At 34.5% G+C, this 107449-nt stretch overlaps 13 protein-coding genes, 2 long non-coding RNA genes and 1 other non-coding gene across 26 annotated transcripts; 8 read left to right on the top strand and 8 right to left on the bottom strand.

The window, feature by feature from the left end:
• Positions 1-2023: 2023 nt before the first annotated feature.
• On the top strand, positions 2024-4654 carry LOC111008212 (serine/threonine-protein kinase EDR1-like). Its single transcript, XM_022280846.2, has 4 exons — positions 2024-2281; positions 2591-2959; positions 3449-3748; positions 4002-4654. Exons 2-4 carry the CDS (start codon positions 2774-2776, stop codon positions 4533-4535), a joined length of 1020 nt encoding a protein of 339 aa, XP_022136538.2. The 5' UTR covers positions 2024-2281; positions 2591-2773; the 3' UTR covers positions 4536-4654.
• Positions 4655-9640: 4986 nt separating this feature from the next.
• On the top strand, positions 9641-13295 carry MSL10 (mechanosensitive channel of small conductance-like 10). 3 transcript variants are annotated; one of them, XM_022282494.2, is made up of 7 exons: positions 9641-9952; positions 10056-10097; positions 10184-11576; positions 11656-11776; positions 12181-12474; positions 12542-12744; positions 12837-13295. In XM_022282494.2, the coding sequence occupies exons 3-7, from the start codon at positions 10216-10218 to the stop codon at positions 13081-13083; spliced, it is 2226 nt and encodes a 741-aa protein (XP_022138186.1). In that variant the 5' UTR covers positions 9641-9952; positions 10056-10097; positions 10184-10215; the 3' UTR covers positions 13084-13295. The 3 variants fall into 3 exon arrangements, with proteins under 3 accessions (XP_022138186.1, XP_022138178.1, XP_022138170.1); XM_022282486.2 differs by lacking the exon at positions 10056-10097; XM_022282478.2 differs by lacking the exon at positions 9641-9952 and having other exon boundaries at positions 9959-10097.
• A 436-nt stretch (positions 13296-13731) lies between these two features.
• Positions 13732-17891, bottom strand: PEX10 (peroxin 10). The gene is made up of 11 exons (XM_022281829.2): positions 17617-17891; positions 17287-17318; positions 16810-16899; positions 16568-16662; positions 16238-16448; positions 15856-15925; positions 15648-15726; positions 15162-15295; positions 14722-14813; positions 14157-14248; positions 13732-14001 (listed from the first exon to the last, which is right to left on the bottom strand). The coding sequence occupies exons 1-11, from the start codon at positions 17792-17794 to the stop codon at positions 13899-13901; spliced, it is 1176 nt and encodes a 391-aa protein (XP_022137521.1). The 5' UTR covers positions 17795-17891; the 3' UTR covers positions 13732-13898.
• A 996-nt stretch (positions 17892-18887) lies between these two features.
• TRNAD-GUC (transfer RNA aspartic acid (anticodon GUC)) lies at positions 18888-18959 on the bottom strand. The gene has a single exon. It is a non-coding gene; the product is annotated as a tRNA-Asp (tRNA).
• A 613-nt stretch (positions 18960-19572) lies between these two features.
• Positions 19573-20703, bottom strand: LOC148208017 (uncharacterized). The gene is made up of 2 exons (XR_015789095.1): positions 20563-20703; positions 19573-20465 (listed from the first exon to the last, which is right to left on the bottom strand). It is a non-coding gene; the product is annotated as an uncharacterized LOC148208017 (long non-coding RNA).
• On the top strand, positions 19873-21133 carry NDHU (Chaperone DnaJ-domain superfamily protein). The gene is made up of 5 exons (XM_022295556.2): positions 19873-20152; positions 20243-20304; positions 20382-20471; positions 20554-20694; positions 20773-21133. The coding sequence occupies exons 1-5, from the start codon at positions 19873-19875 to the stop codon at positions 20866-20868; spliced, it is 669 nt and encodes a 222-aa protein (XP_022151248.1). The 3' UTR covers positions 20869-21133.
• Positions 21134-32189: 11056 nt separating this feature from the next.
• On the top strand, positions 32190-36321 carry CKX7 (cytokinin oxidase 7). Of its 2 annotated transcripts, XM_088120204.1 has the most exons (5): positions 32190-33048; positions 33178-33453; positions 34340-34602; positions 35336-35406; positions 35571-35916. In XM_088120204.1, the coding sequence occupies exons 1-5, from the start codon at positions 32353-32355 to the stop codon at positions 35681-35683; spliced, it is 1419 nt and encodes a 472-aa protein (XP_087976330.1). In that variant the 5' UTR covers positions 32190-32352; the 3' UTR covers positions 35684-35916. The 2 variants fall into 2 exon arrangements, with proteins under 2 accessions (XP_087976330.1, XP_022141224.2); XM_022285532.2 differs by lacking the exon at positions 35336-35406 and having other exon boundaries at positions 32192-33048; positions 35571-36321.
• Positions 36322-42545: 6224 nt separating this feature from the next.
• SLOMO (F-box family protein) lies at positions 42546-50806 on the top strand. 3 transcript variants are annotated; one of them, XM_088119527.1, is made up of 18 exons: positions 42546-42664; positions 42992-43491; positions 45348-45600; positions 45693-45825; positions 46428-46527; positions 46607-46804; positions 46884-47154; positions 47253-47351; positions 47442-47530; positions 47652-47751; positions 47831-48001; positions 48132-48284; positions 48385-48545; positions 48638-48836; positions 49199-49662; positions 49746-49809; positions 50213-50299; positions 50401-50806. In XM_088119527.1, exons 2-18 carry the CDS (start codon positions 43028-43030, stop codon positions 50479-50481), a joined length of 3087 nt encoding a protein of 1028 aa, XP_087975653.1. In that variant the 5' UTR covers positions 42546-42664; positions 42992-43027; the 3' UTR covers positions 50482-50806. The 3 variants fall into 3 exon arrangements, with proteins under 3 accessions (XP_087975653.1, XP_022132121.1, XP_022132112.1); XM_022276429.2 differs by having other exon boundaries at positions 42555-42664; positions 42954-43491; XM_022276420.2 differs by having other exon boundaries at positions 42570-43491.
• Positions 50807-52116: 1310 nt separating this feature from the next.
• On the top strand, positions 52117-53813 carry LOC111012355 (uncharacterized). Its single transcript, XM_022286485.2, has 2 exons — positions 52117-52492; positions 52887-53813. The coding sequence occupies exons 1-2, from the start codon at positions 52423-52425 to the stop codon at positions 53498-53500; spliced, it is 684 nt and encodes a 227-aa protein (XP_022142177.1). The 5' UTR covers positions 52117-52422; the 3' UTR covers positions 53501-53813.
• Positions 53814-53927: 114 nt separating this feature from the next.
• Positions 53928-56609, bottom strand: LOC111017675 (uncharacterized). Of its 4 annotated transcripts, none has more exons than XM_088119529.1 (5): positions 56480-56609; positions 56186-56389; positions 55939-56029; positions 55474-55589; positions 53928-55360 (listed from the first exon to the last, which is right to left on the bottom strand). In XM_088119529.1, the coding sequence occupies exon 5, from the start codon at positions 54320-54322 to the stop codon at positions 53987-53989; it is 336 nt and encodes a 111-aa protein (XP_087975655.1). In that variant the 5' UTR covers positions 54323-55360; positions 55474-55589; positions 55939-56029; positions 56186-56389; positions 56480-56609; the 3' UTR covers positions 53928-53986. The 4 variants fall into 4 exon arrangements, with proteins under 4 accessions (XP_087975655.1, XP_087975656.1, XP_087975657.1 ...); XM_088119530.1 differs by having other exon boundaries at positions 56524-56596; XM_088119531.1 differs by having other exon boundaries at positions 55474-55585; positions 56186-56590.
• Positions 56610-58820: 2211 nt separating this feature from the next.
• Positions 58821-67805, top strand: LOC111010314 (copper-transporting ATPase PAA2, chloroplastic). Its single transcript, XM_022283672.2, has 17 exons — positions 58821-59593; positions 59890-59967; positions 60297-60394; positions 60536-60589; positions 60753-60839; positions 61599-61763; positions 61979-62089; positions 62218-62286; positions 62670-62779; positions 63049-63154; positions 64270-64336; positions 64934-65013; positions 65180-65631; positions 65948-66122; positions 66541-66672; positions 67197-67347; positions 67518-67805. Exons 1-17 carry the CDS (start codon positions 58927-58929, stop codon positions 67607-67609), a joined length of 2694 nt encoding a protein of 897 aa, XP_022139364.1. The 5' UTR covers positions 58821-58926; the 3' UTR covers positions 67610-67805.
• An 8592-nt stretch (positions 67806-76397) lies between these two features.
• Positions 76398-76898, bottom strand: LOC148208018 (uncharacterized). Its single transcript, XR_015788827.1, has 2 exons — positions 76713-76898; positions 76398-76593 (listed from the first exon to the last, which is right to left on the bottom strand). It is a non-coding gene; the product is annotated as an uncharacterized LOC148208018 (long non-coding RNA).
• Positions 76899-77117: 219 nt separating this feature from the next.
• LOC111011843 (Leucine-rich receptor-like protein kinase family protein) lies at positions 77118-84003 on the top strand. Of its 2 annotated transcripts, XM_022285762.2 has the most exons (28): positions 77118-77346; positions 77416-77599; positions 77926-78064; positions 78161-78232; positions 78395-78466; positions 78538-78609; positions 78690-78761; positions 78859-78930; positions 79021-79092; positions 79191-79262; positions 79349-79417; positions 79511-79582; positions 79719-79790; positions 79925-79996; positions 80223-80294; positions 80361-80432; positions 80513-80584; positions 80664-80735; positions 80812-80883; positions 80972-81043; positions 81139-81210; positions 81606-81674; positions 81757-81828; positions 81936-82015; positions 82129-82257; positions 82365-82712; positions 82824-83200; positions 83413-84003. In XM_022285762.2, exons 2-28 carry the CDS (start codon positions 77500-77502, stop codon positions 83776-83778), a joined length of 2973 nt encoding a protein of 990 aa, XP_022141454.1. In that variant the 5' UTR covers positions 77118-77346; positions 77416-77499; the 3' UTR covers positions 83779-84003. The 2 variants fall into 2 exon arrangements, with proteins under 2 accessions (XP_022141454.1, XP_087975804.1); XM_088119678.1 differs by lacking the exon at positions 77416-77599 and having other exon boundaries at positions 77120-77346.
• Positions 84004-84673: 670 nt separating this feature from the next.
• On the bottom strand, positions 84674-87079 carry LOC111011853 (hybrid signal transduction histidine kinase M-like protein). Its single transcript, XM_022285775.2, has 2 exons — positions 86662-87079; positions 84674-85918 (listed from the first exon to the last, which is right to left on the bottom strand). The coding sequence occupies exons 1-2, from the start codon at positions 86997-86999 to the stop codon at positions 85438-85440; spliced, it is 819 nt and encodes a 272-aa protein (XP_022141467.1). The 5' UTR covers positions 87000-87079; the 3' UTR covers positions 84674-85437.
• A 2134-nt stretch (positions 87080-89213) lies between these two features.
• On the bottom strand, positions 89214-93594 carry FAP2 (Chalcone-flavanone isomerase family protein). 2 transcript variants are annotated; one of them, XM_088119680.1, is made up of 11 exons: positions 93260-93594; positions 92014-92637; positions 91676-91898; positions 91443-91518; positions 91252-91354; positions 90889-90957; positions 90623-90659; positions 90462-90536; positions 90295-90346; positions 89992-90036; positions 89214-89876 (listed from the first exon to the last, which is right to left on the bottom strand). In XM_088119680.1, the coding sequence occupies exons 2-11, from the start codon at positions 92529-92531 to the stop codon at positions 89779-89781; spliced, it is 1296 nt and encodes a 431-aa protein (XP_087975806.1). In that variant the 5' UTR covers positions 92532-92637; positions 93260-93594; the 3' UTR covers positions 89214-89778. The 2 variants fall into 2 exon arrangements, with proteins under 2 accessions (XP_087975806.1, XP_087975805.1); XM_088119679.1 differs by having other exon boundaries at positions 91676-91907; positions 93260-93592.
• A 339-nt stretch (positions 93595-93933) lies between these two features.
• On the bottom strand, positions 93934-99749 carry LOC111009792 (G protein alpha subunit 1). The gene is made up of 14 exons (XM_022283006.2): positions 99386-99749; positions 99010-99187; positions 98780-98852; positions 98215-98252; positions 98034-98123; positions 97707-97784; positions 96752-96859; positions 96537-96638; positions 96184-96239; positions 95704-95838; positions 94909-95002; positions 94750-94809; positions 94589-94668; positions 93934-94397 (listed from the first exon to the last, which is right to left on the bottom strand). The coding sequence occupies exons 2-14, from the start codon at positions 99094-99096 to the stop codon at positions 94220-94222; spliced, it is 1179 nt and encodes a 392-aa protein (XP_022138698.1). The 5' UTR covers positions 99097-99187; positions 99386-99749; the 3' UTR covers positions 93934-94219.
• Between the last annotated feature and the right edge of the window lie 7700 nt (positions 99750-107449).

The raw sequence follows: 107449 nt of genomic DNA on the forward strand, positions 1-107449 counted from the left end.
TCTTGTTTTTTATAAAAGAGTTATTAATGTATCGTATAGTTAAGTCATATCTAGGTTGACATTGCTTTCAAATTTTGTTTAGTACAATAAATGTGGGTGGCGATTTAAACTTTGATTTTGAAGAAATGGGTAAGATACATTGTTGGGTTCAAACTTTTAATAATGACCTTCCAATTTTGTTAAATATATAATTTCATTTGGTAATCTAAAATACGACATGTAATAATAAATAATATTACATCCCTTTTTAAATATAACTTTAAAATATAATTTTGGAGCAAGAATAGGGCGTAAAATTTACTGAAATCTATAGCACTAAAATAAAAAGGTGTTTACAGGGAAAATAGGAGATATAATAGATCAAAGTCTAGGAACCCAAAATTTAACCTTATTTTTAATCAAATTAAAATTTGTAATTATAATAAATACATGCATTAATATTTTCAGGAAAATATCTCTTAACCCAGTAGACATAAAATAAAAAAAAAAAATATATTGGTTTTTTCATATTTTCTAAAAATAGAAGAAAAAAATGCCTCCCTCTTATGTGCCAAAAATATAAAAGTGATAAGTATTGGATGCTTACCACCTAAATATTGTTAGAATAAAACTATGAAGTTGGTCATTTTCAATTCATTGCCCATTTGTAAGCAATGGAAAGAATCTTTTTTATAGCCATCCATCCAATTTTATCAAAATTTTTTTCACATTCCTACAAATATTCACTTAATATCAACCAAAAAATACTTTTAAAATGTAGAATAATTTTTTTTTTTGGGACCATCTAACCAAAAACAGAGTAGAAAAGAAAAAGAAAATAAAAAAAAAGGTCTATTCCATGTAGGAGGCGGTGGATTCCAAGCTTCTTCAAGTCATATACCTACCAAATTTTACTAATTTCACAAACGTGTAGGATATTATAAAAATTCAAATTTCAATGATTGGCTTCAATTTTTTTTAATTAAAATCACAACAAACCACCACCCCTATTAATTCATACTTATATAAATCATGGGTTAAGTTAACTGAATTAAAAAAATTATATTATAATTGACCTGACTGTGGTTCAACCCGTTGAAATTGTTTCAAAATTCGTTTTCATGTATTTATATTAAAATTATTTTATTACAAAGTTTAAAAATTATTTTAGAGACAAAAGCAAAAACAAATTTATCATATGAAAGTTAGAAAATTGATTTGAGGGAGTTTCAATGATTGCTAAGAAGTTTTGTTTGGGACAAAAACTGTTGGTGGTTTTAATAGGGCATGAGCATGAACTAATAATCTTTTCAACAAATCTTCAATCAAAATCATCAGATTCCTTCAGATCATGATTGATTTGCCAACCCCTTTTCAATATTTTATCAACCAAACCTTGCCCCTCCTTTTAAATTTTTATATTTAAATTTACATTTTTTTGACTTCTATACTCTAACCAATTAAGTTGTTAGTTTTTTTTCTTTTATATAACGGGATGGGGGTTTGAACTCATGACCTCTTGGTCAGAGATAAATATCTTAACCACTTGAGCTATGTTTGGTTTGTCAAAAAAATTATTCGTAGTTATTACTTGAAAATGAGTCACATAAATCTTATAAAGTATTATTTTTAGAACTAAAAAATAATATTAGTTCGGTTTATTTTTCTTCTGTATAACTAAAATAATTTCTTAAAATCCATAGATTTTTTTTTTAAACTAAGGTCTAAGGTTATTGTATTGTCTTGAGTTGTTAAAACAAAAGATCACAACGTAGAAATTCACTTTAAATATTTATTTAGATGATTAATTAAATTGAATCTTGTTAATCTGAGAACGAAATTTGATAAACTTTAGTTAAAAGATAAAATACCATAATGAAAAAATAATAATAATTTAATATACATACACATGTTTTTCTTATAATCCCTTTTTGTTTTTAGTACATTTTCTTATAATTCCTTGCCATCTATTCTCTATGCCAATTTGGTAAAAAAAAAAAAAAAAAAACTGTCAAACAATGAAAATTATAATATATTCATTATATTCAAATCTAAAAAGAAAAGCAAAAAAGCGAAAAAGGCAAAAGGAGGGATTTTCAAAGAGTTTTAAGAGAGGGTTTGAAAAAAAAAGACTAAAGAGAAGAGTGGTCCAGTCCCAAATTTGGCTTTTGCCTTGCGAGTTAGAAACAAGAATCTAAGATTGGCGATCCCGAGGCCAGTTTTCAATTTGATTCGATCATCTTCATCACCAACTTTTCCTTTTTCTTCCACAAAGTGAGTGGTAGATGCGAACGATGACATGGTAAGCAATCTTCGGTGACTTAAAGCTCCAATTTGTTTCATGTCTTTTTGTTTCTAAAGACCCATTTCCTTGATCTTCTCCAAAGTAATTTCCGTCTCTTTATGAGAAAATGAATGTTAAGTGTTTGATAAAATGCCCCATGTCTAGTGTCAAGTTTTTAAGAAACGAACGTCACATGTTTGATGAAATGCCACATCCAAGAATTAAATATGTTTTTAACAACGAATGGTAAGTGTTTGATTAAATTCCCCATCCAATCGTTAACTTCATGGGCATCATTGGCATCAACGCCTCTGCTTCCTTGTGCAGGCCTGTGTTGGAAAGGGACTTGGTTTCATCTTTCTTCTTTAACCGTGCTATGAAATTGACGGCATTATCATCAGGAAATCCGCCCAATGTGACATGTATAATCACTAGAAGGCAAAAATTACAGCACTATGTAAGGCAGTTGAGAGAGTTCTATAGGTTCCTCTCGGTTCTTTGAACCCCACAATGAACAATGAGAACAACCGGGGGAGAAGACAGAACCCATGGGTGTCTAAGGACTCGTCAGAGGTGAATTTACAAGTTAGAAGAGCCTCTCAGTCTCGCAGATATTCTCCAAGCTTGTGTAACTGTGTAGGGATGGGATCCGTTGCTTCTAGACGACAACACTCCACCACGATGTTGGAATTGAAGGTGCCTACCTTCTTCAGCAGCTGATATTAGCTTATACTTCTATTTGCTAGCTCCATGTTTGCAAGAAATTCACCAGTTTGATAGTCATGTTCTCTTAATCAATAACAAAGGCTCAAGATAATTGAAAACAATTGAAGAACATAGATGTCTTTGAAAGTGCTTCCAGCAAGCAGTAGCAAATCATTTTTATGTTGTTCCGTACTCTAAAAAGTTAAAAGTGCTTTTGAAGTACTTCTTAGCCAAAAACATTCTACCAGTATTAGCACTCTCTTTAGGGTGTTTTTGGTTTTTCTTCGTAGTACTTTAGTTTACTTTTGGACATGAAAATTTTGTGGGAAAAATGCCTTGTTTTTTTGGTCCTAAAACCACTTATAGCCATAAAGATTGACCCAGATCCCATTTTGGGTTGTAGGCAGCCCAATACCCAGATAAAGGGCTGGGAATGAGATGAGCCCAATGACCTTTCTTTTGTTGTGTGTGGCTTTGAAGGTGGCAGAATTGGAGAGGGAGCTGCTGAAGCAGAAAGAAATCCAGCTTATTTTTAGGAAGAGGATGGATAGAGCACAAGATTCTCTCAAGTGCTTTCTTCAGAAAGCACAGGACCGTGGATTCTTGCACCTCATAATTGGAGACAGAGATAACGTCGATGTCGATGGCGATGGCAGCCCAAATTGCATTCAAAGTGCCGGTTCCAGCCCCACAATGCCCTCCTCAAGCCGTCCGCTAGCAGACCTACAGCCACTCATCGAGCAGGCAAAGCTCCATGGTTGGTACATCGAGCCACACGAGGTCTCTCTCTAACTTATCATAGCCTTTTTAGTTCGTATAAGAATAGTTTATCGACCTTTGATAAAATTCGCGTAAAGTAGTCTTTTGAACTTAGAATTATGTCTATGTCGATAACGTTGGGCCAAATTAACTAATATTATACTAATGGGCAGAACGATCATATAGAATTACACTCAAGACTAGTAGCACATTATTGAAGTTCACACACTAAACCTGTAATTTAACTCAAAATTTATTACTTGAAATGGCACAGATTGAATTGAGGGAGAAGATAGGGCAAGGAACCACAGCAAAAATATACAAAGCAACATGGCGCGGTCTCGACGTTGCAGTGAAATGCATAAACCAAGACTTCTTCTGCTCAAACGAGTGCGGAGTATCCTACTTTGCACAGGAGCTAGAGACGCTGTGTCGACAGCGCCACCGGTTCGTGCTGCAACTGATGGGCGCATGCCTGCAGCCGCCGGGTTGCGGGTGGGTGGTGACGGAGTTTTTAAGGATGACGTTGCAGGAGTGGCTGCACGGGCCGGGAAAGAGGCAGAAGGAGAGGGCAATTCCGCTGCCTCCATATGAAGAGAGGTTGTTGAAGGCACTTGAAATATCTCAAGGGATGCAGTATCTTCATGAACAGAAGCCCAGAGTGATTCATCGTGATCTGAAGCCCAGCAACATTTTCTTGGACGATGCCTTTCATGTGAGAGTTGCTGATTTTGGCCATGCCCGTTTCTTGCATGACACACAATTGGCTCTCACCGGAGAAACAGGCAAGATTTGTTTTACAACTTAAATTATCTTTGTTAGTCAAGGCTCAACATCCTGCCATCTTTCTAAAACGCTAACACCTTTTCAAGAGATTTGAAAATGAAAGTGAACGAAAATTTCAATTATACCATTTTCGTAGATGAATATTGAATATTAGTCTTGGTTGATGATAAGCTTGACGTGATGTTTAATGAATTGGGACAGTTAAGCCACTTTAAAGGGGGAAAACTCGTAATTTCTCTCAACTTGCAAAATGTAAACTTTACTCTTCTAGGTCGGATCATTCTTCGTAATTTTAACTACTCTGATGTAAGTTTATTGTAAACCAATTTTGGTATTCACTCGAAAAATGTATAATTCAAAAGGGGATTAAATTGAAAAAATATTCAAACAATAGAGATTAAAACATACATTTAACTTGGTCTACGCGGCATTGGAGGATTATATAATATATATTATATGTATTTTTGTATGTAATCGAGCAGGAACATACGTTTATATGGCACCAGAGGTGATTCGATGTGAGCCTTACTCCGAAAAGAGCGATGTATATAGCTTCGGAATCATATTAAATGAACTTATAACAGGAAAATATCCTTATATTGAGATAGATTATTCTCCCCTCAAGGTACCCATCCTATATATATTTATCCACATTTTTTGTGCTTTTTAGCAGCCGCATACTTCGCACCAATGTAATATACAACCTTTTTTATTGTTATATTTTTAATTTTAACTTTGTCAAGAGAAAATATTTTTTTAAAAAAATAAAAGCATCTAAATTAAGGTATACTTTAAAACAATTAATATGAATAGTTAATTTTAAAATATATATAATAAAACATATGAATTTTATGAAATACTCGTCTTCTATTCTATATATATATATATATATATTTGTAATTCTTTTTTGTTAAAGAATAGATATTGTTATTAGACATGACTTGAAAAAATAAAAATAAAAAAACTCGAATTTTTTAGTAAATACTCTATATATTTTTTTTTGTTAAAATACTATTTTGGTGCTTGTAATTCATTTTAATCCATGTACTTTCAAAATTGGTTTATTTTAATCTCCATATTTCAAAAATGTTCGTTTTGATCCTATAATTGTAGAAAGTTTTGATCATATACATGTAGAAAGTGGCTATTTTGATTTCTTAATTTTATTTTTTTATCATAATTTCAACACAACATTACACTCAATGCATTTTTTGAGATAAAACCATGATTTTATATTAAAAGGTTTCTATTAATAGGTAGAATTTATGTTAAATTTTGCAAATACGGACTAAAATGATCATTTTTAAAGAAAGTACAGAGATTAAAATGAATCAAAGTTGAAAATATATACTTGAAATTACATGATCAAAATGGTATTTTTAATCTAATTTTTTTAACAGGGACACTTGTAAACGTGCTTAATTTTTTTTTAAAAAATGGTCTTGAAACAAAGTCAAGTCAATCTTTATTTTTTTTAATTCTAAATAATAATTACATATCATATTCATGTGCTTTCGCTAATTTTATAAATAAAAAAATTATGTACCAAACTCATTGATGAAAGAGGAATATTAATATAATTTACTAATTTGTAAATCACATAAATATTTGAAATCATTTTAAAATGTTATATTTCCCATATATAATTGGCATGTTGTACAGATTGCCATGGAAGTTGGAGAAGGCAACCTGAGACCGGAGCTTCCGGTGGACGAGGATGGGGAGCTCGAGGAGCTTATAGAACTTATAACCGGTTGCTGGAATGGAAATGCTACCGTTAGACCATCTTTTGCAGCCATAACCGGTTGCTTGAGAAGAATTCAAAACTAAATCATTTTGTGTATATATCAAATATATATGTTGTCACTCTCTTTTTTTTTAATAATTGTATAATATATTGTTTGATAATGCCTTTGTTTTTAATTTTTATGTTCTTCAAAATTATGTTCACTATAATTTTCCTTTTGTAATATACTTTCAAAAATATGTTTTAAAGAGTGAAAATTTAAATGATCCCATCATTTTTCTATCGTTTCAAATTGAGGTTATTAATGTCTTAATGATTAAATTAACATGTCCATCTTAAGTTCTAACTTAAAATACTGGTCTTAATAAAACTGTTTTACAATACAATAAATCAAGAGCGTGTAAATTTAAACTTTCGATTTCAAGAAAAATTGTATATCTTCGCTGCTCAGGTGACTAAATTATCCTACTAGAATGCAAAGCAAAATCCGGTAGGCACTAAAAATATTTTTTTTTTCCCTTAAAAAAACCAACGTAAATTTTATCCATTGCCTTGAATAATATTACACATTATTTAAAGAAGAAGAGTCTGATGGAGAGAGAAAAAACCGTTCGTTTTCATCATCCATTCCATTTTCAGAATCCCAGAGGGAACAAAATCTTTTAACTTAACGACATAAAGAAAACGTATGCGTTTTTTTTTTCCCCAAAAATTATGATTAAAAAAAGTAATAATTATAAAGAATAGCTCATAATAATAGTAGAAGGGGAAAAAACGACACGTGGCAGGCCCAGATAAGAAGGTTCTAGAACATATATAATATTCAAAAATTTACTCAAAGACTTGACTTGTCTCCACTCTTACAAATGAGTATTTTACTTCCTCAGTGGAAAATATATATTTTTTTAATCAATGACATTTGATTAATTGTTGTTTTAAATCTTGAATTTTAAAAATGGACAGGCTTATCCTTGAATCTTTGTAAATCTACATTTTTAATCCCTGTTAGGAAAATAATACTGGAGTTTTCTTTAATTGTATTTAAAACTGGTGTGGTTTTAATTTATTAAATTTATGGGATTAAATATTACAAAATCAATAAACACCGAACAAAATGTACCCAAATAGAAATTAAATATTTTGGTTTATAAAATTTCAACTTATTTCAAAATTTTATTTCAGTCCATCAAATTTTATGTTTAATCCATTTTCCATAGAATCCAATTTATACATAATAATAATAAATTATTATTATTTTTTAGTGTTTTTTAATTTATAGAGATTTCGAACTCATGATCTGTTAGTCAGATATAGAAACCAGTTTATTTTAAATATTAATCTGAGCATATATTAAAGTCATGCAAATTGGATGAGATAGGTAGTTAATAGACAATTATTATGTGACATAATAAAAAAAGTACAAAAATAGTTACTTTCTGAAAATTGAATAATTAAACCAATTTTTTAAAAATTTTACGATGAATGTTTTAAAAATTCATACAACAAAATAGAATAAATTTGAGAATTTATATATGAAAGTGAAATTTAAATCTAAATATCTTTTTTAAAATATAAAGGGCACAAAAGGAAAAACGTCATTTATTATCTTTGGGAGTTGGGATTCTATTTTTGTACCTTTGTTTTGTCTTCTTGTAATGGACCAATGGGATGGGATGTCTTAAATACTGTCCCTCTTTGTCCTCTTGGAGGAACAATACTACAACTTGGTCTAATTTCAATTTCATTTCATGTATCGTGTGTTTTAATATATATATATATATATATATATTACACCTTTTGAAAATAATTAATCTGTGTGAGATCGATGAGGAAAAATCAGGTGAATAAAACCATGTATACCTAACCAGACAAGTGTCAAAAGTTAAAAGAAATGGAGGATTTGGCTGTGTTCTTTGACCAAACACGATATTTTTCGCTCTTAACGAAGTACCATTAAATAAGTTATTCCTCCCCAAACAATGTTACATTAGTAACATATAGAATTATTTTAATGGATTTAAGATTCAAATATAATAATATTCGACTAAAATATTGTAAATTTGAATCTTTATATTCATATATTGCATTAAAAAAGACTCCCAAATATTAGAAAATAAAATAATAAAAGATCCTTTGGTCGTGGCCTTCATTTTGATGTAACTGATTAATGAGAGGAACACAGAATGTGGTCAGCAAAATATTGGTTCAACTATTTTTGGCTATTACCGTGACCATAAATTGCATTCCTAAAAATGTCATTTGTTAGTATTCTACTTTAGTTGTTGGGCTCAAAATCAATGTCTTTGGACTTTGGAATAAGAGGAACATAACAACTTTGGTTACTTTCTTGTTCTTCTTCATCACTTTTATACTATTACAACCATTTAAATATTTTGATTACTTGAACCATAAGTAAGTTGAGTGCCGCAGTGGTGAACAATTTAACTGGTTTCTCTAAAAAGTTCGAGGTTCAATCTCTCATCATCGCATTTATCGTACTAAGAAAAAATGGTTGAATAGAATCCTTATAACTTTAAGAATATCTATTTTATATTTTGCCATGAATTTGCTATCATGTATTGACGTATATCTATACATCGATTATATGCGATGAACTTCCCTTTTTTTTAGTCCAACAGATGTGTGGGTTGGAATTGAACTTTGGACTTTGAGAAAGGTATTTTGCTATGTTCTAGTTAGCAATTATATGCTAATTTGAATTTAGTCCAATTGGTTAAAGCACAATGACAATTGTATACGACAATAAATTTTCTTAAAGAATTGTAAAAGCTTCTTTTTAAACAGTAATGGACTTTGGTTGCTTTCCACAGTGTTTTTGGACTAATATGTTTCATGTTATGTCGATTTGAACTCTCTTGATCTGTTCAATTGCGACCTTATAATGCAATCGCATTTTCGGGTCCAATTGTCGCTTTTGTTTCTGTATTCCTGATTTATCCACTAGGTCAGTTTGGTTGGTGCTTTGCTCCTAATTTTGGTGTAGCAGCTATATTTCGATTCATCCTCTTTTTTCAAGGATTTTATAATTGGACGTTGAACCCAATTCGTATGATGGGAGTTACCGGTGTATTGGACGTTGTTCTGTTATGTGCTACTCACGTAGAAAATACCTTATGAATTGTCAAATATTTAACGGTTAGAGGTGAGAAGATAAAAGTTGTTACTCGTATTTCAAATATTTTTCTCAGTGGGCGGGTGTGCGAGTGCAGTTTCCATTGATTTCCAGATTATAATGAGAAGAGGACAGGGACACCATGACAGGGCTCACCATTTTGGTATTGCGCAGTCTCTTTCTCTTTCTCTCATCTGTTCTGTACATACAGATATATATATATATATATATATATTATATAACACATGAATCGCTACGACTCCCCAGGCAAATCAGTCGTCTTCCCACGGATTTTTTTAATCGCTTAAACAAAATTTAAGCCCTTTTAGTAAGTGGTAAGCGGTGCACGTCGCTCTTCGATTCCCATTTTTATGAACGAAACTCTGAAATGAAACCATGACCCAACAAGCAATCTGGTGTGGGGATGGAAGTTTTTGGCCCAAATCGTCCTTCTGAGTGACCTACAGTTGGCTGAGCGAAACGCGAACCTCATTTCTGCAGCTTTTGACTTGAACGGCTCCTCCACTTCCCCTTCAATCGCACTGGGGTCGCTTTCTTGGTGCGTTTTCTCTCTGTTTCCCACTGCCCTGATTCCGCCATAATTTTTTTCTCTCTTTTCCCCCTCTGTTTTTGTTGAAACGAAGTGGGTTTCTGTTCTTAAGATTTGCAGTTTATTGCATTCGAGAAACTGTGTGTGTCTTTTGGTAAGTTTTCCTTCTAACATTGTGGGTTTCTGTGGGTCTTTCTTGAGTTCTGATTCTTGGTGACCCTTTTTTCTTGTTGTTAATAGCTTCATCTGTTAGGAGGTAGGACTGGATTGTGATGGATGTGAACGGCAATAAACCTTTGAAAGCTGTTCGAAGAAGCTCGTCTCAGAAGGAAAGTGAAAATGGAGGCCAAGTGGTTGTAGAAATTAGCGGCGTAGTTCCTTCCAAAGAAACCAGAGACGAAAATGGCTGCTCTGTTCCGAGCCAGAACAGAGTAGTCGATTCTCAGAACAAAGGGCCGACGGATTCCAGCATTGGCTCTGCTAATAAACCCCCAAAAATCCCCAATTCCAGTGGAACCCTCATGCCCAGAAAATCTCTCAAAAGATCAATCCAATCCAAACCCAAATCCCGATTTGGGGAACAGCAGCCGTATTACATCGATTCGGATATGTTTGAAGAGGATCGGTTGTCGTTGAGAGAACAAATCGGTGCCACTTCCTCCAGAAGGGCCTCGCCTGGTCACAAATCGGCTCTCACCACGCCGAGGGCGCAAGCTGAGGAAGAAGACGAAGATGCAATCTGGAAGACAGAGCAGCTGAGCAAAGAGAAGCACAAGAAACTGAAAATGAAGACGTTGGTGAAGTGGGTTGGGGTTTTTTGCATCATTGGTTGCTTGGTGGCTAGCTTGACTGTCAACCGTTTGAGGAATTGCTTCCTCTGGGGTTTGGAGATTTGGAAATGGTGTTTGCTTGCAACTGTGATTTTGTGTGGAATGATTTTTACTAAATGGGTGATGAATGTGATTGTGTTTTTGATTGAGAGGAACTTTTTGCTCAAGAAGAAAGTTCTTTATTTTGTTCACGGATTGAAGAAGATTGTCCAAGTGACACTTTGGTTGACGTTGGTTCTTGCTACCTGGGCGTCGTTGTTCGATCGGAGTAACCATAGGGTTTTGAGATCAAAGACCGCCGGGAAGATTTTGGATGCTGGGACTTGGACTCTGGTATCCCTTCTAATAGGGGCGTTTTTGTGGTTGGTGAAAACATTGTTGCTGAAAATACTGGCGTCCAAGTTCCATATGAACCGATTTTTCGACCGAATCCAGGAATCGATATTCCATCATCATGTTCTACAGACCCTCTCGAGGCCTCCATTAATGGGGGTGGCTGAATGTGCTGCCAGTGCCAAGTCCAGCAGTGGTCGACTGAGTTTGAAGGGTAAGAAGTCAGACCATAAAAAGGTGATTGACATGGGAAAGATTCACCAGCTGAAACGGGAGAAGGTTTCTGCTTGGACCATGAAGGTGTTGGTTGATGCAGTTACTAGTTCGGAGTTGTCGATCTCACAATTACTCGACGAAAGCTACCAAAATGGTGGAGCTGAAGTGGCGGATAGTGATATCACCGATGAGATGGAAGTTGCCCGAGCTGCGGCCTACAGGATCTTCAACAATGTTGCTCTTCCTGGAAACAAGTGAGAAACTTTTCCCTTTTGCTCTGTGGTCTTTTGTTGAGATTCACTTCAACATTTTACCCTTTCTCTTCTGTTTTAGGTTCATAGAGGAAGAAGATCTTCTGAAATTTATGATCAAAGAAGAAGTGGATCTTGTGTTACCACTCTTTGAGGTAGCTGATACAAGGCAGATTGATAGGAAAGCTCTAACAAATTGGGTGGTGAGATCTTGTGTTTATTATTTATCTTTTAGTAATATCAAGTCATCAAGCCACTCGGACACGTTAGAAGTCATGAACGAAGCTCACTTAGGCCCCGATAGAATCGAACTAGAGATTCCCTTAACATTAAGCATCATTTCTACTTTTGCTGTGGGATACACAAGTCAGGAATCATTCTCATTCGATGATTCCTAATAAGCTAACGAAGTCCTAAACCGAAAACATGTAGAGTGCTTGTAGTTGTTGATTGAGAATACTTGATTGGAAATGCTTTCTGTGAGCTCTGAAGCCTTGTGGTTGTGGTCAAACATCTAGTTCCCCTTTTTTCCCAAATCATCTGTCGATAACCGAAGTGTCTCGACGATGTTCTGTGGCATGTAGTAACTTGTTTTTTATTTGTGCAGGTGAAGGTTTATCAAGGGAGGAAAACGCTAGCACATGCCTTGAAAGACACTAAAACTGCTGTGAAGCAACTGAATAATTTAGTAACAGCACTTCTTATAATAGTAACAGCGGTTGTTTGGCTTCTGTTGATGGAAATTGCTACCACCAAAGTACTTGTCTTCCTTCTGTCTCAACTTGCAGTGGCAGCCTTCATGTTCGGAAACACGTGCAAGACTACGTTTGAAGCTCTAATCTTCGTGTTCGTCATGCATCCATTTGATGTTGGGGACCGTTGTGTTGTCGATGGCGTCCCGGTAAGCTTCTCAACTTGCACAAAATGAAATCAGTTCTTGTTACTCTGACTTGTGGGGCAATTTGCAGTTGTTGGTTGAAGAAATGAACATCTTGACAACAGTCTTCTTGAAACTCAGCAACGAGAAGGTGTACTATCCAAACTCAGTTCTGTCAACTAAGCCCATCACCAATTACTACAGAAGTCCAGACATGAGTGATACTGTAGAGTTCTCAATCAGTTTCACGACGCCGTTGGAGAGGATCGGGGCCATGAAGGAGAGAATAAAGAGGTGGGTAGAAGTAGAATGAATAGAGAAAGATTTGAACGAAAATCGTTACTCTGCAATGCGATCTTTACCAATGTTTCTGCAATGGATTTCAGGTATTTGGAGAAGAATTCACAACATTGGCATCCAAATCACGATGTGGTGGTGAAGGAGATCGAAGATGTGAATAAGATAAAGATCGCTCTTTACGTGAACCACACCTTGAATTTTCAAGAGTGGGCGGAGAAGAATCGACGCAGAACCGAGCTGGTGATGGAGTTGAAGAAAATTTTTGAAGAACTGAATATCAACTACAATCTCCTGCCTCAAACAGTTCATCTCTTCCCGGTCGAAGCGCACTGAAGTAGAGCACAGAAGGATCTTAAGCTTCAGGCCCTGGTTTTGGCAAAGCTTCTTTTAGCTGTTTTGTTAACTTAATTAAAGACACTAACGACATTTAACAAGAGAATCGTTGTTGGTATCATTAGAATCACTGAATTTAGCCGTTGGAGTAATTAGTATGTTAATTATGAACTGAAAAATTTTTAAGTTATATATTTCGATTTTAGTTTCAATTTAAGCTTAATATTTTTGTAAATTCATCTTTGATGCATTTTTTCCGAGTACTGTTTGTCATTTAATTAAAGCTTATTTATCAAAGAATAAAATGTTGTTTTTCAAACTTGAGGCATTAAAAAAATATGTACGTGCATGTGTGTATATATTTTAAAAGTCTGTTATTAATATTTTTGTCAAAATTATTACACTTTTGATGGAGAAAAAAGATAAATTATTTTATTTTTCATTTTCTGGGATTGCGGAAGACAAATTATTGTACATCAATTATTGTAGACAATATGGCAACAGATGCTACCGGCCACAACCGGTATCAAAGACACCGAATTCCTTCGTTTTCCGGTAATCAATCTCCTGCCTTGTATATACAATGGTATCTTAAAATATATATATATAAACAGAAATGTGTGTATCATACCATGAGTGGAGTAGAAATTTGAAATTTGAACCTCCGATCTTGTACGAGGTTGTTTTATGCTTTAACTAGTTGAGAGCTATGTTCGGGTAGACAAAAAAAAATATTACCCGAGAAAATACGGGTATAAATAAGATTTTTTAAAAGGAAGAAGAGGTAAAGAATAAAGTTATTAATGAAGGGAGGCTTAGAAATCTGAATGATATAGACACACTAAGCTTGAATGATTAATGGGAGTTCTGCACAGAGGGCATTCTGGTTTTTCATTGCACCACTCCATGATGCAGTTCCTGCTCATATTAAAACCCACAAAAAGAAGGAAAAAATAAGGTCAAACCTGAATGAACGAGAGAGAGAGAGAGAGAGAGAGAGAGAGAGAGAGAGAGAGAGAGAGAGAGAGAGAGAGAGAGAGAGAGAGAGTTTCTGAGGATGATAGAGAATGTACCAGCAGAATACATGGCCACATGGTGTGGCTGTTGGGTGCTGGCGATTACTCAGACACAGCGTGCATTTGCTTATTCCGCTGCTTGCATTTGGCTGCAGAAAAAAGTAGAGCATATCTTTTCAATATATTCTCAACATTCTATGTGAGGTTAACACCACAATCAACACCCACTACGGACTATTTATATGAAATGAATGTTATGTTATTTTCTTTTGTTAGTACAACGAGTAGGGGCGGAAGATTCGAACTCAAAACCTCTTGGTCACATGTCAATTACTGCTAAGTTAAGTTCATGCCAGCCGATAGTTATGTTAAATCATATTCAATCAAGAAATTTAAACGGATAGGTTAAACTTCCATTGACATTCATTATCCTTTACAACTTCTTGCACCATGATAAGCTTCGTACTGTATGTTTTAAGTAAAAACACCTCACCTCATGGGTTAAGTTAATGTTATTATGCATTTATTTCACATAAACAGGCTCGCTCTGACCAACTTGTTTCTTTTTCTTCTCTTTTAAACTTATGCCTCATCCATGTCAGTAGAGCAATTGGAATGGTACCTCAGAGTGTGAAGGATCAGAGACCCAATTTCCAGAGTCACCATCAACTGATATCAAACTACCTTCCTCATTTAAAATAGGCAGACCACGACCTACCACAAAGGGAATACAGACAGAATTAAATATCCATGTCCATGAAAATATTAATGACTTCAATTTACCAAAATATGTATTTTGAAGAAAAACTGCACTACTTTCCTGACATAACCACAAGTATGAGCTCTAATTTCGATGTACTAAACCAGGAAAATAGGTTTTCTGAAGTTTCTAAGTTCAGACACAGATCAAGGACGTAACGCCCACTTTTAATAACGCAAATCAAAGCTGCTGTATTTCTTTAAGGCTTATTTTAAATGGAAAGTTCTTCAAGGAAAAAGGGGGTTAACTAGACGTGCGAATATTTCAACAATAAATTGCATAACTGTTAGGAGTCTTAGTACCTGATGACGAAGGATTTGCTCCAAAGGATGTCTGGTTAATTGAATTTGAAACAGATGATAAACTACTACGTCTTAAGCCTTCGGCAGCAATGATACAAAGTTGAATAAGTAGAAATACTCCAAGTATTTGGTATCTGTGTCATAGTGAGTACGAAGAGAATGAACGTTTTTGACATATCCATAATTTAAATGTACAGATGCTAAACCAAATGACATGCTTTGAAAGAAGTTAAAGACATGACAAGCGATATTTTAGCATATCCAGAATTTTTCTGCAGATATTTTAGCATTTATATAAGAAAATAAGTCACCTAAGATCTAGATGCAAAATAAAAATATTTCAGATATTAGTATGAACCTCTTCTTTTTGGACAGGAAACTAGCTTCAGTGAACAAACGAACATATTAAGATGAACTTGGACAACTCAAAAGAAAACTCAAACTCGAAACAAAAATTTCATAACATAAGTCAGTTTGTATCAACACCTGGGTCTTTGATTAGATGGTTTTCCAATGAACACATAGCGAATGCCTGCAGCTCGTTTGGATATATGATAATACAGTCCTGAAAATTAAACTTCCAACATTAGCCAATAATTTTTTTTTTTATAAGAACACTAGCCAACAATATTCCATCTAAACTGTTCGCATGAACATCAATAATAGTATCTGCATCTCTACAACTAGGAATCACCTTCAAAATAGAAAAACATGAGGTTTGTGCGGAGGGCTAATTGCAAAAATTCACGAACTAGAGGCAAAACCTGTGAAACATTAAGAAAAAAAGGTATGATTTTTATAATAACAAAAAAAGTTACAGAAAATAAAGCATGTCAAGGAAGTGAATCCAATCTAAGTGAACTTTTAATACTTTGATTTAATTCCAAAAACAAAAATTCCATAGAACAAGACATTAGTATCCAAATAAATATTTTAGTATATAACTCAAAACTGACAAACACCAAACCATCGCATCCTAGATTCAAATTTAGTACAACCTCAAAATATCAAAATTATTGTATCCTAGTTTCAAAGTTACAGATTCCATGAGTGGCATATGATGGAAGTAAGTGTACCGAAGGCCAGCATCGAACTGTCTGCAGCCATAATCGATTAATTTTTGCCCTCAATCTCATTAGGTAAGAAGCAGAATACCCTGGGGTTGAAGAAGGTTGAACTTCCATGGTTACAGAAGATTGAGAAGATGTGTTTTCCGATGCATTTTCTCCATAGAACTCATCAGACTGAGAATCGGCAAGCATGATGCCACGAGAAGCTAGTCTAGAGCTGAAAAGTAAACAATTAGAACAGTAAGTTCATCAAGTGGACTGGACCTTGCTGCATCAGAGATCACTACAGTCAAACATAGTTACAACTGAAAACCAGTAACATTTTTGATAGAGAACCTAATTCTTTCAGCAATGTACGGGACTGCTGTCTGGTATACGATGAAAAGAGCACGTCTTGCTGGATTTGGAGGAAGTCCATAAGGTCCAGAAACCTAAAAAATAACTTTAAACATTTAAAACAACAAAAAAAAAACTAAAAAACACACTCAGCAGTAGCAAGATACTAAGGTGAACATACACAAAAATCAACAAAAGTGAACCTGTCAGCTAGAAATAACATGAATCAAATGTTTATTTACCTGATTTATATCACAATATTCTTCTCCAAGTGTTTGCTGTCCTGACCCGGTCGTTAACACATAATATAGCATCTGTCCAAGAAGCTTTGTCTGCACAGAAACAAAAAAGGAATTCAATATCCTTCTAAAATTGAAGATAAATTTTGTCAAGAATCCCTGTGTTCTTCTGCAGTAAAATGAATTAAGGAGGGAAAAAAAACAAGTTTTAAGGACCTAAATAATGCTTTAACAAGAGAAGATGGATATCCTGTACAACTAACACCAGTTACTTTTCCATTGTTTCAGCATCATTTTACACCAAATATATCTTAGAATTCTAATTGTGTATGTGTAGCTCCTAGTCCTACCAAGTTTCAAAGCAGAAGAAATTGCAAAAAAAAAAAAACAAAAAAAAAAAAATAGCAGCCGTACCCTTCAAAGCTAACTGGCCAAAATACAATATTTTACAAATTGAACGTAATCAAATCACGAACTAACCTCACTCTGATATGCCACGGCAAGCCGAGCGCCTATAACGAAGAGAAAAATAAGAGTTAGACAAATTAAAACCAGACTAGACTCATCTTTAACTCGTACCATAGCAATATACATCAACGAATATACAATTAGAAGGTCCAATAAACTAGAGACAACCACATATCTGTAAACACCCAATTAAAGAATTGGCTTAACAATAAACAATAAATTGAAGCCATAAGTTCCACTTTCGAAGACCAAGAGCCGCGAAAACATAACAAACTAGAATGGAAATGAAGCAAATAAGTAAAAGGGATTAGGTTGGTGAGGGGTAGAGTGTGCGTAACAGACCAAAGAGGTGGCGAAAAGCGTCGCGACAAGCGTCGTAAACGAAAGAGGCGTACTGATCGTCCTTCTCCGCAGCTCGCATGATCTCCGGCTGAGCCGCCAGCGGAAAACTTCGTGGTCCGGCGGGGTGGGTGGGACCTGCTTCGGAGGACGATACGGAAGCCTCCATTTCTAAACCCATAGCCAATAACTACGAATCAATCGAATTCCTCCTTCCGAGTCCCCAGAGAGACACACTGAACAGCATCGGAATAGTGAAAGCCGGAGGCAGGAATTATCATAAGAAAACGGAAGCCTGGTCCTTGACGACGTCGTTTTGGGTTGACATCAGAAAAAATATGAAATTAAGATGTAAATGCGCCGTTGCCGGGGATCGAAGCCGGGCACCCGCGTGGCAGGCGGGAATACTTACCACTATGCTACAACGACTCCCTGTTGAAGCAATGAATATTTTATTATATTTAAAATTTGTTATTCCATATAAAAATTATTTTAAAGGGAAAGTTGAGGTGTTATTAAATTATCGTCTTATTTGCGTATTTTGAACTCGTGATATAGCATTAAACAAAATCTATTTCTTTTAAATAATTTTTTTTCCTAATTTCTGGCACTTTATTTAGGATTTGAGTCTCCTCAAAATAAAAAGTAGATGTAAACTATGTTTATGTTAGTTTTTTTAGTTCAATAGTTGTGGACGTGGGAAGTCGAGTTATCTACCTCTAAGATGGTAATATATGTCTTATTTATGCTCTGATGGCCAAGTAAAAACTTATTTTTTTTCCTTTCAAATTCCACATTAAAAATTATTTATATTTAAATTGTCTTTGGTTGCCAATAAAAATAACTCAAGACATTTATATCTCATTTACTTACTCGCAATCGTAATCAATCAATCGTAATGAAAACTTTTATTTTATTTGATGGTGTTTACCAAATTGTAGGAATGAAATCAAATTATTTGATCCACCTCAAATTTTATAATCTCATTTCCTAAAATGGTGTAATAGCATTACACTTCTACAACCTCATCACGAGGGTCTCACTCGTTATTTTAAAGTTGGAAGCCAAAAGGTAGGGTTTCTTATTTTTTAAAGGTTGGTAAATAGGGTTTATCTTTTTTTTTTTCATATGTCTCCGAATACATAATATAACCTAATATTTTTAGGTAAATTGAAAAGAAAAAAAGAACGAAGTCTAATTATCATGAGAAAACGCAGCTTGACGACGTCGTTTTCATTTGACATGAGAAAAACTATGAATCATAAAAACAAATTCGCCGTTGCCGGGGATCGAACCCGGGTCACCCGCGTGACAGGCGGGAATACTTACCACTATACTACAACGACATGTTGCTTAGAATCAGATCTTTGCTTTATTTAAATATATAAATATTTATCAATTTTGTAAATTATCGATTTTATATTTAATGTATTTAAATTCCCAATATTTATCAATTTTGTTTTTTTACTTTTCAATTATCGATTTTATATTTAATTTATTTAAACTTTTAGGTTTTTTTAAAGAAAATATTTAAAATTTTAGTTAAGTGAGGTATCGGTAAATTATCATTTTATACCCATATTTGGACTCTTGATATAGCATTACTTGTTTATAAAATCTAACCTAATTGTGAACCAAATATTTTTCTTTTAAATAGGTTTTTTTTAGTTCAACTGCTATTTTTTATTTTTAAATTTTAAACTTTGTTAACTCATTTGTATGTTATGTATTCAACTAGTTGAATTGACCTAAGTAGCAAAATCAAATATCATGATAGCAGGTTTCAAATTGACGTTAACCACGTCAAAACGAACATAGTTTAACAAGAATTGACATATATCTCTAATAAAAAAGTTACAAGTTTGATCCTTCATTTTCCTAAAAAAAATTGACGTTAGCCACCAACCTGAACATGGAACAATTAAGATACTTACTCATAAAAAAAGAAAAAAAGGAAAATTGGAAGTTCAAATCTGCGGTCATTGTTTATTTATTTATTTTACGTTCATATGTCTCTAAGTAAACAATATATCGTAATCTAGGTAAATTAAAAGAAAAAACACACGAAAAATTCAATGCCCCCATCATCATAACTCCGTAACAAAGCAAATATTTGGCGATAGCATTCGTTTGGTTGAAAAACATCCTCTTATCTGTTCTACAAAGCACCGAAGTTGAAGAAACTGAAGGAAAGGCCATCAAATCAATACACAATAATCGAAGCCGTCGCCAGAAAGGCCACCACCACCACCACCCACCATGGCGGCAGCAGTATCCTCCACCACCGCCACCGCCGTCCACATTTCCCGGAGCAACTTCCTCTCTCCGACCCCAAAAACCGCCGCCATTTCCTTCAACCCCATTACTTCCCTCCCCAAGCCGCTCAAATTCTGCATCAGAAATTCCAACGACTCATCGGCGGAGACCGCCGCAACAGAGACGGCGACTGAGCCGGAGCAAGAAAGCTCCATCGAAGCCCCCGATGGAGCGCCGTCTCTGATTTCGGCTCTCAACGTCGAGCGAGCCCTCCGTGGCATTCGTAACGTTATCAAACTCTAGTCCCCTCCCATTTACCAGATTTATGATCAAGTTCGTATAAATTTCAATGAAATTTGTTCTGGTATTGCAGCAATTACAGACGTCAATCACTACGGAAGACTCGGACTCCGCAGAGGATGTCCATACGATCAGGTAATTTAATTCAATCAACTTCTCAAAAAGAAACCCTAATTCTTCGATTGATCTCGATCGGCCCCAATTCCTTCCAGGTTCCGATTGCGTACAACATCAAGGTTGAAGAACTGAAGAGCCAGGGATTGGAGGACGAAGAACTCAACCAAAAACTCGAACTCCTAAAAGTCAGTAGGAAACCAAATCAAAACAAAACCCTAAATCCTTTTTTGAGATGGGATTGCAAGTAATTCTGAAGAATGATTACAGGAATCGTACACGATACTGTCATCGGTGGAAGAGAGGAGAATGTACGATTGGAGCTTAGCCAGAATCGGAGAACCAGACAAATATTCCTGGCCGTTCGAGGCCGATATAACTCAGATTCAAACTCAGATGCCGCCGCCGAAGGTACTCTCCATTTGCGTCAAGAAAAGCCGTAGTGATGTGGTGAAACTGACCTTTGATTTGTGATGGCGATGAGTGCAGGAACCGGAAGACGAGGGACCGACGAGATTGGTGGGTTACTTCATACTGGGCTGGTTCGCTCTGTCCGTCGTGTTATCCATTGCTCTGAATCTTTAGAGACGCCATGAATGGCAGTTTCTGTAAATTTAGGACAAAACTTGCTCCTCCATTGCCAAGAGATGCGAGAACAAAGAGCCAAGAGCCAAGCAGGGATTTCAAGAAGCTTGGATCTGTCGTAAGTGGGCCTTGTTAATTGTAAGTTACATTCGTCCATCTTGGGCAGTCCGGTCCCCGTTGGCCCAAGTTATAGCCCATAATATTTATCTTTATCCACAGTCTATTCGTAAAAAACAATTACATAAATAGTATTTTTTTTAGTTCCTACTAATGGTCAAGGTTATAATATCTTAACTAGTTGAGCTGTGTTCGAGATGACTACATAAATAGTTTATTGACCAACGATAATCATATTGATCACTAGTATCTCGTTAGTGCTAGTGTACCTAGAAGTGTATCCGTGCATGTATTAACCTTCATCTTTGCAAAAAGCAAAAGATAATAGAAATGAAAGCTAAATTCCCTCTAAAAATACAACCACTCTATATTGAGTCTTATTAACGTCGAAACAAGACTAAGAAGGGCAAAGAGAGGGAGCTTAGTCAAAGCCATTTGCAGTCTTCTTCCCATATTTTATAAAATGGCAATGAACAATAAAATCTTGCAACTGTAAAAAAAGGATATCGTCTACAAGTATGAGTACTTTAGCACAACTTTTCGAACGTAAAAAAAGTATTTAGAACTAATTACAAGCTCTTCAAAAACTTCCATAACTTCCACGATATTTAGTTATAAAGTCAAGATGATTTTGAAAATTTTTAAAAAACACAAAATAGTTATTAGAGGCGAATTATCAGCTGTCATGTATCGATGAAACATGTATTACCAAGTCATCAGTCATCCAAATGATGTGAGGAACCAAATGTGACTCATTATTTGGAAGAATCCCAATAGCTTGGTAACTAATGTCGTGCCGACTTGAATTTCGTACCTTGGCGAGCCTTCTCAAAGGAAGAGTCGACTTTCGAGAGCATCTGCAGGAGCAACCTCTCCAACCAAATCACATACAACACGTCATGATTCTCGAGACTGTTAGAGGTCCTTTCGGAAGTTCCGTCTCTATAAATAGAGACGCTTGCCTTACCACTAAAGTACGCAAAAAAAAAATTTCGAACAATGGATCGAATAAGTATTGACTTGAACATTGGAGCTTTTATTCCATTTTGCAATTTCCTTCGTTCGGTAGTCACCAAATCCTACCCTCAGCAGTCTTTTATCAATTTTCTGGATCAAACGACAAACAATGGAAAGCACTCCTAGAGTAAGCACTTTATCAGAACTTTTTTGAACAGCCCCAATTAAAAAAAGTTAATTCACTTGAAGACAATACTCTCAAAAGTTGTTCAGTTTCAGAAGCTGGCAGGCGATGTGGGTTGAAGAGCCATAGGCAGTAAGTTTCGAAGAAGCTAGAGAAAGAGAAAGAGAATCTTCCAACATCAGACACAACAAAGATGTGTGTTAGTTCTAATTGGGTTTAAGGTTAGCTGTCCTCCATATACCCGTCCACTTTACTGTCTCCACACAATTCTACTATTTCTCCACATTTTTCTTGTTGCAAAATGTGATTTACATTTTGAATTTATCTTTTTTTCTCTTCCTTTTCCTGATCTCTCTCAAACCATATGAGTGAGATTCATATATGCTTGAAGAAAAATGTGTGCAAAGTACACGTCTCGATGTTCTATCATTTTTCTAACATGTTAGAAACTAAATCGAGTGGTCGGTGAAGTTATTCATTACTCAAATCATGAAGTTGCACTAATTTTACCGCACAACAATGATACTGCATTGAGGTAATTTCGAGTCTCTGTATCTACAATCTCCTCTATAATATCATTTATTCTTTAATTAATACCTTGTCAGGTCTTGGTTAGTTTTTCAACTTATAAAGGACGGGAGTGTCGAAATATATATATTATATTTCTTAACTCAAATTTTTCGGTTCAATAATGATTGGACGAGGGATAATTAATGTTAAAAGTAAAATTACCTTTGTTTGGGTAAGATTTGTTAAAAAGTCGAGGGAAATGAAGGTGAATCTGTGGTGTATTGACAGGTGGGTGTTGGGCCAAATTTGTTCTAATGATTGGGCCCAGACAGTCCAAAAAAGGAGATTAAAATGGAACATCCTTTGAAAATACGATGCATCATAATCTTAGAAGATATTAAAGGCAAGAAAAGGTCTAAGATTGCTATAATAATGCCTTCTCCAAAGTAATCATTTTGGCCTAATGATCAATTCCCATTTTGAATCTTAAAAGGAACAAGGGCAGTGATATTGCTTTGAAATCTGCTGCAATTGGGTGGTTTTGTTTGTGGGAAAGAAAAATTTCGTCAAGTTTTATTCATTTCAGTTTGATTCCAAAATACTCAACTTCAACTTAATCGGCTTGCTTTCAAAATCTTAACTTCCAATTAAAAAATTAAAATAAAATGTTTCGCTAATCGTTCTTAGTGACCAAATTTTTTCAATCTTTTCAACTTTAGGAAAAAGTCAGAAAGAATGAAAAACTGAATCAATTCGAATTTTTTAATAGAAATATTTGCGATACATATTAGAATTAACATATAATAAGATGACACGTAACGAGTTTTGATACCCTTTTAATAATGAATTTTAATAATAATAGTCAAAGGCAAACTTCCCATCCATTTTACTTAGAGAAACAAATTGAGATCACAAATCAATCATGGGTCCCACGCAATCCAAGTAATCAATTGCTAATTTGATTGATAAGAAACCCATCATGTGGTAACAATCAAATGGATCAAACCAAACAAAACTAAGAAAATTTCTTCACAAAAGTGAAACAAAAAGAAAACCCTTCTAGATAGGTTTTTAAAATAGTTTATGTAAAATAAAGGTGTGAACATAAGTTGATTTTGACTTGTTTAAATTCAAGAAGCATAAATTTTGTATTGGGTAGTTGGTCATTTTCCATTCAATCTTACAAATGTGATTTTTTTTTCCTACAATCATTCAAAATTATAAGTGAATTTATTTGATAGGTAACTCAATCAATTAAGGGTAAGTTTGATAATAACTATTTTTTATTTCTTCTTCTTTTCTTTTTTATTGAGAAAAAAAAAACATATACATGTTTGAAAATTTTAGATTTAAAAAATGTTAAGTTTTATATGGAATTTAATTTTACAAATTAAATATTCCATTTTTTATGTTATGTTATTTTTTATTTTTATTATGAATTTTAAAAATAAAATGATAACATAATAATTTTATCCATGTTTTTGGAAAAAATGGAAACGTGAATTAAAAAAAAATTGATTTTGTTGTTTATAGAATTTCTACATCATTTTTGAAACATTTCTTAAAAGTAAGAGATGAGAAACATGAATAGTTATCCGATATTTATGTTTTTTAAAAATTGAAAATCAGAAGCAAGAAACAATAAACATAAATATTTTCAAACTAACGTTGAATTGACTATATTTAGACGGTGACAAATACATTATATGTGTCAATTAATAATTTACAAAGATATTCCATTTCAATGAGTTCATTTTAAGAGTGGTTCCTTTCGAGAAATACATCAATATTTTAAGATTACAATAAATATCTTATCATTAATGAACTATGTTATTAACTTATTATTGAATTTTAATTAACACAAGTGGTTGGAATATGAGAGAGCAATTTTGAAAGAATCTAAAGCAAATCTAGAATAAGAATAAGATTTATTAAGGATAAAAGGGGTATTAGGCAGAACGAATCGGACAAATTTTGTAAAAAGAAAAAATAAAGCGAAAAAGGACATGAAAAATGAGACCAAAAATTATGATTAGAATTTGATTTATTTATTTATTTTTGGGGGCAAAAGAATTCGAATTTTTGTAAGTTTAGATATAATGTGATCTTATTATTCTCTAATCTTCATAATTGAACATTTTTATTTTATGGTCACGTGGATATTAAATATTCCACTTATTTCAAAAAGGGGAAATCCAAACTCCTTTCTCATTGATTTTTTTTCTAAGAATATCTTTTGTTAAGGAGCGTTTCTGGTTGAAGTGACACGTTGGTGGGTATCCTGTCTAGCTCTGACTAGGTCTCCGTTGACATTGCAAATAGATTGATATAGAACTCGGTCAAATCAAAACTTAAGTTAGTGATAAGTTCGAGTTGATGTCGAGTCGAGCTAGATTTGAATGCAAGAGATTGTGTACCTTTTAGAAGGTGAAACTCTTTGCCTTTTATACTACGGGAGTTTTAAAAATCGAGGTTCTAACACTGCAACTTCCGTACTTATGATTTAACGAGCTTTTCACTGCAAATATTAAAAGAGTCTCTAATAGTAGAATCTCAAGTTATAGCTAGCAGAGCTCTACGTACTTTGCCACGATCCCTTCTGGGTCGTCTTTGGGGTATCCAAGCTAAGGCTTGGACAAGGGAGGACCACGTGGGGTGGAAGTTTTATCACGTAACATCTTTATTTTTATAAAGTGTTTTCTTTTATTAATTTGTAATTTGCATCTGATTATTTTTTGAAATTCGTTTTAATATTTGACCTTCCCCTAAAAAAGCTAGGATCAAAATTTTAGTAATTCATAAATCACTAAAAAAATCTGGAATTATTGAAATAAAGAGATTAAAATAATATATTTTATTTTTACATTACAATCAAAGGGAATTAATAATTGGTTTGATCACAAAAATGACCAAGTCTGTGAACCTTGGTTCAAACCAGAAGATGACCTGGAGAACGAGTTTGAAACTAGCTGATCAGCAGGGGACCTGTAAAACAAAAGACATTATGACGCCTAAGTCAAGAAGTTGCCGAGCTATTCGAGAGAGAATACAATGTTCGCATACCTGGAATAGAAGTGGGTGGTCTCTATTCATAGACGAGTTCTCTGACAGGAACTCACACTGATGGTTCTTTAAGGTGACTGTGAATCGCAGCGTGTTGTCATGGAATGTGACAGATTGTAAGGCTAAGTAGAGCAACTTTAGGTCGGTTCAACCGCAAAATGGGAACAACGCCAAAAGGAAACCTGGTTAGCTCAGCCACCAATAGCATTGACCCGACAATCAGTATTAAAGTCAAGGTAATGAATCTTGACCTTATAGACTCAAGGCCACGTGTAGTTCTCTTCAAATCATGACTTGCCACGTGTCAAGTAAAAAATATCCTCCAACAAATTGAGCTACTCTCAAATTTGCCATCTATCTTACTTTATATGTAGCTACCAAATGTATAAGACTTCTAATTGGAAATTCTCGGTTGACATTAGTTTTTAACCACTCTCGTATTCATATTACCAAGTATGAGACCCACGAAAAAACGAACGATTTTTTATTTTCTCATAACCCAAATATCCATCTAGGATTTCGTTTTTGATAGGGTTAGGGGGGGCCCACAAGCTCATCTACCCCATTCATATAAAATCAAAAAGGGGTTGTAATTACACAAACATATATACGTACGGTGTAAGCGTGAATAGACAATCTTTTCAAATAGTTCATTGAGCTCTACTTGTACCAATCTTCTACCTCTTTCCCCCACACATTTCTAACCCATAAATATAAATTTTTCCTTTTCTTTTTTATACTTTTTTATCTCTTTTAATTTCTATTTTTTCTTCTCGAATTTGACAATATCTCGGATAGAAATTCAAATCTATAATCTTTTGTTCGATGATATATTCTTGGTTGGTTATTTTATAATTTTCATTATTCTTTTCTATGCTATGCGTCATTTTCTCAATAATATAATACTCTATTTTACAATCTTCTTTCACATCTTATTATTAGGAGAAATATATATATATATATATAGTACGTCCCTTTCGGGAATGGCACGCTTTTAATTAATAATAAAGTCATGTAATGTCGTGTTAGTTCATAGAGATGGATTCATATTCAATACGTGGGCCAATCTCACTTTTTCTAAAATATATATATATATATATATATATATATTTTTACATAAACTTTTGTCATCTTATTTTGCTGTTAGAACGTAAGTCACCTCAGAAAAAAAATGCTTAGGTGGTGATCACTTATCTTGTACTGACCATTATTAAATCTTTTACAAATAAGGGAGAAATATAAAAATACTTTTTTTTAATAATGAGTTGTCAAATTTTCAGTTGTGATCAATATATAAATAAGCACTCACTTTGTCTATTTAATATATAATTCCTTTGTCAAAACGAGCATAGTTCAGCGGTAATTAATATATATCTGTAACCAATAGGTCGTGAGTTTGAATCCTCACCCTACATGTTGTACTAAAAAAATATCATTACTTTAACTTTTTATTTTATTTTATTTTAGAAATACGTGATATTCTTTTTTGTTTTTCTTTTGCATAAAAAGCAAATAAGGGATTAAAGGGAGGGCTTTGTGACAACCTATAAAGATTTTCCTTTTTGAAAAAAGGAAATTATATATATTTTTAGTATTTTCTTGGTGGTGGTTACTAATTTATTAATTAGGAATTAACTTTTTAACTGTTTGAGGAAAAGTTAACCCACAAAAATAAATTTGAAAAAGCTTTAAAATTTTGAAATGTTTTGGCAACTTTTGTAAAGGTGTCTATGTGTGCCTCGGATTCTTATGTGGGATTGGCGTTATGTTGTGAAAAGAATATTTTATAAAATTTTTGAAAAAAATTGAAAGGATGTGTTGGTAAAATTTGCACAAGTGGACATGGAAATACTAGTTTTGGCTGTTCTCTCGTCTTTTGTTTATGGCCTTTTCCACCCAAATTCTGCAGCCATGCCCTACTTTTATTCTCACTTTTGTCCTCTCACAATTTGCCCCTATATATATATATATATATACATACATACATTATTATTATAATCTAAGTTAAACAATGTACGGTGAAACTCAAAAGGTAAAAAACCTAACAAAAATTTATAATAGTCGTGAACTAATAACTATGTGATTTTGAAATGAAACTTTATGAGTATTGATAAAATTACTTTCTATGGTTGGAATAGTATTAATAGCAATTTTACTTTATTTATAGGGAGGTTTCTTTTATGTATTTGACATCTATTTGAGCAATTATTAGCTTTAACAATTATCTTTCATACTCACACGTGGATGGATCTTACAATATATGCAATTTTGAGCTTAATGTATAAGGGAAAAAAAAAAGAAATTAAGAAATAAAGAAAAGTTGGAGCTCTAGGCTACAATGTCTATATTGTATTATATGTTCGACATGCATTGCAACGACAATCAACATGCAGTTGTAATTTCTATTCCTGGTGGAAAAAAATTATTTCGGGTTCTTAAAAGTGATTTTTTTTTAACATTTGAAATTTCAAAAAATTATAATTAATAAATCACACGAAATTTATACCCATTAATCATTTGAAAATATAAGGTTGAATTTTAAAAAATATATATTTATTGATATAGTTAAAAAGAAATCCAATTATTCCTTCGTTGAGAATCAGTTAGAGTGACACTATCAAGTGACCTATGCCTGCCCCTCACGGCCGTCCCAAAGCCTGCCCTTGACTTTCTCTTTCTTTTTCTTTTATAGCAAATCAACGGCTCTCATTAACCGGTTTCATCCGTTGATCCTGATTACTTTTTTCTTCTAGGGCTTTGACTTCTCAATTATTCTCATTTCTCATCAATCTGCTCACGTTTTTGTTTTTGTTTTTTATTTTCCGTTGACTTTCTCATCCTCCCTTTGACATCGAATAATTCAAAATTAATTCTAAATAAAGCCTCTAATCACCTGAAAAACTTTGATTAAATTATTTCTTCTTCTTTTTTTTTTCAAAATAATTAACCCTTCAACTTTTAGAATTTTAATTTTGGTCCACATTCACTCTTTTATTATTTTTTTTATATTTTGACTCTTGGAATTCTAATTTTATATTAATGAGAGTCTATTTGATTAAAAAAAAATGTGTTTTTTATTTTACAAATTTTGTTGGAAAGTGAAGAACGGGAAAAGAAAAATAGCTCGGAAATAAATTTATCTTTTACAAATAAAAAAAGAATTATTTTGATTATTTATTGTTCAAACATTCCGCATCTAATCTATCAGCTTCTCTATTTAGATGAGTTTGTGTTCGATCTTCCTCGCACTATCTATCAAAATTCTGTGGTGGAAATCAAATGATTAATTTTAAATATTCCAGAAAAAAAATTATAATGGATTTTTTTTTTCAGATGAGTTGTATTGTATTCGTATGGTCAATTTTTAAGTGACCCAAATTAGTTAAAAAACAAAAAGAAAAAACAGTAAATACATGAGATTGGACAAAATGAAGTACACGGATGTTATTTCGAATTTTAAGTTTTAAATTCCATTTTTGTCATTTTTCATACTTATTTTATTATTTGTATTTTTAAACTTTTAAATATTATGCATAGTCATTTTAGTCATTGTCGCCCCTTTCCAGTTAAATCTGCCATAGAATGAGTAGATATTTACCTGCGGTATATAAAAATTAAAATAACTCACAAAAGTTAGCAATAAAAACTAAAATATCATTCATAGGGACAAATACAATATAAATATGAAAGGTTAGCAAAAATAAAATATAATTTTTACGTGGAGTGAAAATTAACAGCAAATGTAAAAGCCAAATTATATATTTACCACTTATAATTAAAATAAATAGTTTTTTAGTTTAGTAATTACTAAGTAGGGGACTGGACCTCTGTAATAGTATTTAATAATTTATCGGCTAAAAAAATGTTTAAATACTATCTCGGTTATTGTATTTTGATTTTGGTTCGCGTTGGTCCTTTACTTTCAAAACATCCATTTTAATTATCGTGCTTTCAACTTGTTTATTTAGTCTTATACTCTCAAAAGTGATTATTTTTGTTTCTTCATTTTTATTTTTATCTTATTTTTATTTCTGTCACAATTTTACCACGACATTTTATTCACTAAATTTTTTGAAATGTGGCCATAAACTTGAATCAAATAATTTCCATTGTGTATCAAAATTTGTATTGAAATTTTGTAAATATAAACCAAATTGATCACCTTTTAAAGTACAAGCACCAAAATCGACGTTTTAAAAGTAGAATGACAAAAAAAAATGAAAGTACATGAACCAAAATGAATCAAATTGAAAATTATATGAAGCAAAACAGTATTTAAACCCACTAAAGCGAGCATAGATTAACAATGATTGACATATATTTCAAATCAATAGGTTGTGAGTTTGATCTTCACCCTACATGTTGTAGTGAGAAACAGTATTTAAACCAAAAAAAATAATATATAACATTTAATTTTTAATATGGAGTGGAAATTCAAACCACTTTTTAATCGAAACTATATATCTTAATTTTCTATTTAATTTAATAATAACAATAATAATTGAAATATCAGCGATATTTCGACTCCAAAGCCGTCCCTATTGGACTTAGGAGCAGGGGGCCGCCGATTAGGATAGATAACATTTTATAAAATAAAGTTCAGATGTCAACTCTCCAAATTATATAAATTTTCAAGCAAGTGAAATTCAATTTTCAAACGACGGCGTTCCGTTCCACAGTTATTTATTTATTTATTTTAATTATTTTTTATGCTACCTGGTTTACATGTTGAAATACTATTTTCGAATTTTTTAATTGTGTTAATTTTATTTTTTATTTGAGATGTGTTGGGCGTGCATTCTTACAAATGTTTTTATGTGCAAATTGCGAAACGGCATGATATCCACTGTGACATTTTGGAAATATTTGAAATTATTGATTAAATTAAGAGATCCAAAAAAAAAAAAGGAATTAAAAATGAAAAGGAAAAAAGGGGTCCCAGAAATTTATTAATTTTATTAGGGGCGGGGGAGAAAAGAGGGGTAAATTATATAGAATAAGATTGTTTGCTAGACAAATGTATAGTTGAAATGTCGTATTTGTGTTGATGTAATAATAATAAAATATATCATTTTTAAAAATAAATTTATTAGAATAATTTTGAATATGGTTATTTAAATTAAAACTATGTGTGTATTGGAGAGGAAAATGAAGAGGCAAAAGCCAATTCAATAACCATAAAAAAACTTGTACGTGGTATCTGTTGATTGGGCAACACCAACTATGATGACATGACCAAATCTAAAGTATAAAAGAAATTAGAAGTAAAAAATTTCAACTTGATAATAATTTTCTTTTTGAACTACAACAATAATATATAAATAAATTATTGTTTGTTAAGTAGGTATTAGTTCAACTGATTTACGTATATATCATCGAGTGAGTTCAACTTTTAAGCTTTATATTATTTAATTAAAATAATAATAAAATATTATTTGACTTATAATTTTATATTTTAATTTTTAATTTCCTTAAATTAGAATAAATATGATAATAAGTATTTTCTCGAGGTTATATCGAATAAATGCTCACATATTAACCAATCAATCACATAATGTTAGGGGTCGAAAATTATCTGCCACATGTCACATACTTGTGCTTGACCTTCGTAAGTCTCAACATATGAGATCAGAACATCATTATCTTGGGAGCACTGGCAGTTTGGAGGTATTTGTGAAACGGTAATCTAATCACCCACCTCCCACTGCTTTGCTTTCCGCTTCGTGATGTCCTAAGAATATATCGTGGGCAGTTATCTAGCCATTGGCAGCTTATAAATATCAGGAGTAAACAATTCAGACCTCTACTAACTTGAATATTGTTGTGCTCATCCTCATTTTGCAAGTCATTTCATATTAAGATTTATGAGACGTTGGTACGAAATTATTTACTCAAACAAACTCAACTAATGAAATGTAAAAAAATCAAACTAAAAAAATGTCACAATCCAACCACAAAAGTAGTGCAGCCTAGCTTTTGAATTGGTGAATTTCGCGGAGGATTATTTTTATTTCCATCAAATTCAACTAATGAAATGTAAAAAAATGTCACAATCCAACCACAAAAGTAGTGCAACCTAGCTTTTGAATTGGTGAATTTCGCAGAGGATTATTTTTATTTCCATCAAATTCAAAGTTAGGTGGATAAAAAGTCTTAAAACTCAATAATAAAAATTTCAAGACGAATATTTCTAAATAAATAAACTTTTAAGAAAATTGAATGTACTACTCTTGTTATTTATTTAAATTTAGTGATGGAATTAAAATGGTAAAAGGTTAAAATCGCGAGGGTTAAAAAAAACAGTATTTATTAATTAGAAGGGGGAGGGAAAAAAATGTGGAACAATGGGAGTGGCAGACAGAGATGTCGATAGGATCAGAACGTCAACAAGATATTGAAGGTAAGATGACGTCATATAACATTTAAAATACACATTAATTTTAAAAAAATACCACACAATTCAGCTTCAGCCGCTATTTAAGCCTATATTCCAAAATCATTTTCCCAGTGACACAGTTTTTAAAAAGAGATCTCCCACTTTCAAAAAAGAAAAAAATAATAATAATCCTCTTCCTCCGCCGCGAATCGGACCCCCACCCAAAAAAAAAAAAAAAAAAAAGGAAAAGAAGGGGTTAAATTTCTGTCCGCCGGCGATGATGATTGCTTACCTGGAACCGTTTGTACAAGACACCGATTCGCGCCGCCCCCATGACGGTTCCACTCTGTGCAAGGCGCTGGGGATTCAACTTGAAGGCAGCATCAGCACGGAGTGCCGGGACACCGGCTTAGCCGGTAAAGATTTCGGCGGGCTACATTCCGTTACGCCGCTGGCTCTGGTGAGTCCGGCCGGCGCCGACGACATAGCCAAGGTGGTGAAATCGGCGCGGTCGTCTAATCTGACGGTGGCGGCGAGGGGTAACGGCCACTCGATCAACGGCCAGGCGATGGCGGATCGAGGCCTCGTCATCGACATGCGTGCGATGGAGGACCGTCTCCACGTGGTCACCATTAACGGGTCGCCCTACGCCGACGTGTCGGGAGGGGCATTATGGGAAGACGTCCTGAAACGCTGCGTTTCGGAGTACGGACTGGCCCCCAGGTCGTGGACGGATTACCTGAGTTTAACCGTCGGCGGGACGCTGTCGAACGCCGGCGTCAGCGGCCAGGCCTTCCGCTACGGCCCACAGATATCCAACGTGGCCGAATTAGAAGTCGTGACTGGAAAAGGCGACACTCTAATTTGCTCCGAATCCGAAAATTCGGAATTGTTTTTCAGCGTCCTCGGTGGTTTGGGCCAGTTCGGGATCATCACTAGAGCCCGTATTTTGCTTCAGCCAGCCCCAGATATGGTCCGTAATTCAAATTCCCAATACTTAAAATCTCTCAATTTTCTCTCATCTGCGTTTAATTTTGTTGTTCAATATCCGGTGCATGAGCGGCGACACGTTTACGTTACGTAATTATTTTTTGTTAATTAGGTGAGATGGATTAGATTGGTGTACGACGAGTTCGAAACGTTCGCGCGTGACGCGGAGACGCTGGTGCGGCGGCCGGAAGGCGAGTCGTTTGATTACGTGGAAGGGTTCGTATTCTCCAACAACGACGACCCGTTAACCGGAAGACCGACAGTGCCGTTGGACCCGGACGCCGAGTTCGACTCAGCCCACGTACCGGAAACCGCCGGCACCGTCCTGTACTGCCTCGAAGTCGCCGTCCACTACCGGAACACCGACCAAACCTCAACCGTCGACACGGTAAAAAATAAAAAAGAACACTAATTAAACAATAAACCACCGTCCTTTAAATTTAAATTTTGATTTTATGATTCTATTATGTGATGATGGAGAGAGAGATTAGAGATTAGAGATTATTGTGAGCGTTGGATGTGGGTGTGGGGTCGAGTATGTAATGTTTATAGGGAGACACACACGTATAATTGTCATAAAAAGAATGAATGGGTTATTGACGTGAGTGAAGAAGTGGGGGTGATTTTTGACCATGGAATCAGGGGTGAAAAAGGTCAAAACCACTCACTCGTACGTGTACCAAAACTAGGGGGGCTGTCTTCGTGGGGCTGCCCTTTCACCCCTTTCTTCTTCTTCTTCTTCTTCTTCTTGCTGCTCATCACTCATCATTATCCAAACCATAAACCCACGACCTTTCCTTTTTTTAGTTATTTTTTTTTAAATTAAAATAAAATTGGGGTATTGGGTATTTAATTTTAATTTTAATTTTGTGAGGCTGTTATTTTAGTTTGGGAAAAACAAAGCTTCTACTCCAAAAAATGAATACTGACAATACGATATAATGTATCTTCCATTGGATTTTCTGACACTGGGCGCCTCCCATAAATGCCCAGAGTATCTATTCCTAATTACGAGGATGGCACTGTTGGTTTTGATTTATTTCATTTTTCTACTGTGGGTTTGGGGGGTGCCTTGGTAATTATTCACGGGACTCCGGGGTAGGTTCGTAAATTCAGACTGATCATTTGAGATTTTGCTGACACAATGGTCCCCATAAGTTCCCACAAGTGGCCAAAAAGCCATCATTTTCTGGAATCTGTAAATCATGAGTGGGATGTCCTTTTGCTTTGAGTGAAATGACGGAAACGCCCCGCTTTCCTTGTGTTTTCTGCAGGCCGTTCACAGGTTCCTGGACGGGCTCGGGTATATAGAGCCGCTCAGATTCCAGGTGGACCTCAGCTACATAGAGTTTCTCTCACGTGTGAAGCGTGCGGAGGAGGAAGCAATCGCCAACGGCGTGTGGGACGCTCCTCACCCCTGGTTGAACCTCTTCGTGTCAAAATCTCACATCGCCAACTTTGATCGTGCGGTCTTCAAGACACTCCTCAAAAATGGGGTTGGTGGGCCCATGCTCGTCTACCCTCTCCTGCGCAGCAGGTAACTATTACCCTTATTTTTAATATATATTTTTAAAATTTACTGCTTTTATTAAAAGAAAAAAAAAGAGAGAAATTTGTACGACGCCTTCGTTTTGTCTGGATTGCCAAGCATGCCTGCCACGTATGAGTTGGCCAAATGTCCAGTCGGGATTCACTACTAAACGACGACGTTCTCCACGAACTGACTCTGTCGTCGACACGTGTTGCGCACATGGGCAGGGGATGGGGGGATGGGCCCTAAAACGGTCACGTTTTGGCTTAAACCTTAAGTCACCTGAGTCCTGACCCCTTCGTTCTGATATGCTGACCAAATTGCTGAACGCTTTAGATTGGGTCGTTAAGATTTGAGCGTAGGTCAAACCCCTCTACACGCACGTGGGACTTCAAAGCTCTCACACGTGTGCCCTTCTTCTCCAACAATCTCTTTAAAACCTTTCAAAATTTAACGTTGTTTGTTTTTTTTTTTTAATAATAAGATAATAACACATTTATACCATAGCAATAATAATAATGATAATGTCAAATGTGTGAATTAAAAACTTAAAAAAAATTAGAAAACTTGTACTTGTGGGACAAAGATATTGTGGGGCCCATACTTTGGGGTGTGAAAAAAGAAATTGAGGTAATTTGCTGACCTTATTATGGGGGGCGTTAAATAAAGGACTTGCCTTTATAGGTGAGTGAGTGTAGGGCAGGGGCAAATTGGTCAATGAGAATATTACTTTTTTCAGGAAAATGGGATTTTCCGGGAGATGTAACTTTCACCGGCCAACGGAAGAAACAAAAGCGATGCAACTTTCAAGTCAGTATTTTTGCTATTTGTGAAACGACAAGGTTTTTTTAATTCGCCAAGCACGATACAGCTCACGATACCATTTGAATATCTGAGAATTATAAGAGAGAAATTTTCGAAAATTATATATTTTCCTTTTCCTATTCTAAAACATTAATTATTGGGTTTTGTAGGTGGGATTCCCGGACTTCGACGGTGTTACCAGAAGGCGAAGTGTTCTACCTCGTGGCATTGCTTCGGTTCACTCCCCCGAACCCGAAAGCTGCATTGGTCGACAAATTGGTGAACGAAAACCGAGAAATTATACGTGTATGTAACGAGAATAAAATCGAGTTCAAGCTCTACTTGCCGCACTACCATTCGGAGGAGGAGTGGAAGCATCACTTTGGGAAACAATGGAGTAGGTTTGTAGAGAGGAAAGCCATATTTGATCCCATGGCCATTCTCGCTCCGGGCCAAAAGATCTTCACTACAATGTCACACAATCTTTAAGATCATTTTATTCTTTGACTAATTTTACATATTGGCTTCAAAACCAAACCCAGCCCACAATTTCCGACCCAACCTTATAATACGTTGCTATCACTTTGAAAAACAAACAAACGTTGGTGCAATGTAAAGGAGAAAAGGAAGAAAAAAAATACTTCTTTTTTGAGCAAAAAAAGAAACCGCAAAACTTGATCGTTTGGGTTTATAGGAAAGTAATGAATGATTGAAAGTGAAACCCTTTTTTTTTTCTTTTTTTGTTTTGTTTTGGCTCAAAGACAGCAAAGTGATTTGACTTGGGCAGCATGCTTTCTCTGTAAAAAAGAACAAATTGACCCAAAAGACGCACAGTGTTGTGGATTTTGTATACTATTAAAGTGATGTTGAGAGCCCATTGGCTCAAAGTAGGCGCCACCATTGCCACCATTTGTTGTTTCTTTTAGTCCTTTTCTTTTAACTTTGTTGAAGAGAAAGCTTGATGGTAAACCTCAACCACGCACTACAATCTCTCGTCGTCTAAAAGTCGGTGTTAACTTAGGTTTGTGGGTTGGATTTTGATTCGGATCGTATATCTCTTCCTAAACAATGAAGTATTATATGAAAGATTTAGAGATGGTTATAATTGTACTCCCAACCCTCCCTTATCTTTTCAAGGTAGGATCGTTAACATGTCCCTTCAAGATCATTGTTAGATCCTATTTTTTGATTGGATGCTCGTTTAAGTTTTTAGACTTTGATATCGAACCAATATTTATAGGGTTCCATCTCAAAACAAATAATGAGAAAAGTAACACAAATCTATTATAAATGTTTGTAAGATTCTTTATCGTGGCATCCTTGACACTTTATCTAAAAATTACAATATTTCAATCAAATTTATACTTCATAGGGAACCTGTATTCTTCCCGAGAGTAAAATAACATTGTAGTTCACATGTCGGGTCGAAGAAGATGGAGAATATGTAAGTGTGAGGAAGGCGACAAGGAGGGCTTGCTTTTTAGGGTTATAATTTTGTTTTAAGGGGTAATTGGTTGGAGTTTTTTTTTAAATGAAAAGCAGAGAGAGATTTAAAAAGAAAAGAAAAAAAAAAGTAAATGGGGCCAGAAGGTTGGCTTTAGGAGGCAATTATAAGATCATGATTTCTTGTAAGGTGCACCTAACCAATCAGGAGGCCCATGCAAAATAAATAAATCCTTTTTTTCCCTTTGCGAAAAAATGAAAAAGAAAAAAAAGGAAAAAAAAAAAGCTCTTTTACGATTCTCGTGTCATGCAACCACGTCTTTACCCTAATTTCCATGTGCATGTGAAAAAGGTAAAAAAGAAGAGCAATTTTGAATCCTTTCTCGAAAGTTCCAACCTTTTCGTCTTCTTCTGAAATGGGCCGAATAATTAGGTCCATAGAGCGAGATTTTTTATGTTTATTGGGCCTGAGGTCAATAAATTGACGGGGCCCAATTTGCCGACCGAGCCCAATCACGGGCCCATTTGAAGCGGGAGCTCGGAAGTGGGCTGCTAGGGCTTTTGACTCTTCGACATTCTTTCTTGGTAAATGGATCAAATATTTATGTGGAATATAGAGATATTTATGCATGGTGTTTTTTTAATTATATTTCTACACGACCTCTAAATTTTAGTATATTCGTCGGTCATGTTGAGAATAGGATTATTTTATTTTAAATAAAATTTTTGATTGTTTTTATTGAAATTTTAAAACTACTTTAGAATTATTTTAGATAATCTAATATGAGTGACACGATGTGACTGCCACTTTTATATTTACTTTTATATTTTATATTGCCAAAGATATATGAAGAAAATAATTGAAATACACCTTTTAACCATATATATTTTTTACTATATATCTAATATTTGTGAAAATGAAAAGTGTATTGCAATGGTTAGAAGCTACGTGAAATAATTTTTCATCTAACCATTTTTTTCAAATTATGTCAAATGCAATTTTATTATTTTGTTTTATAATATGGTTCTTTCCATTTATAAATAAAGAAATTTGAAGTTTTACTTTAATTATGTCAAGAAGCAAGATATTAAAAAACATTGTGTTATTTTTAATTTTTAAAATAAGTAAAGATTAATATTTAAAGAATAATAAAGAAACAAGAAGTCAGTAACTCATTCTTATTTATGGTTGTTTTGAGATTTTTTAAGAAATAAAATCCAACTACTTTTATTTATCGTTGTTTTGAGGTTTTTTTAAGAAATAAAATCCAACTACTTGTTTAGTAATTATTTTTATTCATAAAAATATAAACATGCTTGCTAATTTTTTATAATGTCATTCTCTTGAAATTTAAATTAAAAATCAAACTTTTTCAAAATCATGATGCTATTTCCATATCGTCATTGTTCATACATTATTCATTATGCAAGTAAAAAAATGATATAACAAAACTTACATTTAAGTCTTCTTAAAAAAAAAACTAAAACAATAAACGAAAATAAAGTAATTTTTTTTATTTTGAAAAAGAAAAAGGAAAAATAGGAAAACAGAGGGAAAAAATGAAGCGGTCGGCCATTTGGGCCATGGGCTGAGAGAGAGAGGGCGTGGAATTTAATTTGATTAATTTAATGTGGCGGTGGGGCCCAGTTGTCCCCTTTTTGGTGAGGCGTTGAATTGTCAAAAAAAAAAAAAAAAAGAAAAACTGTGCGTCCGTTTTATTTGCGAAGCGAAGGCAAAGTGGGTTGTTCCGTAATTATTGTGTTCCTTAATCCCTTTTTCTAATTCCTTAAGGTTCATTAATTATCACTGTCTATTTATTACCCAACACATCCTTCTCCCTCTTTCTCAATCTAATTTCTTGCCCCCTTTTAATTTCATTACCTCTTTTCTTTTTTTTCCCCAATTTAAAAAAAATATCTCAATGTTGATATTTATTTATCGGTTAAATAGTCCATTTTCTCGTGCATTTTGGTTACTACGATTTGAACTTAATTTCAATTTGATCTCTAAAGTCTATTCAACCTTCAAACGAACCAATTATTATTATTTTCGTGGACTAAATTGAAATTTTTAGAATTAGAGAGATAATTATCGTTGTTTATTTGAATTCCATGAATGTTACACCATGTTTGCTAATGAAACAAAAAAAGAAAAAGAATGAGAATTATTCTCCATTGCATTGTTGTTATTGTTGATGTTTGTCACAAGTTGGGAATGATGTAACTTATGGGTTTGGCATCAAATTAGAGAGTAATTGAAGTGATTTTAGAGAAATGATATTATTCGCCGAGCCTTGTTAAGATTTCCAAACCACGAGATAAGAAAATTGTGGGTAAATAAGTTTGTATTTTTTTCTCTCAAACGTATTCAAAATTCTTTCATCTTTTTCCTATCTGAAAAATGTGTCAACAGGAAAAAGAAAATATCTATGCAGAGGTATTTATTTGGATAATAAATATAATGTAAGAAAGAGAGAGAGAGAGAGAGAGAGAGAGAGAGAGAGAGAGAGAGAAAAAGGGAAAAATTGAAGAAAGGGAATAAAGGAAGAAAAGTGTGGGGTGTAGAATAGTATAGATGTGAGATTGTAGTGTACCCCAATGTATGAAATGTGTTTCTTAAATGGGATGCTTAGAATCAACTCACTCTCCCCATCACTCTTCTTATGGGCCCAATTTCCCCATGCTCACCTCATCCCTCTCCCTCTCTCTCTATAGACTTTCAAAATCTATAGCTTTCAACCCCAAATAGTATTATGCACTATTTTAACAATAGTTACTCCGACTTTAAGATGGAGGTATCGATTTCAAACTTATCACTTCTAAATGCGTTTAGATCAGTATGATAGAATAGTGTTCATAAGATACATGGGTTGATCCTCTCGTTGCCAATTGTTTTAAGATGAACCTCATGAAAATTGATATGGCATAAGAGCCCAACAAACTCAAACCAACATCGAGTAAAGAAGAAGGAGATCTGGCCTAGATTGGTGAGCCCAAAAAAGCCACCATCTAGAACGAACGGATTAAAGATCTCACATCGAAAATATCAAATGACTTAAGATATATAGACTACTTTTCTAGTTGCCAACTAATTTTAAAGTGGAATCCTATAAATATTGAGAGACATCGTGATTTGATTAATTTGAAGTAATTCAAGTGACAGCGGTAAAAAAAGAGGATAACAAAAAGGTTAAAAGTAAAGTGGAGTATTGATTTTGTGACAGCTGCAAAATGGGTGTTTGTTTTGGTAATTAAACATTGTGAAAGGCTCTTTAATTTGTGTTTCTAAATGATGGGTTTTTGGTCTAATTTTTCCCCATGCTAACTTGTTTTCTATCATGTCCCCATTTGACTAATGACTTCATTACTCTTTTCTAATCTTCTCATCTTCCTATCCTTTTTTTTTAAAAAATTTTTTGTCTCCTTCCACCATAAATTAATCCACTGTTTTTGACACCACACATCATAGCTTATATATTTTGACAACTTTGTATGAAAAATGAGGAAAAAAACTCATGTGAATCCTCTTAACTAACTGTATGTGTTAGGTTGACAAATGCTTTTGGTATGACAAAAATATTTTACGGTCAAAATCATCATATTTGGTAGTAACATAAAAGTACTTTTACGAAAAAAAAGTCAAAAGTACCTTAAATGTTTTGTTACGAAGTATTGGATATAAAGTGTTTTACTACGAGTGTGAGACTGTGAAACACTCGAAAAATACTGCTTTGTTATTATAATTAAGATAATTTAGTTAAAATTAGTTAGTCTTAAACTCACTTGAAATATGATGAATGTTGATATTATTATAAAAATTTAATCAATTGACTGATAATAAATGAGAATTTGTATAGAACTAACAAATTGGAGAATTCACCCGATGATAAAATAAGTTTATTAGTGGCATATGTCTATTAAATCTATTAGCATTGGGTGAAGATATTAGTTGTTTTACTCTGAAAAAAAAATGAACGAAAAAATTTAAAAATTCACCATTTTGCAAAATCACCCATTAAAATTTCCAAACAAATTTCGATAATCACTTTAAAAAGAATGACATAAAATATAATAAATTTATCTATATTTGGACTGTTTACTATGTATAAATCATAGTGTGAAAATAGGTAATTTTGTATTGGTTTATATAGGATAAGATTTATAAATTTAGATATTGGAAGTAAATTATTCCTTGGCATATTCTAATATGCTTGCAAGATATGGTTTTTTATATAATACCATTTATAATCTTGTAGTTCTATTTGTAAGATATATTTGACTGTAAAAAAAAAAAATAATAATAATAATAATAACAAATTGTCAAAACTGTTCTATAAATGTATATTAACGTGTACTTTGGTAGCTTATAAAGTTTAAAAACCATTAAAATGAACATAATTAAACGTTTAATAAACATAAAGGATACTTAATTATTTAATTGCTTGGGTAATTTTGATTGATATCAGAATGACAATATAAATGGGGGTGTTAATTGTCTGGCCAAAACTAGTGTTGATTTATTATTATTATTATTATTTTTGTAAACAAGTTTAAGTGATAAATTAACATCATAAAGTTTTAAAATAATGATACCAAACTTTTTATTTTTTGACAATCGAGAGTCAGAATTTTGCTCTCTAATACTGGAGGCACCTGATCCCGTCCTAATATATGGGAGGCATAAAAAAATTTTCGAATCGAACTAGTCCCACAAATTTTAATAAATTTTAAATGTAGTATTTATGAATAAAATATTGGTTCATATACTATTTTAATCTAGCTACTTTTGTTCGTTTACTCTCAAAACATCCATTTTTGATATATGTATTTTAAACTTCTGTTCATTTTAATGTTCAGTACTTTTTAAATATACTCGTTTTGGTCCCCATAGTTTTAGAAAGTTATCAACTTTAATTTTATTTTTATCTCATTTGTTTCCATCCCAATTTTAACATGACACTATCAATACATGTGTATTAAAGAGTTTCATTGTATATGAAATTCTACGAATAAGTCCTAAAATATTTACTTTTTAAAATATGCGGACTAAAATAAACATAAGTAAAAAATGCAATCACTAAAATAGTATGTAAACTTAAAAGCAAAGTTACGAGTTCAACCAAAACGACTATGGTATTTTCTAAATAGCATTCATCTATGATATAGTACAAACATATGTCATACATCATCTCTAAAAACGAACGATCCAATCCAACCAATATTCGATAAGAAACTGAAAAACAACCTTACTAAGATATTTTGCAAATAACCATTTCATTTTACAAATCTTCAGAGCGTGTTATAACTCGAATAAAATGACTATACAACATTTACTAATACGAACCTAGTCCAACTAATCAAAATATAAGAAGGTTCGAATCTTCGGCCGTGTGAACTAATAAAAACTATATAATATTTTTAGAAAAGGGCTGTAAAAATGGTGTTATTTAGGGGAGTGTGGTAATGCATTGACTTTGACTTAAAGGGAGAGTGGGGATATGGTAAGGAATCCTGCTGCCTCACACCAAACCTGTCCTCCATTTCCCAATCTTTTCTTCATTTTTAGTGCGAAATTATTGGCGCGTGTTCCATAACCCCACCCTCACACGCCGCCTTCGCACGTGCCAGCTTCAGCTTATACGACGTCGTTTTGCCAGACCACCCAAAACTGCGACGTGTGTTGTGTTCTTCTTACAAAGTCTCTTATAATTGTCTGTTTTGATAAAACTTTTTTTTTTCTCTCTTTCTCTATTCGTCGTTGTTAAAGTTGGGGATTTCTGGGATTATTACATCACCACTAGCAACAACAGAAGCATCCCAGGTCCGATCAGATCCATTCAAATCTCTTCTCTCTTCTCCATTTCTTATCTCTTTTTCTTAATTTTTTCCTCCATTTTTGTTTCCCCATTACTCTCTGAGTTTCTAGGTTTTCCCCTTTTCAACCCTCTCTTTGTATTTTCCGGTTTGATTCTCCGCCCAATTCGGAGTTTTTTTCTTTTCTGGGTTTGGGATTCTCTTTGATCCCTAGGGTTTCACTGCCTTTTGGGTTTGTGTCTTTGTGTTGTTTTTGGAATTGGGTGTGTTTTATTTTTTTAATTTTTGGTTTATAGCGGCACTGGTACTTGAAATGTGTGGGATCGTGACTTAGGGTTCGTGTTCGCACCTTGCCTTTGCGTCCAAGTGTATGACGATTTGGTGCTGCTTATGCTTCACCGTTGGAGAAGAAGACGAAAGGGAAGAACTGAAAGGTGAGATGAAGCCCATGCGTGAGGATGATTTTGAGAACCCGGATGACCCTGATCACATTGTGGGAAATGGCGGGGATTTTGAAGGGGGTGATCGGGTTGCGATTGCTGTGGATGGGTCTGAGCGTCATGATGGTGATCGACTGAGGTTGTTTGAGGATATGGTTAGGGCAATGCACGACGGCGGGGATGCTGGGGCTCAATGGGACGATGGGCTGCGCGGCGGTGCGGGTATCAACCCTTGGAATTTGTCTTTTGGAATTAAGCATCAGTCCGAGGGGGGAGAGAGTAGTAGCGCCTCGGCTTTGGCCTTGCCATCTGCGGCTGCTACAGTCGAGACTTCTAATGAAGAGCGCGATCGCGATGCCCACCACAAGCGCGCCAAAGTTCACTCCAAATTCAAGTGAGTCTGTAGTAAACTGCTTACGAATGTTGTGTTTTATGCTAAGTTTCATGGGTTTGGCACTTTGCTTGGTTTTCATTACTTTGCTTTTTCCTACTTTTGAGAAGGGGCGTAGAAATTTTCCTTGAATTTTTCTTTTTCCGTGGGATTTAGCACTGCATATTGTGGTGGTTTTGTGATGAAGATTGTTAGCATTTGCTGAGGTTGCCACTTACCAATACGCTAAGTTATTTGTATTTTAGCCGTCAATGCATGCGTTTCTTTGTTACTTTTCGTGCCGGTTATCTCTGAATAATGTTCTGTTTTGAACTGCAAGTTCGTGACCAAAAAGTAGTTGTTTTATGAACTGGATGTGCTTGCATTTCTTTATTTTCTAACAGTATCAATTTTGGAAAAGTAGTTGTTCTATGGACTTCTACTTCTGTAAATAAATCTATGTTGTATGACACTTCATTTTTTTTTTAATAATTGAAGTGGTCTATTTGTGAAGCAAACCTCGTCCGACTTCCATCTTCATGGTATTAGACTGTTGCCAGCCTCTTTGTCATCACATTTTAGAAATATTTCCTTGATTTCAAAATTGAAAATTTATTTCTCACTCAAAAGTGGCATGTTGCCGAATGGTTCTCTTCTCGTTATTTTATGGTGCCTTGTTGCTCTCTTTAATACGGTAACTTCTCCTGTAGAATAATAAGTTCCTTTTTAATAGTGTTTACTGATGCAAGAATATGATAATTAGATGTAAACAGAAATGCGTTACTAAAAAATCTGGGTTTTTATCTTTGTTGAAAGGCAATGGAAAGAAAGATATAGGAAAACACTCTCAACTGCCCTCAGATCTTCATGACGAAGTATCTCAAACTTTTAGGTTAAGTGTAGGTTTTATAATTTCAAACGGCTTCGTTCTATACTGTTGAACAACAAAAGCTTTTCTAGAATAGAGGATATCATACGGCATGCAAAGATGACATTCAAATTCTCTTGCAGTTGGAGTCGTTTGAGTTAGTAGTGCCTTGGATAAGTTTTCTTTTCATTAAATAGAAAATAATTTATTGACTTGGGAATTCATCCTGTGGTTTACGTTTTTGAAAAGAAAATGGGAATATTTGTTGTTTTTGAGTGTCTTATTAGTTGTCTTTTGAAGTAACCATAAATGTACTATGGTAGTGAGGGTGTTTTAATGCATAGGTACTCTAAATACATGATTTTATTTAAATGCACAAAATCAAAGGTGCTTCAAATTTCAGTCATATTTTTTCCCATATGATACCAAACAAGTTTTGTAAAAATTATTCTTGTAAATTGTTGTCAGGATATGCCAACACAAGTTCTTATGTTTTCAAGCATTGTTAACCTTGGTTACATAATGGTCAGACTCATTTGCAAACCTACTTTTAATACTATACTTACGTTTCTTATTAAAAAAAATTGTCTTCATTAAGGTTTATCATCAAGGGGTGAGCATAAAGGCAATTCAACCAGGTGGTTGTAGGTTTAGAACTCCTAGAACCTCTTTTGATTTTGTTTTACTACTAAATCTGATCTTCTGTTGGAAACTCTAACCCTTACCTGATGGTCGATGATATATTATGTGATCACTGGTTTAGAAAAGAGTAAATTCTGAGTTAATGAAACAATATCTATGTACAGTATTTATCATTCTTGTTAATTCATATTCTCTCAGACCATTTAGATCTTGCTGAATACCCCTATTTGGTTTCCTAAAATAATAAGTTAGACCAGTTGGAAAGTGCAGAATCAGAATTGCACGACTTAAGTTTGTGAGAAGTGTTATTTGTCTCTGTAATTATTGTTTATGTAGTGTCTTATTTTCTTTTCTTTTCAATTTTCTCTAGTGAGTGCGCCTTTTCAACTCCTTGGCCTTTGGGCGCTGGAAATCCTGCGAGAGATTATGATTTTTGTCACGGATCATCTTCAATTATGACTAGGAATGAGTTTTTCTACCATGCTTCTACATCAAACAGAGTTGATGATGGCGACGATTTTGATTCTAGTTTTGCTAAAGATGATGAGATAAATGAGAATGATGCCTGTAAATCAGAGGAATTTGAAGTACGGATGGATCTTACAGATGATTTACTGCATATGGTATGCATCTCCAAAGATTTATGAGTTCTCTTGCTTATCTTATAATTTCTGTATTTCTTATTCACATGAAGTTATTTCATCTCTGGTATCAGGTTTTCTCTTTCTTGGATCACATCAATCTTTGTCGAGCTGCTATAGTCTGCAGGCAGTGGCGAGCTGCTAGTGCTCATGAAGATTTCTGGAGGTGTTTGAACTTTGAAAATAGGAAAATATCCATGGAACAATGTAGGTTTGTTTGTTTACTAGTTAATTTTTTTGCCAATTTTTTTCACAACTTCCAGAGTAGTTGAGAACTTGAGATGATCTTTAAAATTTTGGTTCTCTTGGAAAGAGAGGTAATTTATTTGACGTGACTTCAAAATATGAAGGATCCAGTAGTCTGAGTCTAGAATGACCTTAGTCAAAGTCACCCAAGACATATTGTTGTTGAAGCCTAGGACTATGACATATTTGGAGCTCTTGTTCAGTACCCAGTATGATTTTTCTCCCTTAAAATATTTTTGCATTTATTTTTATAATATACATGAAAGAACTTCTGCTGTGCTATTGTTAGTTTTGTCAATCTCTTTGATCTTTGACATTAGTTCTGGACATTCTGTAGTAGTCTTCTTGCCAATGCATCATTTTCAATTTCATTTCGTGTTTCATCTATTTTTGTCCAATTAGATTTGCTCTTTTTGTCTTCCATCTAGTATCTATATTTATCCAATCGTATTTCTCTGCCTCTCTGTCAGCATTTATCGAATCATGTTTTCTATTTTGCTTGATTTCTATTATTATTCTGATTTGGAGCTATTTAATTAATTGATTATAATTTTTTACTGTAGTTGAGGATATGTGTGGAAGATATCCAAATGCCACAGAGGTAAATATATCTGGTGTTCCTGCCGTTCACTTGCTTGCTATGAAAGCAGTTTATTCTTTAAGGTAATAATCATATTTTTGTCTTTTTAATTTCCTGATCTTGAATCTCTGTGATGCTACTAATTACTTTCATATTTTCCAGAAATTTGGAGGTTTTAACTTTGGGGAAAGGACAACTGGGCGACACCTTTTTTCACGCCTTGGCAGATTGCCATTTTCTGAAGAGCCTGACGGTCAATGATTCTACGCTAGTTAATGTTACACAGGAGATACCTATAAGCCATGATAGACTGCGTCATCTTCATCTTACTAAATGTCGTGTTATACGCATATCTGTTAGGTTGCTACTGTCTATGTATTGAAATGGTAACTGTGTTTACTGGTTGAGACACTCTTGTCTAAAGCATGTTCTCTTGCAGATGTCCACAACTTGAAACATTGTCTTTGAAGCGCAGTAACATGGCACAGGCTGTTCTTAATTGCCCTCTTCTCCATGACCTGGATATAGGCTCTTGCCACAAGCTCTCAGATGCTGCAATTCGCTCAGCAGCTATTTCGTGCCCACAATTGGAATCTCTTGACATGTCTAATTGTTCCTGTGTCAGTGATGAGACATTACGCGAAATAGCCTCAGCCTGCCAGAATCTCCAACTTCTGAATGCATCATACTGCCCAAATATATCTTTGGAGGTGGCGTACCAATTAAGTTATACTTTTTAGTTAAAGTGATTATTTTTTCCTTTGGACCTCCTTTTTTCCTGATATTTTGGTTGGTTTTCCTTTTGAAGTCTGTAAGACTGTCGATGCTGACGGTGCTTAAGCTTCACAGCTGTGAGGGCATCACTTCAGCTTCAATGACTGCAATATCTCATAGTTATAAGCTGAAGGTCTGAAATTAAATATTTCAACTGTTCTATTTCCTAGTTGTATGATGTTGTATCTGAATCAGTTGAACATGGAATGGAGACTTATTGCAGGTTTTGGAGCTTGATAATTGCAGTCTTTTGACTTCTGTGTCACTGGATCTTCCATGTTTGCAGAATATTAGACTGGTCCACTGCCGCAAGTATGTGCTCTCGTCTCCTCAGCGACTTCTAGCTTCCATCACAACTTCATTTAGGATGCCTTTTTTACCGGTCTTAACTCTTTTTCTCCAAGTTAAACCTGTGGTGATTTCTTGTGTGCAGATTCTCTGATTTGAGCTTACAGAGTGTTAAGTTATCATCCATAATGGTCTCTAATTGTCCAGCACTTCACCGGATCAACATCACTTCCAATTTACTTCAAGTATGTCTTAATGGGTTTCCTTTCTTCTTTCATTTTATGGGGTATAGAATAATCCTGGACTGTATTTGTGGACTTGCAGAAATTAATGTTGAAGAAACAGGAGAGCTTGGCTAAGTTGGCTTTGCAGTGTCCCGGTCTGCAAGATGTGGACCTCACAGACTGCGAATCTCTAACAAATTCTGTTTGTGAGGTTTTTAGTGATGGTGGTGGATGTCCTATGTTGAAATCACTTGTTCTTGATAACTGCGAGGTAAGTTTCTCACTGTTAGCCTGTCACCCGTTAGTATTGTGGTATCAGCCTTCTGTGACTTCATAGTTTGCCAATTATTTGGTTTTGACTTTGCATCGATTTCTAATGTGGTCATTTTTCTTTTGTTCAGAGTTTAACTGCTGTTCGATTCTGTAGTAGTTCTTTAGGAAGTCTTTCCCTTGTTGGTTGCCGGGCGATCACTTCACTCGAACTTAAATGCCCTAATCTCGAACAAGTTTCTCTTGATGGCTGCGATCATCTAGAAAGAGCATCATTTTCCCCTGTATGTGAAAACTGCTGGCGTGTCGGCGTGACTGTTTTTTAGCATCTACAAATATTCTGAGTTTTTAGGATTGAGTTTTCTTGTTTCTCTCTTTCTGAAGGTTGGTCTGCGGTCACTAAACCTTGGAATTTGTCCAAAATTGACTGAATTAAGACTTGAGGCTCCTCGTATGGATTTACTCGAGTTGAAAGGTTGTGGTGGATTGTCTGAGGCAGCCATCAATTGTCCACGTCTAACATCATTGGATGCTTCCTTTTGTGGGTTAGTTTTCTTATCATCTGTGGACCATAGCTTCGCGTTTTATGTATACTCAATGATGCTTATATAGTCAATTCCTTCGTTTTCCCTTGCAGTCAACTGAAAGATGAGTGCTTGTCTGCAACTACTGCCTCGTGTCCACAGATTGAGTCACTAATACTGATGTCATGTCCTTCGGTTGGTTCAGAGGGACTTTACTCTTTGCGATGCCTTCTGAAGTTGGTTGTGCTTGATTTATCATATACCTTTTTGATGAGTTTGCAGCCAGTCTTCGAGTCTTGTGTACAACTAAAGGTAACCTTTATGTTAGACATATCGCTCTTTAGGCAATTAAGGGTCTGTTTGGTATCGTTTTTATTTTTGGTTTGATTCTCATTTCTTGTTTCTCGTTTCATCTTTTTTTAAGAAACGTTGGTATCTGTTTTTTATTTTTATTTTTTTATTGAAGAAAAAAAAAACTAGAACTAGAATTAGATTTTCAATTTTTGGAACGTTTCTTACTGTCAAATACTCATGTCTCTCAAAAATTGGAAATGAGAAGCATCAAAGCATGATACGAGAAACAAAAATGTTACCAAACAACCACTACGATATTACTCAAAATATTATCACGGCCTCACCTGATCTTCTCATGCTTTGTCTTATTCTTAATGAAGGTATTGAAACTACAAGCATGCAAATATTTAACCGACTCATCGCTGGAGCCCCTTTATAAGGAAGGTGCTCTTCCAGCTCTTCAGGAGTTAGACTTATCTTACGGGTCACTTTGTCAATCTGCCATTGAGGAACTTCTTGCTTGTTGCACACACCTGACTCATGTGAGCTTAAATGGCTGTGTGAACATGCATGATCTAAACTGGGGTTGTAGCACTGGACATCTTTCTTTGTCCGGCATCCCGCTTCCTCTTGGTCAGGCCACTATTGACGATATTGAGGAACCGGTTGCACAGCCGAACCGTTTATTACAGAATCTTAACTGTGTAGGTTGTCAGAGTATTAGGAAAGTTCTCATTCCTCCAGCAGCACGCTGTCTCCATTTATCATCATTGAACCTATCTCTGTCTTCAAATCTCAAAGAAGTCGACGTTTCTTGTCTCAATCTATGCTTTCTTAATTTGAGGTTATACTCCCCCCTTCAACTCTGTCAACAGTTCCAGATGATTTTTTGTCTATCTTTGTGCTAAATCCCTTTTTGTGATCTAGTAATTGTTGCTCTCTGGAAGTTTTGAGACTTGACTGCCCGAGACTGACCAGTCTCTTTCTCCAGGTATTTTTTATTATCTTCCATGTAAGTTTTGGATGTTTAAATACCAACTAGTAACTAACAAGGGTAGGGGATAAGCTGGGCGAAAAATGGGGTCAGCACAGATCACTAATTGAAATAATAGCTAACTCAGACAATTATTCAATGTGGCCTCTCCCAATCATTGGATGTATAGTTTTTAATTTCTCTCTCATGCATCTAACGGTGGTAGCTACACCGTTCCCCCGTCCATCCCTCCCAAATAATTTCTTCCAATAACGGGGTAGAACTCCTCCCCCGACCCCTGTGCGTCTGGTTTTCTTCAGGACCCCAGTTTTATTTGCATCATTTTGATTATAATTTTCGGAGTTAAGAGATGCATATGATGCCCAATGACATGAAGCTAACTAGATCTGTGTTTTCCTAGTCTTGCAACATTGAGGAAGAAGCAGTTGAAGCCGCGATATCGAAATGTAGTATGCTCGAGACACTAGACGTCCGCTTTTGTCCGAAGGTGTGAGGGCTGTCTTTGTTTCGCTCTTCTACATTGTTTAGTAGTTTTGGCTGTGTTAACGATAGCTTTGGCTGACCTTGAACTGTTTCTTCTACTGGCAGATCTCGTCGATTAGCATGGTACAACTGCGTATTGCTTGCCCGAGTTTGAAGCGGATCTTCAGCAGTCTGTCTCCAACGTGACTAACTCTTCTTTTCCCTAAAAATTTTCCTCCCACTTGTTAATTTCAAGTCTTCAGAGACGACCCGTCACTTTACGTATATGATGGTGTTGAAAATTCTGTCAACTTCCGTTTGCTTGGGGTATATAGTTAGCTTTTATGTTTGGGACACCTTTAAAAATAAGTTATCTTTGTCTATATTGCTACCAACCAGCTAAGTTAAGTTAGCCTTTCCATCTATTTAATTCAGTTTTGCAGTGTCTATGAGAGAGATTAAGAATGAATGATTGAGAATACGTTATTATTTTCAGTATCTGTTGATACAATCAATTTCTTCCTTATCTTAACCATTCATCCTATTATTATGACATTTTTAATTCTTAATCATTCATTACTGCCAGCCACTGATATCTTAAAACTTGTGGCTTAATTTGAACATTATCGCTAAAATGCAGTATATATCTTCAATCAAGAGGTTTCAACATTATCGTTAAAATGCAGCATATATCTCCAACCAAGAGGTTTTGAGTTCGATCTTCCGTCTTGTATGTTGTACTAAAAAAATATTATCTCTAAAATACGTACAGTCTCCCTTATTTTGTTTAAACCTACCAACACTTTCCTTGAACCAATTACATGATTTCGATAAAAGCTTTAGTCTCTATGGTCTCTTTCCTCGCCCGATGGCAGAGGTCAATCCCCTATCACCTTCGATGCCTCCTTGTGGTCCTTCTCTCTAGCTTTTCCTCGGCTTTTAGAGTTAGAGTTAGTTGATAGGCCACTTTCCACATCTGATGCATTGAGATTTCATCTTGGATTTCGAACCTCAAGCCCTATCATGCAAAGGATTCTTCGTCAGATTCGTTCAAGCCATTGCGAATAAACAATTGGTAGAACTCCGCAACTTGTTAGGAGTAGGGGCTTTCTTGTACGCTTCTCTCCCCCCTATCCTAACAAGCGAAGTGAACCCTTTAGAACAAGCTTTGGGTCTAATCGGAGGGTAGAAATTTATCCCGCAACCTCGATCGCATCTTGTCTTGTCTCATGTACTTCCCTTTGCCTTTCCGCTGACGCCTTACTTGGACTTGATCCCACCAAATTGAGGCATGACCCTTGCTCAGGAATTTCATCTTCGCATACCTCGTCTCGTTCTTTCCAATCAAAGAACTTTTCCACGCTACTTTTTCAATCCTAGTTTATTTTGGTTTTCTTACTTTTAACTTTGGTTCATTCTAATTTTAGTACTTTTAAAATGTTCGTTTTGGTCTCGATATATTTGAGAAGTGACTATTTCAGTTTATGTTTGTAAAACTTGGAAACAAATTCTATACCTAATGGAAACTCTTTAATATAAAATTATGATTATATTTTAAAGAATAATGGAAACTCTTTAATATAAAATTATGATTATATTTTAAGGAATACGTCAAAAGCAGTATGGTGTTGAAATTATGATTGAAAAATGAGATAAAAAGTAAAATAAAAGAGAGAGGATCTTTTTTAAGTAAAAGACTGAAAATAAACCAAATTTTAAAGTAAAAATATTAAAATGAATATTTTGAAGTATGGAAGCAAAATGGAAAACAGAAGTTCCAAAAAAGTATTTCAAGGGAGTTGAAACAAGGAAAGTTTGATCTTTTTGTGGAAAAATGTTGAATGGGGCATTGATTATTGTGCCGACAGTAAGAACTGAGAAGTTCGAAGCAGAAATGAGAGACTGAATATTTTATGAAGAGAGCAATTTGGACATTTCCCACCGACAATACCCGAGGAATCAACACACGTGAAAATGTTATTAACAAAATTTGTCTTCTCATTTACAGGCCATTTGGGTCATCAGCCGATGGTGGTTGCGCCGATTTGTTTGTTTGGGCCACTCACCCTTTGAGTGAAGGCCAAGTCTCCACCGCCTGAAACCTCACTTATTCTTCAATTTTCTCTCTCTCTCGGTACGGGAGCTGCAATGGCGACCAAGATTCTGTGGTTTCTCTTGTTTTTCGCCCTCTTCGTCTCTGTGTTTTCTGCCACAGACTGTAAGTTGGAGTTTCCCCCTTACCCACTTACTCATTTTCTTACTTCAGCTGCCATTATTGTTTGCTGAAGCTTAAAATTTCAAGTTCTTCACTGTAAAGTGCATCTGATGGTTCTAGTTTGAAGATTATCTTCTGGGTATGTTGTATTTGATCTGCATTTGACCTGGGAGCTTCTCCTTTTTCCTTTGCCACTGGGTTTTCTCATTCTGACCTATTTGATTGTTAACATCCATGAACAGTTCTAAGTTCAGATCTGTAGCTATTCTGCAACTTCTGTGTTATTTCTCTGGAAAATGTTTGCCTCCTTGCTGTTGATTGATTGATTTTTGGTTTTTGATCTGTTTTGTATCTTTTGAAATTGAACTGGAAAAACTCTGCTGTTGTTTTGGAACAGTTGCAGCAAATGTGACTGATAATCCTGCTGATAAACTAGTTGTTGTGCTTAACAAGAACAGAACTGCACACAAATTGGCTGCTCTTAAAGACAATCCTGGCCTGGCCTGCCTTGCTCTTCAGTATATCAAGGCGTACCAAGGCAAATGCGGAGAGGTCGGAGGCCCCGATGGAATGAAGCCTCCGAATTCTGCGTTTGCTGAAACATTTGCTCCCAACTGCGGAGTTGTTGTCTCATCTCTTTCGCCGATCACGGGGCGGCTGCTTGGTTGCCAGTCCAAATATGTCCATGCTCCCGAAGCGTTCTCGGATGTTTTGATGCTGAATGACAAGAGCTTGGAGATTCTATACCACAAGAATCACACGGAAGTTGGAGCTGCTGTGACTGGCACTGATGGAGGTTCTCCTTACTTTTGGTGTGTGTTGTTCAGCAATGGCAGCATCTCTAACAGCTTTGCTTTCGAGGGAGGAGTTGCGAAGCTGACACGCCCTGGATGCTACAGTGGAGCTAACGACCAATGCAGCGGAGCCGATAGCCAGTTCTCGACCACCAACCATATCTTGCTATTAGCCTTGACATCTTTGGTTGCCATGGCATATGCGTTGGGTGTATGATCATCAGCCATCAGGTCTCATCCAAACTCGTAAAAGTATCATTTTACACGATTGGCGACCACCTGTTTTCTTTATCGATAGTTGGTGGTGCATTCATTGTTTTTGTTTTGTGGTTCCCGATTCGTTTTCAAAGTGCCAATTCATGCTATTCTGTCATCATCCTAGATTGTAGAGTCTTGTGCATTATTGGATCTCATAGGAGCCATTTTTCTCAGTGAGAGTTGTTAAGAGAAGTTCCACTATCTTAGTCAGTGTCATGTTTGAATCAGATTTTTGAGCTGATCTAATGAAATATTTGATATATGATGATGAATTGAAATTCTACTACTGGTATATGAGACAGGAAGTTCCCTGCATAATCTTTGATCCAAATACGTCGTAAATCCTAGGTGCAAAACTGCCAAAAAAAAAAGGAAAAGAAAAGAAAAACCGCAAAAGAAAGTGTAGATTTTGTCCACTGATGAAACTATGAAGTATTGTTTAAAGTTACTCCCAGAACACGAGAGAAGCTCTACACTTCAAAACAAATGCAAGAAGCAGAAGAATGAAGAATATGCCACAAGAAGAGCCACCAACTCTGTGAATCCAGTAAGCATCAAACCTGGCACATCTCTGTTCCAAGTGAAGCAAACCAGCAATAACAAAGATCAAGGTTATCAGAAGAACAGGCAACCAGAACCCGAAGTTAATGGATGATTCCTCATCCTCGTCCAGCTCAACGGTCGGTCTCCGGTCGATGTAGAGCGGTGAAACCACCGCCAGAAGGCCGAGCCCCACTGCCACCAACCGGTCGTAGGACGAGAACCCGCTCCTCCTCGACATGGAAAACAAGAGTCCTTGTTCTCTGAAGTCTGTTGTTGTATGGAAATGGAAGTGATGGGAATGTTGAAGAGGGAACTTATTCGGAGGAAGAATGAGTGTTGAGTAAACTTAATTGGGATAGAATGGTTGGTGGGAACAGAGGCATTATTCGCCATTAATGAACAGAGCCTCAATTCATTATTTTTTTTGGGAGTTGGAATCTGATTCTGCCGCCGTCAACTGAAATTTTTACACACCAAAAGAAAACAGAACATGAACACTGTTGGAGAATGGACATTGGAGATTTGTTTTTTCAAATCACAGTGGAGAAATGTTTTGTTGGTTAATGGTTAAATTATAGTATAAAAATAACATGACATAACATAACATAAAAAGTTAAAAACTAAGTCCAAAATTATATTTTTAATCACTCATAAATTTTTGCTTTGATTTCCCTCCCCTAAAATTTTGGTTTTATATTTTATTCTGGCTTCTTCCTTTTCTATAGTTTTAAATTTTACTACTTAACTGTGTCACATCAAAATTTTTAATTAAAAAAATAAGATAAATTAAAAGAATCAAAACCAAAAACAAAATTTACACAGAAACCAAATTGGATGTTTTAAAAGTAGAGATGACCAAAATGAACCAAAACCAAATACAAATAGTATTTAAACCTTAAATATCCACTCTCCAATTCAAAATATTCCCATGTAATATAGGTTTCTTGTCATTCCTTGGTTGAAAGAAATCCGGTAAAAGCAAAACAAATGAGGGAAAAAATCAATAATTTAAATTAGGGCATACGATAATGCTAAGCTGAATTCTGATAGTTGACCTATTTTAGCACCAAACAGAAATTGCTGGTTGATGCGCAGGAATAAGAAAAGACATTAAAGATATAGATTAAGAGCGGATATCGACACGTCGATGTCAGACCCGAACCCATCCATCTTCAGTTTCAGCTGCAGCCTCTGGCAAAGTTGAAGAGTTTGAATGGTCTTCTTCAGCATCCACCAACATCCTCTTCCTCACATCTCTTCCACTTCTAACATCATCCTTCAAAATCACCACCAAGTTTTTATAGCTAATAAATAAGAATCGGCAATGCTAACTATCAAAGAACAGACCGTTTAGGCCCAAAATTCAGGAAAAAAAAATTGTTACTTTACCTGACTAACACGAGTATGAACAACTCGTGGTGGACGGGATTGCCTTAATCTTTCAATACTTCTAAAATCACCCTCCAAACATTCCGCATGCATGACAGTAAATTTTTTTCATCTACCTGAGTTGTTAGACAAGAAACACAAGCAACAAAATTCAATTAATAAGATCAGATTCTCGATTCTTGAGAGAGCTACATGATAGTATAACGCATTTTACTTTTCACGGGAAATCTTAAATACACGATAATACATCTCTAATCTATTTCTCTGTTTCTTTAAAATTGATAATCTTTATAATTATGTCATCAGGAAGAGGAATGTCAACTACCCACTTCACACAAACATCTATATCAACTTTTTCTTGTACAACAGCACGATACTTCGTCGTGTAGAAGTAGAACGAAAAAAAAAACCCTTAGTTACTGAGAAAACAGATTTTTTTAAATACTAACTAGGATGTGTATGTACCTCTTTAATGCTGCCATCAAGAGCCAGAACATCTAGAGATAACAAACCATCCCCGAGAATACGTTCTAAACCACCGATTTCATAAATGGCTCTGCAAGATCAAAATCACAAGTTTCTCAGATTGATACAAATATAGGAATTATTCTAATATCCCTATGCATCAACTACCATCTAAAGAACATCAAGAACAAATTCAAAGAATCGATTTTATTCGGGGAAGAAAATTCAGAGTAATGATCAAAACTACCTTTGGTATCAGTAAACCATGTGGAAATTTGGGAGGTCAGTAGTTCCAATTTACGATGCGAACGAGGATCATCCCCTTCTTCCTTCACACCCACCTGAAGAGTCGATCAACGGGAAAACACCAACCAGATACCTTCATCGAACAATCGCAAAGCGAGATTTCGATTTTCTAAATCATCCATCTCGCCGCATCCACCTTTTAACCCTAAAACCGCCCATTATCAGAGTAAGACAAAATTTTCAAAAGTCCAGAAGAGAAACATGAATTGATTATAGATAAGAAGGGGGAGAAAACTTTTTAAATGTAAGAACAGAGAGTGATGAGAACGGCTACGTAACGATGGCGTTAGCCTTGAAAACCCTAATTGCAATTTGCAATTGAACCGTTTAGAGGTTTTCGTGGAGAGGAAGCAACTAAATGATTAAACATAAATAATATTTAATAATAACAACAACAAAAGGGGCTGGGCCTAATTAATGTAGAAGTGGGCCTACAGTGTGTACCCATTACTGGGCCTTCAACAAGGGACGGATATCCACCACTATTGACAAATAAAATAAACATAAAATCTACAATACTTTTGTTTTAACTTTACTAAGAAAAGTCACTACAATTTGTCAAAAAAAAAAAAAGTCACTACATACAATCTAATAAATCTAGAGATATTTAAAAAAATATATAATACAAAATGGGTTTTTCTAATGCGTAGATTAGATATTTATTAAAACAAATAACATTCATGAAACTGTACTATTACCATGGAAAAACGAACAGCTACGTTTCAAGCAGTCAAGAGATATGCCGACCTAATAACGTCAGTTCGACTAAGTCGGGTTGAATTTGCCTTATTGTTGCCACCATCAACGTGCATAGAGGGCGGATTTAACTGATCGTAGTTAGCACCTATTACTAGTCTAGCCATGATCAAATTGAGGGAGAGAAACTTAGCCTTCCTTACCAATCGATTTAGCTTCGATCACCTATAATAAAGTTAGGTAATCCATTATCTAGGTATGGTCGAATCCCATCCGAATATACTACCCACCTTCCCAACCAATACTAACTTAGATATTGGAGTATTCTTCTCTATTTTGCAGGTCACTCTACTTGTTTAGGGATAAGTCTTACTACTCAAACATACAATTCTGTGCATGAACACATCCAATATTTACAACATTTTGTTATATTATCTCTAATCTCAATTCAAAACTTTCGACGACACAGGCATGTATTTCCTCCAAATATATCAAGTATGTATATATATATATATATATATATATATATATATATTATATTATAAATGATTCCATCAAAATGCAAAATTACTACGTTAAACATGAAATTCATAATTATTTTTCTAATTGCATAGTAGAATTCATAAACGCTTTACATGGTTTGTAAATAGTTAAATCTCTAAATAAACTGGAAATAAAAATGTTATCAAACAAACCCTATAAACCTATTATTTGATCAGAGTAGTGGTTGAATTACTTGAATAATACTATTTGGCTAAACTAACAAATATAGCCTCCATGAATTAATCAATGGTGGCCAAAAATTAATCACTGTCCAATAGGCATTCATTCAGGCAAGCCTATATATATATGAAAAAGAACCAACTCAAAATTCTATACTAGTAAAAATAAATAGCAAAAACATGAAATTATGATTGCATTAAAATTATTAGTCGAGATTATAAAAATGTGGAATTAACATTCATGGAAAGTTAAAAACATTAAGTTATTCAGTAATTCTGGACGATATTGAAGATGTTGATTCTCCTTAATAAAAAACAATATAACTATTTCGAGATATAATACGATTTAAATAGGTGTGGTCACACTCGTTTTGAATGAATATAATATTCATTATCTAAAGCTCAAGTATATCACCTTATCAAATATCATGTGAATTTTATACGATGATTAACAGATGGAACATTTGTAGTTTTTATACAATTTAAACATGATGAAAATACCAGTATTTCCCCTAAATAGACCAAGTAAAAAATATTTTACATGGATTACAAATGGTTGGGGATGAAAGTGTGGATTTAATTTACATAAAATTTACTTTACATTATTATGTAAGTGCTCCTTCTAATTAGGTAGTAATAATATAGTTAGTGTATATTAGTAATTAGATTTGTTATAAATAGGGTGAGATGTTAGGTATGAAGTGATTTAGGTTTGAATAAGAACACTACAGAAGAGAGTCTGAATACCTTGAATTACTCGAAAGTTATATTGTAATTCTTTTATCTTTATATTTGAATATTATTATATAAAATAAATATGCATTTTTTTTAACTTTACAAGTTAAACATAATAAAAAAAAAAGAAAGTTTCTGATATATTAAAATATAATAATATTATTTATTACAGTATTACCATTAAATAATTGATAATGTGTTATTTTTTAAATATATATTTTTAGATTTTTCTCACTTAATTGAAAAAAATAGGTGTTTTCCTAAAAGACAAACAAACAAACCGCACGTTTATAATTTGGGCTCGTTAGTGTAGAAACATTACTGGTCGCTACTTGCCATCTGGCAGCGAAAGGAGTAAGAAAAAACATGGATAAAGGTATGACGTGGCAGTTGCGGTTCGTACCGGAAATTTAGCCATGGGCGTCTTCGATTCAACTACCACTCGCTCGGCTCGTTGAAATTTTGGCCACCAATTCCAATTCTCTTCCCTCTCTGAAACCTCCAGTTCCGGCGCCGGTCCGATGCTCTGATGGCGGCCGATTTTGCGCGGTTCTCTCTGTCGCCTCGCCACAGCCTCTTCTTTCACTACGCCTCCAAATCCAGTGCTTCTTTGTTCGACTCCAGGCCTGGTTTCCTCCCCATACGGCATCGTCCTCAGAGCCTCCCACGCAAACAGCATCAACGCCGTTTTTGGAGATGCTCGGGGCATCGTTTCATTGTTTCGAGTTCCCTTGGTGCCGAACCTCTGGTACAGAACTCGGTGCTCCAGCAGGAACGGCGGGATGAGTCGTCCGTTCTTCTTGATGTCTCTGGAATGATGTGCGGTGCGTGCGTCTCCCGCGTCAAATCGATTCTCTCGTCCGATCACCGAGTTGACTCCGTGGTGGTCAATATGTTGACTGAGACAGCGGCGATTCGGTTGAAGTCGGATGAATTTGCTGCGGAGGCTGGTTCAGCGGTGAATGTGGCGGAGAGTCTGGCGCAGAGACTCACGGACTGTGGTTTTCCGACGAAATCGAGGAATTCGGAGGTCGGAGTGGCGGAGAGTGTGAGAAAATGGAAGGATACGGTTGAGAAGAAAAGGAATATGATGGTCAAGAGTCGGAATCGGGTGGCTGTTGCTTGGACTTTGGTTGCCTTGTGCTGTGGCTCACACGCATCGCATATCTTGCACTCTCTTGGGATTCATATCCACGGTATTTTGCAATCTCTGTAACGAACTGACGTTTTACTTCAATTCTTCAACCTAATTTTGTATGCCACGTGGATTGCTCAATTCTGAATTACAAATAACCTATAGGCAAAGGCAATCGGAACTTTCTCAAGTTTAGAATTCTTTAAATTGAGTTGTAAATTTCCAGACCGTCTAATAGCGGTGTAAAGCAAATACGAAATGTTCCTGCTAATTCTTAATCATTTTCAGAGTATATCGTAAATGCAGCCGGTACTAATGGTCAAATTGAATTTGAGTTGACTTCCGTCGTCGTTTCAGGACCATTGATGGAGATACTTCATAACTCGTATGTGAAGGGTTGCTTCGCTTTGGTTGCTCTTTTAGGACCAGGACGAGGTCTGTTTGTCCTCTCTATTTTAACTGTTTTTATTGCTACTTTCTAAAATGGAATCGTATTATCATCATGGGATTGCTGAATATAACGCCAATATTAAACTAGCATTAGATTTAATTGTTATATTTCCTCCCTTTCTTGTGCCATTTAGCCGTAGGAGAGGGAGATTCGTGTTTGACCACTAAGTCACTGGTATGCATTTTAATGGCCTGTATCAAGTAGTTAGTTGTATTCCTGTCCTTTGGGACAGTAAGTAGTATTCGAGACGACCACCCCAAACTTGTTATCAGGATTTTTTATGATGTTTGAAGTGATAATTTATTTGCTGCAGAATTACTTTTTGATGGTCTGAGGGCATTCAAGAAGGGATCACCGAATATGAACTCTCTTGTGGGTTTTGGAGCAGTTGCTGCATTTATTATCAGTGCGGTGAGGCGCTTTGTCAAAGGATATCTCAAGTTTTTCAAGGCTATTATTTGTTTATTTATTTATTAAGAATATTGAAAAAACAAAAATTCATCATGGTAGTTGAATATTAACTTTCGAATTTTTAACTTTTGTCTCCCGTAGATCTCACTTCTTAATCCTCAGCTGGACTGGGATGCCTCATTTTTTGATGAACCGGTGACTTGCTCGACCTTCAGCTACATCATCTTGATTCAATTGATAATATTTACTTCTGTATTTCCCATTTGGTTTAGTTTATTAAATTTTCTGGTATGAGATGGAATTTGGCTCTTGAATATGCTTTGCTTTTCTCAGTGGAACTCCTTTTTTTAGCATGCAGGTCATGCTTCTTGGTTTTGTGCTTCTTGGGCGTTCTCTGGAGGAAAGAGCAAGGGTTAAGGCTTCTAGTGATATGAATGAACTTTTAGTAAGTTTCAATGACTCTAAAACGAATAAACATTACAATGCATATATATATTGGGTCTATACCTTGGTCAAATGCCATACCACGTGCTTCCGAGTCCCTGGGAAATTCTATTCTTGTTGTAGAAGAATATTTCAACCAGTTATAATTTTACGTATAGCAATGACAAAATTACATCTCATTAATTGGGACGTACCAAAATTTCGCAAGTGTCTATCCATTAAATTAGATGACATGACATTGGGAAACTAAAAGATGGCATGTGTGAAGTAGGATCCAAATTAAATTAGCGTATATCGCCTTTTTGATGCAATATATTAGTGTGTGTGAAGTAGGATCCAAATTAAATTAGCGTATGCCTATCTAAGGCCTCCAGATGAATCCATTCAACATTCAAGACATTGTTTAGAAAGCGTCAAAGATAAAAGGCAGTGTGAAGTTTTAAAGCATTCAAGATTTTAATGACTAAAACCTCACAATTTCTGAAGAATTTTTGTTGTTCAAACTTCAAAACTTCAAATATCACAAATACAAAGTTGAAGATTAAATTTATTTTATTCAAGAAATATGTTGGTCCCTTGAGTTGAATTTATATTTAAGAGTTTGGATGGAGTCATGTAATTATTTGTGTGCCTCTTAACTCAAATTATAGACTATGTAAATTGGTAGGGTGTACTGATGCATGTGGCTTTAGTATTCCATTTTATCCTAGTTGCTTGGCACAAGTTGTTTATTTGATTTTAAGTATACATGTTTTGGCAGTCATTGATCTCTTCTCATTCACGACTTGTGATAACTCCATCAGAAGGCAATTCCTCCATGGATGATGTGCTTTGCTCCGATGCAATTTGCCTTCAGGTGTCTACTGATGACATTCGGGTTGGAGACTCGATATTAGTTTTGCCTGGAGAGACAATTCCTGTGGATGTAAGCACTTGAGATAGTTAGCAACAATGCCTTCTTTTTTTTTTTTTTTTTAATTTCAGAGCCCAAATTGCTGTGCCAATGGTTATTTTTCTCAACCACATATGTCATCTTCCTCCACCTTCTTTAAAATTTCTATTGTCAATAGATGTTGGTCTGGTCTTTCATAAGGAGGAACAATTTGGAAATGCTAGCTGACAACGATATTGGCTGAACAGGGGAAGGTTCTTGTGGGAAGAAGTGTTGTGGATGAATCAATGCTTACTGGGGAATCTCTACCTGTATTTAAGGAAGCAGGCCTTATGGTCTCAGCTGGAACTGTAAACTGGGTATGATTTTTCCTTGATGTTTAGGATCTTAAACTGCATGTTTGCTTGAGATTTACATCAAGTATTATTTTCCACCTTATTTCAAGTAAGAGGATTTTTTGGCATAAATCAAAATTGATATCTTCTAGGATGGCCCTTTGAGAATTGTAGCATCTTCGACTGGCTTGAACTCAACAATCTCCAAGATTGTTAGAATGGTAAGTGAATCCATTTTCTTAAATTTATTTTGTTGCACGAATTAGTTGGACATGCATAATGGTAATTTGCATTTTCTTTATAGGCGATCTTGTTAATTCCAATGTAGAGTGACATTCATATCACAGTCATATCTTAACATTTAGAACAAACTTTTTGTAAGCAGCACTTTCCGTAGCTTGGTTATAGGTATTGGAGGGTTCACCATTACAATTGGTTATGCTTGTGTTGTGGTTGCTAAAAACAGAATGATATTGCTCTAGGTGAACTTAATAAAAAATTAGCCTGGATTTGACAAAAAGTACTACTTAAAACTACTGACTGAAGGAGGCACAAATATTTTCCAGCTGAAGTCATATACTGAAGCTTTATGTATAACCATCAGGTTGAGGATGCTCAAGGCCATGAAGCACCTATACAAAGGCTTGCAGATTCCATAGCTGGGCCATTTGTGTACACTGTATTGACTCTCTCAGCGGCAACATTTGCATTTTGGTAAGCACTATGCTTATTATTTTTTTATTTGATAAAACTCTAGTGTTTAATGTCTGAAAGGGTAGTGAAGGGCCCTTGAAAATTTTGGATGAATTTTTAGTGAATCTCATATATGTCTAGCAAGATTCCAAGATGATAATTCCTATCGTTGTGAAAGTTCCTTGAGAAATGTATATTATATCTATACAGTTAACTCAACTATAATATACATTTGTGTAGATATAACTGCAATATGCTTGTTTATTTACATGGTAACTATTCATTTTCAGGTACTGCTTTGGTACCCATATTTTTCCTGATGTTTTGATCAATGATATTGCTGGACCAGATGGAGACCCCTTTCTTTTAAGCTTGAAACTTTCAGTTGATGTCTTGGTAAGTTGGTTGAGCTTTTGTGCTGGAGACTCTTGAAGTCCAAATTTTGTTTCCAGAAAAAATGCATGATTGCTTAATAATGAGTGCACATAATCTCAAGCAGGGGGGAAACTCAAGATTATAGTCATGTTGCATTTTTTAATGCCTCCTCTATTGTCTCCTGGTTCGTTCCTACATACACGTCTTCTGCTTTAGTCTGGGCTAATTGATAAATTCTACCTTCTATTTTGGTCTAATAATGTGTCTGTCTTAAAATATTCAGTTTTCTCGTTGGTACCATATTTCCAATTTTACTGTTATAATTTCATTTCTTATTTTTCTTAAAAAAAGAAGATTTTATTTTTCAGGTTGTGCATCAATATCAGATCCTCATCGACCAAATATATAATGAGTGAAATTCCTATTAAATTATAGTGTTTGAGACTTGAGAATGCTTTTGAATCTTCAAAAATACTTTCATCTAGTTAAAATTATTTTTGATGTTTGGTTCCTCCAGTACTTCTGTAAAAAGAAAAACTCCTCTTTATTCTGATTTTAAACAAGAATGTTCATAAAAATCTTTAAAAAAAAAACAGTTTTTGTTGCTATTTTAAGAAGAACCTGGTAGGTTTCCCTCATAATAAGCACGATTCAGTGAACGTGCATGCAAAAATATTTCCAAACTTGTCTTAATAACACACATACAGACATATACACAAAATTTACATTCAAACATTAGGCTCATTGTTCCTTTGTAATCATGAAATAGGAAGAAAATGACTGATCATGACGAGATCCGATTTCTTTCTTATTTTTTTTGGGTTTGGTGGGGGGCAGAGCAAACTGTGGGGGAGATTATAACAATTTATTTCCTCTTTTTGAAGTGATCTTTTCATATGTTTTAGGAATGGGAATTTTATGTCGAAAGATTATGGAGGCATGATGGAAAATCTCAGTACAGCCATAGTACCCTATTTCTCATGAATTAAAATGCGCATATTTGCAGTCTTATTTTAATCCACATCTGTGATATTGTTGTGTTAAGCATGGTGAAATTTTCTGTACTTTTATTACCCTGAGAAAAAAAAACGAAAGTTGCATGGTTTTGCAACGTTGGTGAATTGATACTTCTTCAGGTAGTTTCTTGCCCATGTGCACTTGGACTAGCCACTCCCACAGCAATTCTAGTTGGCACCTCCCTTGGTGAGTTTCAATTATTTTCCATAAAAAATAATGAAATTGATGGAACATTTCCATGAAATTTGAATCGATTTTATATGTGTCAACAATGACGAGTGCTCATATTATCTCCTTAATCCTTATTCAAAAAAGAAAAAGAAAAATTATATCCTCAATCTGCCTTCTTACGAACTAAGGATGACATGAATCCAACCATAAGAGAAATCTGGAAGCTAATAAAATGTAAGGCATGTCAAAAACATTAGAGAGAAAGCATAGGGAGCAGGTCCAAGAAGGGAAAGATGGATAGGGAGACTGTATTTTCCCAACGAAGTTAAAAGGAGCACAGAATTTTCAATAGTTGCTTTGATTTTTTCACATATGATAGATGTACTGACACATTTTGTAGATTTATTGCATTCTTGTGTTTAAGTTGACACTGTCAAAATTGATTGCTCTTATACGAATCATATGTCTGAGTTTGTATTTATTTCATGTTTGGATATGAACACCCAATTCAGATTACTCTATAATATTCCACCTTTCTACTACTAAATCCTAAATTATTAAAAAGAATAGTTGTCTGAGTTCTTATAGTGTCGCGCTCTAAAACCTGATCAGGGGCTAGACGGGGACTCCTAATAAGAGGGGGAGATGTATTGGAACGCCTGGCAAGCATAGATTGTTTTGCTTTTGACAAGGTGATTATTTTATTATATTGCTAGCCCACTCCAACTCCCTCGGCCAACCATGTGGAACTTCTGCCAGCAAAATGCTCATAAATTATTTTTCAAAACTTGAAATGTAAGTTTTCCTAGATCATATATGCAATGTTCTTCACAGTCTGACCAAATTTCTCACCTTCAGACAGGGACACTTACTGAAGGAAAGCCTACTGTTTCTTCTGTGGTTTCTTTTGTTTATGGAGAAGCAGAAATTCTTCAAGTTGCTGCTGCAGTAGAGAAAACTGCTTCACATCCAATTGCAAAAGCTATAATAGATAAAGCAGAATCTTTGAATTTAACCATTCCAGTCACAAGAGGGCAGCTGGTAGAACCAGGCTTCGGATCCTTTGCCAATGTAAATGGGCGACTGATTGCAGTTGGTTCATTAGAATGGGTTAATGATCGATTTGAAAAACAAGCGAGTCCCTCTGATCTTAAGAATCTCGAGCATTCTGTGTTTCAGTCAATATGGGGGATATCATCTTCAAACAATTCAAAAACAGTTGTTTACGTTGGAAGTGAAGGAGAGGGCATCGTTGGTGCTATTGTAATATCCGATAGCCTGCGCTATGATGCTGGATCTACTGTTCATAGGTAATTTTTATTTTCATCAAATGGCTTTCTGATGCTAAATAAATTATAATTTCCCTTTTCACAAGCAGAAGTCTACAGCTGTATTATCAACCAACTCTTAGTTTGAGATCCACGCGAATTGTGAATAACATTCACCTTGAGTTTATTTCTGTGCTATTGAGAAAAGAAACGCCTGAAAGATGTTACTATCTTGATGCCAATTTCTTTGGGTTCTCTACAGTCTTCCAGGATGTTATATTTATTCGAATACTTTATAGGTTGTCTGCTGTACTGAACATTGTATCCTCATGCTTAATCTGTTGCTTTTGATTGGAAGGCTCCAGAAGAAGGGGATCAAAACAGTCCTCTTATCTGGAGACAGGGAAGAGGCAGTTGCAACTGTAGCCAAGGCAGTTGGAATTGAAGAAGAATTTGTCCACTCATCTTTGACTCCTCAGAAAAAATCTGAACTTATTTCCACTCTGAAAGCTGCAGGACATCGAGTTGCTATGGTATTATTTTACAAGTTGATGAATTATTTGCTTAAGAGTTTACCTGCACACATCACTGATTCACTTGCAAATTACAAGGTTTTAGGCCATCGTGGCACCATGGCGAAGTGGATGTGCTTCCCATTGAACGATCTTGATCTGAAATTGCTATCTTATTCCTAACTTCTTTTTAATAATTTTTATTCGAGCTCTTAAAGTGAGGTACATATTGCCATGAAATTTTCCATACTATCTTAATGGTTCATGTGAACAACTACTAAATATCTCCTGGTGATTTGTGCCGAAGTTCTAACTTTGCCCTTGAATATCAGATGCAAGAGTAGCCATAGGGATCCTCTAAGCAACCAGCCAACCCCTGCTCTTTTAATCTTGTATGGCCGAAACTACTACATTTCACCTGCCTTTTGGTTTTTCATAGGTTGGTGATGGCATAAATGATGCACCATCTTTGGCTTCTTCCGATGTTGGGATTGCTCTGCAGCTTGAAGCACACGAAAATGCTGCTTCCAACGCAGCGTCCATTTTACTTCTTGGAAATAGAATATCTCAGGTATTTATCACCTTCTCGACACTTTTTGTTCCTTTTTTGGTTCAGTTTTCATAATCTCATTTATTTCAAGAGAGTGCATTTCTTTCCATATGGCTCTTGTAGACAAATTTAAAACTTAGTTGAAATATGTGTCGCACTGAGATATATTTGCTGTTTTCCTTTGGTTATACTAAATGTACTTCATCCAGCTAATATCAAACGAAAGAGGTTAAACACTATCTTTCATGTAGTTTTCATCAGCATTCACAGTTCAAATACACCATTACCTTGTCCGAAAGAAGTTATACATCAGCAACTTTTCAACTGCTAAAAAGGAGTTTTTCATGTTTTATTTTCTTTAATGTTCGTATAGCCTTTCTCATGCTCGTCTTCAGGTGCAATGAATTCTAGGGGATAATTATTTTGTCCAATGTAGTGGAGTTTTTCATTGTATGACAAAACAACCCTACAGAACAAGAAAGATGAATCGCAAATATTTTCTCCATATCTTTTAACATGCTGCATGCCTCAACTACTCCTGGCAGGTCGTTGATGCAATGGAACTAGCACAGGCAACAATGGGTAAGGTGTACCAGAATTTGTCGTGGGCAATTGCTTACAATGTCGTTGCCATTCCAATTGCTGCTGGAGTTCTGCTCCCAGGATTTGACTTTGCAATGACTCCTTCCCTTTCAGGTAAATATATACTAATCTCTCCACTTAATTATAATTTAGAATTCCCCAAATGACTGAATAGAAACAAAACCAATACATTATTCTCACTCATGCACATTCCATATCCAAAGTTATCTAGTTTATATTATGGTTCGCAACAGTAAGAACAGTTTATGGTATCTCTTTCTCAGGTGGGCTTATGGCTTTAAGTTCAATATTCGTCGTCACCAACTCGTTACTTCTGCAATTCCATGGCCCCAAAGAAGCACAAAAATCTACCTGAATCGCGTACCAAGGAATCAAAGATGCCTCTAGATTTCAATAAACTATAGAGTCAACTGGACATCAGGGAAATAACAAACAAAATAGGTCAGGTAACTGTATCCTCATGACTCAATCTGTGCTTTAATTTCTCATATCTCTGAACTAATCCACATTTGAAAAGGCAGATAATAAAGAAAAACTCACGTGATCTGAAAGATTCTCTTGCCTATATTACTCTTTTTTTCTCCCTTCATCTTGGGCATAATGGACGATATGATTCTTCCCACTTCTGATATTAAAACCAGTGGATATAATGGGGGATTTCCTGATTGGTAAAAGAAGTATCCCCTGTTGAAAGGTTATCTTGTTTTGTCATGAAATTTTCTCTGATATGCAAATGCATTATGCAGATGCGAAGTATCATTCCTCACTTTTCCAGAGCTTTTTCTGTTTTATCTGACCTAGGTTTTCGCATATGGGTATTGGCACTACTTCAAATTTGAAACCCCATGAATATGAACAGTTGCATTGCATGTGATCGATGTTGCCAATCTACTGATCTCATCATTAACATGTAAGAACAAAGCATCTTGATTCTTGTGCAAACGTTTTTAAGAACCTCTTTCATTGAGAAAATTTATAGCAAATTTTCACAATTTTAAGAAACATTTGTAGGAAAGTAAATTCCAGGGCATTTCTGACATTTAAAATAATTGGATGTGCCCTTTTGAATGGGTGGTGGTGTTGAGAGTTAGTGGGTGTGGTGAGAGATTTTGTAGGCTTGGTTTGAATATATGATTACTCGCTTTCTTTTGAAACCTACTTTTAAAAGATATTTTCAATCATGATGTCCTAATCCATTTGTGCTACTTATTTCTTTTTTAAATTCATATCCAATTATATATCAAGGTTTAAATTATATTGGCCTTTAAATTTTCAAAATGTCCATATTTTTATTTGACCCCTAAACTTTAATTTTGGTTCCAATTTTAAAAAGGTCTATTTTGGTCGTAATTATGTTGGTCTTTATTTTTATTCTAATTTATACAAATTAGTAACGTGACTTCAAGTATATGTGCTAAGGCATTATCATGCAAGCTTATATTTAAACTAAATAGGTTAAGATCAATGCTAGGATAATCTAATTTTAGGTGGAAAAATTATTAAAATTGAAGGATTAAGATCATTATTTTTTAAAGTACAGAGACTATGAAAATTGATAGCCAGTTCAATATGATTTAAATTCTATATTTAATGTTCAGATATTTTGTTTGGGTACTGTAGATGATAATGATAAGTTAAATCTGATCTGCTGATGTGCACATACTATTTACTATTTAGAAGGATCTTCGGAGGCAGAGTGGAAGCTTTGGGATAAGAAAACTCCTAAAATATTTAAATAAACAATATACTTTTACTTCCAATTCCAATGCCCCCATGCCTCATTATCTGCCAGTTTAGGCAAAAATTTTATCAATAAGTACAAATATTTTATTATTAATATTGTTTTTAACTTTGCACATAAAAAATAAAATGAATTTAAATATAAAAGGAATAACATGTGGAAATGTACATAAGAAAAGTTGAGTCTTACAAATTTTTTTGTATTCAATTGCACTTCTTCATCTGTAATATTTTGATTCTCTTAGAGATGAGGCAATTTTCAATTTAAAAAAATATGTAGAAGAGAATCGAACTCAAAATAAATACAAGATAAATAGAGACTTTATGAAAATTGTTTGGCTTTTAAAGACAAATTTTGGATTTACCTTGCTTTTTGGTATATGTTAGTGTCATTCATACTAGAGTGTCCTACTTTATTTAATATTGTATGCTCTTGAAAGCATGTTACTTTGAAAAGTACATTAAAGAAAAATAAAATATCCCTATACTATGGAACAAAAGTGATATAGTTATGAAGACAAGAGGAGAATATTATAGTTGATATAAACTGGCTTTTTTTTTTGTTTGATTATTTGTAGGTTCGAATACTATTCTGTTTTTTGTTTTTTAATTTTAATTTTAATTCTTGTACACGGTACATTATTGCTCCCTTCATTTTTATTTTCATTTGGGTGTTGTTACCGTAAGTTGGAATACCTAACAAGTGGTATCAGAATTATGCCTTTGACTTAACTGTGTTGGTAGAATCCTCGAAAATGAAGAAAGTGACGAGGTTTGGAAAAGATGATAGTCATGGTATAATTCGTGGTTGAGCTCTATCGGACAAGTAGAGTACTCTATGAAAGAAGATTTGGCTTGGATAAGAGTTGGATGGATGACTGATTATTTGAAGGGAGACTCGGTGATACTTTGTTTCAGTAGAAGACTGTTGGGTATGTGATCAAAGTTCCACATTAGCTAAATAAGGACAAAAATCATAGGTATATAAGATGAGAACATACCTACATTGGGAGAAGGTTTATTTTTTTGGTAAAATTAAAAGTAAAGTCGTGAGAATTATACTCAAACGGATAATATCATTCCATTATAAAAATCCATTGTCCTTAATAATCATAATTTTAGTACAACATTTTATTTATTAGACTTTAAAATATAATCATAATTTGTAGTAGAATATTTCTATTAGGTATAAAATTAGTATTAAAATTATATAAATAGAGACAGAACTTATCACTTTTTTAAAATTAAAAAAAAAATTCTAAAACCAAACCTAAATTAACTTTTTTTTTTCTTTTTTTGAAACAAAAACTAAATGAACTAAAAGCTATTTAAATATTTATTTTAATAAAGGCATTTGTTAGAGAATGGCAACAGAAGCGGGACCCACGGCACTTTTTTTAAAAAAGAACAGAATTAAATGGGCACGTGACCGTCGTCATGGCGTTGCATTGCATGTGATTGGTGGGTCCCGCATAGGCTTCTCCTCTTTACTTCTCTGTGCAATCTTCAGTCCATCCATCATCACCCCCCTCTGCTCCTGCTGCCATCACCAACCAATCACACTTTTTTTCCCTTTTCAAAATAAAATTCATATTTGTTTTATGCCGTACGATTTAATGCTTCCATTTTTTTATATGGAATGGAAGGTGAGGATTTAATACATTTCTTAGGTTTGCATTCAATATTGTACTTTCTACTCAAAATTCGTTGATTAATATAAAATGACAATTTCTAGCTTTGTCAAATTAAAAAAAAAAAAAATTGAAAGATTGTGGATCGTTATTTTAATTAAAATTTGAAAATATCATTCATGAATCATGAATTATACCACCGTTGTTATCATTACAACTTCTAATTTTTTATTTGATCGATTAACGACTTATAAGATTGTTACAATTAGATTCTTAAAGATCTTACGAAAACTACCTCTGAACTATAAATGTTGATTCTTTGAGATTATTGGAGAGTTACAATTAAACTCAACTTATTTACATCACTTTTTCATTTCTTTTTAAAATGAGAGGACAATTAAATATTGATTTTAAAACCAATTATTTTTACGGGTTAGTATTATACCTTCTAGATTTTATGAAGTTTAAAAAAATATTGTTAAATTGTAACAATTTTAATAATTGAAGAATCTGATTGAAACTATCATTGTAGTTTGGCAATGGTTTGCACATTTTTTTCAATATTTAAGGGCTTAAGTGTACAACTCGATAAGTGATGGATCAAATTGAAAGTTTGAGGGTATGATTATAACAACTCTGATAATTAAAGGAATAGTTTTACGATTTTTGCTCGTTTAAAAAAAACCAATGCAGCATACACATGTTTATGTTTACATTGTTTTAGTCGTTTTGCTAACAAGCCAAATGGCGGTTTATATATTTAAGTAACTGGTGGGCATGGATTCAGAATTCATTTGTCTCAAGATTTATTTACTCCTTTTTAAAACGTACTTAATTACAACTAAAGATTTAAATGTCCATATCTCAGTTTCATAGAATATATCGATAATGTCGACGATAGATATTTGTAAAAAAAAATTAGAGAAATTAAAAAATCGTAAAAAATATTTAAATTAACAGATAGACATTTTTCTATTTATAAATAAGTTAAAAATGAGTAATATTGATATTATGCATATATTAGTGACATTTTGGTGATATATTTCATATTTTGCCGATTTTTTTTTTGTAATATGATGAAAATGTCGATTTATCTCTTATGTCGATGTCAAACTCATTGATACATGAAAATGTTGATGGATATATCGACGTGTCGACAGATATTTAGCGTCATGACTACGCCAACAAATGGTGGTTCAAAAATCTAACTTTTACGTTGTCATGTTAATTAATTTGGGAAAAACAAACAAATTATCTTGTAAGAGATACGAAAAAAGTATATTGTAGTTTTTTCGAGCAGTAGGTTTAACTTTGATTAGAAAGTGGGAATAGGGTTACCAACAAAGAAAAAAATCAATTATGGGCACCATTTAGTTCAGTCAACTATGTGGACATTCATATAGTAAACTTTAGGCTGTACTTAACAATCAAAATAGAAAACTTATTTACTAATCATCGCTTTCACAACACATCTAAATAAATTATGGTCGAATGACATTGACGTTATAATCATATCTCAAATTAAATTTGATCTGTTCCTTTAAATATAGTAGGCAATTTAGGCAATACAGCCAAATGATGTACACCAATTATATATTTTAGCATCAAATTAAATAAACTATACTTAACTCTATGCCTAAAGGCATGTAAGTTTCAATGAAGTTTATAAATTATTATCCCATTTCCACCGATACCAATCTTCACGAAACGTGGAGTCAAATATATCCATATATATTATTAAGGAAAAAAAATGCATATACATGTAAACTAAACCTACATGTGTTATTATAACACATAATGTAATTTTTGGTGGACAATTTTTTTTATATATAATATAGGATACAAATTCGAACTCACCATATTTTTTTAATTCGTTAATGGATAATAATTAAAGTTGGTACAAATTGTCGTAGCCATCACATCATATTAAAGTAAAAACAAATGTATACTTCCAAAATCAAAATTATGAAAAAAAAAATGCAATACATAACTAAATAAAATAACTTGGTTGTGCTGAAAAAGGTTTGAATACTATTTGAGTTCCCGTGCTCTCGATTTTGGTTCATGTATTTTCAAAATATCAATTTTAATTCATTTTAATTATTATACTTTCAAACGTCCGTTTTGATTTATGTACTTTGAAAAGTGATAACATCGTAATAAAATTGTAATAGTAAAAATTAAAATATAGTTACTTTTCTTAAATATAAAGATCAAAATAAATACTCGAACATAATATTATAGTTGCAAAGTGTCCAAACAAAGTCCCGCGAGTTTGGGTACCATTGTCTTTGAAACTAAAGAAAAAGGGAAAAAAAAAGTGTTAGGAGAAAGGCGAGCTGGCAGATATGGTGGAAGGAGGTGGGGCCCAAAGGTAAGTTTTAATAAAATAACCGGGCTGTTACCCCAAAAAGAAACACACCATAACCCAGGAGACATGTCATTACACCCAATTAAATACAAAAGCCCGCCCCGAGTTAGTTATCCAAACACTCTAACCCACCACCCCAAATAACAGTAAACGACAGTTATAAAAAAAAATATATATTTAATAATAATAATTATTATTATTATTTTTTAATTTGTAGCGACAGCGACGTTAACGGCGTTAAATTTGCCGTCCAAGGTACTGTGTCAGACTTTTTGGACAAGTGTGTGGGACCCGCCCAAATCAATCAGTAACTATGTCAGAACTTCAGAGAGACGAGTAGACGGGACAACTGACTTTCCCGAGGTTAATTTATTTTCTCTCTTTTTTTTCCTTTTTCCTATTTCTAGTAAAATAAATAAAAGTGAACGACTTTTCTCTCTCGTATAAGGATTTTTAATGATTTAACTATAATTATGCTATTAGTTATAAATTTAGCTTTGACTTTTAAAACTGGTCGGAACTTTAAATTTAAAAAATACTTAATAAAATTATTAACTTTTTAATGTCTTACTTAATAAATCTTTAAATTTTGAGAAACAAGTAAGTTGAAAAGGTTTCTCTTTTCTTATCTTATAATTTTAGGAACTTTTAAAGTTTAATTTTTGAAACTAAGACCAGATATTTTAAGAATTTCCCAGACATTTTAAGAATTTATTTAACACAAAATTATAAAATTTAAAGATGCACTAATACAACATTGAAAATTATCTATAAGACACCCGTTGAAAAATTTAGGAACAAAATTGATAATTTAACCTACAATATTTTTTTGTTGTGAATGCAATAATATATGAACAGGAGATTCAAACGACCATTTGGTCGGAAGATATATGTTTTAACAAATTGAGATGGGTTCAAATTAACTATCATATCCCATTGTAAACAAAATTTCTTTTAAACAATATATTGAATAGAGTTAATAAATAGTTTTGATTCAAATTTTACAAATAGTTTATACATCTACTATGTTAAATAAATAAATGATACTTTTCTATTTACATGAGAATTATACGTTGTGTTTTTTTAGTTGATTGGATCGTCATGGTAGTCACCTACCTTAGATTTAATATCCTATAAATTTTCTTGACAACCAAATATAATAGAATCAATGGTTGCCTCGTAAAACTGGCGACTAGACACAAAAAAAAAAAAAGAAAAAAAGAAAGGTAATATAAGATCCAATTAATACTTTTAAAAATTATAAATATAAAATTAAAGGATTCAATTTAAAACAATAAAATTATAAATAGGGTTACTTTTCTCTCTCCTCTGATGAGAGCGTTAATCAATCAGGCTCTTGATGGGCCATGGGCCCCAATCCTGGCAGATCCTCTCGCTGTCCTTATCCTAGTATTCCCGTTTTGCCCCTATCTCTTTCTTTTAATTACCTGAATTCCCAACACAGCTTTATTTTTATTTACAATGAGACTTTCTCACATGAAGTCAAATATTTTTTTTTTTGGAAGTTACTATAAAATGTAAATGCTTTGTTTTGATTGGATCCTAAATCTCTAATTTATTTAATATCTTTTCTTATAAAGTCTAATTAATTTAATATTGTTTTATAGGCTTTTAGATGAATGATTCTTTTTTTTTTTTAACTTTAGTTGATGGGGAATAGAAACATCCTCTTTGATACTTTATTATATATCTTGATTTTGACTCATTCCAATAAAGTGGCATCAAGTATTATTTTACAATAATGTGCAACATTTATCATATGCTCCAATTAATCAATCATATGTTAAATAACTCAATATAGTCTTCTTCTTGAAAAATATGAAATAACTTTACGAAATAAGCCATGGCTTTTATAACAAAACCCGACCCTTCGTGACGTGCTTGACATTTGAGAGTATGCAGACAAATGATTAGTTAGAGTTTCGTAGACTTGAGAGATAGTGATGCATGGTTATGTGTGAACTATGTTCACTATGCTTTCAATTGTGACATATTAATATCTGTGGGACTTTAGAGGATGTTCTATGCCGCATAGAAACATGCTTTGTTTTAATGTAATAAATGTGGCAAATTGGTATTTTTACATTTATTATTTTTAATCTAAAGCTTGTATTTAACCTCGTGTAATTGTGGGTTTAACTAATTTACATTAGCATTTAAACACGAACGACAATTGGCTTTAGGCTACATGGGTTATTTACTCAAAATTGTCTTTGATCTTTTAAAGTTTGTCCCTTTTTTGTTGATCTAAAAAAATGTTAGAACTCGTCCAATTTAACAAAGGTGGTCGGTTTGGGCTGATAGACTATGTTATACAAATCCATTATACTTACCAAGTAGAAGTTGAGCTAGGAATTTTCGAACGGAGAGGTAAATTTTTATTACCATAAATTAGAGAAAATTAAAAAATCTTACGTTAAAATACTAGTTTGGTCTCTGTACTTTCAGCCTTGGTTCATTTCGGTCTCCGTACTTTGAAAATGTTTGTTTTAGTCCCTATATTTTAAACTTTGGTTCATTTTAGTCCCCGTATTCTCAAAATGTACATTTTGGCCCTTCTACTTTTAAAAAGTGACAATTTTAGTCATTTAATTTTATTATCAATCTCTTTTTTATATCACAATTTAAACACGACACTACAATCAATATATTTATTCAAATGTAAACATTACTTTATACTAAAGAGTTGTCGTTATGCGTAAAATATGTGTTAAAATTTTATAAAAAGAGACTAAAATGATCACTTTTTAAAAGTATATGGATTAAAATGAATATTTTCAAAATAGAATGACTAAACTGAACCAAAGTTTAGAGTACAGTAACCAAAATGAATACTTTTAAAATATGGAGACCAAAATGAATAAGACTGAAACTACGGGATCAAATTAGTATTTTAATCAAAATCTTGATATTTCATATATAACTTTTTTTTTTCTTTTTACTTTAATTTCTTTGTTGGAAAAAATTTTAATTTTTACATTTAACATGTAAGATGTGTAAATTATTATCTTAATCACATCATCTCTCAATTTCAACTTAGGTATTGTAGTTTTCACCCTAAAGTCTTTAGATATTTATTTATTTTTTTTATTTACCTTTAAGTTTTAGTTTAAAGAATCATCGAGAAAAGTATTATTATAAAACATATATTTGAAATATTGATAAGATCCGGACGAAAACATAGCTATTTTTTTTTAGTTGAAATTTGTAAAATTTAAAAAATTTATTGAAGATTCGATGCCAAATTTAATTTGGTACATACTTTATTTTCATTAAATTAGTGAATTTTTAGATATTTTTACTCCATTATTTTAGATAAACATTGCAACACTTAATATATAAAGTTCCATTATTTTAGATAAACATTGCAACACTTAATATATAAAGTTCAGGGTATAATTTGATTTTGATAAAATTGAAAGTTTAAAGTGAAAATTGATACAACTTGACAAGTTTAAAAGTAAAATAAGACTATCTTATTATCATTATTATTGTTGTTATTATTGTTATTATTATTTTTGCATACAAAGATTACCTTTGGTGCCATTTCCCTCTCCCCTTCTTCTTCACCACGACCTGACCAGAAAGAAACAAACTAAAAGTTGGCGCTAGAAAGCAATAAACTTGAAGAAAATCAACACAAAACAAGATCTTTCCATTGTTAACTTCTCCTAAACTAAAAGAGAAAACTGTACTTTATGGGCATCAAGTGGGGCGAGAGAACTGGGACCTGAACCTGCAAATGCAAAGCGAGTAAAATCAGATTCACTGTACAAACCATACAAAATGTACAGTGATAATAACAAAATAACGTTTTGGGGGTGGGGGTAACCCCCAGAGAACCCAATGCCGCAGCGATTTGATAAGGCGAAAGAAAGAAACAGAATGGCCGTCCTTGTCAGCACCCAAATGGGGTTCCTCCCATTACCCATCTCTGCCAAAGAAGAGAAAAAAAAAACTGTACCAAGAAAGCGACCCCTTATTATTTCCACAGCGCCATTGCAATTGCTGTCTGCAAAACAAGAGAGAGAAAAAGAAGAAATGTAGAGAGAGAGAGAGAGAGAGAGAGAGAGAGAGAGAGAGAGAGAGAGAGAGAGAGAGAGAGAGAAATGGGGGAGGGAGAGGGGCTGTGCTTGTGTGATGGATGTTGCAGGTTTTGTAACAGAGCTCTGGCAGATGGGTTTTTATCTTTATCTGTGAAATAATTCATTCCTTCATGCTCTGTAGTTCCCCAATTCTCTCTCCATTTACACACAACCGATGTGATTGAACGGCCAAAGGCAAGGCAAGGCCTTCGGTTTCACAGAAAGAATCCAAATACTCAAAAGGGTAAATTCAAATATTTTCCCTCATAAACTCAACAATGTCTCTCCCCTTACTGCTCTCTGCATTTTCAAGTTATTGAGCCTGAGACAAGAAGAGGGTTCTCTTTTAATTCTGGTGTTCGTAACTAAGCCATGGAAAGTGCAGCAGTGGTGTGAAATGAGGTCTGTGAAGATGGCAGCCATGGCATTTCCTGTTGAGCTGGTTGTTCTGGTATTTCTCTTCTATCCAACCGTTGGTTTGGTGGACTCGGATGATGGTAAGTCTCCTTCTGGTCATTCAGAACTTAAAACTTCAGAACACCATTGGGTCTTCAACTTCTCGGTTACAGAATAAAGGCAGAGTTTAGCGGACGTTTAGGATTTTTTGAAGCACTATTTGAGCACCCTTTTAATGTTTCACGGCGGCTTGTTCTTTTTTTAATGCTATCTTAACAGTTTCCGAGGATCTTTCTTTTTCCCTTTTTCTTTTAATCTCTGAAAACTAACTGGGACTTTCTCCAGTGCTCTAATGTTCAGATTATCCTCTGTCTCTGATGGCCATGGAAACTTAAGATCTTTGGTTACATGTTTTCATATTCTGTAGGAGCAACATTGTTGGAGATAAAGAAATCATTCAGGGATGTGGATAATGTTCTATATGATTGGACAAGCTCACCCTCTTCAGACTACTGTATATGGAGAGGTGTCACTTGTGACAATGCCACTCTAAATGTTATTTCTCTGTAAGCGACTCTTTTTATTCCTGAGAGTTCTGTGGTTAGTATCGAAATCCATTGTTAAGTTTGTTCTAGCTTGTTCATCTCAGTTTTTCTTTTCAGTAATCTTTCTGGTCTTAATCTGGACGGGGAAATTTCTCCTTCGGTTGGAAACCTCAAGGGCCTGCAAACTTTGTACTCCTCTCCTCTTTACACTTGTTCCCACTTTCTAAGCCTTCTTCTAATACTGCTTTAAAACTTCCATTCCATTTTCTGTATATTTCCTAGCAAAAGCAAGTTCCTCAAAGTGACTTAGTTTGTTCATCATGATCCCATATTGGGATTCTTCTTGATCAGGGATTTGAGGGGAAATAGTCTTTCTGGGCAAATGCCAGACGAGATTGGTGACTGCTCTTCGTTAATAAATCTGTAAGTCCTGTTCAGCTTACAAATATTCGATATCTTTCACTTCAGCACACTGATGGAATGTTATTCTGTAGGGATTTATCGTTTAATGAGATCTATGGAGACATACCATTTTCCATTTCAAAGTTGAAGCAACTGGAAATGCTGTAAGTTTGAACACAAGTATTAACTTTTTGTCAACTATGTAACGTACTATCTTCATCTTATTACGTCTCAACACTTTCAGAGTTCTAAAAAATAATCAACTGATTGGACCGATCCCGTCAACTTTATCTCAGATTCCAAATTTGAAGGTCTTGTAAGTTTCCCATGCCATCTTTTTCTCATTGCTTTCGAAGTTCTTTTTCTAAAGAACTAACAATTGAAGAATGTCCATCTTGCAACCTTGGTTCTAGAGATCTGGCACAGAATAATCTTAATGGCGAAATACCAAGACTTATTTACTGGAATGAAGTGTTGCAATATCTGTGAGTATTCCGTAGATCTTATTTCTTTCAGACATCAGCCAGTTACTGTTGATTCTAAATACTTCCATTTGTTATTCTAATCTCTCTCAGCGGTTTGCGCGGTAACAATTTGATTGGTACACTCTCTCCAGATATGTGTCAACTCACTGGTTTATGGTATTTGTAAGTCATCTTCACTTCTACCGAAAGACTTAAGTATTTCTTCCCTTTCGTCCATTCGAACTTGTTGTTGGTCTAACAAGTTTCTTTCCCATTTGAAGTGACGTGAGAAACAACAGTTTAACTGGAAGCATACCTCAAACCGTAGGCAACTGCACTGCCTTCCAGGTCTTGTATGTATTATATCCTTCTCATTGAATACTATGTTCACAGTCCTATGTGTATAACTAGCTAAATCTTCTTTATAATCGATTGGCAGGGACCTGTCGTACAACCATCTAACTGGAGAGATACCGTTCAATATCGGTTTCCTTCAAGTAGCCACACTGTATGTGTCCGATTTGCCGTCGAAGTTATTTTGCATTTTAATACAATATCCAAAGCCATGCTTTATGTGGGTTTCCATGACTGTCCTTTCCAGGTCCTTGCAGGGGAATCAGCTATCAGGTCCCATCCCACCAGTAATAGGTCTGATGCAGGCGCTTGCTGTGCTGTAAGCAACTTTAGCCGTCTCACAACCAAGTTTATGGACAAATCTTTCTTAAAAGAAAGATCTTTATCATATGATTCTTGCTATCTTTTTAAATTATGGCCTTATTTCTAACTTCTCCCTCTCATATCCCAATCAGAGATTTGAGCTGCAACATGTTGACTGGACCAATCCCCTCTATCTTAGGGAATTTGACTTATACTGAGAAACTGTAAGAATATTTTTACTGCTCTCGCTCTCTCTTCTGTTTCTACATCTAAGAATGTACTGCAACTTCCACATTTGTAGTAATGTACACATAGTATAAGATCTTGTGCCTAATTCTGGTATCCCTGATGGCAACAGGTACTTGCATGGTAACAAGCTCACTGGGTCCATTCCAGCTGAGCTCGGGAATATGACAAAGCTACATTATCTGTAAAATTTCACTCTTCCTTTCTTTGACAAGAGACGTGGGCACGTTATATAATTTCTTAACAACCCTTTTCAATCTCCATGTGCATTCAAGTTACCTTGATTAAAAATTCAATCCTAAGCTTCTGACTTGCTATGTTTAAATCCGCAAATCCCAGCTTTTAGTTCATGTATTTGAGACTTCAGCTACAGTATTGGTTATCATTCATGTTGAACTTTTCCTTTTCAGGGAACTGAATGATAATCATCTTACTGGGAATATTCCAGCTGAGCTCGGGAAACTCACTGATTTATTCGATCTGTAAGCTTTTTCATAACTGATTTATTTGTATATCCTAATGCTGTTACTTATTGGACATCCTTGCAGAAATGTTGCTAATAACAATCTCGAAGGGCCTATTCCTGATAATCTCAGCTCATGCACAAATCTGAACAGCCTGTAAGAATCTAATCAGAACTCTTTTGAATCCTTCAGAAATTTTTACCATTCATTATCATAGTTAATATTTGTTGGATCAGAAATGTCCATGGCAACAAGTTGAATGGAACTATTCCGCCGTCTTTCCAGAGGCTAGAGAGTATGACTTACTTGTAAGTTGAGCTGTTTGGCTGTTATCTCTCAAAAGTAAACTAAAATTGTTTTGCTTCTCATCATATTTTTCAATCTCAGAAATCTCTCCTCGAATGATCTACGCGGTCCTATCCCAGTTGAGCTGTCTCGGATTGGTAATTTGGACACGCTGTAAGTATATTAGATATAGTTTTTGCCCATCCTATCTACGCTATATTTCTCATACTAATTCGTAGTTGCTGCACAGGGACATTTCAAACAACAAAGTTAGTGGCACAATTTCTTCATCCTTTGGTGACCTGGAGCATCTCCTAAAGCTGTATGTATTATCTGTAACTAACATTGCTTATCCTCGATCTCTCGTCTATGGGCTGGAATCACTGACATTCGTTTTTTAATGTCTGTAGAAATTTGAGCAGAAATCGTTTAACAGGATTCATTCCAGCAGAATTTGGAAATCTGAGGAGTGTAATGGAAATGTAATTAGTTCATGTCACTGATTCTGTGTTCTCTTAATGCAGTTACCTAAAGTTTTCAATACTAATTCTATTATCTTCATGTTGCTGTACTGTAGAGATATTTCACACAATCAGCTCTCTGGCTTCATTCCTCAAGAACTGAGTCAACTTCAAAATCTGCTCTCCTTGTAAGTCTTGAAGTTGAGAATTATGGTGGAAGTTTTCACTAATAATTCTTTGTTCTTACCATAAGATAGCCTTCTCTCAAGTGGCTTAGCTATGTCTTGTCTGGTAGAATACAACAACCGTAATGGACAATAATGCTTCATGTGTTCCATTCTATATCTGATAACGAGACGAGACAAGGAGAGAACCGTATATACTGTGACATCCAGTGTAATGATATATGTGACAAGAATGGTAAAGGCAGAAGAATATTTTACTATGTTAGGACTTTATGGCCATCAAAGTGATATATTTTCCCCTTTTCTTTGACGTTGTTCTGCTGACATTAGACTCAGTTCTGTCTGTTCAAAGTATATTTTACTGTCTCCTTCATGGTATAATGATGAAAATGATGCAGGAGACTTCAAAACAACAATTTATCTGGAGACGTGACATCGCTGATTAACTGCCCAAGTCTCACCGAATTGTAAGTTCATCATCCTCCAAGGAAGTGAGCACAATCTCGACGATATAGTTCTGTGACATAGTCAATCTTCTGGTTCTTGCAGAAATGTATCTTACAACAATCTAGCTGGTGACATTCCCACAAGCAACAACTTCTCAAGGTTTTCATCTGACAGGTGACCCTCTTTTGGATAGAATTCACCTATTATTTTAGTTGAACCTGAACAACTTTTTTTTAACAATTCATAGATTTTACATGCTTCTAATGTTAGTTTGCCTTCAGTTTCCTTGGAAATCTTGCCCTCTGTGGATACTGGAATAACAACAACTATCCCTGTCATGAAATTCGTACGACAGAGCGAGGTAATTACTCTTTCCGAATGGGTTTGAAGGCTGTATCTGTAATGACTAATGAGAGGGATCCAGTAACGAAATGTGTCGTATAATCTAATTCCTCTTAATTGTTTTTCGTGTAGTGACAATATCTAAAGCTGCTATCCTGGGGATTGCTCTTGGTGCACTCGTGATTCTTCTAATGATCCTTCTAACAGTATGCCGTCCGAATAATACGATACCTTTTCCAGATGGATCACTTGATAAACCAGGTACTTAGAGTTTATCAATCTTTGAAATGTGAACTTTATATGTAATTCAATTCAATAATGGAATGCTAAAAGTCTAAACCTTCTGTTGGCTGCCTTTGAAACATCAGTTACTTACTCAACTCCCAAGCTAGTGATCCTTCACATGAACATGGCGCTTCATGTATATGAGGACATTATGAGGATGACTGAGAATTTGAGTGAAAAGTACATAATCGGATATGGAGCTTCAAGCACGGTCTACAAATGTGTACTGAAGAATTGCAAACCCGTGGCTATCAAGAAGCTCTATTCTCACCAGCCCCAAAGCATGAAGGAGTTCGAGACCGAACTCGAAACTGTGGGGAGCATCAAGCACAGGAATCTAGTCAGCCTCCAAGGATACTCCTTGTCCCCCACTGGGAATCTCCTCTTCTATGATTACATGGAAAATGGCAGCCTTTGGGATCATCTACATGGTAAGATATTGGCGAGTCGGGCAACGTGTGTAATTCCTGGCTGCTTAACAATTGAAGTAAAATGCCAATGAGCAACGAAACCGGATTTGTTACTAATTTAGATATCTACAGGCTCTAGCTCTATCAAGAAGAAAAAGCTCGACTGGGACACTCGGCTTAATATCGCACTTGGAGCAGCACAAGGACTATCATATCTACACCATGATTGTAGCCCTCGCATTATCCACAGGGATGTCAAGTCATCAAACATTCTATTGGACAAGGATTTTGACGCCCATCTCACTGATTTTGGCATCGCCAAGAGTTTATGTACCTCAAAGACATATACATCAACTTATATCATGGGCACGATCGGATACATCGATCCAGAGTATGCTCGGACTTCTCGACTAACCGAGAAGTCTGATGTTTACAGCTTTGGCGTTGTGTTACTTGAGTTGCTTACAGGAAGGAAAGCTGTGGACAATGAATCAAATCTCCACCAATTGGTCAGTACAAATTTATAGTGTGATTTACATCTGCAGTCCTTTTAGATGCCATGATTATTCAGTGCATTAGTTTGGTAAACTATTATTATTCCCCGAGTTGTAACATGTGTTCAGATCGTTTCGATTTCTCCTATGATTCTCGGTTGTTTCTTCTTTTTTCCTGTTACATATAATGACCCACTTCCTTTAACTAATTCTTTCATACATCTCAGATCTTATCAAAGACAGCCAACAATGCTGTAATGGAGACAGTTGATCCAGAAATAACTGCAACTTGCAAGGACCTAGGAGCTGTAAAGAAGATATTTCAGCTTGCTCTCCTATGCACCAAGAGACAGCCATCGGACCGACCAACAATGCATGAAGTAACGCGCGTCCTCGGGAGTCTTCTTCCCTCCACCGAACCCCCAAAACCACCAACCATAACATCCATGGCCCCATCTGCAAAAGTCCCATGCTACAAGGATGAGTACGCAAATCTAGAAACACCGCACGTGCTGAACTGCCCATCCATGAGCACGTCTGACGCCCAGCTCTTCCTCAAGTTCGGAGAGGTTATATCACAGAACAGTGAGTAACAAGCTAGGCAAACCTCTACAGCTGTGCCAAAAAATGCCTTCCAAGAATAGTTTGGCTTGGCGGGTAGACTTGGAATTCTTGTAAAAAAGAGTTTTAACAACCCAACCCCCTTGTAACTTTGTAAGCTATAAAAGTAGGGAAGCAAAGCATGGACTTTCATGTCTTGGTAGAATTAAATGTAGAAAAATGATTTTTGGAAGGAAAGAAAGTAGTGTTCCAATTAAGGGAGTGATTTTGGGGGTGGGGCCTTGGTGTTTGAATGCCTGTGTTTAAGAGCTTTAATGTTCATGCTAGTAATTGATGAGTGAGAGAGGATGATGGCACTTTAAAGTGTTAACAGCAAGGCAGCAATAATTCACTTGGTCTGGGTCTTGATGTTCCTCTGTTTAGTGTACGGTTTGTCATTAACTTTAAACTGGGCAATGATTTCAGGGGTAATAATCAGCCATGCCAACAGTTTAATTTTGGCCACTGGTTTGGTTTGTGTACCCTATATCTTCAAGTTTATCTTAGACACTTGTAAAAGGGCAGTGTCGGTAGAGTGAGGATCACAAAAAGATAAATCTTTGATGTGTATAAAATTGTGTTTAACTTGTAAAGGAATGAATTTTTAGAACTTGAATGTCAATTTGTTGTCAATCCGAACATAGTTTAGTAGATACAATATATGTTATCTTCTTCAAGACGGGCAAAGCATGGTAAAAGCTAAATAGATTCGAAATAGGTTGTCAGGTAGAACGAGTTATTTGACTGACTTTTCCTGGATGAAATACCATATATACCTATACTAAGTTTCTTGGCAAACCTATTTGGCTAAAGCAACGGCATGAATTCCATCATCTCCTGATTGAAATTAAAATGAAAAACACCATAATCTATCCAACAAGAGAAAAATTCATCTTACACCAGGCGGCAATCCAATAAAAGAAACTCATCATTGGGAATGCTTACAAAATGCTTGAGCAACCAGAAAATTGCAACATTGTGCATGATTACATTCTCAAGGTCTAGAAGAAAGAAGCCGTAGTTAAATCCAACCATAAATGAAGCTCACGGGAAAATATCAATATGGGGGACCCAGATCCTGTGAACTACATGTGTCTGCAGATGTCCTTAAATGTTACTGGGAGCCCCTTAAAAAGAGTGTTTAGGAAACCAACGTTAAGACTATAGGGGCAGTTTAACATATGAACCAAAGTTTTGAAGTCAATTACATGGACTGAGGAAGGTCACACTATTCTTTGTAGTTGGCCTCTTCGAAGTTTCTCAAGCAACCAGATCGCCAATGTTGGTGAACCAAAAGCCAAAGGAATCTGAAAGTTTGTGGTTCATTTGTCAAACTGAAGTTCAGGGTAGCTGTTTATGCGTAGGTGAGAAGTTGGGTGCGGTTGTCCTAAGGCTAGAGTACAGATATGTGTTGACAAATGCCCACTCAAACAGTCTGCTAAAGTGCTACCTCAGCTTTCCTCTATTTCATATCCCCATTTTCAATATAAACAACGAGACATGAAAGTTTTGGTTTTTGATATATAGATAGTACACAGTAACGACCATAAGACCTAAAATCATACTAGAAAAACCTCCTACATATCTCAAGAGTCCCTAAAGTAGTTAAAAGCCTCTTGCGTACCTATGGCAAGAGAAGGAAATTTTCTGGGTCAGTTTAGATTTGTTAGGTTGGCCTTATTGGCAGAAGTGGTACACTCTTGTAAATCGGCCAAGGAATATGAACGCCAAGTGGAGAAAGATCTTTGAGGTGGCACCATGGAAGCCAAGTTGCTGTTAGAAGCTCTGGATTGTGGTGGCAGAGGTGGGCGAGGCGGTGGAGAGCTTGAATATGAGCTGGAATTGGAATCCTCGCTGCTATTACTTTCGGAGCTGCTCATGGCGACAGCTAGAGCCAAGGAGCTTCTGCTTGAGCTGATGGGTCTCTTTGATATCCCACCACCGTTATTTTTTAGGGGGAAACAGAAACTCCGGTTCTTCTCCCACACAAGATTGTGCGCCAAAAGATTCCTACGTTTCTTGGAATAGGCATTCTCTGGCTTTGCAATGTCTTTGATGCAGGAAACAGAGGAGGCATCGGCTAGACTCGTGAAAGACTTTGATTTTCCACTGTAGAACTTTGAGATACTTTTTCTGCATGTAGTAATATTATTTGTTAGATTAAGGAACAAATAGAATGTCTGTGTGTGTTCTGGTGAATAATTATATTGCATGATTTACTTAATTACAATAAGTACTCAATCCCTTAAACAGATTGTTTAGAACACATTGCGAAGAAATGCTTTACTTCTGATTTGAGCTTAAGACAATCTCAGAAACACAATCTCCAATTCAGAGAATAGCCAAAAAGACGATAATCAACCTCGCGACAAACACGTGGTTAAAGAGTATTAAAGAAATGATGCCATCTGCCAATCTCCAGTTTTGGAATGCTCTTTCTTCTCATTACTAATCCTCGGAAAACATACAGTTATTTCGAAATTTATACTGCATTCATCTACATTGTAGAAGAAGACATATTTCTACAGGCCTAGACTTAATTATGCCCTCAATAGTGACCACTTTCGAGAGTTGAATTTAAATATTTCATCCGTTTGTCAGCAATAAATACTAGTCACCGCCAGCAAGTAAACATAATTCCCTAATAATGAGTCCAAAATGAAGCAAAAATACTTGATCAAGCATAGATCAAACGACTCCATCATTCAGGTGGGCAAATTAACTATCCCGAATGCATTGTACTACAAAAGCTCTAAATTATCCAGTCTCACCAACTGTTTGAATTTAGTTAACACACTCGTTTCAGATCATACATCAAACCTAAGAAAATGAAGGGGAGAAAATGAAGTATTCAAGAAGGTTCGAGAAATTCCAACCTGACAGGCAAAACCTCCTCGAGAGAGTCCATCATATCCAGCGGCCCTTTATAGGAGCTCTGAACCTCATCATTCTCGCCGCTATCTTCACCGTCCGACGATCTCCCGGACTGATCACTATTCCTCCCGATCGAGGAGGACGAAGAAGTGGAAGCAGAGCTGCAAGTATTGGATTCCCCAGCCTCCTTTGCAGACCCTTCAGGAGCATCAACAACTCCTCCGCGATCCAAATCCGCAGCCCGCAGCCTCTCAAACACCGATCCACAACCCAAATCCTCCGGCGAGAATCCAGCGCGTTCATCCTGAACCCGCCGAACCCTATCCAAACTAACCGACATGACGACTCGCAAGTTGAACAGCGACAATGAAAGAGAAGAGGAGAGAAAAAAAAAACGCAGACGACGAGAAGAAGGAGGGAGGGGAAGGGGAAGTGGGGTTTTATAATGAAGAGCGAGGATTTAGGATTAAGAAGAATGGACGGTGGAGATTGGAATCACGTGGAGGACCGGCATAGATCAGAAATAGTTGAAAAATATTAATTAGGAAAAAGATTAAATAATGATGAGATTAGGAGAAAAAAGGGAAGGAAAAAAAAAGGATAAAGAGGAATAATTTAATGAAGGGGCAAGGTAAGAGAGAGGCAGGTAAAAGGAAAAAAGGCCTTATCCTCATCCACTTGCTATTTATTTAATGTAATTTTATAATATTCGGATAACTTTAGTAAACATTTATGAGCTGTTATTTATTATTATTATTTTTTCTTATTGTGGGTGGCGACCAGGACCACGGATATTACCGTAGACCCGGAAACACCCGATTATTAAGGAGGCATAAAATTGGGTGTTGCGTTGCGATGCTTATCCAAAGAGTTGAGAGGGCGGGGCCCACACAGATTATGGAAATTCGGGGACGATCTTTGTCCCATCCAAAAGCCGGCTCGGCTCGGCTCGGCTCGGCTAGGGGGACAGTGGACAGCATCATAGGATAGGATAAGGTGGTCATTTCCAACGTTAAATTGCAGACTGCCACGTAAGCATCATCATGCATTTTAATTTTTTTTTTTTTATTTTGAGGGGGGGGGGGGGGGTGGGAATTCCCGAGGGAGGAGATTACGATGGGTCATGGAACGACAAGTCGATCTTACCTTCCATTCCCATTCCATTCGAACAATGAGTAAGAGAAAACGACATGTAGTTGGGTTTGAAAAGAATCATTCATTGAGAGTGAAAAGGGGGAATGGATAAGGTGTTTTGTTCAGTGTGCTGTTTTTCTGAATTTCTGGTGGCTGTCGTGTGGTGGTGCAGGAAGTGCTTTTAATTTGGTTGTGGTATGGATACGTGTAAAGTTTCTTACACTTATATCTGCGTGCGCCATTTCCTTTCCTAGGGGTGGGGGTCGAATGGATGAGTTGGATTCTTCCTCTCTCTCTCCAAAAAAATATCCTTAAATTAATTACAAAACACTACACTCTTTCCTTTCAAAAATCAAATCATTTTTCCGTTTTTTAGATTCAAGACGCTTCTAGCATTAAAGGGTACTGACAGTCGACCAAACTCACGATCGAAATGATACATGTAATAATACCTTCTGATGTCTAAGTTAGTGATTGGATTAGAATAAATAGAGTAGGAGATGTTGAGTGATTTGTGTTCTTAGAAGTTAACGTACCTTTGGAAGAATTTTGGCTCTTATAGAAAGAAGATATTCAGCAGCGTATCTTCTTGAATCTAGGTTATCCCATCCGCTAGCATGTAATTGATAGATATTGCAGATTATCGAACAGCACGAATAATTTTGCTGTCGATCGATGTTTAGTTCTGAGACCCTCTTTCCAAGGTTCTGATACGAGCTATTATGCCCATAGGCCAACTATACGGGTCTTTTATTCCTCGTGCTTTCTTATGATTGGACAGAGCCCATAGTTGTTGTGGCCTCGCAGGGTGAGACCACGTGGCACGTGAGAGTTTAACAATAACACTAAGTTTAGTTGAATGTCACTAAAATTAGATGGAGAAATTTCATTTAGAAAGTTGATTTCAAAGAAAGTATTATCTATACCAAACTAGCTTTTTATAAAATAAAGTGAAATAGATATCTAATATCATAGAAAATAATAATTTCAAATATCACGTTACCTATTTCAGATGGCTTAAAACTTTAGACCAAATACTACCTTAACACAAAAGAAAAGAGTAGAAAAACAGCATCACGCTTTTGAGAAGTATTGGAATTATTTGGATAAAACTACCGTTAGAGAACAGAATACCTACTTTTGAGTAGAGCCGAAGCTACTTTTAGTTACACAATCATGAACTTTTATATAATAAGCTAATGAGAAAGTTCATTTTCTACCCCGTACTTAATTTAGCTATCTACTTTAACCTTAAATTATTTAATTTCATTAAATTTAAGCATGGGCTTGAATTGGTTAAATTAATACTCATTAAAATCAAACTAGAAAATAGTCTTCATAATTCATCAAAATTCAATCAACACCAGAAATTTAACTAGAAAATCACGCCAACCCAACCACAAAAACAAGCTCCTAAGAATAGTCGAAACTAACTTTTTGATATTAGACAATAGACATGACTCATAAAAGCCAAGTAGAAAGCGTAAGAAACAAACTTTTTCCTACCCTAAATCTTTACCATCCAAAAATTGTTCTAAATTTAAGGGGTGGGGGAGGGAGAATTCGTACAACTCCCGACCACATTACTCCATTTCCTTGGAACAAAGGCTGCGAGAAAATGATGAAAATATTACATAGCAAATGGGAATAAATATAAGTAGAGAAAACCCAAAGAATGAATGCCGATCAATTTGACGTAACCTGCCAATCTATTTAGCAGCCCTCGACACAAAAAATTCAATTGATTAATTGGTGTGGCACCTGTTTTTTTTTTTTTCCCCTTATCTTTTGAAATATGTACTAGATCTCACCCGCTATTGCCAGCTTTTGAGCGAAAAACCAAAGTGAAAGTGGAACAATGGGAACAATGGAGGTGAAAATGGTCCTGTTGCTACTAAGCCTGCCTGCAGTTCCTCGTGTCACAGCAACCAAAATTGTCCATATAAAATGGGGACAATGGAAGTTGGAACTTCGGAAAAAATATTTCAGCATCTACCGATAATACCTGCCACATTTCTACCGATCTCTTTTTTCGTTTCTTCCGACACTGGAACATCTCCAATGTACATGTCAAAGAATGCCCCTAAAAGTATGATTTTAATTGTTGGTATCTATCTATCAAATAGCCATTTACTAAACATACCTTTTATATTTTCATTTATCACAGAATGAGTTCAGGAAGGAGATGTTTCACTTACTACACAATTCCTTACTACGAACTGCTCCAATCAGAGTGCCTCCCACTGTGCGAAAGCCATGGTTAGTTGTGCGCAGAAAATGAAATCACTATAGTCTATGCAGGAAAATGATGGAGTCAGAGAACTAAGCCTGCCAAACGCTTAGAAACTGCTCTGTAATTTCATTTGCAAGAGTTCCTATCACATATATACAGTAAAATGCAAGATGGCATCTAGCTTCCCCCCAAATTTAATTCAAGAGTAAATGGGATGCACAATAGATAAGCTATGGTATCAAACATTATAATTGTACTCTCTGCTTACTTTCAGTGATTAGTTGTCCATCAGCTGTCTGTCGAAAATCAATTGTTGTTCCCTACAATGTTCCAATTAAATATTTAACTATTTGACACATATTAGAACATGGGAATAAAATACACAATAAACAAAATACAAACGAAAGTGACGCTTTTAATCTAGACTAGAGTTACCGCAGGTAATGGAATATCTTTAGTGAAGAAAGAACCAAACGTCCTCACACAATGGTAATCAGTTTCTGGATTTGCCTAAGTCACATATAATTTTAAAAAATTAGAAATAATCAAGAATGTTCAGAAGTAAAGATATTCTCTAGATCCATCAGACACTTTACCTTCAACAGTCGTGCTCTAAGTGATTTCTCAAAAGCACTGCAATAGAGGAATCAGAATGTTCATCAATTAGCTTGAGCAACAAATCAACATTGTTAAGATTAATCAACTATAATATTACATTAAGCTGTAAGGACATTTAATCCTGTCTGAATACCTCTAAATAAAATTATCATATGAATAACCTAAAAATATACCCACTATTTAAAGAAAAACGATGGCCAATATTATATGTATTCAGCGTTCAATTCTAAAGAGAGAAACATACTCTCTAACAGTGTTGATTTTCATCCCATTGCAATTAACCACGAGCCTGACAGTCATATTGATATCCTCCCTGCAGCACGGCAACATACAAAAATAAAATTAGAAAGAAGGCACAAGTAACTTACAAGGAAAATTAGATCCAAGGTCAAAAATAAAAGCAGAGAACTATGTGTTCCATTCAGGCCAGGAACAGTAAATAAGACAGGAAATCCCTTGGCACAGTCATGCTGAATTTCTGATTCTGCTAAACAAATTTCCAAGTCTCTTTCACATTTTCCAGAATACTTTTGAAACTGGAGCGCTTTTGACAATTAAAATGAAATATCAAAAAAATAATATAATTCGAGCATAAGTTGTTAACTACCTGAGAAGGTCCTCATAAAAATCACGGCACTCATTTAATTCATCTGCTGAAGAAGAAGCATATTTTGGACCAAGCTTCTCACAGACAGAGTTTGGGTGAACATCTATAAGGGGGAATAAATCAAGATCTTATCAGTAAAAGATAAAGGTAGGCACAAAAAAAAAGAGTAACTGATATACCGATAAACTTACAAAAGCCAAAAGCATAGACCTTCAAGGATTTAATTTTGACTATTTTCATAATTCTGGATCCAGTTCCAACAAGAATCTGCAGTAGCAGTTTCAAAGATAGGCAATATAGCCTAGCGTTAGAGTAGAATAATGCCAGAGGACAATATAAGAATGACAGGTACAATTTTGAATGTCAGAAAAGCATATAAACATTTAGAGGAATATTTTAAAGCTATAATCAGATAGACATTCACCTCCGAACTCAAGCTAGAATTATTTTCTCCAGACAAAATGTTATCCAGTATCATGGGAAACTCGATGCCAGTTTTGGATTCAATTGCATGTCTTGTCCAGTTCAAATCAGGAAAAGTTAAACCAGCATTTCCTCTACACGCAACTTCACAAGGTTTTTGATTCATGCATCCATGCACTTGCAGTTCATTGTTCTCCAATGGAACAGCTATAACATCTGATGATCTGCTGGCCCTTGATGCATAAAAAGGTTTGGTCAAATAATTGAACATAAGAATAAAGGTAGAACAAAAAGGAATTTCATTCATCCTACTCATCTCGCAGAATTACAACAGCTTACAAGTTGTTAAGTGGAGGAACTAAAGCCGCCGCTACCGAGAGCAAAGGATGTAACTGATGTCTTCCAGTTTCTTTACCGAGGAGTTCTGTAACAAAACTGCCAATCTTGCCAAGAAAAATTGGGTTGGCGTGTTCCTTTTCCAAATTAAAGCTAAAGTGAAACCCTCTAGACCCAAGTCTACCAGAACGGATGCTCTTAACTTCAGCAAAGTTTTTAAAGCTTCTAGAATTTGAACCATGCAGATCATCTGCTATCTCCCTAGTCATGTTTGCACTTGATGTACTTGAGCACCATAATAATAGCGCACCAGCGATCTTTGAAAAGCAATTAAAGGCTTCTTGAAGAGCTAAACTTCCAGCCAGGTACAAATTTCTAGACTGATATAGAGAATTATCCATGAAGGAACTAATATGCAAAAATAGATGACCTCCAAATCTGTGAGATGTAAAGGGCTCGATTGGCAAGTTATAGGGTGAGCCACCATCAAGATCAACGAAAAACAACCAATTGTTCCCCATATTTCCTCCTTTTCCAAATTTTTATGATATTCAGGATTTCAGGCTTTCTAGAGCGGTAACAAACGTCTACTTTGAAAACAGGATCTAGATGGCAGGTAGAATAAACCTGCACAAGATTCTATCAATAATTAAATATGAATATTGAGAACCAGTGCCACCAACTAAGCTAAAATAAGCAAATCAATCACATAGTAATTTTTATTATTCCAGAGTACATGGATGACTTGTATCGATCAGACAAAGCAACATCAAGCCAGGCCATTCTCAGGAAAGCTCGTCTCTGCAATCCAGAATTTCCTCAAAGACATTGCCGTTTACACCATCCATTGCAACGATAATAATAGGAACGATTCATGTCATCTCCAAATATTAAGTGGATCACTTTCACTCCGAAAATACCAGCAAATAATTACAATAAATAACTACAACATTACGGTTGGCACCATCAAAATCAACCATCGCCTCAACAAATTTATATAAAAATACACACACACAGACATACATGCGTCGTCATAGTAATTTCTGACGTCTCTACCATAAGTCGGTTAACAATACACGTAGAATTACATGACACGGCCATAAGGTGCAATGCGGAAAGTAAAATCACGAACGCATCAACAAACTCATAATTTCGAATTCCTTGACATTTTCATCCCATCAAGCAAACTCAAAAGAATAGAAAAGAAGAAGAAAGGTGCACGAAAGATGATTGACAAAACCGTTCTAACCAGATGAAAACTCTCCCCAGCGAGATCCAGTTGTTTCCGACGAAATCGGCTAGGGTTTCTTGCACATTGACAGTTAATAATCCATTCCCAAAGAATTTGAGACTTCAGAGAGAGAGAGAGAGAGAGAGAGAGAGAGAGGAACAAGATCAATGTCGTAGAGGATTGAAAAAGCTGTCTTCGATTGGGAAAAATCAAAGAACGAATTGGCAATTTTGCAAGTCGTTCACGCTTCCCTCGCGATCGGACGCATTACGCGCGTAAAAAACGAGCCCCTGTTTCTGATTTTTTCCTTTTTTTTTCTTTTTTTCCTCACTTCAACGATCCTTGTCGTCTTTGAATGTGGCGACGCATCCCACTTTTCCTTTTATATTTCTGTTCGCCACGTGTATAAATTCTACGCTACGCGGTTTCTCTTTTAGTTTAGTTTATTTTCAATATTAAAATAAACTCTTTGAATAGTTTTTTTATAAGTTAATTCTCTATAAATTAAAAAAAAAAAAAAAACTCATAAGCTTTTATCTTCGATAGATGCATAAATTTATGAAGAACAAATCAGTAATCACTCCATGTGGCAGCCAAAAACACAAAAACCATTCCACAATATAGATTATTGGGTTTTTAAAATTTTTATTTTTTCTAATAAAACTTAATTCTCAACTTAAAAAAAAAAAGAGAGAATAAAAGCCTGTTGAAGCTTATGTAATTTCACAATAATTTGGAATATCAAATTACATATAGTTAAAAAGATTTCAACTTTGATAAAATAGGCAAAATTTAATTTGACACGAAATGTTTTAAATCAATGAATCAGACTTCCAACTTCCTTCTTCAGCTTCAACCTTAAATCACTTTAATGAAAATCCAATATAAATTTGTTCACCAAACACAAGCAAACCATTCATTTTCCTTTTCTTTTCTTTTTTTTTTCTTTTCTTTTCTGTGAGGAAGCTGTTTATAAGGTCACAATAACCCGGCCTCGAAGAGATTTCGCCGCCTCAAAGTTTCATCTACAAGCTTGAATGTCTTCTTTACAAGCTTCTGGTCGAGCGCGGTTGTTCTGTATACCTTAAACACCCGGTCTACCCGATCCGGTGCCGTGCTCTGAAAATACAACTCCTCGAATTTCTTCTTCACAAACCTGCATGCATAGATGTATGTGTCAATCCAAGGGTGCCATGAGAAAACTATCAAGAACCAAACCAGTAAAGCCAGCTCAGAGTGGCACAAATATACGAGTCATCAGTGCGAGAAAGGGCTCGGTTTAAGTAAAATTGGGGCGAGGGATGATGGGGTCGTAGTTGCAAGAATAAGGGAGTAGTAGATACGTACTCATAGGCGTGCTCGATCTCTTGTTTTCCACTCGAAACCGGCTGATAATCTTTGAACCATTCACACACACTGAGAGGGACCTATCATAAGAAGCTAATTCATGTTAATATTTCACGGGGGACCTATCCAAGAGTGTTGTAATACTCTCCATCAACACTTACTTTTAGAACCTTTTTCTCGAATATGTCGAACTTGTTGAGAAAAAGCATGAACGACGTTTTCTGCACCCAAAATCGAACCAGAGAAATCGTTATCTTGTGAAACAAATAATCCTTAAATACGATCGACCAGGTATATATGAACAATGCAGAAAAGAAAACCTCAAAACACTCTTGTCTCAGAACCCACTCAAAGAGTTCCTTGGTCTCCATCATTCGGTTTTTCTGTTCATCCTCGAAAAGGGTTTGATCATACCTGAAACAGTTATCAGTTAACACATTTGAATCCGACAAACCTTACGGTAATACAGTGAACTGTAATGTAAGACGTATTCTTCCAAGGGGAATAGACGAGAGATCATATCTAACTTAATAATTTAAAATCTTTGTTGTCTCTCAAGATTGGCATTCGGGTGGGCAATACCTCTCCAAAGATTAATGGGTTGACCCAATGAGCATAATACGCATGGAGCCCCCCGATAGCCCGGTTAATCGATTATCCAAACAAAAAAAGACAATGGGCCACAAGTCTCATCTCGACGATCTCCACATGGGTTGTTGTTAGATCACCAGCTATGATCTACTTTTCCTCTATAATTTCACATTTTAAAAAATATATCTTCATTTCATTTGGACTCTCAACTTGAATCACTACCTTCCAAGAGCTACTCTCCAACCTAGTCCCCCCACCCACTCCAAAAGAAAACAAGTGAAAAGAAAACAAGAGAAAGCAGGTAGTAAAAGCCTTATTCACAAAACTTTATTCCACAGTTCCTAATTGCCATCCCATCAGCTTTCAGGAGCATCCCAACCACCCGGTCATTACTTCGTAAACATCGACGAGGATTGAGAGGGGCATAGATTTTCAGAATCCAATGTCTAGGTTTCTATGTTACCTTCTACATGCATCAAGTCTACCACAGAATCATAAGTGGGTTAAAAGAGCAATGGTCTTACTCACTAATGGCAGCACAAAATATTACTGCTGTAACGCCTTCAAAAAGATGAATCCATTTTCTCCTCTCGTTTCTCTGTCCACCAACATCAAAGAGTCTATACACTTCGCCACTCTTCTTATTTTCACCGACGGGACTGCCAAAATCAAACCAATTCCGTAATTATTTCCAATGCCAGAATTTAATGATTAAGAACAAAGTGAAACATTATAAAAAAAGAAAAAAAAAAAAAAAAAAAATATATATATATATATATATATATATATATATATATTTCAAAACGAAGGCTTTGTGGGTTGATTCTAATCTTCTGATTCTGATCTTATATGTGAATTAATAAAATTAAGCTGTAAGGTGAGTTTAACCATCTTACGATACATAAATCTACTGTGGTTTTACTAAAAAATTTGTATGTCCAAATAAAAATGATTTATTTGTTACTAGAAACACGTCGAAAAGGGCCGTTTAACAAGAGATTTACCTAAACTGGATTTCAACGACACCAGTTGTACGAACTCTTGCGTAGAGCACGTCCTCCTGCGATCAAACACAAATGACTCAATTTCATTACTAACTTGAGTGAAAGAGGATACTCAAACATAGAGACTAATTGTATTTTTTTTAATTATATTAAAATAAAATAATCTCATCCATAGAATTGCTATTAGAAACAACTTTTGTCAAGAAGGAAACTACTCATTATGTAATGGATAACAAAATCTGTAAAGTTGGTAATTTCAGAAAATTCAGCTCATAAAATGAATTAACCAAATATGAGCTTGTTTGAGAGAATTTTCTAACCATTTAAGCTATAGATGCCACTGAATTGAATACCTTAGTTGGAATGTAATTTGCATCAGATAATCTTTGCAAATTTTCCATGAAATAATGCGCACAATCCGGAACCTGGAGTTCGTTACCGCGAGCATACGTTTCCTGCAAAGAGAATTAAGAATATTTAGCACGCTTCATCTGGGACAAAGTCAAGAAGATAAAAAGCTTACACAAAATAAGAAGCATCACGATTGATTTCATTTAAAAAATGCTACCTGAATCGCACCATCTTTCCAAAGAGCCTCTATATCCTCCGCACGCTCCCTAGTTAGACGTGGGTAATCCAATCTACCTCCGATATCTGATAATTTCTCCCCAATTTCCTGGTGCAAAATAACATACAGGTACAATAAATTCAGTATATGTTCATCCAAGTATACAACTACGCAGAAAATAATATTTGAGAACAAGTTCCACTTTTACCTTATATTTAGCTTTGTGAGTCAGCTTTAACTTAAAAACTTCCAGCATTAAATTAAACCCCTCATTTAAGTTTTCACTTTTTCTATTAGTGGCTAGCCATATGTGTTTTTCCGGCGGAATAATACTGTTTTCGTGAATATTTATCCCAATTTGTTGGATGGGGTTTGGGTATTTTTTTCCCTAAGTTTGTGGGCAGTGCCTTTTTTACCTGCTTGATTTGACTTAGAACTCACGGACACAATTGTACAGCCTAGAGAACAGACCCTGTTTAAGTAAGGTCGTTTTACCTACTTGATTTGACCAAGTTCAGATATTTTCATGGTTGGATTTAGAAATTTTTATGACTACATTTTGAGTATCTTGTTAATCGAGCTTCCTGTTCATGTGGTTTATTTGTTGGTTCTTGGATAATTTCTTATTTTGATTTCAAGAAGATATTTGTACTAATTACACCACACATTCAAGTTTAGGATTTGGTATGAAGAAGTTAAAGTTTAAAGTTAAAATTGACCTACTAATCTAAGTATAAGGGTAAAATTGATCTTTTCCCTAATATTTATTATTTTTATATTTCAGATAAATGGTAAATGCACTTCTGTTACAGTATAAATCAGTTCCCTAACTATTTCTGATTCATGAACTAGAAGCCAACTAGACCAATTCTTTTTTCCAACCACTGGTAGTTAACATAAATTGAGAAGATAAAACTCAAGCCACATAAAAACCAATTAGGCGTTGAACTCATACCTTATTTTCACTGCATAAAACATACTTCGAGAACTCTTTATCATTTTGAGCAAGCTCCTTTGAACCGTCATGTAATACCTGACAAGTGGAGTTCGATAAGAGGCTACTACTCCTGAATCAACTAAACATACAAGATGAACACGCCTCGCATCAAAAGATTAGTATTTCGTGATTTGAAGTTCTCAAGCACTCAAAAAAATTACAAGATCAACATGCCTCTAATCAAGAGATTGATAGATTACGTTTTAAATTTTTGGACAAAATCATTTGTCCTTCAAATCATGCAGAAAGGGAAATAACCAACACACCCTTTCAAATATTGCATACTTTTATAGTCTGATACACATTTGCATGAATGACTGGAATATAGCTCTTTAGCTCTGCCTCATCAAAACCAGTTTGGAACAACAATTTAATCTGCAAAAATAGAGCAAACAATCAAGAAAATATTAGTATTGACTTCATTACGGCATTTCGGATAACGAAGGTGAATAATAGAAGGGCGTGCCTGCTTAAAAATGGTGGATTTTCCAGACTCTCCGGCACCTAAATAATTAGGGAAATCTCAGCTTATTTGCATTGTCAAATGAAATAAAGAAAAGAAAAAATCCAGTAGTCAATTAACACTCAAGCAAATATACAGAATCAGCAACGTGATAGGTCCTATCACAATGAAAGATATAACCTAATAACAGCCCAAAATAAAACTAAACAGCCAAATCTAAAGAAAAGTTTGAATGTTCACTAATAAATAAAATTCAGCCGATAAACAGAACGTACAATCCTTTCCATGTCGGTTGTGGAAACGATTGAATGTCAACTTACCAATGGTGTTTAGCTCACAGTTTAGGCTTGTATAACCCCAAGGTTAAGAAGCTGAGCCTATAGTTGGTATGTTAGTTTACTTATCCTGGGTTACGAGTTTATTAACCCCGTAAAGATATGAACCTAGACTTATGAAACTCAACCTTTATAATACACTTTTATAAATCCTAAACCAACTAACCAAATATGGGTTATACAAACCTAAGCTCACAAGGCCAGTGAGGCTATATATCTTAAAATATACCTACCAAGCAGAAGAAGTTTCTGTATATGTTTTTCAGCCTCTGTTTCCTGCTCTATCCGCCGTTCTATTTCCGCAGCCTGGAAAAGCACGAAACTCCGATCATATCAAACTTGAGGTCCAACAATTGTTTCACAAACCAATCCGTAACCCCAAACTACCAAAAATACAATTTTATTCAACTAGCATTATCAGCACAAGCAAAGAACAGTGCATTTTGATAAAGCAAATATTAACCTGCGCATTCTCCTCAGAATCTTGTTCATTGTAATGGCGATTTCTGCTGCACAGTAAGCCCATATTTTTACTCAAATGAGACAGCATAGAAAACGGCAGAACACTAGTGACACTCGCAAAGATTCATCAGCATCAGCCTTGGAAAATGTTCACTCATATTGCAATCTCCAGAGCCAGCCTACACATTAAAACCCCCATTTTAAGCATGCAGAAACAAAACCAATACCCATTTCCAACGACCACCCTCAAACTTGACTCAAACTCCAATTTCCTCTACACAGAATTCAAAGAAACAGTTCACAAAAAGCACACAGTGCAGCAACATAAAATGCAATCCAATCAAACCCCATAAAAACTAAAGTGGGAAATTCCGTACCAAAGACCTAAAACTGTTGGATCAACTCAGAGAATCTCCTCGAGACAGCAACATTGACAACCCACTTCACAGAGGAAGAGAAAAAGAAGGATCTAGAAGAAGGCTTGAAAAGGGGTTGAGTGGAAGAAGAGTAGCGAGGCAAAGGGTGGGCGGAATCGGAAGGAGGGAAAATGGGTGCGCCTAGATTTGGCGGATTCGCAGCAGTGGGTGGGGGGGTTTAATCAAGAATCGCATTAAATTGATTGAATGGAATAAAAAGGAAATTGGGTTGTTTTATGGGAAAAGATAAGTGTACGAAAAGAGTATAATTAAGAGCAGAAATTGGGAAAATTTGCGCGAGAGAGAGAGAAAAATGTACGTGTCGGCTAAATCAGGAAGGGGGGGGGGGGGGAAGGAGAGAGAAAGCGCCGAAAGCTGCGAACCAAAATTTGCCGTTCTCTCAAATTTTTCTCTTTGTTTCCTCCTCGGTCAAAGAGGGAAAAAGACAGGGTCTGATTAGAATCAAAAATATGTGTTTCTGGATATAAAAAATTCTTACTGCAAGGTTGGTTTGTTCTTGGGAAAATACAAAACAAAAAACAAAAGAAAAAAGTTCTCTTTTTTTCTTTTTTGCTCTCTCTCTCTCTGGTCTGTGAGCTCTGTGTGACGGCTTTCTCTCTCTATGACTGATGTGGCTGTGGTGTGGACCGTGGACCGACGACCGTGGACCGACGACTGTGGACTCAGCTGCCCTGTCTTTTTGCTGTGTCCCAAAAGCCAAAAGCTCCATTTTTTTTATTGAAGCTTTTTCTTAGTAACAAATTTTAGTTAGTTTCAGCTCTCAATTTGATTGGGACTAAATTATAAAATATATATATAATATATCTCTCAATTTTGTGATTTGTTTAAAAAATATCACTATCCAATATTATTTTCGTTTTTTTATAGACATTTTCAAAATATATTTTGCTTTTGAACTGTTTGATATTTTAAATGGAAAGTTTGATATTATATAATCTAAAATGAATCGGTAACCAACGCGTAGAAACTTGTCTTGATTAAGTATGAAAAGAGATAAGATGTGGAAGATGATGTCGTTTTTAAAAGGGGATCAGCACAAATTTAGGTATACAATGGGGAAGTAAACTCTCCTGACAATGGATAAATAAGAATTTTTAGATAAAATTGAGATGTTAATTATTGCATCATATTAGATTTTGTCGTCACGTCAACTTTCCATTCAACATATTTAACGAATGTTTGTTCAACCAACCATAACGTAGCTCAGCTGATTAAAATATATATATTCAGCCATGAGGTTGATAGTTCGAACCTCCACCCCTACATGTTATTATTATTTTTTTAAAAGAATATGAGTATTATCCTAATTTAACCTTTGATTTTATACCATCACAGCTCTAAACCCACGTCAAGTGACTCATACAGTGGTTTAATCAACTAAACAAAATTATATAATTTGAACTTAGTTTAATTTAGTTTTACAGTTTGGTTAAATTACTTTTAAGAATATCTGATATTAATTTCCAAAGTAACATATAAGATTTAACATGAACTTATACTTGGGTGGTCAATTTTTGTCATAAATTTTCAGTTTTATCAAATTGTACTTTAAGTATGGTTCAATTTCGTAATTTTTATGTTTGAAATTTATTGAAAAAAGTATTCTCGTATGGAAAAAATAAATTATGAAACATATATTCGATATGAAATTAATAAATTTAAGACAAAAACAACACTATATATTTTTTAATTAAAATTTATAAGTTCTTGCAAAATTATTTAATGATTAATTCGTGTATTAAATTATGTGCCAAGGTTAATTTTATTTAAATTAGTGAGTAAACGCATAAATTGAATAAATGATAAAGATTGCAATACTAGATAAGTACACGAGTTCAATCTTTTACATAAAAATTGATACAAGTTTCCAAGTTTGGGAGTAAAAAATAATTTTGTCCCCTAATTTTAAATTCATTGGATGTTTCGTTTTTTTCGAATTATCTTCCTCGGTGAAGTTGAGCTGAGTCTAGTTCATAGGGTTAAAAGTCATTGGCAGTTTTAAAATAGTTTTGAATCTCAATTCCAACTTTATATAAAATAAATAAAACGCAACGGAAACTTTTTGATTCTAAATTATTTATTCAATTTGGTTAAATATTTTGTTTGAAAAATAATGGGGATGTTTAGTTCGTATCTTTTTGTTGGGATAAATATTTGGATTGCATAGTGAATGATTTAGCATATAATATGTTTTTAATTTTTATTTATATTTTACAACAAATATTGTGTTTTACAAAAACAAAGAAAAAATCTCCACAAAAAGATCTATATTTACTAAGCGTTAAATTAAAAGTTTAGTTAATCAACTTTGAAAGTACTGTGTACGGTTAGAAGATGGTCCGATAGAAATTGCTATGATTAATGAATTAGGATCGTTTGTTCTGCCGTTCGTCGTGTGTTTTTTTTTCCCTTATACCTAAAAAATAAATTAGTACTGTATCATGTAGATTAACGAATTTAATTTGGGTGTCTAATAAGTTATTTTACTTTTGATTTGGTGTCTAATAATTCTTCAATCTATTTAATCTATTTGACATTTTTTTTATATAATTATCAGAAACAAAATTGAATTATGTGTTAACTTTTACCTTTTAATTTAGTGTCGATATGTGCGAACTTAAAAAATTATCAAATAGGTCTGGAACATATTAAACACAAAATTTAAAATTCTTTAGATTATTAAACACAAAATTTATTAAGAATTTTCTAAAGTTTAAATACATATTAAAGAATCCTAAAAAGACTTATAAAAAGTTATTTTGAATTGTGGAAAGGAAAATGCCATCATCATGATTGGTATGGTCAATAAAAAAAATAACATAATCATGATATTCTTGAAATGTTGGTGAATAATAGTAACAATATTCAAATAATAATGTTTGACTAAAATTATTTCAATTAATTTTTTTCTCTCACATGCCTGTGACAAAATTATTATACATAAAGTTTACAATGCGGTTGACCATTTTTTGGTATTGTGCGAGTTATTTAATCATAAATTTGAACCGTTTAATCTATCAATAGATCGATTATTTTTATTATGATGAATTGGGCTATAAATCCACTTTTTAGTGAAATAGGTTGGGTTGAGGATTCGAACTCCCGACCTTCTAGTTGAAGGTAGGTACTTTAATTTGTTGAAATATATTCTGATTGACTAATTACATGCGTTACAAATTAGAGTTTTTTTAATCGATATTAAATATTAAATATGCTGTGTAAAGGGTTATAATACTAGCTTATTATATTGCTTAGTTTATTTGTGCCATTTTTAATGTAAAATGCAGGTTAGCCATTTATATATTTTACCCATGGAAAAGTATATTTACAATACTATATTTTATTTGCCGAATTGATATTATTAGGAAAAGAAGGGGGGAAACCCCTAAATAGTTGATATATAAAAACCCTAAAATTTTAATTTGGGGTCTGGCCCAAATAAAAGAAAACTGGGGCCTGGCCCAGAGATATATAAGAAGAAAATGGGCTTTAGGCCCAACAGAAGCAGCAGGCGGGCTTCATATGGACTGAGCTTTAATCATAATCCCATGACCTCTCGAATTGACATTTTCGGTTCCTATTTCCTAATTACGGAAATTTAAGAATGGTTAAATTAAATAGGTGAAACTGAAAAAAGAAGTTAAATTTAATTTTTTTACTTTTGGTGTTTTCAGCCTTGTCAAAAAAAAAATAAATAAATAATTTTGGTTTTTTAAATTTGGCCAAAATTCAAGAGCTTTACTAGAGAAGCTAAATAGGCAATATAAGCATAATAATAGAAAGAAAATAATTTTAAAATTATTGTCCACTCACTGATATTGATAGCATGTTTTTTTTATATAATAAAATTGGAAAAACCCTCGGTTTATTCCTATCTCTCTCATCCCTTAAAATTTAATGATAATAATATATTTTTTAAATTTTTTTAAATAATTAATTATTCGCTGATAAATAAAAACTGATTGTAAACTTGTTTTTGTTTAAAATCTATTTTGTTGCTCGTCAACAATAACTAGAAACAGGGTCATTTCTAGTTGTAATGTATTAATGAATTTTTAATTTATTTATAAAAGTTAATATATGGTTGATGGTTAAGTTTATAATTTAATTATGTCATCATAGTAGGTTAATTATCTACGTGTAACATTTAATATTTCGTTCAAATTTGAACAACTCTCTGACCACCATCCATATTTAATCTTTTTTTTTTTTTGGTTCTCAGTCCATTTATAAATTTACCAATCAAAATCTTGTTAATGTTAAAATATTTTAGGGAAAAAAAAACCAATTTATTGACCAATAGAATACTCTATTATTTAACTAAAAGAAATTAAGGATGAAGTAAGGTTGTATGTAAAGAAAGTATTTATAAATGCACGTTTTCAAGTCAAGTAATTTCATCGTGCATTAAGTAACCCAAATCTTAATTAAATTTCTACGAGACAACGACACAAAACTTTACATATTACATTATATAAATTACTCAATTTCAAAGACCCATTCAAAAGTACTTTTATTATATAGTTTATTAACTTCTAATTCAACCAATTAAATATCTCGTATAAATATTTTTTTAACACTTAATTTGTTGATTATGTTTATGCACTTAATTATTTCTGTTAAATTTTTACTCAACCCAAAAATTTATGCAGATAGGTTATGATATACACTTAATTTTTAGTTTAAATCTTACTCTTTTATCCTTAAACTTCAAAAATCTTTACGTAAACTTTAAGGAGGTGTGTATATTTATTTTTTTTTCTCTCTATATATACATACATACATTTTGGTCATTACTATTATTTCCCTATTATTCCCATAAACATATTCACGTGCTACATTATTCAATAAATACAAGAAAAAAATATAGTAATTAAAATAAGTCATAAACAAGTGACAATCAATATTAAGTAGGGAGTAGGGATTTCAACATCAAACTTCTTCAATAATATGTTAATTAAATTACCATTAAACTAAAAAACCTGTACATATTTTCGACATTAGTTTCAAATTATCCTAAAAACTCCATTAAAATCCCATCAAAGAAAACTAAATGGTCACAATACAGTCGCACAATTAACCAAAATTAAAGAAATGTATATTGGGAATGACAAAGAAAGAAAGAAAAATGATGTTTTATTTCAGTTGTAGTTAATTAGGGTAACGTTTTTTAATAATTAATTGTATTATTAATCATATTAACTTTTTTAATTAATTAATCCATTTAAAAAGTTTTTAATCTCCTTTTAAAAAGGGATCTAGTTTTCAAAGAATAGGTAGATTTAAAAGTTTTGTTTTCCTAATATTTGTTTTTAGCATGTTCTTTCGTTACATTCCACTCCTATGATTGCACGACTATATTGGAAGTTATGTTAATTTTGAGGAGCAATACCGAGTAAACAATTTAGAATCGAAGTCGTGCCGAAATTGTTGCAATGGAAACTGTGGCAAAATGCAAATAAGAAGCTTTTTATCTAAGGACTAAGGAGAATCTCTACCGGCGGGTCAAATTATATAAAAAAAAAAAACATACATGGATTTAGCACATCCAAAAAAATAGCTAGAGAAATGTCATCTCGTTGATCATATCAAAGATCAAAGAGGTAAGAAGAATTAGTTCCTCTACACAATATTTAGACCATATTCCACAAGAAAAATTGATCAAATTTAATTTGAATGTTCCAACGTACCACTTATATCAAGCATTGCAAGTAAGGGCAGTTTCATTCAAACTCAACGTGAAATCCATCAACAAGAAAATTAGGCTTCCTAAACTAGCCCTAAGATATTAACGGATAAAAATGACTAAAACATATCGTAAGAAACCCTAACTGACCTCAATAGACAAAAAGTCTAAACAAGTCTTAGTATTCCGTACTTTAAACATGATTAACCCTAAAAGCTTAATTTGATAGGTTGTATTTCATCTAGTCATTTATAGGATATTGACCAAAAATGGTAAGGTAGAATAGTAGGCAAACATTATCTCTTCAAGATTGCATTTTCAAAATAGACACTCCGTAACGTGAATAGATTGATCTTTACGCGATAACTCGTCTCTTCCCTCTTAAAATTTTATTAAATGATTTTGAATGAACGTTGGCTTTTGAAGCTTAACAAAAGTCCTAATTTGATATAAAGCCAAACTTTTGAAAAACATCTAAACAAAGGGAAAGCAACATTCACGTTGCAATATCCACAACTTTTTAAAGATGGTATGAAAACGAAGTTTGGTGGAAAAAAGTATGATATAGAGGAGGAAATTGTAACTTGAAAGATGTGTGGAAAATTAGTTGCACTTAAAAAAATAATAATAATAATTATGAGGGTGAAAATTATTAGAGTTGGGTGGCGTGTCAAAGGGGGAAAAAGGAGACTTTAAAAACAGGGAAGGCGACGTGTGGAGAATTTTAACGGTGAAGGTTAGGTGCTTAGGTTGGGAGATTTGTTTAGTTTTATTAAATTTGGTCTAAATACTGTTATGGTCCACGTTTGATTCATTTTAGTTCTATAGTCGGGCTCTATCTTTTTCACGTGTCAAATCTGTTGTGGTATAGGTTATTTTAATTAGATCTCTATTTTGGTACAACGAGAAATAGTTTACTAATCATGCCTTTACGCGTGCACTAAGAAACATAGGTCAAATTAGACTCAACCACACCACTCGAGAAGCAAGATATTATAGCAAGTGACTCGAACGACAGGGAGCCGTGGAGCAAAGCAATAGATAATATTGAGGAAGGGTTTATTTTTGTCATATATACTTTCAAAACGTCTATTTTGATCTCGTACCTTTAAAAAATGACTATGGATGGATCTGTATTTGTAAAATTTTAACACAAATCTCATGTTTAATAGAAATCTTTTCATATAAAAAATTAGTGAGTAAAGTGTCAGTGTTGAAATTTTAATAAAAAAAATAAAAATAAATAAATTAAAATATCCCTTTTAAAAATATATGAATTGAAATAAACAAAATCTAAAAAGACCCCGACGAAAAAATTAAAGTTTTGAAAATATATAAACTAAATAAATGGGAGATGAAATCAGAAGAGTACTTAAAAGCATTAAATTATTATTATTAGTATTTGGTGAGTTGTTTTCGTTTGCGTGGGCGATGGGGACGGCCGGACCGCCGGTCCAATCCTTTACCGACCCCCTTAATTCGGTCCTTCTCTCCCTACGCAATTTCGTTTCTCGAAGCCGTCGCTTTCTTCTCTATTTAAGCCTTCTAGAAATCCTCTCTTAATATCTTCTCGTTTTGGAAGCGGTTGGCCCGATCCCGATATGCGTTTAAATTCTATTTTCATCTTTAAAATTGGTCTTTAAGTTTTTTTTAATTTATTCTACTTTTAGTCTTTTAATCTTTTCAAAGGGTATATAAATTTACAATAATGAATTTTCTTGCCTTTATTTCGTTTCCAACAAATTCATATCATGTCTTTTAGTATGTGCACTAATATATTAACGTGGTGCATAAACACGTATTCAATAGATCATAACTAAAGATAGAAAAGTGGATACGAAATAAGAAACTTGATTTTTTATATGCTAAAATAGATAATTTGATAATAACGAGACTAATAAATAAATAAATAAATAAATATAAAAAAGTACTCTTTCGTTTTTTGTTTATTGTTTATATGTTTGAAATTATGCTTGTTTGTTCTGTAGTATGTTATTACCTCTCTAAAAACACAAATCTTTAGCCAAATTTAAAAAATAAAAATCAAGTTTTTGAGAACTATTTTATTTAGTTTTCAAAATTTACCTTAAATTTTTAAAACATATCCAGAAAGCACGTGAAAAATGGCACGAAACAGACAAAAATGATGTTTACAAATTTAATTTTAGAAAATGGAAAATAAGAAACAAAATTGGCAATCAAATGAGAGAGAATAAAATTTTTACCTCAAATGAAAAGCAACCACCTTGTCTCTTATAAACTTTGTACGATTCAATATGAAGTTGAAAAATTAGAAACAGAATAATAGAGGATTTATT

Source organism: Momordica charantia (assembly GCF_013281855.1).
Source record: "Momordica charantia cultivar OHB3-1 chromosome 11 unlocalized genomic scaffold, Mcharantia_2.0 BLBB01000011.1, whole genome shotgun sequence".
Lineage (NCBI taxonomy): Eukaryota > Viridiplantae > Streptophyta > Magnoliopsida > Cucurbitales > Cucurbitaceae > Momordica > Momordica charantia.

Excerpts from the sequence above, each read along its gene's own strand:
- LOC111008212 (XM_022280846.2), top strand. The coding sequence starts at position 2,774 with ATGAACAATGAGAACAACCGGGGGAGAAGACAGAACCCATGGGTGTCT. Across the intron at positions 2,960-3,448 it reads CCACGATGTTGGAATTGAAG|GTGGCAGAATTGGAGAGGGA; the intron begins GTGCCTACCTTC and ends GTGGCTTTGAAG. Across the intron at positions 3,749-4,001 it reads GGTACATCGAGCCACACGAG|ATTGAATTGAGGGAGAAGAT; the intron begins GTCTCTCTCTAA and ends GAAATGGCACAG.
- MSL10 (XM_022282494.2), top strand. The coding sequence starts at position 10,216 with ATGGATGTGAACGGCAATAAACCTTTGAAAGCTGTTCGAAGAAGCTCG. Across the intron at positions 11,577-11,655 it reads GTTGCTCTTCCTGGAAACAA|GTTCATAGAGGAAGAAGATC; the intron begins GTGAGAAACTTT and ends CTTCTGTTTTAG. Across the intron at positions 12,745-12,836 it reads ATGAAGGAGAGAATAAAGAG|GTATTTGGAGAAGAATTCAC; the intron begins GTGGGTAGAAGT and ends AATGGATTTCAG.
- PEX10 (XM_022281829.2), bottom strand. The coding sequence starts at position 17,794 with ATGGGTTTAGAAATGGAGGCTTCCGTATCGTCCTCCGAAGCAGGTCCC. Across the intron at positions 14,249-14,721 it reads CTGATCCTTCACACTCTGAG|CCAAATGCAAGCAGCGGAAT; the intron begins GTACCATTCCAA and ends TTTTTTCTGCAG. Across the intron at positions 14,002-14,156 it reads TGTGGCCATGTATTCTGCTG|GAACTGCATCATGGAGTGGT; the intron begins GTACATTCTCTA and ends TAATATGAGCAG.
- NDHU (XM_022295556.2), top strand. The coding sequence starts at position 19,873 with ATGGCGGCAGCAGTATCCTCCACCACCGCCACCGCCGTCCACATTTCC. Across the intron at positions 20,305-20,381 it reads GAGGATGTCCATACGATCAG|GTTCCGATTGCGTACAACAT; the intron begins GTAATTTAATTC and ends AATTCCTTCCAG. Across the intron at positions 20,472-20,553 it reads AAAAACTCGAACTCCTAAAA|GAATCGTACACGATACTGTC; the intron begins GTCAGTAGGAAA and ends GAATGATTACAG.
- CKX7 (XM_022285532.2), top strand. The coding sequence starts at position 32,353 with ATGATGATTGCTTACCTGGAACCGTTTGTACAAGACACCGATTCGCGC. Across the intron at positions 33,454-34,339 it reads AAACCTCAACCGTCGACACG|GCCGTTCACAGGTTCCTGGA; the intron begins GTAAAAAATAAA and ends TGTTTTCTGCAG. Across the intron at positions 34,603-35,570 it reads TACCCTCTCCTGCGCAGCAG|GTGGGATTCCCGGACTTCGA; the intron begins GTAACTATTACC and ends TGGGTTTTGTAG.
- SLOMO (XM_088119527.1), top strand. The coding sequence starts at position 43,028 with ATGACGATTTGGTGCTGCTTATGCTTCACCGTTGGAGAAGAAGACGAA. Across the intron at positions 46,805-46,883 it reads GTTATACGCATATCTGTTAG|ATGTCCACAACTTGAAACAT; the intron begins GTTGCTACTGTC and ends GTTCTCTTGCAG. Across the intron at positions 47,352-47,441 it reads CTCATAGTTATAAGCTGAAG|GTTTTGGAGCTTGATAATTG; the intron begins GTCTGAAATTAA and ends GACTTATTGCAG.
- LOC111012355 (XM_022286485.2), top strand. The coding sequence starts at position 52,423 with ATGGCGACCAAGATTCTGTGGTTTCTCTTGTTTTTCGCCCTCTTCGTC. Across the intron at positions 52,493-52,886 it reads TGTGTTTTCTGCCACAGACT|TTGCAGCAAATGTGACTGAT; the intron begins GTAAGTTGGAGT and ends GTTTTGGAACAG.
- LOC111017675 (XM_088119529.1), bottom strand. The coding sequence starts at position 54,322 with ATGTCGAGGAGGAGCGGGTTCTCGTCCTACGACCGGTTGGTGGCAGTG.
- LOC111010314 (XM_022283672.2), top strand. The coding sequence starts at position 58,927 with ATGGCGGCCGATTTTGCGCGGTTCTCTCTGTCGCCTCGCCACAGCCTC. Across the intron at positions 61,764-61,978 it reads GAGAGACAATTCCTGTGGAT|GGGAAGGTTCTTGTGGGAAG; the intron begins GTAAGCACTTGA and ends TTGGCTGAACAG. Across the intron at positions 65,014-65,179 it reads ATTGTTTTGCTTTTGACAAG|ACAGGGACACTTACTGAAGG; the intron begins GTGATTATTTTA and ends TCTCACCTTCAG.
- LOC111011843 (XM_022285762.2), top strand. The coding sequence starts at position 77,500 with ATGAGGTCTGTGAAGATGGCAGCCATGGCATTTCCTGTTGAGCTGGTT. Across the intron at positions 79,997-80,222 it reads ATGACAAAGCTACATTATCT|GGAACTGAATGATAATCATC; the intron begins GTAAAATTTCAC and ends TTTCCTTTTCAG. Across the intron at positions 81,829-81,935 it reads TCAAGGTTTTCATCTGACAG|TTTCCTTGGAAATCTTGCCC; the intron begins GTGACCCTCTTT and ends GTTTGCCTTCAG.
- LOC111011853 (XM_022285775.2), bottom strand. The coding sequence starts at position 86,999 with ATGTCGGTTAGTTTGGATAGGGTTCGGCGGGTTCAGGATGAACGCGCT. Across the intron at positions 85,919-86,661 it reads GAGGAGGTTTTGCCTGTCAG|AAAAAGTATCTCAAAGTTCT; the intron begins GTTGGAATTTCT and ends TACTACATGCAG.
- FAP2 (XM_088119679.1), bottom strand. The coding sequence starts at position 92,531 with ATGGGGAACAATTGGTTGTTTTTCGTTGATCTTGATGGTGGCTCACCC. Across the intron at positions 91,355-91,442 it reads GGTCTATGCTTTTGGCTTTT|ATGTTCACCCAAACTCTGTC; the intron begins GTAAGTTTATCG and ends TCCCCCTTATAG. Across the intron at positions 90,958-91,251 it reads TTTTATGAGGACCTTCTCAG|GGAGGATATCAATATGACTG; the intron begins GTAGTTAACAAC and ends GCCGTGCTGCAG.
- LOC111009792 (XM_022283006.2), bottom strand. The coding sequence starts at position 99,096 with ATGCTGTCTCATTTGAGTAAAAATATGGGCTTACTGTGCAGCAGAAAT. Across the intron at positions 95,003-95,703 it reads TTTTGTGCTGCCATTAGTGA|GTATGATCAAACCCTTTTCG; the intron begins GTAAGACCATTG and ends TAACTGTTTCAG. Across the intron at positions 94,669-94,749 it reads TCGAGAAAAAGGTTCTAAAA|GTCCCTCTCAGTGTGTGTGA; the intron begins GTAAGTGTTGAT and ends TTCTTATGATAG.